Below are 144,179 nucleotides of genomic sequence, written 5' to 3'. Positions count from 1 at the left end.
GAACTACATCTTCATTTGCTTTAGTAAATAACTATGAGGAACCAAGCAAAATTAATAAAACTAGAATTAATTTTCTTTTATATGTCAAAGGAAGGATTAAGGTAGAGCATGATCTACAGTAAAACCTGTAACTGGGGACAGCCATTAGATACATCTGCAAGTATTATAAGACTTCATGCAGGCACACAGGTATTTACATTACATTTGTCACAAAGGCATGGTTCAAAGCTCAGTTTTGAGCTTCACATGTTACAGAAATATCGCTAATTACTGCTACCAAAAAAATTTCCAGAAGTCAAAAACCAAATTCTGGAGCACCTAGTTAATTTTTAAAACAAATACTTAGAAAATCAACTCTCATATGGCAGGATTTTTATCATTATCTCAAATTTTTTTTTGTGTATATGAAGAAAAATATCTGATCTCGAATTTTCTGTGAAAACCAAGGTTTTTGTTCTTTCTTTTTACATCGCTGCTGGGCAGCACTCTGACAGGCTAAAAACACAGTATTCCAGAAAAAGTCTGAGGAAAATATATTGTGCAGTGAACAAATAAAGGGAAAACACTGTTTTGACTCTAACAGAAAAGACAGCCCAGCAGTATCTGAAAAGTGGCAATCTAATTAGTGTAATACCCCTGTTATTGTATTCAATTCATATCAAAAGAGGTTACAATAAGGGGTGAAGTTCAATTCCATGTACCATACTGATCCCAACACTCCTTCTCTGATAAGTCTTGCTTCTCTGTAACCTTTTTCTTTACAAAAAACACTCCAAGGTTGTCTCTCTTCTGCATATAGCCAGTTTTTTTTACTGAAGCGCGTACACGGTGCCATATTCCACTCCAAAATGCAACTGCACCCAAGCACAAACTATGTTTGAATTTAAACAAACGTTTGAAGATCAAAATCAAAAGCCAATAATCAACAATAGAGCAAGATCAGTATGACAAAAAGAGATGAACAGATCAGTAATGAGAATAGAAGGAATGAACAGTAGATGAATTAAAAATTCTATGGGGAAAGAGATGTCAACTCATATACCACTGTGCTCAGAAATATTGCCTCAAAGTTTGAAAGAAACAGTCTATCAAAATGAGATCAGCTGCCGAAACAAAAACCAATACAGCAAAATGAAAAATCCTCCATGTAATTAACAGTTAGATTGTGAATGAAGATGTGAAAGCCAGTGATGCTGAATACTACCTAGAGTTTAGAATTATTTTAGGTCTGCAGCTGCAAGGACAACTAAGAGGCAAACGGAACACTGGACTTCACATATGAAAGCCACATTCTGCCATCACAAGTCAATCACTGCTGCATACTCCTTATTTCCATGAACTGAAAAGTGAAAGGAAGTTTAGAGAGAACAATTAAGGAAGATAATCAATGAAAATCAGAACTAGAAGAAACAAGAGCAGCTAAATGAAACAATCCTTTACTGACTGAGAAACTGCCCCCAAATTTCTGCAATGTTTTCTTTCCAAGTTAGAGAACACCTATGTAATTTTTACCCAGCACTGCTTTACTAATGAGTAACAGTTAAGGAGGAATCTCTTCACTGATGAACTGGCCTATACTCATGCACTGGTCTATGTTTCTGACACACTGTAGAGTCATACTCAGATTCTCTGCTTGCTCCTCACTCCCATCAGCAGGGCCCATGGGGACTCCTACAGATACAATATGAAACAAGCTGAGCTGCCTTACAGCTGCAGAACACAGGGCTCAGCCAGGACTGCTGACAGAGCTGTGAGCACAGGAACTCTGACACACAACAGTCTGCCAGAGCACAAGAATACAATGGATGTGAGAATCTATGCTATAACCTGTATTCCCACACATGATAGTTGCCCTGGACCAAGAAGGATATGCAGGAGTTTAAAAAACCCACCACAACCCAGAAAGAAGTCTGCACATACAAGTGGAAACAAAACCAAATGCAGTGCCCTGATAAAAGAGCAGTGAAAACATACTCAAAGAAACATAAACCAAACTGTAATAGCCAAATCATCCTAATGTTTTTACACATTCAGGTATAAATATAAAACCGAACAATTAAAACTAGATGTAGACAAGTATATTTGACTATATGACATACCATGTAATCAATGACCTTGGTAACACTAAAAATTTATAGGATTGCTTTGGGAGTTCACACAGTCTCTAAATATAAAATGAAAACAAATAGGCCACTGGATCTGCTTGAGACAAAAAAACCAAATTCAAATCTGCTGCATAAAATAAACAGATATTCTACTGTTAACAAATAAAGTGTATCCTTACTGAACATGACACTTCTCATCTGTTTTGTAATTTTGTCCAACTGAAAAAAAATTAGCTCCCATTTAATTACCATGTTCAATGTATTTATTAAATATCCTCATCCTCTGTCAAAACAGAGAAATAATTTTTACATTTAACACCTTTTGCACAGAAAAACATCATATATGTATGCACCTCCAGAGTTTTTCAAAATTTTGAAAAAAACCTGACCTGTGGAAAGGTGTTATATTATTAATTTAAAATAGCAACACTTAGAGGAAAGAATGTTGCCTTAATTAGTCATAAGGTGTACTGTACAGTTGCATAGAGATCACCCAAAATCTTAAGCACAAAGTATTTTTAAGCCTGTTTCATATACCTGCAGATAAATTCAGTATTTATCTAACTTTAAATACATTTTTGTTTGACCTGATGTCTGGTGAACAGGACAACTCTTTGGTCTTGTTCCCTCCAGTTACATTAATTCTTACTCTCCAGGCACCATTACATCTGTAAAATTACTACAGATCAACAGTCAAATGAAACACATTAATTTAAATAATAATAAATTCTAGGATTTCTACCCAAATATATAAAAAATATTCTTCTCACACTTCATTTAAGTGTTATTTTAGCTTAATTTTGACTTAGTTTGTTCAGTAGCCCTTTGTAGTTTCTTTTCATTCCCCTGATATGTGAAAAGTAGCGCAGTATTTTTAATAATGTGGGCCAAAAAAGTTCAGAAGTCTTTTGAATAATATCACATTAAAAGTTTTTTCAAATAAACAATATTAGAATGTCACTTTGTAATTAGGTGTGAAATTCACACTATCTTGATTGGAAAACAGCCAGATGTAAGCACTATTTACAAGGCACAACACTGGCACAAACTTTTCTGAATCTTTCATCAATGTTCATTTAGAATTTATGGAGGTTTTGGCACTAAATTTCAGGTTGACTCCTAGATTTCCTCTTCGTAAATACCCTTTACAAGGGAACAGCATCTTAAACAACTTAAAAATTACTATCAGTTTTTCAGTACTGTATAATAAGATATGCTTAGTGATAGAAGGCTGTAATACTGTTCATTTATCTCTCATTTTCTTAGGTATATTGATAACCACAACCCTAGGTAATTACAGGAGATGAAAAAGATACTTGCTATGATTGTACACTCAAAGTTTGAGCTACTTTAAAACTCATTTTGAATGAAGAAAGCAATCCTGATTTTATAACAATCTCTTAAATAAACTGGAAAATCACTTAAAACAATAAATGTTCTAATGTTCCATACCAAAATACAGTGTGTGATCTGGCCTTTGGTAGGTTGCTGCTGCACAGCCCAACTATTCTCAGAACTACTCCCACAGCTACTGACAATGCTGAAGATGCTAGACAGAGACAAAGAGTAGACATGTTGAAATGCTGCAGATACATTTGCAGATACACTAAATAAAAATACTAGATCAGTATGTAAGTCTGTATGATATAATACTAAACATCAACACTGCAATTTTATGCAGAATCTAACTAAATTAAAAGCCAAAAAATATTTGGAAAAATAAATATACTGTTCCAAGTGAATTTGTGTTCATATTTTAAAAAAGTAACAAAACAGTGCTCTTAAAAAAATGTTTACAAAGCCAATGAACTTTAATTGATGGCACCACCTTTCTAAAGCAGCTATACCTCTAAGTTTAGGTCTCTAACTCTATCTATCATCTATCAAACTTGTCCTATATTAAAGTAATGGATGAAGGACAAGCACACATCGCAGAAATTCTACAAAATCTCCTGCAAGGAGAGATTTTCTCCTCCTTTGTTCATAAGGGATGAAACACACAGAGAACAAATTACACTATAAATGTGGAGTCACAGAAGATGAATGAACTAGTTTTGCCACCTGTCTACACCCTGAAGTGAGTACAAGTGCTATGACCACTGTGGAACTGACAGACCTGAAAACTATTGGAAAATAGTCCAGGCAGCATTAATTAAAAAAAAAACAAAAACAACAAACAACCAAACAAAACCAAAGATAAAATACTCTTCAGATTCTGCTCATTTTTAGTACTTCTGAAAGTGTAATAGTTTATACAAACCGGGATGGCAACACCATGCACAACTGAAGCCTGTGATGCTGTCAGATAGAAAATGTCAGACTTTGCAAAAGGTGACAGACACCAGGTGTCCAATAACTCAAAGAAAACATTCTATATCACTATGTGTGTATGAAGGAATGGTACTCCAGGTCTGGTCTTGCTGTTCCACAGTTGCAGAACTGGAGTCCTGTCCCTACAACGCAATGAAACTAAATCTGCACCACAGAAATGAAGCAAGGAAGGTCACAGCCTGTGAACACACATGGATGCAAACACAGCTATCACTCACAGAGGGAGATCAGCACAACCAGGCCATTAGTTGTCAGATATAACTTTGACATTTTCATTCCCGAAACAGTGCTAGAATTGTTTCTTCATCCCTTCAAAAATATTTACTGAATGTAAAGATTTCCTTAGAACTAAACAGATCAAGCACAGATATAGTGTAGGAATAGGCAGTTCCACCTGCACCCGGGTGATGTCTTTTATAAATTAACCTATTTAAGGTTTTGTCTTGTCACACTGAAGACAGATGTAAGAAAATGATGCAAGTAACAGGCCCTCTCCCCAAAATCTCTGAATGTTCAACTGCCCAATTGTTGATGAGGAAGAATGAAAAAAACAAGCACAATCATGTCAAATTATTAAATTCAACGACTCAGAAGCAGAGGGAGTTTTCATTCTACCCTACAAGGCAGATCAGTCACTCTCTCCCCAAACACTAGAGAGGGATGAAGAGCAAAACTTTCAGCTGTCTGAGAAGATAAATTCCACCTCAAGAGCCTATTTACATTCTGCAGTAAGGAAATCAGAGTAAGGATCACATCAGTGAAATGAGTTAAAACTTGGAGGGATACAACAAAAAGAACTATCTTGCTGACTAAGGTTTAAGTTGGCTTATTCACTGAATACCGGCAATTCAGGCATTTTCATCCTCTTCTGTAACAAATCCACACTTGCAATTAAGAAATTAATAAGCTAAAAAGGACTAATTTAAGTTTTGGATATTAAATGTAAATACATTCCAGAAAAAACTACAGGTATATAAATGTACAAACAGTTATTACCCAAAGTTTTCTGCTTGCTACAGCACATCTGAAGGGGTAAGATGACAGGAAAACTTCTACCTTAAACTTGCATGGCAAAATATGTCTGATCAGGTACACTGCAACCCTCAGGAAAATGCTGAAATAATTCACCTCATAACTCAAACAGTTTAACTTATAAGACTAAGCTGGCTTTCAGAATTAAAATTCTTTTGCACTTGTCAGATAGGGTTTTTATGGGTAAGACTGCTGGGCTCTCAACTCTATGATGAATGCTTACAGGGACAGTGCTTACAGTTTAGCAGTAGTGAGAAGATGTAAAAGCCCATACCTTTTGTTCCACACTGGTTAACAAGGGAGGAATACCAGAAGATGAGGAGTTTGGCAGACCCAGTGCTTCACAAATAGTTTGCATTTCCTGAATAATTTCATTGTGCTTTTCCAAGTGAGAGCCTTTAACTTTCTTGCTCTGCAGTATCTTTAAAGCCTGAAGTTCTGTACTTAGAAATACTAGAGAGAAAAGCATCATAAGAGAAGATTTAGAGACACTTAAGCATTTCTGCATCCACATTCTCAGTACAGCTACAATATCTTACATTTGGAAAATAACTATGATAAAAGAGAGACTTTCTCAGTTCTCTCCTGAATAGGTCAGTATGTTTCCTACTCTTTACCTCTATTTCCTCTCACCTGAGTTCCTACCTCAGTCTACACACTGCATTTAACTGTTCAACTCCCTTCTGCCACCAGATCCCAAGTTCCTTGGCTAGTTTCACATTACCACACTGGTTCCTGCTGCCACTCCTTTGTCCAAGTCCAGCTTAGACATTGCTTCCCTCAATTCTGCTTTCAGCACCTTCGGATTGTGCAGCACTGCTGTTCATGCTGCCCTCTCACAAACACAGGGAACAAGGTCTTAGTTTAGGTGAGCTGGAACAATTGGATCAAGAGAGGGATCAGGAGGCCTCAGTAGGATGCACCATACTTTTAAAAGAAATTTTAGTTTCTGCTAAACAGCTTTCTAATGCTGCTCTATTTTTCACTTGGCACAAATGAGATGATGCAGGCTGAGCTAGTATGTAAGGACTGTACACATCAACTGAAAACACAAAGAACTCAGCAGTGTAAATAGTTCAGCCATGATAAAGCATGCACATAAAATACTGTATTATAAATGGGAAAAATGATTATTACTCACAAAGGAGTTTAAGACAATCTTCTTTCTCTCTTAATCTGTCTTTGATGTCTCCAGACACCAGTGATGTATATGGACAAGCCATTTCTCTCAGAAAGCCACTAATTTCAAGCTGGAAGCTCTCTATATCTTTCACTCCTATGGAAATAAATGCACAATTAATGGCTTGTTACAGAAACATCAAAATGCAATCTAATTTTTTAATGCACACTTCTATTGCAGATTTCAACAGCACAAAGATTAACCACCTACCACACCAGTAACATTTTTCTTTAAAAAGTCCTACATATAAGAAGGTATGCCTTCTAATAGCACCTTGCACTCATGCTTTGAATGAGGTAATGCTACAGCAGTCTTTGAAAGAACACAAATGACCATCAGAAGCAAGTGAACAGTCTATGTCACTATATAGCGTGTCAGTGTCATTTTCTGATGAAGAAGTGACAGGAGTCATGAGCCCATTATTTTCAGTGATTGCTTTTAGTTCCACTACTTTTTTGGTGAAAATGTAAGTAATATAAAATCTCATCCAAACTCCAGCCCACGGAGGAAACAATCAGGCAGTGCTACCAAGCACTCCAGGTATCCACACACGGTGCTGACAGGAACACAGTGCTGGACTAACAGACAGAAAACACCCAGCACTGCAATTCATGCCATCAAAATATGATTACATGAATGCACTTTTCACATTAATGTTTATCTAAAACCACCTCAAATCACCTTCTTTTTTCCTTTTGAAACAGTCTTCAGAACAGAAGACCTTAATCTTAGTCTAAGAGCCCCATATGTACAACTATCAGCCTGAGTTTGGCTACCTTTCAGCTTCCTTGTAAACTTCAAGACTAATTTCACTATTAGCTGAACAGTATGGGTCTAAATCCATGGAACAAATACTAAATTAACATTGATATACCATCTGTTGCAGTGATGCTTTCTTCCATATTACAAAGTGACTTTATCTGGGAACCTAACCAAATGCAAAGTTCAAAAAATTCTGGTGAAGACAATCCATTTTCTGCTGCTTTTTTCAGGGCCTCTTCCTCCAACAGGGCACCCGTGTACCTGCACAGACAGATAAACATTAGTAATAAGAAGTAAGCATAACATAAAATATGTATATTTTCAAATTATTTTACTGTAAGCTGGTTAGTAACTACATTTAAAGGAATTATTCTTTTTACATTATTTTCTTGTCAAGGAATAATTCAGATTTCTTTCTTTTAAACACACCAAGAAGTTATTGGTCATTTATATACAAAGTAGTTTGTCAGAAAACATGAGACAGGCACTTTCACATGTGTATGTGAAAACATCTTGATCTCTCAGAACTCAAGCGTTAACTCAAGTGTTTGGTCGAATTTCCTCCTAACAGTAACAACTGACTGCCCAGCAGTAGTGGGAATGACATAACGGAAAAGTAAATTTCGCACAGTGTCCCTCACCACGCCAAGCGCATCGCGGGAGGTGGGCAGGCACCAAAGAACGAGGCGCTGCCCCCCAGCCTCCAGCACCCGCCGCGGTCCGAGCGCGGCCCTGCCCCCCAGAGCACCCGGGCTCCCCTGCCCTCCGGCACCAGAGCCAGGCCGGGCCCCCCGCCAGCGCCGTGACCCCGCTCCGGCCGAGCCCGGCCCCTGAGCTCCCGAGCTCCCGAGCCCCGGCGCCGCCGCAGCGCGGGGCCCGTTCCTCCGCCGATGCCGCGCTCCCGGTCTCTCCCGCCTCCGGCGCGGCCTCTCGCCCGCGGCTGCGGCTGCCCGCGGCCCCTCGCTCCTCGCAGAGGGGAGCCGCCGCTGCTCCCCGGTTACCCCAAGGCCTCCAGCGCGTCCAAGATGTCGCTCTCCATTCCCGGGCCCGGCGGTAGCTCCTTCATGCCGGCGCCGCGCGGTGCCCGCCTCAAACCGGCCCGCCGCAACCCGCGCCCGCCGCCGCGTTCCGCTGCCGCCGCACGGCAGCCCCGGCCGGGGGCCGGCCCCGGGCTGCCCCCGCCCCTCCCTCGGCTCCGAGGGGCCGCTCAGCGCCTCGGGGCCAGCCCCCGCCTGTGTCTGGGGGTGACCCTTCTATACAATCCGGCTCTGCCTTTGCTCTCTTGCTGGGGCGGCCTGGGCTCCCGGCCCCTTCCCCGGCGGGGCTCGTCTCCTCCTGGCCCTGCGGCTGTGCTCTGCATTCGGCCCCAAAGCCCCCACTGCCCGCTGCAGTCGCTTATCCCGCTCCACCGGGTGCCAGCCGCCTGGAGAAACACGGCACCGGGAGCGGCCGCAGCCACCCCTGGGGCTCCGGACATGGCTCCTGCCAGGGCAGCCAGCTCTGCCACCCCACCCCGAGCCCCCTCTGGGACGTGCTTCAGAAAAGCAGGTGTCGAGACCTGGACTTCTGCGTTATTTCTGTGACCTCTCAAATTGAGAAATTCTGCCTGAGATGGTGCAGGCCATGTCTGACGGGAATCTGCAGATTTTCCTCTCTGGGGTGGTGCCTCAGCCCTGCTTGTGCTGGTTTTGGCTGAGGTGGAGTGAACTCTCTCTGCTGTGACTTGTATGGGACTGTGCTTGGGGGCAGTGCTGAAAGCAGGGTTGATAATACAGAGATGTTTTTGTTATTGCTGAGCAGTGCTTGCACAGGGCCAAGGATTTTTTTGCTTCTCATACTCTCATAGTAGCCCACGTGTGAAGGGACTGGTGGTGCTGGGAAGGGACACAGCCAGGACAGCTGATCTCTACTACCAAAGGGATATTCCAGGCCATGTGGCATCATGATCACTATATAAAGCTAGGGGGGAAGGGAATAAAGGGGGATGTATGGAGTTGCAGATAATGGCATTTGCGTTCCCAAGTAACTCATGTCCTGGAGATGGCTGAACACTCCTAGTGGGCTCATGGGAAGCAGTGACCTAATTCCTGTTTTGCTTTGCTTGCATGCACAACTTCTGATTTATGTATTAAATTGTCTTTTACCTCAACCCACAAGTTTTGTGGCCTTTGCTCTTTACTTTTTAACCTATGTGTGTTTCCATTTTTTTGATTCTCTCCCAGAGGGAGACAAGGAGGGAGCAAGTGAATGGTTGCATGGTGCTTGGTTGCCAGGTGGTGTAAAACCACAACAGCCCTTTTGACCTTTTTTAACCGGTGTTTTCTTATATGGACCTTCAGAAAAATGGCTAAATTTATGATGAAGACCAGAAAAGCATACAATCAGATGGAAGTAATTATAACATAGATGTTCTTAATGCGTGAAATCTCTACAATTTTAGAACTATTTTGAATTATTTCTGTTTAACAGAAGATGGGGCTTTATTGAGTGCTAAGCTTTAAAAAGCGGGAATCAGGACAGCTATGACATCCTCCCACACGCACAGACAGAAATCTAGAAATTAAAAACATTGTTTGTGGCAATCAGGGGAAGGAAGAGCATCCTGAAGGCTGACACACTTATGTTGACCATATGTGTACATCAGTGCCTCAGCAATCTCTTTCACAGCTCTCAACTGGCTTGTACCATGTGGCAGAACTTTGATTAGCTTTTGTTTCAAATGGGCTAACATAATTTCTCTAAATGAAGGAGCATGCATCTAAGAGCAGAGATTCAGAACATGAACTCTTGCTCCTTTTTAAACATTAACATCCAGTTAGTAGAATGAGAAAACAAGATATTCAGAACTGGACAGAAATAGCCACTTCTCTTTTCCTTTCTTTTTTAAAGCTACACCTCTATGCCACCCAGAGTGATTCATCACTGTACAGTTGTTCTCCAAAATTGGGAAGTTTTCATATCAGTCAATAATGCAGGCTAAGACAAAGAACTGGGAACTAGAAGTGAAACTAGCATAACGTTATCAAAACTAAAAAGAAACTTGGTGATTTGAGAGATACTGTGTGGTACAAGTAGATGGCAGCAGTGGGTCTTGCTAAATATTCCTAATAAAAGTATTTTGCTAATTTATGTTACAGGAAGACACCTAAATTAGTAATTTCTCCCACTGCCTTTTGATAGCATTGCTTATACATATATATATATATATATATAATAGCCAAGCAGGTGTATCAGTCACCGTTTTAATTCCACAGGGTGCTCTTGAAAAATTGTTACTTTTCTGTGTACTAGAGATGTTCTCTGTATGAGGGAGGACAAATTTGAGTTTCCCAAACTGTCTCTTGACACCCACAATTGAAAGAGGATTTTGGTTGTGATTGTGTACTAATGCTCCTCTCATGGTGCTACCATTCCCAGCTTTCTCCATGTCTGTTCCTGAGTTTCCTGTCTCTGGGGATGGGAAAAAGAATCACTAGAATGCTGGCTAAAACACGTTTTGTAACCATCTGTGCCCATGGGTGTGGACTTTGCCTTTGCCCCGTGCCCTTTGCAATATACAAACATAAACATCAAACCCCAAGCACACAAGTGAGGGCACCAAAGAGAGAGGTCTCGGCTCTCCACAGCCATTACTTTCCACAGAAGGCCCATGTGACTTTAGCCAGCTCACCAGCGCCCAGAGCTTTTCAGTTTTTGTCTTTTCCCTGGACTCCCAGTTGGCCATCTCCCTCAGCAGTCAGGTAACTCTTGGTGCTAGCCCAAGGCAGAAAAAGAGGTGCACAGCCAAGATCAGAAAATGAAGACAGCATTGGGTCAGCACTGACCTGAATCAGCTTGAACTGATACAAAATGGCAGCTGTGTCTCTCTGCACAGCAAGGTGAAGATGGAAATTTTGGGGAAAGGTCTGCCACTCTGTATGAAATCTCTAAATTACAAGTTGCCTGTAATCTTGCTTAAAAAAAAAAAAAAAAATTACTCAGTTTTCCATTGAGGTAGGTGAACCTCAAGTATTTACTTGCATGAATATGACAAGTCACAAATTGTTACGCTGTTCAGAACAGCCTGAGGAGCGCTCCTGCTGCCAGGCCTGCAGTGGGCATTCTCAGACAGCCCAGGGGCAAGAGTGGGGAAAGGGTCCTGCCCACTGCTGCAGCTGGGCCATCACCTCCTGGTCTGCACTGCCAGCAGAGATGGCCTTGGGCTCTGCGTGGTGGGCACAGCCTGTCTGCTCCCAGAAGGGAAAATAAAGCTGCCCACAGGTGCAGCCACACATTTCAAAGGTTCATTGCATTGTCCTTCTCATATGCAGCCTAGGAATAAAAAATGAGGTCTCTTGAATTCAAACAGAATGGAGGCAGACACCGTTTTAATGCAGGAGAGGTACAAGTAATTTGCCGTACTAAGAAACATTTAGCAGACAATTAATTGACCACTAGAGGGAATCATAGGAGTGGAGAAGGAGTTGAATGTACTACGTGATAAATGCTTTCCTCTAATCCAAGCTCGCCTACGTGCAATGTTAAACTGTATGTGCACAGTTTAAAAATGATTGAGAAAAGACAGCACTCTGCACTCTGTGTGTACTTAGGTTGATATAAGAAGCCTATATTAAGCTTAAAATATACCAATAACAAGTTTACTTGTTACAATGAAGTAGCTTTTAGCACAGATATTTTTTCATCAGTTTAACTTAATCCAGTCTGTTCAGCTTCCATCTGTAAAAAGGTGCTAATCATTCTTTTATCCTATTTTAAAAAATAGGTTCTGTTCTTCAGACTTGCTGTCATTTAAACAAGAGTAGCTTGCTTGTTTAAAAGCTAATGTTAAGTTGCTTTTAATCCTTCCATAAACTTGTTCTTATCTTTAAGGATGATTTAGGAGTAGCCACCCCAGGCAATATGAACCTCATTACATCATTGTGGAATCAGACTGCAAGTTGACATTGATCTATATATTTTTATTACATCAGTCTTGCAGATGAAATATTTGCAATGAATGTGAATGATGTGATATCCATGTCACCGAACCTGAACAAATTTCCACTAGCTACAAGGATCCTGCCCATCCATTTACCGGCTATCTTGCTGAAATTGAACCTGACGTCCCATCATAAATATTTGATTTAGAAATCACCCTTCTAACATCTTCCAGACCAAATCAAGCCACCTGAAGCAGTGACATCAAAGTTTTCAGTCCGGAATGAGTTCTTTCAAGAAATTGTGCACATAATAAATTCTGCAGAGTACAAAGTCTAGTTCCTTGAAGATGGACTGCTCTCAAGTGACCTTCTTGTGGCACATCTCTCTGCACAGGGGTGGGAGAGGGCTGAACCAGGCAGCCATTGACCCCTTGCACAGTGACTGCAACATACCCACCAGTACCCTTTTCCCAGTATTTGTCTAAGAAGATGATGTCTTTTCACTCTCCTTGAGTTGGAATGAAATTAATAAGGCCGTCTGGATTTGTAAGGTTATAGACTTAACTGCACATCATTGAAGTCACTGAGTTTTGTCATCTACCTTTGAGGTGGTAGGTATGGGGCCTAAATATTTCAGTGAGATATGCTTGCACCTTTCAGCATCACTAAATAAATATGAATAATTTGTTTCTCTTTTTTTCCTAGTGGTGCATTACAAGAGAAGCATTATGACTATTAAGGAACCTAGATTTTTTTTGCTTACGTGGAGTCTCCCACAGAAGATATAAATACACAAGAATACAGAAAGAAAGGCACTGAACATAAGCAGTTTTACAAAAGGGAAAGCTGAGTGACACGTGGAATTGCCAGCACCTTTCACCTCCGTCAGGGGACTCAGTTTAATTGTCTTCTTGCTACCGAGATAGTAATTATACTGTAAGGACTAATTACATCTGAAATTTCTGTTGTTTTTTTAGGGTGTTTTTAAGGGAAAGTGAGAAGATGATGTAGCCCTTAGGTGCCCAGTGAACATTTGTTTGCAGAAGAGGCTGCAGAGTACTGGTTGTAATTTTGTAGGCATTATTCCATTATGGATGAGATTGAAGCCACAAACTAGTGCAACATATTAAGTGAGCAAAAAAAGACAGACCTGCAGTAAGTCTGGCCCCTGCTGCAGCAAATGTTCAGCCTGGCAGGACAAAGCAATGAATATTCCAAGTTCTTATTTCTTATTCTTTTAAAAATAAACTGTGCCCATTTTGCTCTTCAGACCATATGGCATGAATCATTTCAGTGAAGCATTCATCATGATTTACACTGACATTATTTCTTAGAAGTTAAATGGTGGGGCTTCACTGGGAGCAGCTTCATGTATTACAGCCATTCTTGTCTCTTTCACTTGTTTCACCAAAAGGTAACTTCATTAATCTCAGCTCAAAATTGGAGTTATGGGAGTGAAACCCAAGCACAAAGTGTTCCTGCTTTTAGGTTTTCTGGCTGAAAGTTGATTTACTCATAAATGTACACAAGCTTTTTAGTTTAAGCTGTTATACTCATGTATGATGTAGTCATAGGTGCCTGATTGCTACTTACTCTGTTCTCATTTCAAGAAAGTACAGCAGAGAAAAGTCTTATGATGGTTATAGCAAATACAAATTTAATGAGAAAATGCTGAATATTTAAGTGGCACGGAAGGTGTGTGATCAGGAGTGTGAGTTACCTGAGAGGGATTCCCTGAGGTCAGAAAAGTGCTTCTGAGTCCTGGCAGCCTGTGTCAGTAACACCATAAGGCTGCAGGGCTGTCCAGGAAAGCCTGTGAACAAGGGCAGCACAGACACTGTGCTACATCCATGGGGAAACTGAGGATGTAAATTTGCAGCAGCTCCCTCTATCAGTTCTTAACTCTCTTTTATCTCTTGGTAGCAGGTTTCTGACCTGTTTCATTTTTTCCATAGATTTCCCACAATCAAGTGATTTTTCTGTGTTTTTTTTTCCCCTATTAACTCCCTGCTGAGATACCAGGAAAAGGAAGATCTTCTGTGTATAGTAAGACAAAATTATTTCTCTGCTAGTCATGTACACAGTGTAGCCTTGGGAAATCACTTAAAACTCTGTACTTTAGGTGTAAAAGCACAGTGTTATCTGAGTAGTAAATATAGTAGACCAGAAATTAATAAATAGAAGAAATAATCATCATCATGCTGTCCTTGATTGATAAAATGTAAAGTATCAGACTATCTATCCTAGTTAAAATAAAAGGCAGGAAACATGAAATATTGTTAAATGATGGGAATAGATTTACGTCTAAAAGGTCCCTGAATCAAAACATAAAGTGGCAAATGTTGGGTCTTAAATGTAAGGCTGAGACTTTCAGAGTATGAGGCATCCATTCCACTGGGGCTTGACTCACAAGTCATACTTCACAATTTATAGCAAAACTGGATTCTTAACATATTGGAATAAAGATTTTTAACAAGCTTCCATCTGTTAAACCAGCGAATTGGCTTGGTCTGATCATGCTTGCTGTTTTAATAAATAGCCAGCATCATTTTTCAAGCCACAGCTTTCAAATGAGTTTGGAGCATTTCAGCTCACAGCAGTTGTGGCCAGTCCTGAGAGATTGACATTGCTTGTGCTTTTGGAGGAGCCTGCACCACACAGAGGGCCCGGCCTCCCGGCCTGGTGCCTGGGAAGAAAGGCATTCCAGTGCCATGTAGGAAGGGTGGGCTGAGAAGTGACCTCAGGATAGCCACTTCCTTGACTAATGGTATTGCAAATGAGACATAATTGGTCTCAAACAGGAAGGGAGTGAACCACTAAAGGCCGAAAGCAACTCCCTGTCTGGAAGGTGTGTTTGCCACAGCGAAAAAAAGCTACTCTGTTAGCATGGGAAAAGGAACTGAGGGCATATTTGCCTTTTTGCTGTGTTTTTCTTTTTCACCAGCAGAAATGAAAATGTCAACAAAGAAGTGTGTGCATGGAATTAAATTCTTGCTTTTCCCTCTCTACAACAAGACATTTAGGGTGTATCTATATTTTTCAATCATTTTATATATTAGTACTAAAGGTTAAAGCAAAGCATCATAAAGTTGAAATGAATGTTTATGGTCCAGATTAAAGCAGTCAAAAAGCCATCAAAAAGAAGTCATAATGGGAGAGGTGTCTAAAAAAACAGGTGAGATTAAAAACATGACTATTACCAGCTAAAAAGATACAGTAGCATGAAAGGCATAACACATGCTTGTGTTATGCAAGGTGCTTCTCAAGTCCTGAGGGATATGAGTGTCCCAAACAGGAAGGGATGAGGATTTGGATGCTGACCACCAATCTGTGCTGTCAGAGTTTTTTTTACCAGACAACAGAAATAAAGGAACTGTGTAGTTCGTTGTTTCTTCTCCGTCTTCTCTATTTCTACATTCACGCTCATCAGTTTCTCACCCATGCTTTTGTGGGGTGTTGGATCCAGACTTTTTCTCTTCTCCATCTCAATCTCAACCTTGTCCTGGCTCCCCTCATAAACTTCAAGAGACTTCAAATCACAGGAAGTGACAAAGGTTCAGAGAAATGGTGCTTAAATAATCTAATCTATGTAGAGGTGACATAGCTGAAATAATAAAAATATTAGTAAATTAAAGGAGTGTGTAGTATTTGAGCCCAAAATATAGAAATCTGACAGCATTAGAAGCAAATGAAAAAAGTATGATGTGGCCTTTGATGAATGGAGTCTTCCTCTCATGGAAAAATTCAATGCAAACTCACATGTGCACACATCCATACATATACATATGTATATATAAAAGCAGGTCCTTAACTTACATTTCAGGTTGGGGGAGGTTTTGGTTCTTAGTCTCTCTTTTTCAAATGATTCACCTAGGTACAGCTTTTGTAAAAAGTTCTTACTTAGCATAGTTCTATTGGATTCTCCTAGGAAAAGAAATAAGGTATTTTTGGAAAGCTTATTTTCCCTTCTCTTGAACTGTAGGCCTTTTTTTTTTTTTAATAGAAACTCAGCCTTTTGGTTTTCTTTCACCCCTTTCACCCCCTCTGTTGCTATTCCTTGAGAACTGTGGGTGGCCGATGAAGTGGTGAACATCACACGATGTCACTTAGCAACCTGATGTTCACAAATAGCAACAATCATTTTCCCAATGGCTATTTTTCCCCATCAGAAAAAATGTTTAGACCCATTCCATTCTGACAGTGCTGAATTCTTCATCTGACTTCCAGTGTATTTGTTGTTTGTGCTTTCCTTTCTGGTGGTCCAATTTCAGATGATTATATCATGGCTGATGCTATTAGGACGGTTCTAACTGTTTTCTGAGCTTACTGGTAACATGTAATGACAGCAATTGTTTGCACCATTGCAGCTCTTCAAGAGTAGTCTCCTCTCCCTTTTCCTAAATGCCTGCATTGCATGAGTCTAAGATGATCTCAACACAGTGTTGGTGAGATGAAATCAGAAGGGTCATCCACAAACAGTTTTTTAATTTTTAAATGCCTTTGGGGAATGCTCAGGAAGCTCAGAGATTCCTTTCAGAATTCTTTCAGAAAGAACCTGGATTTGTATTGTTTTGCGGAGAAAAGAAGAAACCTCACAACTTGTAAAAGTTGTAAAGCCCGGTATGCTTTATTACGACGCGCGCCGGACGCAAGACTCCCCAAAAGGGCATGCGTACCCCTGAAGATTTCAGACCTCCTTTTATCCCCCTTCCAAATGCATATGCATACAGTTTCACAATAAGTTCATACATATTCATCTTGCATGACACTTAGCACTAATTCTTCTTTATCGGAGGAATTCCTAGGTCGGGGGCAGATTGACCTCGTGGTTTTTCTGTTTTTCTTTCTCTGTCTCCTCGCTGTCTCTGGAACGCGGCCTCTCCTTCAGCTTTAGCTCCACAGACCCTTTACCTCTCCTAGACACTTTACCTAGTTCAGGATGGATATTCTGTCTCATTCCCCCCTTTCCTAGGAAATAAGTAAATTCTTTTACTTAAGGAAAATTTCCACGACCATAAGTGTCTTTTAGCGCTTTACCATGTACATTTGACAAAGAGGTTAGTACAGCTATTCGTTGTAGCATTCTCCAGTTCCAAATTAACAACGTAATAGATAATCCTAAGCTTATCCCAACTAATATTAGTAAAACTAGAATAGGGTGGCACAACTTATCAAAGATTCCATTTGCAGTTGGTGATCACCCAAAGATCACATCTCACCAGTGATTATCCATATTTTATTCTTTGTAGAACTCTGGTTATTTCTTTTGTACCATGTTGGACAGTAATTAAGGTTTTCTTTCCACTTTCTCGGATTTCTTTCAAGACTTCTAATAGGTCTTGGTGCTTAATTAATTGTTTTACCAATGTAAGGTTCACCCCGATAGGGGTAGGTGGTAGTCTGTGATACATTGTGTAATTGGCTGTAATCAGCTGGTGGGATGTTACTGGTACCAAATACAAAAAATCACACCCAATAATCTTAACAAAATTACAAATACAAATACAGAGATTAGAATGGTTTCTACTAGACAGAATAACATCATTGCTATTAATTTGTACAGCAGTACAAGCAGTTCTCAAACATACACCCTTTTCCAGTATATACGAGCACAGTTTTCTGGTCAGTGACTGGATGAATTTCAAAGTGACAAATACTCTGTTCAGTGTCCAAACACATCCTGGGCATTAGCAGTATTGCTTTCACAAATGAATCCCATTTGTTCTCTAGTAATGCAGGATTCTAAGTTTACTACCTGCCACTTTTCATTCATCTTTTTGTGCCCACACTCTATGTTCTGAAGGATAGAGTGTTGTTTCTTCATGGTTTAATCTTAGGGCAATGATGGGATGGATAACATAAACAGTGGCATTACATATGGTAAGCACAAAGGCAGTGGCCACATTAGAAATAGGATCATAGGTGAAATTCACCATAATCCACCAGGATTAAAACTTCCTTTCAAAATCAATTGCATTATCCCATTCAATTTTCTGAATTTCAGCTGGAAAATTACCTTTACTTCTTTCTTATATGATCAGAGCTGCTGTTGCTTGTATCCATAACTGTGCTTGTATACAACTGAAAGCTAAAGACACATTATCTTGAACTATACTAAGTGCTTCTACTATCAATTTGTGGTCTTGGTCTCTGGCCTGTTCATACTTCTTTACTTTGGCAGTACTTTTGAAATCTGTCACTGGCTAGTTCCTAATGCCAGTAGAGATTACTATAAAGGCTGCTTCAATTTTGTTAGGCTACCTGCTGCAGCAGCCAGTTTATTCATCAGTATTTCTGAATCAATTCTATTTAAAACTCCTAATCTTGTCCCTAATATGCCAGTTAGATGTTTGTTATGGGGAACAGGAACTGCTTTCTGTCCATGATCATCCCTCCCTGCCAGAGGGATGTGCTGGGCTCCTACTACAAATTCAGACACACTTCACAAGTGTATCTGACAGAGGTTTAGGTCATACTTGAGACAGATGTTTGTTCTGAAATGTAGAGACTTCAGGGAATCTTAACTTCTCTCTCTCCCTCCAAAGCACCTGATTTCCCAGATGTGTGGCAAGCAGGAATGTCTCTCCTGGTCACCCACCTTGCCCTTAGCTAAGATCAAGCTGTGGACTGTGTTCAGGGCAGAAGATAATGGAGGGGAAATCTTGAGAGAAAAGCCTAAATTCATTGCAGTGCCTCAGAAGAAACTGGGATCAGGTTTCTGCTATTTGAAACACTCAGCACAAAAGTGATGCTCAAAATCCTACAGCCTGCTGCTGAGCTCTGAGGGGTCTCTCTCTCTCTACCTCTTTTAAGCAGAATCCAACCACCTCAGACTGGGACAATCACTGATCCAAATCTCAGTAGGAAAAGGGATAGCTATAAATAAGGAAAATCACCTTATAAGGCCCCGCTGTGGTAAAAAGTGCAGTGTCCACTTTGAATTCAAATGAAAATCTGACAGTAACTTGAGCTCAAAGGCAGGTCACTTCTACAGGCCGTGTCAGGGTGAAATTACACCAACAGTCTGATTCACTTAGGTCATCACAGACTTCCTGGTGCTCATATACACCAGGGAGGTTCAGACACTAATTACATCTGGTCTCTCATAAGCCATCCTATTGATGACTAAGCACTTTACTTTGATTTCTTCTCTTCAGATTCCTTGAAGTGTTTACAGCTCCTGTTCTTGCTATTTTTACTGCTCACATACTTGATTCTCGTGGATTACTACAGTAGATATGTTTAATATAAACCTTCTTTATCTCAAAAGGTTTTCCTATGGATCCAGTATACTGATTAAATGCCAGGGACCAAGGCCATTCAGCATTGCTTTGGGTAGAGGTACTCTCTAGTTCTAAAACTTCAGTTATAATTCCATACAAAACAATTCTGTACACTAAAGTATGAGCTACTCCCGACCGCAATATACTCATTTTGCCCGAATAAGTTTTAGTCTCAGTTCATTGTCTCCTGGTGTCACTCCTGAAGGGGCTTCTGGGCCTTCTTCACCCGAGAGTGATGGATCCAGCATTCTGCTCCTTGATTTTGATTGCAGTGAAGGTGGTGAGAGGTACTTGCAGTGGTCTCTCCCACTGTGGTTCCGAAGTCTTCTCTGTAAGAGACTTAACATATACATCAACCCCAGGCTATCCAACTCCCTGCTCCGAGTTCCAGCCACAAGTTTCTCAATTACTCTGAGCTGTTTGCTTAATGCCACCATGTAAGTGGACATTCTGGACATTCCCCTTGTGTTCTATTGTCTTCTATAAGGCATTCCAAAAGGATTCAGCATTCCTTTAGCTCAAAAGGTTTAGTTTGAATTTGCAATAGTGCTAGTGGAAGAGCTTCTTGCCCCAGTCTTACGATTTGCTGCTTAATCAAATGATTCATTCTCTCCCCCTGGCCGCTTGATTGGGGGCAGTATGGGGTGTGAAGTTCTTAATCTATGCCCAGATGGCTACTAATCTGTTGCACTATTTTGGAAATGAAAGGTGATTCTTTATCTGAGGATATTGTGGCTGGAACTCTGAAGCGTGGTATTATCTCTTGTAAAAATGATCTGGTCACCTCTTGAGCTTTGACAGTTCTGGTGGGGAATGTTTCTGGCCACCCTGAAAATGTATCTATTAATACCAGTAAATACTGATACCCCCCTTTCCTTGGGAGTTCTGAAAAGTTGATTTGCCACTGCTATACAGGCCCATGGCCTCTCCCAGTCTGACCAAGTTTTGGCCCGGGGTATTTTGAGGTTAGTCTGGAGGCAAGGATCACATTATCAGCTCACCTGAGTGATAGTGGCATATAGATTCCTGACAATGATACAACAGTCCTTTCAATCAGATGTGTGTTCTAGAAAGCCTGTGGGAATTACTACTTCAAAGTCAACACTTCATTCCAGTGCACTCTGTATCACTCGCAGCCTCGGTCATTTTGAGAAAGGAGCCACACTCTATAAAAGGCTTTAAGTAATTAGGCCCTAGTGTGTTTTCTAGTGCCCTTCCTTCACTAGTAACCACGAAAATGGGAGGGGATTACTAGCTCTCTTTCAATGGTAGCCCACCCCTTGCAGTTGTACGTCTCTTTTGATTAGTATTATTGTATTATGGCTTACCTTCGAGGAAAATCTGTACCTCACCCTTTGCTGCTTTCTTTGCCTCTCCATCCGCCAGCTCATTTCTTTCCTCCAATTTTAAGCTCACTGTCTGGTGTGCCTTAATATGCTTTTTCAGGTAGCCGAACTGCTTCCAGCAGCTGGATTGTCTCTTCTTTTCCTGTGAGGTCAGCAGTCCCCTCTCCTTCCAGATGGCTCCCTCTCTGCAGGTAGTCACTGTGAACTTTGCAATGTCGCTTTCTTGTCAGTGAACCAGGTCTCTGCATCGTCCGGAGGAGTGTCCTTTAAGTCTGGGCGGCTGGAGTAGGTAGCTTCAGTGGTCTCTAGGCAATCATGGTGTACTGCTTCTCCTTGATTCCACTGAGAAAAGAAGCTGGGTTGACAATATTAGTCACCACTATCTCTCCATCATCTTGCTCATCTTGCTCTACCATGATGGCCTGGTATTTCAGAAACCTCTCTGGTGAAAAGCCAGTGGCCACCCTTTACTTCCAGTACTGCAGACACTGTGTGGGACACTAGCACAGTCATTTTTGTCCCAGGATAAACTTGTGTGCCTCTTGAATGTTCAGCACAACTGCTGCTACAGCTCTGAGGCAACCTGGCTATCCTTTGGCTGTTGCATCTAGTTGCTTAGAGAGGTAAGCAACTGCCCTCCGGTATGGACCCAAGTCCTGAGCCAATATTCCCAGAGCAATTCCTTGCATGGAAAAATAGAAAGAATGCTTTACTTACATCTGGAAGTTTCAAAGCTGGAGCCGACATGAGGGGACTCTCTAGCTGGCGAAAGGCCCGTGTGGTGTCTCTTGTCCACTGGAGATCTCAGTTCCCATTGGCAATAAGAGCATAGAGGGGTCTGGAGAACAGTCCACAATTATGAACCCACAGCTGGCACTACACTGCCATGCCTAAGAAGGTTTGGAGTTCTTTCGTTGTCTGGGGTTCAGGGTTTGGCATAGGGCTTCCCTGCCTTAAAGTCTGCTGCTCAGCACTCACTTCTTACTCCAGGTAGATTACCTTCTGTTTCACTACCTGTGCCTTTTTCTTTGAGACTCTGCGTCCTTGGAGTCCTAGGAAATTCAAAAGGCTTACCGTCCAGGCTTCTCTTGCTTCCCTCGTCCGAGTGGCTACTAGAAGACCATCTATGTACTGCAACAGCCTCCTTTCCTCTTGTGGAGCTTCCTGGGACTCTGGGTCCTTGCAAGCTGTTCTCCAATCGGAGTGGAGAATTTTGAAGCCTTCAGGCACATGGACTGTGTGAGCTTGTGTTTGAATGCAAAAATGTTCTGGCTGGCTTCATGGATAGGGAGGCAAAAGAAGGCATCTCTTAGACCTAAAACAGTGAACCAGGTTAGCTCAGGTGTTAAACAAGTTAGTAAGGTCTATGGATTTGCTACCACAGGGTACAAATTCTGTGTTATCTTATTGACAGCCCTTAATCCAGTACTACCAGTTATTGGACTGATTCCTTCCTTACCTTCCTTTTGAGGGTACTACTCAGTTCTCACTGGTTGTGTTCTTTCATTAAGCTTGATGGGGGAGCATCCCATGGGGGAGCATCTTTCACTCTCCCTGGTGCAGCAGAGGCCCATACCCTTGAAAACACTTATTTACTTATTCTAATATCTCCTTACTAATGTCTTTCTTAATTTCAGTGTCTGTTAATATTAAGCCTAACATCTTTATATTATTTGCCTCCAGAGTAACTTTTCTCATTTGAGAATGTTTAGCAAATTGAGCGAATTGTACAAAAGCTTTTAGGTACACATAGTACACATGTTACTTTAAAGGTTTGCAAAAGTATGCCTTTTCAGACTGGCCAGTTGTTCATTCCCCACACTACAACATAAACATTCTCCACAGGTACTAAAGCTTTATTTAAAACTGAACACATGACCCTTGTGCTGACAAAAATTCTTCCCTTTTGGGAAGGTTACTTTTACCCCTCCTCCCTTACCTTGGGAGGAAGCCTTTACAAATCATATGTACTCATTTTGCGAACTGTGATTGCTTCGCATTTCAGCGTGATAATCTTTGCCTGATTTCATACGTTGCTATCTTATGCTGCATGCTGAACAACATGTTTGATTTGCTTTCTCTTTGCCTTGTTTTCCTTTTCAGGGGCCAAGACCAGAGAGCAGTCTGATCTCACAGTCTCTTTGTCATTCTGGGTGATTTCTTAAAACAAAAGACATTTCAGCATACAAAAACTATCCCATTTATCTTCCTGTTATAAAACAGTACTAACAGCAATGAAGCACTATAAATCTTTTTATTTCTGAGCTGCTCTTACTGGCAACCTCTTCCCAATGAGCCCCTCCCAAAAGGGGCTAATTTAGGAACCTGTTTGCTCTGGTCAGTTCTTATTATTTATTTCTCCTTGCCTTATCCTGCTTCTATTCAAACTTTTTTACAGACTTTCACAGTAGTTTCTCAGTTTTCCTCCTATACACACAGCTCCAGGTGGCAGGTATCAGATGTGATTCCTACACACAAGCTCTAAGACCTTAGGTTCTGAATCCGCTTGACCAGAAACTTTTAATTTACACTCGGGGCGTGTACCCTGACACTTATTGGAACAGCAAAACAGCAATACCAGTGTTTCTCATAAACACCGCACTGCAATAATACCTGCACATCCAGCTTTTGCCCACAGGCCATTCCCGTGTTCCCTGGGGAGACAGGGCAGCCAGAGCTGTCCCTGTGCCCAGGGCGCAGCCACTGTCACCTCACACAGCCTGCTAGCCTCTTGATGTACCAAAGGCTCCCCGAAATTGCTCACAAAGGGAGGCTATTCTGTTTGTTACAGAGAACTTTAAATCCCTACAGCAGATTGTTTCCAGTAAAGACTTACTGCAGTACCAACTGAAGTCTCATAAATCTCATAAGTCTCATTAACTAATTCATCTCATTCACCTCTTCTATATAAACTCTGTTTTACAAAATATCAGTCTTTTCTAGTTCTCTTCTTGCACAATCTAATTAAGGCACTGTGTCTACTTACACTTGTTTTGCTGCTTTGCAAAAGGGCTGTGCTAGTCACAGCCAAAACTCTGATATACCTGCAGACACAGACACACGCACTCACTCCCCCCCCTCCCCCTTATCTCAAATTCACTAGAGCCATGGCTTGAATTACTATGAGGGGGAGAATTCTTGGAATTCCTTTAACTCGCTTTATCGAAGTTAAACATAAATCACCGTACTATAGTTCTCCTATGTAAAATGCTACTCTTGTTGCAACAAAATCTTAAAATCTCCACAAACACCACTATACAATCTGAGAATCAAATTACCACAATGCAGCGGAAAAAAAAATCACCACACAAAATCACTGGGAAAGGGCTTATTTCTCAAAGTGCTCACTTTTCTCAACACAACACAGCACACCATAATTCGGCATTTACTCAAATCAATTTTCCTGGACACAATCAAAATAACAGCACACAGTCTAGAGATCAAGTCCAAACATCCAAGGCAAAGGAACTCTCTGAGCTCATACTCACGGTTAAAATGTACCAAATCTACACAAATCACTACATTCAAACACGATAAATACCATCACTGACATTCCTCCACTCACTTCTCCGCGGGCACTTCTCTCCTTGCCCCCGCAGCCTGCTGCAGCCGGCGCCTCTGGCCTCACTCGGCTGCTTCAAACACGGGGAGTACTGACCCATCCCCGCACTGTAGGGCACTGTAGATTTACTCTCTTTTATACACCGTACACATATCACCTGCACGATCACAAACACAGTGCACTGGCCACACACATTAACCATACAGCAACACAGTGTCCGGACACCACTCACACACGCACAAACAGAAGAAACATACGCGAATTCAGCTCTGCCCTATCAGAATCTGAATTCTAATACACGCATACACGGGTTCACCCGGCTTACTCCCGGAGCCGCTGGCAGTCCTGCTCTATCAGGACGACGAGGCGACGAACCCCGTCTCTAATACAGCCGCTCTATCAGCTGCAGCTAGCTTACCCCGGAGCCGCTGGCAGTCCTGCTCTATCAGGACGATGGAACGAACCCCGTCTCTAATACAGCCGCTCTATCGGCTGATCCCAGACGTCTCTGGGTCGTTAATTCCCTTGTTCTTTCCTTGTTCTTCCCCCCCTGGGGCCCCATACATACCGTATTCTCTTCCGCAGGCCAGCGGGTCGTTGTCTGTCCTCGCAGGTGGCAAGTTGAGACAAGCGGAGCCCCACCAGGAAAAAATCCTGGGGCGCGCCTTGGAGGTCCGTCTATCCCCCCTGCCCCCGCGGGGACAGAGAACTCCTGCCTGGCTCGCCAAAATGTTTGGCGGAGAAAAGAAGAAACCTCACAACTTGTAAAAGTTGTAAAGCCCGGTATGCTTTATTACGACGCGCGCCGGACGCAAGACTCCCCAAAAGGGCATGCGTACCCCTGAAGATTTCAGACCTCCTTTTATCCCCCTTCCAAATGCATATGCATACAGTTTCACAATAAGTTCATACATATTCATCTTGCATGACACTTAGCACTAATTCTTCTTTATCGGAGGAATTCCTAGGTCGGGGGCAGATTGACCTCGTGGTTTTTCTGTTTTTCTTTCTCTGTCTCCTCGCTGTCTCTGGAACGCGGCCTCTCCTTCAGCTTTAGCTCCACAGACCCTTTACCTCTCCTAGACACTTTACCTAGTTCAGGATGGATATTCTGTCTCAGTATGTATCCTCTTAGTACTAGTATGATAATTTAAAATATTGGCTTTGTTGGGAAGGACTATCTCTGTTGAATGAGAGACTCTTGCAAACAGCTTACCTTCACATGAGTATTAAGACGGAAACCAGAAGATAAGACTATAAACTATGCAAAGTAGAATTGTGTAAGCCTTTGAAAAGGATCTTGCAAAAATCACTTAGGAAATACGGTGAAATTGTGCAGCCACCTAAGCCTAGCTTGTCCTCAAGGAGTTCTCTGTCTGAGAGCACAGAAGAAAAACCAGCTCCAAATCCTGTCTGAGCAGCATCAGTTCCCTCTCCCTAAGCACATGGCTGCTCCTCACAAAGCTGGGGGCTCTGGGACTGAGCACAGGGAGCAATGTGGGTGAAACCAAGGCACTGTCCCCGTGTGTGCTTGACCACTTCCACAAATCCTCCAGCTACTCTGTAAATACTTCTCTCCCTCTCACTGTTTGCATTGGTAATTCATACACCAAGTAAGTAATGGCTGAATGACACAGATAGGGGGAAAAAATATGTTTTTCTTGCTCCCTTTATTGTTTCATTTGATATTAAAAATAATAATTCTACTACAGAGCAGAGAAATAAGGGAGACTGTACTTCCTTTCTATTTCCAAGACATCTTTGTCATTCATACCTTCTTTCTGTGAATCTGCATTTCAATTCTATAAAACTGGGGGGGAAAACCCTCTGATAGAAGCACTGATGATGCCCCAGAGCTCTCTGCAGCTCTCACATAGCTGCAGTACCTCCCATCAGCAGACTACTGCTCTCTGAGCCACTTTAGGCACAGCATGTCTGGAGGGTGACAGCAAGGAAATCAGCACAAGCAGTCTGGAAATTCAACTTCACTGTGGTGAAGCCAGAAGAATAAAAACTGCAAAATAAACTGCTTCCTCTTGTTGAGGGAAGTGACAACAGAGGTACCTAATCAACAGCTCTCAGTCTACTAAAACCTTTAAACTCACTTTAACAGGAGAGGCAGATAAAGTGATACATGTAATATATTACTTTCTCAGTTTTCTTCCTGTGAGCAAGCAAAATTAAGACCACTGTAATGAAAGATGAATTAATCCAAGCTGGGATTTGATGTAAATTACTCAGACTGAGAAAATGAAAGAAAGGTTATGGCCTCTGCAAGTGCATTTTTTTATTCTCTGCCAATACAAGGTTAATTTTTTTTAATTCACATTTTTATTACAATATGCATGATAAGATTATTCACAGAAATCATCACATTCAGGGTGTGCTGGCTGGAGACACAGAAAGTCCTTAGTCTGATTACTTCCCAACATAATTTTATTTGCCTCATAATCCTTTTGCATTTTACAGTGTGAATTAGAGTTGGAAGACATATCTAAATCAAAGACAGGCGGTGGGGTGTAGCAAAACTAAAACCTCAAAACAGTTATGAGCTGCAATGAAGATAATTTAGGAAGGAAGAGAATTACAGCACTTTATGTCAGTAGATGGTGCTCTGTATAGTACCTACACACAAAATGTATATGCACAGAATGGTTTTATAGATGGTGATTGTTATGCAGCCTTCCCTTGGTGCAGTGGAAAGAACTTCTGGGGGAAAAACTATATATTAAATTCAAGCTGTTCACAATTCTACTTAGATTTACTTGAAAATAGACGTTTTGCCTCTTATTTTCTAACTCGTCTTTGAGTTCAGGTGTGTTTATAGAGGGGCTTGCTTCAGTAGATCTGGCTTCTGCAGCAAAATATCATGTAGCAAGTAAAAACAAATTATGCTTCACAGCTGAATTTCATTGTAAGCCCCATACACAGAGCCACATGTTGCATTTAGATCCGTTTAGATACTTATCTGGGAATGATATTCCTTAACAGTCTTTTTAAACACCATTTTATCAATAATTTATCAATTGTATCATTTATCAATTTTATAATTTACTTTCAATATATTTCATGTTAGCTCTTGATGCTGACCTTCCCAAATTATAATCCTCCTTATTTGTTATGAACTTTAGGAACACCTCTAACACATTGGTACTATTTAGGACTTCTTTTGTAGGAGCTTTTGCTCATCCTTATTTTTTTTTTTTTTGCAATATAGGCACCCATTTAGACACCAACCTACCTAGAAGATTTCCAGGCATAAATAGGAATAAAAAGTAAGTAGTGCTGAGACATGACCAAACTTTAGGGTATGCTGTTTCCTATTTCTTTTCCCAAATGAAGAGTTCAGCATCTTGCAAGACAGGAAGCTCTCTGTTACAAGTCACAGTACATACAAAGCATGTAAGTTGTCAATGGCCCAGTGGTGACAATGGAAAAGCTCCTTTAAGACAATTTGAGTACACCTTGTAGGCACCCAGAGATCCTTTCACCACTCCTTTCTAACATGGAGCTGGTGCTCCTTGCTCTCTATTAAAACATAAAGATCGTGAAAAAGTATTTTTAGGTGGAAGGAGTTGGTTCAGTTGGTGATTCCGCCGAGACACTGCTGCGTTTCAAGAAGAAGAACATGGTGGACAGAAGGGAGGAGTCAGGATAACATGCTGGAGCACTTTCTGGGCCAGTTTTCAGCTCTATCAGTTTTATTGAAGACAAGTTAATGGAGGGGCCTAAGTCTTCCCCCTGGGTTTGGCATGCTACCAGCTGCAATCCAGTGATGTGAAAACCCAACCTATCTTTCATAAAGTCTTAGGTGTGGAAGGGTAAAGCTCATAAAACTGATTGATATGAGCAAGATATAGCTTAGTTATCCACTGGGAAATACCAAGGGACAGGAAAGGGTCCAGGGTTGCTGTTGTACTAAGTAACAGTCAAATTGTGTTTCTTAATCACTAAGAAAAGAAGGATGGAATTGTATGTTCTAACTCACTATTTCTGCATTTTCTGTATTGGGGGAGATCCAAATTTGAACCTGTACTGTGCAGCCTTTGGCCCCACCCCTCAGGTCATGCCCCCACATCTGTCTGCCAAGCCCCATCAGCCCATCACGTGTCACCCTACCCCACCTGCTGTCCCTGCTCCACGTCCCCAGCCACAGCCCCACCACGTCCCTTCCCCAAGCCACCAGGCTGCAGGCTGAGGCTTTCTCAGGCAATCAGTTATGAATAAATTGGTTTCACTGAGAAATTTCTAGAATTAAGTCTACCCCTACCTAGCTGCATGCCTTGGAAATGTGCCTTTTTGACACAGCAAATATTTATTCTATAGAAAGAATAGAATAAAAGAAAAGAATTGAAAAAAGATAGAATTGCGCTAAAGAAATTTTTCAGAGAGCCTGGTGGATGGAACAATCACCGTCGCTTAGGAGCACTGACACAAGCACTGCTGGGGTCCAAGCCTGGCACTCGAAGCCCAAGGGGTTACTCAGACAGGCTGAACTTTTGGGACTGATTCACACACCCTCCTTACTGGAGAATTTTAGTTAGTAAATCAAGAATCATAGATAAATGATGAGGAACCTTTGTTTTGTGAATCCTGCCAGATCCCTGGGGCTGCCCAGCAACTTGCTGTTTGATATGATTGCATCTCTATGTCCAGCCAATATATAATGTAAATTCACAGGTGAAATATTATGCACTGAGTGATTTCAGGTGCTTTTTAGTGTGGAGTAGATAAAGCAACTGAATGTGTCTGCAAGTGCCTACAGAAGCACCCGAGGAAATAGGTCCTTGCTCTGAATTTGGCTCAGTCCCTGTGAGATGCAGTTGGCTGTCCATTAAAAGGGAACACCTCCTGGAAGTATTGTAAAGGAAACCACTTGGTAACAGTGAGAAGTGTAGAGGCTGTACAGCTGTACAGAAAGGGGGGCAGGTTAATGCACTTGACAGAATAAGACATTTTCTTGAAATATAGATTTCAGCTGGAAAAAATACATTTTCAAACCAAAATATTAAGTAAGTTTCTTCCTAGATTCTACAACTGTAGTAAACATTTATATAGAAATGACCAATTTGAGAATCAAAAGGAAGATTAACAGCTTTAGTTTTATATGCTAGCAGCCAAATTAATTTCTCACTTTGTGGAATTCATCCAGGCCTCTACTCTCTAACTTTAGTGAGTTATTCCAGATTTAAACCAGTGTAAGCAAGGGCAAGTTAAAAATACTTGTGCCACAATTGGCCTTGAAAATACATTTCTCCATGACAGACATTAAACTGACTGCTGAGGCAGACAGCATGTCTTGCCCATAATAATTTTGTATTTGCTTCTTTTTCTCAGCCCTTAAAATGAGTTCATGACTTCATGACTCTTAAGAGTAAATGCATTATATAATGAATACAGTTTTTATTCAATATTTGAGGGGAATTAAAGTAAATGTTGTATGTAATAATACTGCCTGGAAAAAGCAGTGATAAAAATTCTGATGAGGGAGTCAATAGGAAGGCATTTAGTTAATCCTGTGGTCTGAGGTAAATGGCAGACAATCATGTAAACCTAATTAACATCATAAAACAAATACAAACAGCATTAGCCCATCAGTTCTTAGCTAATCTCTTATTTTTTTTCAGAAAACCATTTCATGAAAAGGTTAGGGCTTATATACTCAAATCTAATTCCATTAATAATTTGTCATGTTTTATCCAAAATTGACCCAATCTACACTCCTGCAAGCAGATCTTACTCACACAGATGGACCTTTGGAAATAAGCTTTGCCTAATGGCATTTCCTCCCTTTTATTCTGGTACCTGAGCATTGCACAGAGAGAGGTGGATTAGTGAGAAAAGAGAAAAACCACACAACTATAGCAATAATTATGATATCAAATTTCAGTGCAGACAGTTAAGTGAAAAGAACCTTGCTGAAGCATCAGCACCAGGGAAAAGCTCCTGGGAATAAGTAGATTTTATTTGGATTATATTTTTTGTTTGGGAGAAGAATTTGTAACACTTTCTTTGTGGTTTTATAAAGCAAATATCTATAATGTATCAGCAAATTTGATTTCTGATAATTCTGTTGTTTCCTTCTGCTCTTCATAAATCCTGGAGGATTCTACATCATTTTTAGATACTCTTTCCATGAATATGGCACTGTGGCTAAATATCATAAGAGGTACTTTAGATGTCTCAAAGGCCATTTCTTCATACCATTATGCACAGGCCTGAACAGAGTATCAGAGGATGGACAATATGAGACTTCAAAAAAAACTCCAAACAAACAAACCTACTTATTTTTCATTAATTAACTCAGAATTGAGTAAATGGGAATCTCAGAAGGATTTTTGACAAGTGAGTATTATTTATCTACCTAAGTTATCTGAGATAAACTAAATTTCAGCTCTCAGATGAGGATGATTGCCTGATTAAAATATTCACCTGAATGATGAACTAGCATGTTCTACCAAGGGAAAAGTGCAATACAGTATTTTAATTTTTTTCTGCTTATGTAGTACATACATGTTACTTAAGAACTGTTTAGTTATTTCAATACATCAACTGTTAAGGGGTAAAATGCTAAAACCAGCTGGTAGCCCTGAATCCTTGTCCCTGTTCAGTCCTGCCCTGGCAGTTGGCCATCCCCAGGGAGAGTCAGTGGGGATTTTCCTGAGTATATTGGGAACGACAGGAAAGACACATAGAAGAGAAATTTTCCATCTGCTGCAAATCTCTAATATGTTGTTCTGCTCAATTTTACCTTATATATTCATCTCCAAAAGGAAGAGGAAGAAAAAAAGACTACTGGAATAGGGAACAGCTTTTCTACTTTAAACTCAGAATTTGCGCAAAATATTGGGTGCTTTGTCCATGATTCATGAAATTTGATGAGAATTAGCTATAAATATTTGAACTTTTTGTTATGCACAGATGTCACTATTATAGACTTTGAAGAACGTTTCTATGCATTTTGTATTATCATACTTTTTAAACTGTATTGCCCTTTTCCTGTTGCCCTTCTTGTTGTATTTTTTCTCCTAATGACAGAGCAGAGTCTAATTAGATTTGTAAAAAAATGTACCCAACTCTTAGTCTTTATTGAGAACTAATAGAGTAAAGAACTCACTGTTTAGAAATAAAAAAAAATAAATATTAAGAGGGATACGTGCATGTAGTAAAGAGGTGTCATGGAATGACAGGAAAAGGGCAGCACCTTTAAATTAAGAAAGGAAAATGATGTAATAATGATTAAACCACAAAACAGAACTCCAACACAGTGAATGAGCAATGAAAATAAGGTAATAAAAAGGAGTACTGAACTAGCTCATGAGACATGTTATTGCAGTGAACATTATGCTAGGACTGTTTATTTTGCTTAGCATTATGGCCACCTTCAAGGTTGCTATGACAAATGTGTGAGCGTTTAACGGAAAATGAACATTTTTTTTTTTTAACTAAAAAGGCATCTACCAGCTCTCTGCCTACTCAATTTCCTAAATTACGTGCCACATAAATTTAACTTCATTGGCACTAAACAAATGTTAATGTTAACCACTTATGGGTTAAAGCAGTTTTTGAAATATTCAGTGTGTTTCTCTGTTGACATTCCTCATTCCATAAATAATTCCATTGTAACCCAAGCACTTTTGCTTTACTCAAAATGTAAGACACAATAACAGCGCCTAAATAATAAGTTCTACTAGCTAAAGGGCTGATCTGGTTTAAAAATGAATATATACAGCTTCTACTAGATTTAAGGGATATTAATTTATTTTTTTTTTTTGTAACTGGCCTTTCAGTGACTTTTTCTCCCCTGGTATTGAAAGAGTCTTATTCATGTGTGACTAAGTGACACTAAAATTTATGCAAGGTTCTTACAGCAGAGGGAGTAAGGGAGGAAAAGCACAACAGGGTTTCTGCATGCAATTACAAAAACATTATCAATGTGGTTCATTCATTGAGGAGTGACAAACTCAGAGGCCTGTTACCAGCTGGAATAGATGTACTGGACCAAACAAAGAGGGAAAGTGGAATTTGGACAACCACAGTCTGAAGGTGAGCTAAAACCAGAGCACAAGCGGGTCATTGGAACCCAATGTGACCCAAAGGAGGGTCACACATTTACAGGGCTGTTCTCCAGGTTGTAATCCAACTTCTAAAGATGAAGATTAACTGCTAAAGATCAGGTGTTTGGGATGTTTGCTGGCATAGGAAGCAGGTATGGGGCTCCCACCCGGACTGTCAGGATGTGTAAGGGGAGTGGTAGAAAGCTAGATTAGCCTTGCAGCATTTGAAGCTGTGCAGATAGTGCTTATTAATGTAATGAAATTATGGAAATACTGAATGGTGAGTGTGGTCACAATGGAAGTTCTGAGATAAGAAGAAAAGATGATGTAAGGAGGAGAAGAAGAATATAAGATCAGGAAGCCCAACTAATCACATTTCAGCATTTCAAAAGGAATTGATCAATTTCCTCTGCTGGGACCCCAGGTTGAAGGTACATTGCCCTCTAACCTGACAGCTAAAGATAATATGTGTGATAGTATTGATGAAAACCTTTTTACTCGCTCCTTCTTTCCTGAAACATTTTTTAGGAGTACCTTTTTAGGCAATTCTTTTTCTGCTTGCTCCTAGGGGATGATTGGAAAAAAACCGTCATGGTTAGTTCATCTTAGCACAAGATTTGCAATTTCATCATTGAGGTGAATGGTGATGAGATGAGGTGTAACTCTGTCACTGCCAGATTAACAAAAAAGCATCAGGGGGCTTCAAGTCACAGCACAGGAACCTGTAAGACTACAAGTGATACTGATCATGTTCTCCCCTGATGTTTGCTGCTGAAGATTCAGGCTTATAACAGATCTCCTAGAGAGCTGTCCTTGACACTGTCCAAAGAACTCTAGAGCAGCGTGCATGTAGATGAGGCACTTCTACAAATGTTCCCAAAGCTGGTGCTTTTCTAAAGCTACAGGCAGGAAGCAGCATTAAAAGCCTAAACTTGCTACTCAGGGAACAATGTATGCAAGCAAACAAGTGACTGAGAATAAGAGAGAAAAAAACATAAAACAACCCAAAACACTTTTCTAGGATGTATTTGCTGGTAGGAGAGAAGCAGAATTTCCTGGCTGTGGAGATTTGCTTGAGACACCACAATTTGTTTACCTGGCTATGGAGATTTTGCTTAAGATACCACAATTTGCTTCAACATCAGGCTGGGTGTATTTGCCATTCCTTGGGATATGCTGTGGTTCACTAAGCTCTGCTCAGCTGAAAAACTTTTCATGCCATGCCTCTGCAGAGTGCTCCATGCAATATTTATGTTGGTAGAAGAGCTGAAATTACTGTGTTTGAGTTAAACAGATGAGCAGAACTAATGCAGGGTTGAGCAAGGCTGAATACCAGCTGCTAAGGTAAACCACAGCTCAGCTTTCTCATTCTGGCCAGCTAATGGCTTGAAAACATTGAAATGAACTTATACAGACTACGTGTACCACCAGCCATCAATAACTCATCTGGAGCTATTTCACCTGAAGAGGACTGTCAATAAGCCACTGTGGGACATTGCTTACATGTTATCTAGCTGCCTGATTACCTGCTGCTTGTTCACTGACATACATATTGGATGGACAAAAAGTCTTCAGCAAGCATGAGTTTTTGGATGAAACCAAGACCGTCCACTCAGCAATCCTGGGCATTCACCACATTGTATATGAGCCCAGTAAAGATTTTAAGCAATTTTATATTCTGAATTCCTGAGATCTATGATCACTGTAAGTTCCTATATTCAAACATATAGTTGACTTGGAGGATACTACGAAGAAAAACCACATTAGGGAAAGATCTTTGCTTCAGTCCTGATTTGACATCACAAATTACTGTCAGCTGTGATTTAACAGTCAGTATCAAGACAAAAGTAAGTTTTCAGGTATTGTGCTGATCGACATGATGACATGGCAGGCTTTTGAATAACATAGCTGTATCTATCTATATCTATAAATGACATAGCTAGACTATGACTACTGACACTAAGCAGCACCTGTTGATACCTACTTCTTTACTAGCTTTTTCCACTTTTGTAAGAAATCAAGGTAAGAGTGAACTGACAATCTTTCAAGATCTTCTTTAAAACTGTCACTGTAGATGTGTTATTGACAAGTTACTTACTGTCCAAAAAAGGAAGAAAAGAACTCAGTGGAACTTTTATTAGCATGTTGCTACCAGCCACATTTCAGAAGTTGTTTGAAGTCTAGTAAGTGACTATCCAAGCATGTCAGTAGCTGGTGAAAGTACTGCAAGTAGAATTGATCTTCAAAGTTGGAGATATAGTTAAGCATTTACAGCACCATGTAGTGGAAATAGGGAAGAAAAGATCATTGCAAGGCAACTGCAGCTGATGAGGTGCCATCCAATCATCCATGTAAATATGTAACCTGAAATTCCTCTTGGGCTGCATCACAGATGTCAAAGTTCCACCAAGTCCTGGCAGTGTGTTCTCCAAATGCTGACAGCCAAGACTTTCATCTCAAGTGATGTTGTGATAGTATGTCAGTTGCTGTGTTTTTGCAGACATGAGTCATTAATGATGTCAGCCTTTCCTAAATGACCTTTGCAACACGTGGAAGCTGTTCCATTTAAATGTTCTTACGTCCAGTTGCCACACACACAGCTTTAAACTGGGCAGGCTCGAAGATCTTTTCTACAGTACAATCATTCATTACACAAAGTGAGATTTTTTCACCTACTCAAAATTTTTAGAAGGCAAACAATCCCAGAAGAGGTCCACACACATAGCAGGACCTAGTTGGTCTATTTATAAATCTGTATCACTTTGATGTCTTGCAAAGGACAGTTCTTTAGCCAATAGCCTGATAAGGAAGCCTACATTTTTTAAAGGTCATTTGTGGGCAAACAACAGTAATACAACCCATCGCTGAGTTAGTACATGCTACTTTATCAATCAGGGAGCAAACCCAGGTGGTGTTCTGTCCAAGTCTACAAAAAGATTCCAATGTATAACCTTATGATTGCCTGCTTTATGAAGGGTAAGGCTTCTATATCTTCCTCAGGAGATTAAAAGTAGATTCCCAAGTGCAAGCCCTTAAGAAAAGGGTGAAAAAAATATACAAATGAAGGGAGCAAGGACTTGAAATAAGCTGTTTCCCAGTGCAGGCAGCTTTGAACTCAAGATGTAACTGAAGCCTATCCCTAGGGTTATGTTTAAAGCTGACTTCTGTCTCATTCTTCAGCAGATACATAGCCAGTTGGGAATACCTGCTCTGGGCAAGGCACATTGTAAAGGTTAGTTTGGAAGAAACTGTTCTATGTTGTCTAGAAATGTACAAGTCAACTGGTTGAGCATTTTCTAAATTATTCCAATAATAACTGGAACTGTCCTAACAAACTGTTACAATACAGATCTGTTAATGTTCTCACTCTGCTTTTCCCTCTAAATGTAAATGTTTATGTTAAAGAAATTCAGAGGGAATGGAGATAACTGCTGCAGCGAAGGAGTTTCAGTAGATACATCTGGGCCACACATTCAGGGTGTGAAGTCAAAGTGAGTCTTACACTAACTCTGGTGCCAAAGGTATATTACTGCAAAACTGAGGAGTGATAGTGTGGAAAAGTACAACCAACATATTCAATCCCACCCTCCCTTAGCTTACTTCCCACCTTATGGGAGGAGTAGGAGATTTTTAATTTGATCTTGGGGCAAAATCCTTCTACTTTCCTTACACTACTGTAAAGCCTCACAGCAGCATTTAGCAATAAATTATATTTACAATTAATAAACATTGGAGGAAAATACTATCAGTAGTGAGAACTGCTACCACATTCATAAATGTGAGCCAGTTCAGAGGTATCAGGCTGAGCAAATGAGAACTGAGGGGAAAGCAAAGATGTGACTGGTCTAAAGGGAAGAGAAACCTTGGAGACAGTGGTAGATTAATGGAGAGAAAAGCTACAGTGAGCATGAAGTTATCAAGGATAGTGCAGGAAGGACTTGAGTCACGATCAGCATGTTATTGAGTAAGCTGATGAGCCAGACTTACCACCTCACTGCTGGCTGGAGGTAAACTAGCAGGACTCCATTGGCAACAAGCAAACTATGCAGTTCAGATACTTGTGAATTTTCCGGAAACACAAAAAGGGCCTAAGTTTTTAGAATATTTCATTTTTCTAAACTTCATAAGAGAGAAATGGGACTAAGAAATGTGAACTGGCAATTACATAGTTAAAATCTATTCTAGTAACCACTTTACAAAAATGTCTGACTAAAAATGGGATGAATATTTGTGTGCACTAACATTACTTTGATTTTTTAGTAGTGGCATGAAGGGGAATGACTCAGTCTTCTGAAGTCCCCACCCATCCTCTGGCTCTGGCTCCTAAGAACAGTTTAAATTTTGTAGTAGAAACAGGGTCCCAGATTCACTGACTAGCTGCCAGCTCTGCCTGTACTCACCCACGTCCAGTGTCACCCTGCTGCTGATGCTTCAGCCTGAGCAGATGTGCGTGCCTCCCAAATATACTGTGCACAGGAATTTCTACCTGACTGTTGAGGCCCCAGATTCCAGTCAGGTTTTAAAGGTGCTTTTAAGATAGATTGGTAATCTGGAAAAGGTTTGGAGGTCCTGATTTTTTTAACTAAACTATCTTGAAGTTAGCAACTCTGTGAAAACATTTTTGTGCCAAAAGAGCATGTGAAGCAGCTGTTCAGTACTTATGCAAACACCTGTGAATAGTTTTAAGCTTACTAACACTTAGCTTTCCCCCTCACCTCAATACCATGCTAATACCGAGTACTTATATTGAAAAGCCTCTGTTCATGAAATATATTCATATTTTAATAATTCTGACAGTGAAAAACATGAGTTATAATGATGATATGACTAAAATGACAATTCTTTGATCGTAACTTGAAATATTCAAGCATTAACGGTAGGATTTGCCTCAAAATTAGAGATCAGGTTTAGCAGGCAGAAAATCACATCACTTATTCTGAAACTATCTTGCTTCTTATAAATTGATAATTTTCTTGAAAAACCACAGAATTTCCGATGCACTAAGTGAATTCTGGAGATCAGCTAGTCCAACCTCAAATGCCCAAAGCAGGGTCAGCTTAAACAGATTACTCAGGGACCTGCCTCAGTGAATTCTGAATGTCTCAGAGGATGGAGACTCATCACTTCTTTGATCAACCAGCTCCAAATGCACTAAAGCCTTCAGAACTATGACTTTAGAAATATAAGTTTACTAATGTAGCTAACTTATAGAAATCTGTGCAAGTCTACCACAGACTAATCAGAAGTCTGGATAGCACCACTATTTTAGAACAGCATTGTTAATTGAAATGTCTGGACAGCAGTCAGCCTTCAATACCAGTCAATTAGCTATTCATCTGTGCAAATCCCAGACATGAACCAAATAGAGAGTCCTGGACTAGGACTTGGCAGATTTCTGAAACACTCCCTGTTATGGAAGAGCCAGGACCTTGACTCTATCCGACTTTACTTATTAATTCAGGTACACAAAAAGGCTCAAAGGTGCTGGGGAAGTCAGAAGCTGCATAGTTGTATTCAGAATGTTTGAAATTACTTGTGAACACATCCTGAAGAGATTAATTTTGTGAGCAGGACCCAGATGATGCTCCTCTTCCTCTTCTCCCCCTCTCTAATCCCGATTCAATGGAGGTGATTTCACTTCTGTCCCACAGTGTACCTCTTTGCCTTGCAGGGATCACCATTCTTACATCTCCACCAATTTCCAGGCTTCTAAGAACTAACAGAAGACCACTAAGCCCAAGGAAGCAGGAAGAGTCACTCACCATTCTCATGAGAGAAGTAGCCCTGAAAGAAAAAGAGTTCTCTCCTTCATAAGCAGCATTTTTAACACTTAGCTGTAGAGTCATGGAAAACAAGAACAGTGGATCCTGCACAGCTGGTGACTCAAGTGTCTCCAGTACTCTTGAAGGCCAACAGTGACAACCTTCTCAAACTAATTTGTTCCACCTCGTTGGTTTCAACATAGTTCTAACAACTGTTAAAATTATTTAACTCTATTACCAATGTGATTTTTAGGACAAGAGAGCAAACCAACAGTTGTTTAGAGTTTCAGTGTTTTAGTTTTCTTGCTCCCCTTGAAAAGAGTCTCCCAATGTTTTGCAGAATTCAGCCCATTGTCCATCTTATAAACAGTTAAACGCAAATAGGTAAGAGACAAAAGAAAACTTAGGTAAAACCATATCAGACTTGGAAAACAGTTTTTGGATTGGTCAGTCTGTGGCTGAATGCCCACTTAATGGAGACAACTTCTCAGCATTACTATATTCAAGAGTGATGTAGTATTTCAAACTCTTTTGAGGCTTGCAATACAACTTTACTATTTACAATGGGCATTTAGTAATTAGCAGCTATCATCATCAGATGCACACAGAGACTGTAAAAACTCTATATACTGGCAGAGAAAACTGAAGACGACTTCAGAACACACAGAAAGAAAAAGGGAACAAGTTATGGAGAAAAGACCGGAAAGAACAAGTCACTGTAACACTTTGCTCACAGGCAATATAAGCAACAACAGAAAAGCACCAAAGCACATTGTCAGGTACAAAGAGACAGCCAGATCCAGCAAAGGGCACTGATAACTGCTGACAGCAGCAATATGTTTGCACAACCCCCTTCTACTTCACAGAAACAATATTTTCATATTTTCAGTTTGAAAGAAGTGGTTCACTAGACCACTTGCTGTTTACATGGGATTCAAAATGGCAAGTTACTTACACAGAGAGCTAGGAGGTGTCAGCTGTAAATAGATTTGTATCCTACAAATGTAGTACTGGAAGGAGAGAGCTCATACAGGAATGGTTTGGCAGGTTGCAATACTGGAGTAAGGAAGATTAGCCCGTAACTCAAAGCCAGTTTTACATGCAACAGTAAGTTTAATCATCTTAACAGGCTTTCTTATAGCTACTTTTAGCACTTACCACAGGAACAGATTTGATTGATCAGTACTGGGTCTACATTTAGAAGGGTGTTTCTTTCAAACATTTATTATTTGGTCAGCTTACTTACCTTGATTCATATTACTCAAGATCAGAATGCAGAAGAGGTTTTTGTTGGTGGTTTAAAAAATAAAAAAGCAGTGAATGCCAAACATGAAATAATTTTTCCTGTGCATTACCTTGAACTGACATAGATAAAAACATTGGATTTAATTTGGTGGGTACTGAGATGTGCCTGGAGTCTGCCAAACCACCACTTAGCTGAAATCACAATTAATCTGAGAACCTTATTCTGTCAAAGACATTATAGTCTCAAATATTCCCAAACCCCTCAAGTCAGGGCACAGATGTCTAGAGATACAAGTTTCTTGAAGAACTGACTTCTCTCTAACTTTCCTTTTCCTTCTAGGTAAAACCAAGTATTGTTAGTGACTCACAGTACACATTACTCAAAGCACAATTAAGTCAGATCCCATTGTGTGTGTATACACACTGTTCAATCTCAAATTAAAGGTATAAAATGTGGATTATTTTTTATTGTCATTCATTTACTTGTTATGTCTGTTTCCAAACTCTTAAATTACAGCTCAGTGTTCTCAAATTATGGAAGTGATGATACAATACTACAGATTGAAGTCTTTGGCACAGGATCCCATAGTGATCCACAACAGTAAGCCAAAAGGCTCAGGAAACAGTGATACAAAATCTGAGTATTAGTTGGTAAATGACTTGGATATTTTTGTGAATTGTCTTTAGAAACTGGCCACCAGCTCTGTGAACTCCAGCAACTGACTCAGCTGTAAAGAAAAAAGAACAAGGGAAAAAAAAGGAATAAGAAACAAAAACCCCCACAAAATCCACCACCACCACAAACCCCCCAAACCAAAAAAACCTAGCCAAGAAGAAAAAAAAAAAAAAAGAGAAAAAAGAGCAAGAAAAAGAAATCAACAAGAAAAATAAAAGAACAAGTACTCCTTACTTATCCTTTTTTCTTGTTCAAAGCCAGAAGATTATGCATTAATCATTACATTAAGGTAGATTTGTGTGAGATGTAACACTAGGTTTCTAAGTCATATGAAACCATTTATTTAATGCTGAACTGCTTTCTCATATTTGTTTTTCACATAGTTCTATAGTTTTCTCTACTAGCTCTTCACCTTATTTGTCATTCAATTCATTTGTCTGCTTCATTTCTCTGGTAGAGGTGCATTTTCACATCATCAATTAAAAGCACAAGTATCTACACTTAATAGTCCATGTAAAATTTACACCTGACAATAAAAATTCTTCAGGTTAGCAACTGATCAAATGAACAGGAAGAATTACTTTATTGGCTGTAACCAATAAGAAAGCACTTGTAAAACCTAGAGGCAAATACAATTCAATTTAAAATAATCTATCCTAAACCCTGACCACTGAACTTTCAAATTACAGTCTCACAGATTTCTACTTGTTCATTTTTCTTCATAGACTGATTCATTTCCCTTCTGTTTCTGGTGTGTATCTTACTCTGTAACTTACACAAGGTTAGAATTCTATTCAGAGATACACATTTTTGCGGTGGGGTCAAGTAGGAATTCAGATATATATGTTTTATGTAAAGGAATCTTGACCTCCTCAGCATGATGTCAACAAGTACTGCTGAGCATACAAAGCAAACTGGTATAAGCCCATTTTTCTTTAAAACATTACAGCAATTCTTAAAAATGCTTCCTACAATGAAAGATGTTGGAGTTTGAAGGTAATACCTGTATTTACTTCTTTTTATTCTGTTCTTGAGCAGCAACATTTCATGTGCACTGTTCTGAGCAACACCAACACAGAATGGAAAAACATATTTTTTCATTTCAATATAGTTTTAATCATGTAATTACAGGAAAAACATTGAAACGGTTTTTATGGTGTTATCTACTTCCGCAATTTAGAAGGATATGATGTAACAAACCAGTTACAAACTTAAAGACATATTTACATTATATACTCAAAGTAACAAGCTAGATTCATATTCTTTACACAAACACCTATGGGATGAGTTAATTAAATTATACATCATTTAGTAGACACAAATAGCAGTTGAGGTTTAATGGAAACAATATACACATGAGGCACTTTGAGGTCATTAGGGTGAAAAGCATATGGCACCAAGCAAAAGAAGAAAAACCATGTACAGCTTATACCACAGCTTTAAACATGAAGGCTGCTTTTTCACCAAATGCTTTGATTTCTTTAACAAAGCACAACTTTTGCAATTAAGGGAAACTTTCAGAGGAAAAAAAAAACCAAAATGAAAATCCAACATCCTCCTCAACCCCTCTTAATATTTGTAAATGCACCAAAGTAAACAAGTTTTATCCACCCAGCTGCTGGACTAATAGTACCATAAGGCATCTTGTTAAAGTTCTTGGGGTTTTTTTTTGCCAGCCAGCAATCCTGATCTTCATTTTACTAATATGAATGTATAGCTGTACTGGCTGCACATTGTGCCATAAGCTTGGAAAAGATGTAAAGTCTAATTTAAACCTGGGCATTATTTACCTAAGTGTTCAACATCACCCTTCAGATATACACAAACATATCATTCTGAGGAGAACTCATCCAAAATGGGAATGTTATATTCCAGCATGCACAATTACAGCATTCTTTAAAATACATTTGCTTCTCTAGAGGAAACTGCATTGGTTAAGACTGAAACTTCCATAAGCTCTCAAAGAGTTTTATGATGTCATGCTGTTTACTAAACAGTTACCATAATAATTGTAGATTATCATTAGATATTGCTTTAGCCATGCACACAGCTGTTGGTGTATCCTTCACAGCTACTGAATTTCACGTGTGAGAGCACACATACACCTGTGCATACTCACAACTTGATTTGTGTCACAAAAGACCAAATTCCCTTGGCATGAGCATCAAACCTCCATCCCTTTGTGGTGGGAAGAACTTCAAGAGGAGAAATACATAAAGTAATTATAATAATAAACCCCTTTTCTTAGAAGCCCAATGACACAATCAAAAGAATTTTCATTTCATTCCTGGTTCTTATGCTCCTGTAACAGACCATCACAACAAATGTAAACCTAACAAAATATATAGTTAAAGGATTTTTTACTTCAGTATTAATAATGCAGCTTAAGAGGCACGGTGAACTAAAGCATCCCAGTCAGACTGCAAATGAGTATTGTGTAAATTCATGGCTAAAGCATACCCTAACCGTGTGCCTTCAGCCGCGCACGGACAGCCCGTTAACGGCGGTGTCACCAAGAGCGGCGCCTGAGGCCGCCGAGCTTTCCCCAGCAGATGGCGCCCGAGCGCCGCGCTCCCTTAACTCCCCTCGCAAAGGGGAAACGATTTCACCGTAACCGAGGCTGTCAACGAGCGAGGGACTCAACATTCAGTGACGGCTTCCAAAGGCTCGGGTCCCCTCCAAGCAGCACAAAGCTCTGCTACTACACGCCTGACAAAGTACAGCTCGGATGTTAAGGGCAAGCATTATGGATCGGGGAAGAAATTTCTCTATTTCCAAATGCCCAAGAAAGTATTTCAGAAGAGACAGAAAGAATGTTACATGCCACCAAAGCCAGAAGATGTATGGATGTAACAAGCCGTTCTGGAATGGGTTTACTGTATGTCTGCCTTCCACTGCTCATCTCCTAAATGTAACAGTGGGTGAGATCCCTAGCACCAGAGGAAAAGTACATGTGCATGCCACTAAAACCAAGCCTTATGCAACCTCGGATCTCTGCATTTGTTTGGTCTCTCCAACCAGGCAAGCTGGCTGACACTTGCTGCACAACAGGAACAAGCGAGCATGGGCCCATTCAGTAACCCGTTTTAGATGATACAAGTCTTCAAAGAGAAAAGCAAAAGGTGAAAACATTTTAGCAGCAAAGTGGTTAAATGCAAGGTGAAAATATTAATGCACACATTTAGTAAAAATATTAAAGTATATGTGTCATATAAAATACAGTACAGGACCAGAAGTTTCACTATGTTGTATAGTGCTCAGAGGAAATTGCTAAAACTAATTTCTTTCTGAAGTATATATACAGTGTGATTATATAGTATTTTCTTATACAGCCAGCAAGTTCTTTTCTTAGGTTGTTCATACCTCTCCACCTTCAATTAGTAACTTAGCACTTACAAATATTAATTTTCTCTCATTCACTAGAAAAACATCACCATTTTTTAATGAAAGTTGTTTTTAAAGTTAACAGTCTATTCTAGGCAACCCAGTTTAGCTGAAAATGTGTGAAGCATGAAAACCAACCAGAGTAGCAGCTTTCAAACACATAAACAGTAAAACCCCAAAAACCATGACTGCTGCTACTGTGTCATATTCTTGGACTTCAGCCATCCAATCAACTCTTAATACAAAACTAGAAGCTCTTCCATAACTTCTATAGTTATAAAGATATTTGTCATCTTTTTCAATGTGAAATAATACTTTGAGATGATCTATGTACACAAGGTGGTCAAGTCAAGCTGTAATATAAATATAAATGTTTTCTTTTAAAAAGTATTTTACAGACAGATAGTTATATACATTTGCTCATTTTACTTCTGGGCTACAAAGGAAAATTAAGGGGCCAGATACATGCAAAAAAAAAACAAACCACAAAATATACTGAAGAAATGCATGTAAGTGAGAAAAGTAATGCATTTTTAAAATGAAATTATTTGGTTCTGTGTTTAAGAACAAGGGTATCCTAAAGACAATCTGTCCCACTCCAGCCAAGATGTCAAACAGGCATGTCTGCTAATGAATTATAACCGTTTTCAGTGTTTTACGTGTTTTAAATAAGTAGTAAATGATTCTTATTTTATAACACAGCACAACATGTAATGCTTTTAAAAATTCTCTGTTGGTCAATTGATTAATTCTTACCTGAAAGTTAGACTTACTAAGTACAAAACCATAAGAAATACCATACACAATATACCAGCACTCATAAACACACATACACACACACTCTCCAGCCTCCCTCCCCAGCCCTGCCTTCAAATTTCCCCAATTAAGAAGTTCACTCAGTTTTGCCTGGGCTTTAATTTATTTCTCAAGCTAAGTCTTTTGTTGTTCTTTTTGAAAAAAACACACAGTACTTTTGTTCTTGCCCATTCAAATTAGAAAAAGTTGTGGTTCAAAATAATGAAAACAATTTCACTTTTGTTATTAATCTTTTGTTTTAATCATAGTACTTGATAAACAGCTGAACAGGATCCTAGTTTAACAGAAGGATAAACAAGAACACTGGTGACAATTTGTTACAACTGCCTTAATGTACCTTTTGCTTAATGAACATTTGAATATGCAAGAAAGCAGTTTTGGAGGACACCCCAAAAGAAAACAACTTGCTGGTTGAACAACAGAAACAACGTCCTTTTTGCTATTATGTTGAAATCAAAGTCATTTATATATAAAAATAAATGTTATGTTCTAACAAGAACATTTTAGACAATTACATCTGTGCTTAACAAAAAAAAAAAAATATTGGTCACTCAAGACTAGAATAATTAATATTTTAAAGGTTTTTAGATTATCAGAATGCATGGATACAACTCAACACAAACTGTAGCTGAAGGGAACCAGGACTGAAAATATCAATTTGTCCATCTGGAATAAAAATGCAGCTAAATTAACTATTTAAAATACTACCATGGAATGTGACAGTAGATATGGTCCATACCTACTATATCGGAGGCAAGGAAAGTTTAACAAGTAATAATTCGTACCTTACACATTTAGTTAAATATAAACATTTGTTATTTATACATAAAGTTGCTTCCAAAAAACTATTAATAAGTGATTTAGTTGCACTTAAAATCAGTTTCATTTCTCATTTGCTGAGTATTAACTTTTCTTAATCTTAAATCAACTGTCACTAGTGCACTTTTAGTTAAAATTTCCCCTCAGATAAGTTTTAATCCTTTTAAAAGAGCCCCCTCACCTAAACCATGAATGTACAAAGTGGCAAAAGTTAATCCCTTTTAGTATAATCATAGTTTATATACTCATTTTATAGCCAATAATAAGAACAGGCTTTCCTTCGCAAAATCTCCTTCACAACTTGCAACAAATGCCACGCGCTCAAAGCAAATAGTTAGGCGTGGCTAGCACTTGTAAAATGCCAAGGTCTGACAAGTCTCGTTGCTTCCTCCACATCAAGCATCTCTTATGTGAAAGAAGATTCCCTTCAGCTTGCCAAAAAGCTTCCACAAATCCAAGTTAGATGCTTCCTGGAAACAAAGATTTTTCAGCTCTGTTTGGCACAAGACTGATTCATCCCGCAGCTTTATGCTTTCCTCCACAGCACCCACACACCTCACCACAGTGATGGCATGCTCTCAAGGGGAGGTAGCAGCACATACATGGCGCAATGAACGAGAGCGCCACCAGCGCTAACCAGCGCAAGCAGAACTTGTCATCACTAGTGTCACACGAGCAAGGATCAGAGAAATCTCCTTCAGAGTCTGACATGCAGTGATACAGCATGCTCTCTGCGCAAAGCATGCAACTAACTTGGTAGATACATCTTTTAATAGGATCTGGCGCATCTTGACATTTTCCTCTGCCATTATCTTCATGATTAAACCTTTCCTGGCAGTATATACAGCGGGAACGCTCACCATCCTCTTTTCTTCTTTTTGAGTTTTTAAATTTTGATGAGGAAGGCTGAGTTTTAAATACCACAGAACTCTTTGAGTCTTTTAGGGAATTCAACTTAGTTCCATCTCCACATGGGTATAAATAGTCAGATTTTTTACTGTCTGATTTAGAAAATGGTATATTTGAGTCTGCATCATCCCTCTCCAGGTCATTCTTCCACATGTCAGGATGCCTGTAGTCTGCATAACGACGTATCAAAATGTCACGAGGGTTTATTCTGACAATTTCATCTTCATCCTGAAAACTAACGTGTCTGATTGACTTCAGTGGGACCTGAAAAGTAAGGCAAAGTAAGAGAAGTTACTATGGTGAAGTCCCAAATTTATGTCCACCTACAATGTTCACTTAGATTAGAAAACTAAAAAAGCAAAACTTTTTTCTTTTGCTGCCTGAGGATAAAAAATTCAGATTATTTTCTCACTATTAAAATTTACAAACATCCCCACAATAATGAGTCCTCTGCAGGGTATTAGGTCTATGAGCTTCAGTATTCTTCCCTGACTTTTTAGTCTCTCGTAAGAGCCTTGGGTATTTTGGTATCCACATAAAACTTGATGCTGCTTTGTGAATTATTCTCAAAATTAGAGTATTAACATCTTAAAGTGGAAATGAATTCCACAGACTAATTATGCCTTATGTGCTGATTTCATGTGATGATCTGCTTCTTTAGGACTAACTCGCTGCTACATTCATGTGGGAACTCAGCACATCACTCCTGATGTCCAGAGTTGCCGAGGTAACCCTTGGAGGGCTCGAAAATCCTGGAATGTTGCCAGGAGTGCTTGGTGGTTGGATTCTGACCCTGCGCGGGATGTGCCACCTATATGAGGACGAGAGGATCACTTGGGAATAAGTGGTGAAGGAATTGATTATTCACAGGGTGAAAGCACAGGTTTTGGGATCTTGGTACAGGGGGCTTCTTAGGAGGCAAGATGGAGGAATTAGGGTGTGCCCTGTCCTTCTCCTTTTCTTCTTGTCATCCATCTTTGATGGTGATGCTGGCACTTTGGGATTGGTTCACACTAAATCTGCACTTGTTAAAAAAAGTAAAAGGTATTGGAAGGTAAAGGTAAATATCTTATACGTAGTTTTTAGTATAAAAATAGACGACTGCTCAGAGGGAGGTCAGTGTGCCCATGGCTGTCTTGCTGGGCAGACCTCTGTCAGGCTGGCACACAACTTTGTAGATAACAATTAATAAACAATATTGAAGACCGAAAAATCTGAAGAGTGCTTTCGTCCTTTGGAGCGCGGGCTGCCTCAAGGCCATCCTGAGCCTAACCAGGCAGAGACAACAGGCCGAGAACGGAGACATTCACTACTGTGTTATCCAGGAGAAGCTTTCCTTAATTCCTACTCTGAGTTTTCAAACTCTCTCAAATTCATGACAAGAGCACTGAATACTGGTAACTAATTATCAAGGCTGTGTTCTAGATAAGGATTTCACAGTATGAAGAACATTCAATAACAACCTCTTCTGAATGCGTCTCTCCTTAGATAATATACAGTCCTTATATTGATTCGTTTAGGACACAGGCAGGCAAAGACCCAAGTACTTTTTAAATTCTCAGTTTGTAATGAACTGACCAATATTTAAGACCTTATACTTCAAAAGGCAAGTAATAAGGAATGTGCTAAATACATACAAAACCATCAGAGAAATAAGGTGAGAATTCTTGTTTATTCTGCCTCACAGTAAAAGGGTGTGGGAACATGAAAAAGTTGACAAAGATGACAAAATTAAGAGAATCATCCAAACTGAAATATTGCAGGCCTTAGATATCTAAATGTAAGATAGTGAATTGCCACTAAATGTGACTGAAATCACATTACAAGTGACTTGCAAGAAAAGGTGCAAATAATTACAGGATAAAAATTTAGCATGTGTATAAAAGTAGCTCCTGAAATAGCAGGCAGTGCAGCAAAAAAGCAAGGGTCTCAGTATGCCTCAGTATTTCCACCTTACAGGCAGACAATTATTTTTCTACACTGTAGGGCTATTATAATCAGAGCCAGATTATGAGTGGGCTTCAAGTCAAATTCTGCCTTTTTCTCTGTCTAGTGCACAGCCTGTAAACCATTTCTCAGAAAAGACAGAATACCCTTCCCCTCTCTAACCTATGAGTCTTACAAATTCTTCCAGAACCACGAATTACTTGGGAATAATCTTTGGCATCAATATTGTTGCTTTGAGAGGGTTTCTCTTATTAGTACTCAAATTAATGAGAATTAATGTGTCACCATTCCATAGTCAAGTACAACAATTGAACTGCATGTTCCTAATCTGTTGCAGTGTGTGAAACTACTGAAGATGATGTTTTAGGTTAAAACACTTCTGTGTCACTTTGCATGAATCTATACTCCTACTGTGCTGAAGTCTGCATGTCCTGATTTTGGGGTAGAGACAGAGAAGGGAAAAGGGAAGGCAGCTGGAAAAGAGGAAGGAAGAGCTTCTTAAAATATGCTATCTTCTGATTATGTAAGAATATCTGTAGCCTGCTCAAACCATCACTTCCCTGCTCAACAATCCTTGTGTGATGAGTACAGAACTGTAATTAGAGACGCTTTGCCCTGGGACTTTCAACTGGAGTATGCTAACAAGAACAATTTTTTTTTTCCTTGGCTCCAAGCCACATAGTTGAACTTCCACAAGGTTTCAAAGATACAGGGAGAAGAAAGGTTATACCCTATTCAGCTATCATTGCTTCTCTTCCATACTTCCCCAGGCTCCTATACAAGCAGTTAGGCTTCCCCTTTGCTTATAAAAGCAGACTGCTTCTCAGCCCTATTATGTTTCAAACAACAGGAAGAATCTATTGTTTAGCAGAAATAACTAACTATGGCGAATGCGTTTATTTCAAAATTTTACGGCATAAATTTATTTAAGAAAAAAAGCCATAAAAGTTATTGAATTCCATATGTTACAGGCATAAAGGATCCTTACCCTGCTGTCCACATAGAATATTAGGCATGCACTTAAGACAGTAAATAAAACCCATTGTTTAGAAGAAAAAAACCCTGAAACCTCAGTACAAAAACACCCCCTCAACTTCCCATTGCCCAGACAGTTAATAGCCATTAAAGATCACTACAAACACTAACAATGGTAGAATCTGACCTCTCCTTAGCCTTTGAAGGCTTTTTATTTGTTTGAGCAGAACACACCACATACATAGAACTAATTTATTTTTTTTCAAGTCTTGAGTCCAACACCTAAAAATGCTTAACTGGCACGTTACAAATAAGCCACCACTACATTCTTTAAGGCACTGATATTAAGAAATATTTTTGGAGCAGAACATACTGAGAAATAAGCAAACTGAAGAAATGCTGAAAAGAGCTTGCTCATTGGATATTAAATGGGACCTATGTGAATGCATGAAGTACATGAAAACTTTTGAACAATTCACAATCCAAATTTATATAGGTAAAATAGCAGCAAAATTTAATGAGAATAATGCACTTAGTCCTCTAAACAGTCAAAACTAAAATTCAGTACAAATGTTATCTATGTGAAGCTGAAGCAGGGAGGACGAATGTTACAGCAAACTGAAATTTCACAGAGAATCTGATTCCAGACATGATTAGCCAACTGGAATTCAGACAGAAAATTTTTTTTGGTGCAACTGAACTCACAAGTATCACACCTTACTTGAAAGTGTGCACCTTTAAACAAGGGACAGTCACTTCCTTGGCACTGCAGCCTTTGCTGCTTCTCCTCAAAGAATTACACCTGATTTTGCTCATCTTGCAGCTTCTCAGTACAAAGACACCAGCAGCTGCCTACATCATTGCAAAGTACTAAGTTTAACACACATCCATGTATCAGAAACTGTAAAGCTGAAGGACTTGAGTATTTTTTACTAACAGTCAAAATATTACAGGTAAAATCTGAATTGTCATTGATAATTTCTTTAGTTGGAGCATGTACTTCTTCAGCTATTTAACTTATGAGCACATTCTTAAGTAAGAGTGTTCAAACTTATTTACACAAAATTGAAATAAACCCACGAATTAGCTCAAGATCTGTAGTGCCACCTGGTCACATGCATGGAGTTCAGCAGACCAGTGCAGTGTGTGCACATAAAGAATGTGAAGTTTTGGTGACCTGCCTATGTTCCAAATGTATGTACCACAAGACCATGCAAAAAGCAGAGAATGTCTGTTGCTGGCACGAGGTGCTACAACAGGAAAAGAATATTTAAAAGAATATCTGCTTAAATTTTCATGGAATCTCCCATAACTTCACTTTTCAAGAACTGAATTCTAACATTGTCATTTGAAAGAAACTTCTATTTAATTTCTATCAGACAGACATAGATTAATCAGTTTAACACAATCTAAATTATTACTTTCTCAGTAGTCAATTTTATACATGCTTTTAAAATATACAGGCATTTCAAGCTGCTGCACTTTTCTTTACAATGCAAGGAAGACTAACAGGACATATATCACTGAGTACTGTAGCCATTAGTTGCAATAACCTCATCACCAATCCATTCTATTCTAAAAAACATTTACAATTCACTTTGAAAGTAAACGAGAAGAGAGAAAAATATGTGTCTTAACAGAAACAAAAGGTAAACATGTACCTTAACAGAAACAAAAATATGAGGTGATGTACATGAAGAGATAATTGGAGTAGATCAACCATTCAAGATAAAAAAATAATTATTTCAAGCTTCTTAGTTCCCCAGATAACACTGCTTGCTTCTTTTGCCCAATAAAGCAGATTACAAGCAGCTGATATATGACTTAAGTACAATCCTATTTTTCTCTGCAAAAGTAACTGAAGGTACTAAAAAGCTTTATTACAAGCAGTAGAATTATTTTGGTAAGTCTTCAGAACTACCTGAACTTGCATTCTGCTTTGACATCTGTTATTCAGCATATTCTAAAAGCTTTCTATGTCTTTGGTTCTAGACATAAGACCATCAAATTAATTGTAATCCAACTTACTAAGACTACTTCCACAGCCTACAAAAACTGTCAGTTCTTTTAGCTTTAGAAAAAAAGAAAAATGTATAGTGATATATAGCTGTACTGATGGCTGAATACTTTTCAATATTTCTAAGCAAAACAGTATTAATATCCATGTAACTAAGATTGAGCTGATGTCCAATTAACATTTTCTGAAAAAAACTGAACAGCTTTTTAAGGCTGCAGATACCGAAATCTGCAATACAAAAACAGACTTCAAAGAAATTGAATATTTATTCGTGTAGTCTGGTGCACTACAACGATAGGTAAATACCTTCACAAGGCTTTACCTCTGTCATAATAATGCTATAATATTTCAGCTGCAAAGTTTACATTGAACATTTCAAGAAGTTGAAAGTACATGGACTTGGAACACAGTGATTTCTTGTCAGAAACTACATACCATTAATACAGCCATATTGCCATTAATACAGCCAATAATGCCATTAATACAGCAAGCAAAGCAAGGATTGCTTCTTTTGTTGGTATACTTACCTGGTTAGGTTGGCTAGGAAAACAGGCTCTCCTGGTGTTGAAATCCTCAAATGTTGAAGGCCGTAAATTTGCACTGTTGTAAGTTTCACTGGTTACTACAGTTTCATGTTGAAAAAGGTGATCTTTCATTAGTGAACCTGATGTATTTTCTTGAGCAGTCTAGAACACATAAGGAACTTTGATGAAATGATTTTTGCATTTATATAAAAACAACACCAAACCCAACCAGTTCATACATAGATGTGTTAATATTCCATATAATGGGTTAGAGGTATCTATAAACACTAGTAATCTTAAATGCACATTTTTTTTAAGCATTTAGAAGTAGGCAAGTATTTTCTTTATTTTGAATCAGCCTTTGTAAATACAGAATTTCTCTGCAGATAGTACACAACTTGGGCACTAGAGATACGTGCTGTTGAAATACAGTTGCAAAATCAGACTTCTCTAAGGAAATAGAGATTAACCTGTCTCTGAGATGTTTATTCTAACTACCCATGAAGCTGCCAGTATTTACAAAAACACAACTGGAGAAAAAAAAATTGGAGACTATTTTATAAGGCAAAAGCTAGTCAGATCTTTTAATAAATTAAAACCAAAATCAGCTGGAAGAAAAAAAATAACCTATACCGGCTCAATTAAAATATCTAATTGCAGCAAGTGTGCATTAGACATGAATGACAGTCATTTTGTAATTAAAGTTTATCAGGCAACTCGATACAAAAGTGAGACTATGAAGCAATACATGATGAGATAGCTGCAGGACCTGTGCTATTCAAAAGAAGGAACAGGAATTATGTTTGGGTGGAATACTGGCTTGTAAGATGATCCAGTTTCTGAAATGAATTGAAAAATGAACAGTTCTCATTCTTTAAGCTTGACTGACTGGGACATACTTAGGATACAGCACAGCATTTCGATACAAATTCCATTGAGCTGCCAAAAATATACTGTATGTTTTGTTTGCATTGAGGGATGCTGTAAAGTTAACTGGCTGTCATCGTGGATAGCATTGAGAAAATTCTGGCATCATCCAGCTTCCAGCAATGAGAATGTTTCAGCTTTATTATAGGGATTTGTATGTTTCAAGAAAATATTTAGAGGAAAACAATAAGAATACTACAGAAAAATACTGAGGCAGAGGCAAACCTAAAGTTTTGGCAGGTTAAATATTGACCCAGAATCATTAGTTTTCACTTATCAAAGTACTTAAGGAACTTATTCTAGGATTACCTTAGTACCTCACATACATAAATGCCTAATGCATCAAGTTTTAAGAGATCTAGATAGTTTGAAGTAGCTGGTCTGTAGCTGATTTTGTAGGAGGAAGAAAATCATCACATCACTAAATTTATATCTATTGTTTCAGAAGCCCCATGTGGGGAAACACTAAATTTAGTAATTCATTCATGATCAGCGTAATTAATACTACAGAGCATACACGCCAAGAAAGACAAAAACTCACTCAATCAGGGTAAAGCACCCCTGAAAAATTTTGAAGACAGGCAAAATACCAAAAAGAAGTACTACTGGCAGATCCTTAAGCATGACACCACCACAAAGTAACTGACCCTGTTATTGTCAAAATTAAATTTTCTGGTCAAACGTTGTTGGAAAATGAGTGTAAAAGAAATATTGGAATGACTAAAAAGAATTGGACTTCATATATGTATACTTATTTTAAGAGCAAAAAGCATCAAATATTAGTGCGATAGCAAACATCTTCATAGCAGGAGGTACTCCTGTAGATACATTGCCCAATAACATAAAAAGCTTCCAAAACAGTGGCTCAAACTACAGAAGAGCTGTATTCAAAATGAGGAACAACCATTTTTGGTATGAGCAATGTTTAAAATTATTACAAAAGCATTTAAGCTAAGAGCCAGAAGCCATTTTACAGAAATCACAGTGATAAGCATCCCCTTTCCCCTTCCCCTGGCTATTATAAACTTGAGTGGTCTAGGAAGAAGGGAGCAAGCTGCAAAAACTTCTTCTCCTTCCTTCCCAGGGAAAAAAACATATACTACTCACAAGCCTGTTTTTATCCCTGGGTGAGATTTGCAGCAGCCTGCATTATTTCCTGTCCCTGCAGGTGATTCACACCTTTCTTCTTTAAAAATAAACTATCTACACTATAGAGCAAAAAGGACACATGCACATGCTCACACAGGCAAACACAAGTACTTTCCTTGGCACTCAAGGAGGGCTCCATCTAATGAAGGACACAGGCACGGATCACCTCTGACTGTGCTAACTAGCGCTGCCAGATGATGCACGAAACCCAAACCTTACTCTTAAAGCAAACCTTCATGCCCTATACACAGCAATTATCAAAGAATGCTTTTAGAAAATTCCAACACAGATACCACAATTCAAACTAATTGACTTCAAGGACAAATTTCAGGGTGGCAGCAGACAGAGAAAAGCATGTGACCTTTTGTAAGGCAAGAACTCGCCAAACAGCATTTCTGAAAGCACAGTGCTCAGCTTACCATCCTATACCCTACAGGTAAGTGGACACAGACTAACTTCTGGTATTAAAATAAAAAGCAATCACGTCAGTCCTTTTGCCAATAAATATTCACTATGCTGAATTACAGAAATGCAAGATGAACATGGTGAACTCTCTGCTTTTAACTAAACTGCAGTTTTAATACAGTCAAACCACGCTTATTAGTATCAAAAACCTTTTCCTTGGACAACTTCCTGCTCCAATGTGATGTTTTATTACAAGGTCATAAACATCTGAAAACCCACATTTATAATGGAAACACTGACAATCTGAAGTAGGAAGCCCTAGAAACAAAAATGGTATTGTGTTGAAAATGCATTTAAGTAAGAAGCAAACATATAAAGTTTTCCACAAGAACATATACAGAACAAATATACAGAGTATCACACACTAACACAGATGCACACATTCTCCCTTTCTACTGTCCAAAGCAATTACACCGCCCACATTCAATATTCTTTAACCACAGCCTGCAAAGTACAGTACTGGCATAGGTTATTCAGTATCATCTGTAAAGCAACCTACGCCAGTTTTTAATGCACAACGGAAATCTGGTTTGCTCCCAGCTGCTGGTATAATAATTACTGTCCTATGGTTGCTAAGAGATACTCGGAATTTTTTTCCAAGACTACTAAAACATTTCTGTGCGCACAAGCAAAAGGATGCTGGGTAAAGCAATAAAATGACTCCAGCTGTAGCTCTCCAGCAGAATTCAAAGCCAGATGACAGCTGTAGAGAAAATGAAAACCAGACTGAGCTTCTCTTGTTCTTCAGATTTTCTCTCCTTACTTCTCCCAGTTTGCCAGAGTTAAGTCTGGGAGAGAATTCAACATTGTTCTGCAAACATTGTTAAAAATGTTCTCCTCTAAGTAAGTTTAATGATTACACAGAAGGATGGATGAGAGACCACATTTCCGCTGCATCCCAGTTCTTGCATTTACTTCCCATGAGGCCCAAAAATCTGCTGCTTGATGCTAACAACACAAGAAATGTTTTAATGCTTTTTCCTTAATTTTTCAATTCTGAATAAATTATACAGGTTTCAAAAACATCTGAATGACTTCCTTCTGCTTTGGCTATTTCTGAGACTGATGGAGCAATATATTTGGCAAAGAAACTCTATTATTTTCAGGTATGTGTTTCTGACATAGGCTGAAATATTACCTAGGTTATTCTAAATATTTCATACAGTTTAAACTAAAAAATAAGATATTTGACATGTCTCTTTCTTCAAAGGCTTTACCACCTGGATATATAGAGAACTCTACATATAAAAAGGCTGCTAGGAATACTGGTGAGGGAAAAAAAATTCCTCCTGTTTTTTATATACAACTCCAATAAAAAAAGCTTAATAAATCAAAATGGTTTAGCACAATATATTAATAGATTTATTTGAAATTGATAATATGAATTAGTATTACTTTTAGTTCTAAGAACTGGACCTAAACAATTTATTATGTGCACTAAATATTTCTAATCTTTAGTGTTTTACCATGTGGTATTGTCCTATCCATAAAACAATACAGTGCATCAAGGGTAAATTATTTCACATTTCCTTAAAAGTCATAATGTTATTTTTATAAAATCAAACTTCTGCAAACATTTTGTCAGAGACAAAATAAATTGAGTGGTCCTTGAAGGCCCTTGTGAAAAGGTCACAAAACAGTGTATTTACTGAGCAGCATATGAACAATTAATGTCTTCCCTGCCTGCACCAAAACCACTTAAGATGCATGTAAGTTTCAGGCCTTTCCCCTTTACTATTAACAAAAAGTCCAGTGTACTTCTGAAATGACAAGCCAAACTTTTTATTTTCTGCTTACAATTTATCAGTCTACAGTTTTCTTCTGCCAGTAGTAAGAAACTCAAAAGTATAAGTGATCCAATTCTTATTACTTCAAACTGTTAAAATGTGTTGGTAGCCTATAAATAACACCAATATGGCTGAATCAACAAAAACTGAAAGAAATTAAAGCTCAACTACTCTATTTTTCAGTCCACAAAACCCCTACAAAAATAATTCTAAATGTATGAACTCTAGATTTCATTTAGATTTACTTCTAAGGAAAAAAAAATATATTTTTGGTTTTTTTTCAGATAAGCTAGGTGAATTTTAGAGCAATAAGTTTATATTTGGTAGAGGAAAATAACCGGAGCCAATATTTTAACAAACAAGCAAAGTGACTTACACAAGCTGCTCCTACATTCAAAATGCAAGGTTTTATACCAAAACCATCTAAACTTCCTAACAGAACAAATTCCCAATGTATATTTCCATGTAAGTACATCTACTTTTCCAGGTTCCATTTACCAACATTATAGGAAGTCAGGTAGCTCTGCCTTAACTCATTGGTGTATTTTGGTTTTAAATGAATCTGGTAAGATTAGGGCTTATTTGATGATATGTACAATTTGCATCAAATAAGTTAAATAAACAATCAAAAATAATTGCAATAATTTAAGTAACCATGAAAACCCTTAAGTGATCATATTCTTTTAATACTAGGATTTTAACATTATTTGGAAACAACAGAGAAGCTGTTATAAGGAAGCTATGTCTTAAAATGATAAATTTGATCTTCAGCAAAAGGAATGCTTTCTCCAGGAGATTTTATTTACAAAATGTAAATTAAAAAATCAGAAATTTAGTGAGTCTAGGTGTAACATAGCAAGCCAACTGCTAGCCTAGAAGGCACAAGACGAGTTCAGTTTTTGGATTTACATTTAAGATATGCACATACAGCTTTTGGACAATCACTATTTCTGCTAACTACTCCTATAAAATGTGATAATACATATTACAAGGAAGCACTGAGATTTCACACTGAGATGATAATTTTTGATCTTCTTTGGATCATTTTATTTGCTCTCTGTAGCACCAAATATAACCAGCCAGTAAAATAACTTGAAACATGTTTAGCTTTCTTCATCATCTAATCATCTTCATTAAAAAAAAAGCAAACAACAGAACCAAGCCACCATTAATGAAATTTATGTACAAACCAAATACTATATTTATAATTCAAATGCACATTAAATATAGGATTCCTGCTGTGTAAGATGACTAGAACAGTACAGAAAAACTACTCTTTAATATTCTATCCACACTCCAAAATGCTCTCGCACAGATATACTCCAAAACACACTTAAAAATAGTAATGGAGACTTAGGAAAACAGCTTATAAAATGAACAGGAAAACAAAAAAATCATTAAGTCTTTTAAACAACATAGAAGTGGCAAAAAGCAGGGGGACAAGTCAACACAACTCTTCAAATACTCAAAACATTCTCTTTAAAGAATGATGGTCTTACATATCAAGTTAAAAGGACCCTGGGGTATCCACTTTCACTTATCAGAGTACCAATCTTGGAAGGGGGGGATTTAATAATTTGAAAGAAAATGTGGACTATTTGGTATTTCAAAGGTGTTCTTGGAGACTAGACCTGATGCCTGTGACTAAAATGGTGTAGCTTTTCTGCACTCATGTTCATAAGCCTGCAATTGCAGCTTCGTTACTGATACATAAACCCAGTTTAGATGAAGCACAGCTAAACCAGGGTGGATTCAGTTTTCTCTGCATTTCTTCTTTTTTCCTTCCTTCTGATAAATGCTACTATCAGTATCACTTATTTTACTTTGCTGTGCAGAGATATGGTAAGACATACTGACTAGCTTTTTTGTTTCTAGAAAACAGGACATCTATCCACAGCACAAATCCACAGTTAAGTAATATCTACTGTGATGAAGTCTTTAAGTATGTTTTCCTGTCTAGAATGTAAAAGATAGTTTGGCCAGTGGTTTGTACCACACAAGATTGATTGTACCTTAACATATATATCTGGTGTGTGAGTATTTATACATTATATGTATAATGTAATAATAATATATAATCTATATATTTTAATATATAATAATAATTATAATCTGGTTTACAGACATCTAAAAATATATACATTTATTTATACATTTATTTATTTATACATTTATTTTTTAAAATGGAATATAAAGTAAGCCTATATTTACATATGTAAATAGGCGGTGTATTGACATTCACATGTATAGAAGAGATGCTGTAAATACACTTTTCTCCACTTTGCCAATAACAAATTTGTAACTATAATGAATCTCAGATATTTTCCTAAATTTTGGCATCCTTATATAGAAATGTAATAACTAGGCAGCAAAATCAGAGGTAATTGGTTTGTTCTAATCTCATTAGGGCTGTAGAAACTGTTCAATTATTAATCCTTGCAACAAAGCATGTTTAAGCAAGTCATTTAAGAGCTGATTAAGGACTGCATTAACTTTGGCACATATTTCCTTCACCCTGTAAAAATATACTCTCTTTTTAAAATCTGAAATATCTAATATTCATAGCAATTTTACTTTCAAGTGCCTTAAAATAAAGCACTGAAATTATAGAACAACAGGTGATTGTGCACCCAACACTTACACAAAGTAATACATTTCTTCTGCCATAAAATGAAAAGATATCAGGAGACTTCTGTGTTGCCACTGCATTGCAGTATCTTTTCTAAATACTTGACTCTCAGTCTCCTATCGTATCTTCAAAGTCAGCTGCTAATTTTCTTGATTTTGTGTTCTAGAGGTTCTACACTGGATCTGTTTACACTGATACAGGATTTATTATTGCATAAGTGGCAAGTCTCCTTCCCAGAAGAAATCACTTAGCAACACTAGCAGTTTTCTGAACAGTAACTAAGACCCCTGAGTCAACTTGTTTCTTTGCCATCTTCATAATAATTTAAATTTCTGCACTCTAAAACCTGAATATATGTGTGAATGAAGACACAGCTTTCCCTTAAAACCATACATAAGAAGGGAAAAATGACAAGCATACATAGACACAAGTAGGACTTCCTCACTTATAATATTGTTATTCACTCTGCATGTGTGTATCTATATCTAATCTATAGCTATATATCCATCCATAGTGTTTTTTTATACTGGCTTTTAAATTACATGATTCTTGGATATTGCCAGGAAGTGCTATGTATCAGTGTTACCATACTTATGGTATATTATATGGTATACTTATATAGTACTGTAGCTCTAGAGCATGGTTGGACATAAATTTTTATCTCTTAAGTCATTATGACCTACAGAAATTGAAGAGTGCAAAAAGAAGATCAATAAAAACTTGAATCTCCGTAAGTGACCACTTTATTTTCAGTGTGTTTTCAAAAATTGAACTTCTGTCTTTCTTTGTACCAGATCCTCTCAACCATTGTCTCAGCATCTTTTCAACTCTAACCATTTGAAGTTAAAGAGTTTTATCACTGCAAAGGGAAATCTAAGGAAACAAACAGGATATATAAGTAGAAAGATTCTTCATCCCTCTATTTTGTTGCCCAGAAGAATATTTCTTATTTCAGTAAGATCAAAGAGGACATACAACTTGAACACATATTGAAATTAAAAATTAAACTCAGGATACTTAATGATCCTATGGATTAAATAATAACTACTTTATTTAGGACAGATAATATTATAAATCTTCTAGATAATTCTTCTAGAACTTATTTCACTAAACTGAATTTTGCTATTGCTCTTATTTTGCTTATTCTCAGTAATGAGAGCAAAATCTCTTCAGTACATTTGTAAAATAAAAAATGTACTATTAATTAAAAAATTTACTCACTTGAAAGCAGTCTTCTGCCACTTCAACATCATTTTGGGAGGGTGGATAACCTTCATATAAAGAAAAAAAAGTAGACAAAGTTATTTTCTTCATATTTACCACTTACTGCTTCCAGTTATCCATATCATCTCTCAACATCCAGTGATGATTATTTAAAAATTCTTGTTTAGGTTTTAACCTATAGATCACTGCATTTCAAGTTGATTTGGTAAGCATGATTTATTTCTACACTGCATTTTCTATACTGAGTATTCCTAGCCACACTCCTCTCTCTTGTTCCCACCTTCCTAGTAAAAGCATTTTCAGTGTCATCAGCAGTCAGAAGCAAGGGAGTATATTCCTTTTAATGTAGCATTTTGAAAACTAAAGGCAGACCATTTCGTTGGCAGGAATGCACACTGTTTTATTTTGCTATAAATCAGCAGAAATTGAAAGTGTGAGACCCTAAGAGAAAAAAATTACTCTCATGTTCTCTAAATATTTGCCTTGAAGGGATATGGATTGTACCAACAAATTTCCAAAGCAGTTATTAGAGTATGTCAAAAACATTTCCCTTCAGAAACATGCTCCTCCCTTCATTAGTAGGATAACACACATAAAACCCCTAAAGTTACTTTTTACAAGCCTGAGATGTTCTTTCAATTCAACAGACACACGTTCTCTTCCCTCCCTGTCTCAATCTAGCAATACATTTATCATATTTTCAGCTTAGAATCTAGGCTTGATGATATCCTTCAGTTTGCTCACTCGTTTCCACTAATTCAGTGAAACTCTGGAACTTCATTCCAGAGTGGGCCATATTGTTATCTGAGTAAATTCTTCTTCTGTTTCTAAAAAACCTGTCCTCAGAACCAGGCTGAACACAGAACAACTACTAACTCAGCTGTTAGTAAAAACTAAAAGTATTAACTGAAAGTATGTGTACATGACAAGAGAACTCAATAGGTCACAAATTATTCAACTTCCCAGCTTATCCTACAAGAACACAGGAGTTGCAAAAAGCTTCTAAGATCCAAGTGAGAGAATATTACACTCCAGCCTCCTCCATTTCTTCATGTCTAAAAGAAAGAGGCAATGCTTTATTACGTAGGGATGTTTCAGGAAATTACCTAATTAGTGTTTGTGAAACAATTTAAGACACTTGAATGAATGGTACTTTAGAAATGCCAGAAGTACTATTACCTATTAAAATCCCGATATATATATAGTTTAATCCACATCCTTAAATACTGTCAATGAAAATTTTACACAAAGTGCTTTGACATCTTTTTCAGTAATGACTCAATATTCATCCACCCCACCAAGTCTTTCACCTGAAATATGTACCTTGAGAAATATCCTCTACTGCTCTCCGAATACCTCTATCAAATGCTCTTGCATCAGCAGGACTCTGAAATGTGAGGCCAAACTTTTTGTCATCAATCTTCCAGTGGTAAAAAGTAGGAGTAACTTTGTTGTAAACAAGGTCTTTCTTTAATGTGCATTCCAAGACCACCTTTCAGAAAGAAAACAGAAGGAAAAAATATCAACGATGAATATATCGAATTTGAGAACAAAAGGTAGTCTTTGTGAAGTAAAACATACATCATCGAGGTCCCTCTTCAAATTTTTTCCTGCTACAAAGATGTAATTTTAACTTAATTTCTATTATGAATTATTCACTCTCAATTGCTGATAAATAGTATGTGTTGAAGACACTATTTGTTTACTGAGTCAACATTCCTGTTCAAAAATCTCATACCTATAAAAGAATCTCATACCTGCAACAACCAGTACAGACTTGGCAGATGTTCAGGAAATGAAATAGGTCACATCCCCCCAAAAAGTACTATGTGTGCTGGTATCAAATTTTACTGTATCACTGAGATCTACAAAATTTTTTAGCACTAGACTAACTTCATGCTGCTTTCAGGCAGATTTTCAGATTTCTCTCAGAAAGGCTACTAGACAAGTGAAAGCAATACAACAGAATTCTTTAAAAAAATGAGATCAATAAAATCTTTGTAAGTGTATTAGCGCCTGCACCTAGACAAAAATACATTTGTGTATTGTATAAAAAAAAGAAGCAACTGCAAATAATGAACAGAAGTATTTGGCTACAAAATCATTAGAGGTATATATGTACGTTCAGTTCTAAAGCAAAGTCACAGTCTTCACACTGAATCATAAAATGGTTTGCGTTGAAAGAAACCTCAAAGGGCGTCCAGCTCCAACCCCCCTGACATGGGCAGGGACGCCTTCCACTACACCAGGTTGCTCACAGCTCCATTCAAAATGGCTTTGAACACTTCCAGGAATGGAGCATTCACCACTTTTCTGGGCCACCTGTTCCAGTGCCTTACCACCCTCACAATAAAGAATTTTTTTCTAGTATCTAATTTAAATCCACCCTCTTTAAATTCAAAGCCATTCTGCCTTGTCTTGTCACTCTGTTCTCTGTTAAATAATCCCTATCCAGCTTTTTTTGCAGGCTCCCTTCAGGTACTGGAAAGCCTTATCATTTCCCCTTTAAATAGACTGGTTTTAAAACTGTATTTGCATTTTTTTTTTACTGGTAAAAATTATTTTAAGCAGCATTGTTGCACTGAGCATTTATTGATTAAAAAAAATCCCATTTTTGGGATTGAACAAGAAAGTATGGAGGGAAATGCATTGATCTGCTCCCACTGCAGTATGATAAAGCTCCCAGTAAGATATGTCTCTCTGTATTGGTATTTGATGATGGGGGCCTACACTGACTGAGAGATGAATGAGGAATTTCAATATTCTATCATTTCATTGATGTACTTCTAGAATTTTTTAATTTTTTGTTTTGTTACATATGTGGCTTTTTAAAAGAAAAAGATAGGGAATTCCTCACAGAATATGGTAAAATTAATTTAAGTACAAACAACAGCAAAAACCCCTCAAATTAAAACATAAATATATATATATATATATATTTGGGTTATTCCTACATATTCTTTGCGTTCCTCTTCTCCATTCATTGTCTAATTATTACACAGGCAAATAAGGTTTTTTCTCTTGCACTTCATTATTTATTCCCCCTACAACCCACCAGTAATCATCTCCTCTCAACTGTTACTGCCTTTTACCTCTGCCTCTAGAAGGATAATAATCTATCTGCACATATAAACTCCTTTAGCATTATAATTTTTTGTTTCTCCACTCAGATCTCCCTAAATGGTCAACAATATGTAGGTAAAAACGCTTACAAGAAAACATAAAAAGGAATCTGTTTGCTGTAGGTCTGTGGGAAAAGTTGTTGCAGGAAGAAAAAAGGATTATTCTGCAGTTCTAAGGTGCACCAAATAGTTGTTCTTTGTTCCTCTGGATGATTTTAAACTTGCTTCCTCTTTCAAAGAGCAGTTAAAAGGGAACGCTTCTCACACCACTGCCTTTTCTAGGTCTGAGAGCTCTTTAGGGGGAATCTCTAATACATTAACAGCAACTATTTTCAGTCTATTTTGTGTGCCATGTCATCCAAAACATCAACAAAAAGTACTGCAGGCCTGTTTTTATAGCATTACAATGATTTTCTGGTGCCCAAGGGATTAATCCAGATTACTTCATACTGAAAATTCATACCCAGTAAAAATGTTACCACTAGAGATGAAAACTGGATTAAAACTTCACCACTGAGTACAAGTTAGGGTTTTCAAAGACACACAAACCAAACTAGAAAATTCCCAAACCAACTCCCTCCAGCCCAAAAAGCAACACTCACTCCCAACTTCCAACCCTCCCATATGTTATAACAAGCTTTGATTAACAAAACAAGTAAACATCCCATCCAACACTATAATTGTTTTCAACTTGATTCAAGGAAACAACACATTTGAGGGAGTGACACTGATTTTTTCCCCATTTAAACCTGTATGAAAACAAGCTGATTAACATAGAAGTGAAAAGGCATTGAAAAGGGAAAAATATGTTGCATTAAAATTAAGCAAGGCTTGATTTCTGTCCCTCCCGAGAGAAAGCCGAAAAGCCGAAAAGTATCTCAATTAGCAGTGAGACACAAATTTATAAACATCCAGCACTTTGATAGTATTTGTTACACTCAGAAATACAAAAAATTGCAGATCAGATAAAAAAACATACCAACCATCCCCAGAAGCATTCTTCTCTCCCTGAAACACTTCTATGCTTTGCAACAATAGTGAATTTTTTAATTGTAAAACTTAATTTTGCCAAAGGCTACCTTATGCTCAAGCATGTGAGCTATGATGAGGGCTGGGGAGGAAGCATCCTCATACACATATTCTCCAAGGCCTGGAAATGGAAACCAAGCTTTTCCAATGCAGTTATATTTCAAAACTCCAATTATTTTTAGTGTGCTTTGCTATGGTTCAGAACTCTCCACATCATAGGTGAAGATCATATACTCTTCCACATCATTATCCAAAATATGCACTCCCAAACCTTTTTAGGTAGACCTTCCCCAAGATCTCCAGGGATAAGCACAGCAAAGGCTTGAAAAATTGTAAATAAAATGCCTACAGCTTAACTAAGTTTCATTTCCAAAAACATCCCATGGGTTACTGTTCTGAAGGTTTTCTTCATTTGGAGACTTAAATATAAGACTTCCATACCAATATGAAACATCTACCTTGGCACATAATGGAAAATGTTGCAGAATCATCAGACTCAAGACAGAAGAAAAACAGATCCACAGGACCAAAATTTAAACTCTCATAGCACAAATATAGAGCCCTATTTATGCTCTATGTCTCCTGTTATTCAATTAAAAGCTCCTTTTAATATCTAGATGCCATTAAATGTAACAGTAATGAATTCATTGCTGCTCAAAAATACTTGTTAGCCTAATGTTTCTTTTCTCACCTCTAAAAACTAAATCTTTAAAGATAATAAAATCTATTTGGCTTATGCAGACAATAGCAATCTCCAGAGTCAGAAATTTTCTACTTTAGCACTTAAAATCCAAATACTATTAAACAGAAATGAGTATTGAAGATATGACATTGTTATTTAGAGCTTATTTCAGGAAAAAAAAACCAAACAAAACAAAAAAAAATCCCAAAACTTTTGTTTTTGATACAAATTTCTGTCTTGGTAACAGACCCAGTAATTGAACATTTTGAGATCCTGGACACTATGGTACTGTTTTCTAGCTGTACTTTCAAAGCTTACAAGAGAACATGTGAGAAAGCCTCACTGTTTCTCATTCCCAACCCAAACCTACAAACACACCACTTTTCAATGCCTATTCTGCTTTACTCCTGGGAACAAGCAGCACGACCTGAGTGGATTCATGCCACAGAGTACATGAACCCCATGTCACAGTAACCATTTGACAATTATTCCATGCATACTTTAGATTCAGTTCAAAAAAGAAGATGATGTACTGAGTTGTACTACAGCTCATCAGAATCAAACTTCCCTCAAACTTCAAACCCAATTTAAAAAGTAAATATTTAAGTTTGTAAACAGCAGATTTTTAGAACAGAAAGGTATTTCTATTCAGTTTTAGCTTTGTGTCTCTTCCTTTACACAATTAGTTTTCATTCAAAGGAAAGATTTTAAACTTTGTTACTCCTGATTCATGATCTAAAAGATACTAGTAATATTTTTTTCCCCTTTAATAAAAGGAGAAAAGTCTGGAGAAGAAAACAAACCAGAGAAGCCTATTAGACTTTGCATTCAAGAAGGTAAAATTCACCAAAGCCTAAAAACTAGTAAGTTTGAGCCTAATATGTGCTTAGCTCTTGAGATAGAAGAGAGCTACTGTGAACAGCTTGAAAGAGAGAACAGCAGATCTGACCAGGTTCTGAGGGAGTGCAATTGTTCCAAGCAGACTGGCTGGAGCCTGATCTAGGAAGGTGATTATAATAAAGGGGGAAATGCATAATTATGGGAAAAGTCTTCATGAAATACCCTTACATTCCAACACAAATCTAAACAACCTGTGCAAACTAGTGGGAAGCATTCTCTCTCAAATTAATTCAATGGAGCCACGACTTTGATTTTCATCTCAGATAACTAGGATGCTTTTTGTGAATGCCACAAGATGTTTTAAATAGCTGTGTATGCACAAAAATTATGGAAGTTTACATGTAGACTGAAGCTGATTCATAAAAGGACTGACAGCAACCTGCCCCTCAGGTCTAAAAAGAAACAACATGAGCCCTCTCCAACAAGGATCTTCAAGGTTTTAATGTTCATTCCGGAGTATTTAATTTATACAGCTGACTTACAGACTGAGATCTATTGTTACAACTAAATGCCTTCATAGCCTATAAAATACATGGAAAGATTGGTAAACTGGAATAGAACTGCAATTAGTGGGAGCAGCAGCAACTAAAGCTAATTCCTCTCCAGTATAACCATTTAATAGGCATCTGGAAAATATCTCCAGCAAACATCTCATCTATAGATTTCAAGCTGGTTTAGAGAAAATTTCACCTTTCACAATCTGACACATTGGTTAAACAGTTATACTGGCATTATGATTCCCATTTATCTTAGGTAAAAGCTGTAGATCTGAACTCCATTTACTTTCTAACCTAAGATATTTCAAAACCTATGCTTCCCCATGACAAAGAAAAGTGTTCCAAGTTCCACACTCTAGGTTTTCATGTTAAGGTAATTTCTGCACCTTTTCTGGAAGCTAAGCCATTTCACAAAAGAAGAGACTTATTGGCTAGAGAAAATCAAGATATAATCTTGATTAGAAAGGTATTTTAGCAACATGTAATGTGACTTTAGAGAATGTGGGGAAGTTGCTTTGTAAAAATGACTTTCTCTTTTAATCCACAGAAGTATTTTCATAAACAGCTGTGTGTACCTTGCAAAAGCTTCAGTGAAATGGAAACCATGGTCCAAGTGACTTGTAGATATTACAGCAGATTATTAATTAAACATTCCTGAAGACACATGTACTCAAAGTGTGAATAACTGAAATGTTAGAAACGGTTTAGGAAGCTTTAAAAAAAAATTGTAACATCTTTTCAAATACAATGGCAGAGCAACCAACTAAACAGCATACTACTAACTTCAAAGATTATACAGCCATTGAGATTTACCAAGGGCATTCTAAAATGAGACTTAGGGGAAGTTGATGCACAGGAACAGCAGATTCAGCATAACACTTCCACAACATCTGAAGATTATCAAAATATTTGGTCTCAACTCAATAGCAAATACAGTGGCTTCCATTTTACTTTACTTTAAAATAAATATATATAGTTATTATGAAATATAATAGTCACCTGTCACTTCTATTTGGACTAAAACCCCACTTGTTTGACTTCATTAAAGAAAACGTTAAAATTTCTGCTTGAACAGTGAATCCACAGGAATATCCTAAGAATGAATGTAAAACCATTAACCATATTGAAAGCATATTGATCAGAACAGTTTTAGAATCAGTGACAGAATTTCTTGTTCAGTGTCTGCTATCTTCTGCCCTTCTAAATAAGCGTCATGACCTAATTTTGTCATCACATTTCTTAGTGTAGGATCTTGTTCTTTCTGGGCCAAGTGGGGTCTTGTTGCATTCCATACAACTTGGTCGTTAATTCATTACTCATTAGCTGTTGCTTATAATTGCATTAACTGAAATCTGTAGAAATACATGAATACACAGTGACTTTCATTCAGTTATCAATTAATTACTGGTTCTCCAGTGTTCTTCTCCACACCCTAAATTTACATTTGTTAGTTCCCTGAGTTTTATTCAATATACACAGGAGAGATGTGTGTCCTAGCTTCTTCCACCTTTTATCCCGTGTTTTTGAGAGGCTGACTTCCAACAGCAACTTCCCATAACTACAGCAAGATTGCAATCTTGTTAGGTCACATTTGGGGGGCCTAAGTACAAGGAAGACAGATGGACGCAGGATGGGAAACATACACCAAAAAGCCAAAACCAAAACAAACTGTTCAAGACAATAAATGTTTGGAAAAAACATTCATGCTAACATGAGCTTGATTTTAGACAGGAAGAGGAGGAGAAACATTTAAAACCTTCTACCAGAAGTGGAAACAAAACAAGTCTTGCTGAGGGGAAATGGGAGAGAGGACACTGTAAACAGATCAGGACACTGATGACCAGACATATGCATATGCATGCAGGCAAGACATTAAACCAGTCTCTACTTTGGAGCATTTTATTATTCTTAAAGCAAGCTGTGAATAGTCCAAGTATAAAGAATTAAGAAAAAATGATCAAGTATCTCTAAATGCAATTAAGCTTCTCAAAAAGAGCCTCGACAAGACTAAAAAAAGTTCTAAAGGGAACTACTGCAAAGTGAGGAAGGAACTGCAGGTGCACGTAGCTGTGCGGGAACGCAGGGTACTCTGCTAATTGCGCTACGCCCCACTGAAACAACTGAGTCAGCACAATTTCTATTTATATGCTCTCTTCCTACAATAGTCACAGTCAAGGCAGAAAAATCAGCAGTCCTGCCTCAGAGGAGAAACTGGTGTGCTTGAGGAAGGGTCAGCAGTACAGTATAGGAAGTAATTCTATCTTTTAAGCTTACAGAGGAGTCAACATTCATTTGCAGAAAATAATAAATTCTTGAAGAAAGTCATTAAGACGGAGCTTTTGTGCATTCTCTACTTCTTTTTGTTTCCACAGTAAAACACAGCCCCTTTCAGAAATCTGTTTGCCATACAAGTCACCAAGCAATCCTTAGTAAGCCCATTTTGTCTTCCTTAGGTCTACGCGTAGAAATGGCTGAGATCCTGCACCAGTTTTTCTTTTGCGAGGCTGATCTTCATGATGCCTCTTAAGAGACATTTATTACTGGTATTTTATGTAAGGTAGCTGATGAATTAATACTGTCTGTGTGTTCATCAAGCCAGGTCAATTCTTGGACCTGTCAGCTTCATGCTGTCTTCCAATACAAAGTTGTTCTCATGTAAAATGGTTTCTTTTTGTCACAGCCATATTCCATAGCTAACCAAATTACTACTGAGCAATTCCACCTGGTTTCATGTTCTTAATAGAATTCTCATTTCCAACACTCCTAAATGCAGTATCACTGGTATAGGAACACAATTTAACTCTAATCTTTCATTGGAAGAAAAATTAATAGCAAACTTTTTCCCAATATGGATGGAGAGTTCAAAAAAAAAAATCAATGCGCTTGATTCTAGAAAAGCAGAATCAAAACCAAATAACTGGCTCTTTTGGTACACAATCACAGATACAGAGAGGTGCAGCAGCAGCATTAGACTGAGACTACAAATTTACTTTGTAGTTTATAGGCAATAATAAGCAAGCATCTATACCTATGCCCCATATAGTTTTAGTATCATCTATTTTAGCATCTCTATTAAATAGATAAAAATTGTTACCGTTTTATCCCTGAGTCGTTCTCCATGGATAAGAAAATCAGCACAGCTATTCTCTTCCTGGGGAATGACTTTGAAGACTGTGACACAGCTTAGTCCACCCCCTCCAAGTGGTAACCATCCACCACTTGAGTCATCCCGGGTCATCACCACAGCTCGCACTCGTGCATAACTATTACTGAAAGAGAAGCAAAAGAAGACATTAGTTTTCCATAAAGTCTAGTAAAACCTAAGCCAAGTTAAAAACAAAACAAATCAACAAACCCACAACCAAGATCACAATAATTAGCACTGTCTTTCCACAAACATCACCTAGAAGAACACAATTTAAGATCACCCTCTAAAAAATGTTCCTCTATATTTTTGTGCCTTTATTAGGACTTCACAGAGGTAGTGATTTTTTTGTAAAGAGGCTTAACCAGAGAACATAATTGACAAACCAAAACTCATATTCTTCCAAAAACTTTACACTCAATGATCTAGCTAGAGGGCAGGAAAGTGATTACGAACCAACTCCTGATTTATTTTAGACTAATCATGAAGCCAGTCAACCACCATGAAATTGCACAGAAAAGAGACTAAGAAAACAGAAAGAGGTCAGGCCTTCTGTCACTGAAATCTAAACAAGAACAGGCTTCTAGCCAGAAATTCTGCTTCCCTTCATCCATCCCTCCTCCCCATGCATATAACTTGTTCTTTGCAAGGGCAGGTCAGGACACACATGGTGGGGTTTGAAAACAGGACCAGTTACAACTACTTAAGATCCACATTTGCAGTATCTACTTGCTGCTTCTCTCCTGTATTTGTATCGTGTGTAAAACTGCTGTAACTTTACAATCTAACATTTTTCCATCATTTAGTATTTTTATAAAATAAACAAATTATTACCATGTCATTACTTAAAAGCCAAACTCCAGAGTATTGGAAAAAGAGGTTTTGGTCACTTCCCTCTTTCTCTGCTCTTAGTTTTTTCTTTTAAATTAAATGAAAACTTTTAGTTTTGGTTATGAATTTGCCACTATATCACTTGGAAAACCCCATGGTTTGCCAATGATAAGAGGCTACATTTGAAGTACAGTTTACTGGATGAATGTAGTAGTTGATGATTGATTGAACATTTCACTACCTTAAAATAAGGTATTATCTTTTTGCAACATATTCCTGATTGAGGGTTTAAGTATTTATGCCACTTAGCACCAGTGATGTCAAACTTAAGGGCTGAAGAAGAAACATTAAAAGAGATCAAAGTTGTTCCTTCTATATTTGAGATAAAACTATTAATGAAGCTGTTGCACTTTTAAAAGATCACTGCTTTATTTCCACCATCCCCCTGAAAATCCCAAAAATAACAAAGGTAGGCTTTTTTGCATAATTAATATGTTACATTCTCACACACATGCATGATTCATAAATATGATTCACTTGTGTGCATATATATATATACACACACAAACACACAAATATATATATATATAAGAATTTTGCTGCAAGCATGTAAAGCCTAAGTACATAACGGTTTGTAAAATGGAAAATTTTATAAGACTATAAATTTTTAGCTTGTGGGCAGCTGTATTTAGTTTGCTGCCTCTGAGCACAGCCCCCTCCTCTCTCTAAATCTCACAGTTAAAATGATGTTCAGTCAACGTTGCTCACCATTTCTTTACCAACATCTTTTAGTAAACTATTCAAACAGAGCTGAGAAATATAATAAAGAAAAATCCAATCCTTCCTGGTATGCATCTATCACAATTTCAATACCTGCAAACACAACTGGCTGCATCTCAATGCTGAATAATATTACTGAAAGTTGAATCATTCATTCGCTGGTCTCTATCACTGTGTTTCGCTCACAGCTAAGGTCAGACTGCAGCTGTGCACTTCATACACAGGCAGTCTCATCCCATTCCTCTCAGAGGAGCCTCTTCTGACAGAAACTGAGGACACCAGGACTCTCCTCTAAACCAGTAAGAAATTGGATGTAACAACTGGTTAAGCCTAAACACTGTCTTTGTATTCTCAATTTAAGTGAGCCACAAATTTAGCTTTTAAGTTTTTCACTCTATAAATTTGGCTGCAAATCTGAATATTAGAGCTTTTATTTGTATATCAACCGACTGCAGCAAGAATTCAGTTAAGGAGAACTTCCCTTAGGCTACATGAGAAAAACCTACAACATTAATTTTTTCTTAAAATGGAAGTTCACACTCCACATACATTTTCTTTCCAAGAACTGCTAAGAAGCAAAGACAGAGGCTTAAGCTACTTCCATTCAATACAGTTCTCTGTCAGTGTTGGGGTTTTTCCCCCATCCTACACTGAGATGATTAGTCTGGTCTAGTTAATAATCTTTAGATTTGCTTTTCATATATTCCAAATGAATGTTTTAAACATTTAGCCTTTCAAATATTTTAGAAACTACTATCAAATCCACTGCATTAGTGCAAAATAACATTCTCCAAAAGGTAATATTTAATGAACAATCTTTTAAATTGAAACTAGCCAGTTTTTCCATATAACCATCCTGTAGATCCATATAACCATCCTTGTGGACAAATTTTGTGCTTGCAAAAATGCCAAAGTCTACAAAAAGATTTTTAGTTTTATGTTTCTGTTGGTGGTTGTTTTAAAATTATTTTTTTTGTATTTGCATGGAACTCACAATTCGTAACAAATATAGCTATTTTTAGCAACAACACAAGCTGGTTTGCAATTAACCAGAATGCAGCAGCAAGACCTATAAATGATTCCCATTTCCAAAATCCTCTGCAAACAAAACAGGATCTGCATGTCACACTATTGGCACTACAAAAGCACTTGGAAGTCCTGTGTGCGTAAGCATTATAGCCCATCTACTCCTGGGAACTTTAGAACAAATGGTTAAACTGCTGGTGTACCTTAGCAGTGGGGAAAAGGGCAGACAAGGCTCTAGTGTTTTCCTAACACAGCCCAGGGTTTTTACCTACTCTTGCATGTTAGCAGCTCTATCAGGAATACCTGAACAAAAGAAAAGCCAAGCAGAGCAATCAGTTGAGCACTGCTCTTACAAAGCCTTTTACCAAAGCTGCCATAAGAGTGTGAAATGGAGCATGAAGGCAGCATTGCAACAGCAGGACCAAAGCTACTGTACTGCCAACCTTTCCTGAGGCTCCCTGGTTTTGGTTGTGGCCACTGGAAATTCTTGAGGCAGAGCAAGGTTTAAAGGAAATGGTATTCTGGACAAAGGAGCATGCTGCTTTCTTAAAGTCAGTACTGAGGTTCAGTAAGACTGGGGACAATGACACTTGAAATCCAAGATCTTTTACTTTTTAATAAAAGATGTCTTTACTTTTTATTAAGTGAGGAAACAGATCTCTCTAACAACTGAGTGCCTCAGGTAGGAGATAAGAGTATGGTATTCTAATGTGATTAAAGGGAATTATAAATTGGAATAAAGGAGAAAGAGAAAAAAAGAGGTTATCTACACTGTTTTTTCCCTCTAGCAGTGAAGACTTACTGAAGAGTACAGCATGTGTCTGAGTACTATAGCTAGTAAACCTGAAACAAAGCAATTTTAAGACAGCATAATAAATATGTTGTGTGAAGTTTCATTCTAAAATTATAATCAAATGAAGATTATTATACCAAAATCAAAATCTGAAGTGGGGTGAATTAAGCAGTCTAAGAAAGCATTAGGGGTAAAATCAAAAGGTTATAAATCATAAGTGAACAGGAAAAATATGACCTACAGTCCGTGTGTGTTTCTATCACTGCAGTGCTCTTGGGCCCAAACTGACTTGTAAGCTGGATGACTAAACCATTGTGCAAGTGCAGGAGGCACATCACTGGCCAAGAGGGACCTTCAGCTCTGCAGCTAAGGAACAAACCTGCTTTTGGTGGCTGGGGAAGGAACACAATTGTAAAAAAGGGGAAGAGATGCTGGGGATAGTGGGGAAGCAGCCATCTTGTTGCTTTACATATATTTTAACCTAGTTTCAACAGTATGCAAGTCTTTTCTCTCCTAATTCATATTAAACATTGCCATTCTTCTACTTACACTGCATTTTGCACATTTCTATTTTAATATGGGACTGAAAAACAAAAATGATTTCAGAAATGTTGCTTAAAGTGACTGTATTGTAATTGCAAATTCTTTTTTTTTTAGTACTATACAGCTACTACCATTACCATCGAGAAACCTGAATCTGCAAATGGAGTTATAAACTGAACCATAAGAGAAACTGACTCTTTCAGCTTTGGTAAAAATATTTAAAATTAAAATTTCTTTCAATACTGGAAAGCAGATTTGAAGAAAAGGACCTCAAGTTTCATTTTCACCAAGCTTAACACAAGCCAAAAACATGTCCTAGAGACAAAGGAGGCCAACAATTACACCAGCAGGTCACAGAGGCCGATCCTCTGTCTCTACTCAGCCCTACAGAGGCCACACCTGGAGAGCTCTGTCCAGGGCTGGGCTTTCCAGTACACAAGCGACAGACCCTGGAGCGGGTGAAGCAGAGTGCAACAAAAATGATTGAGACAGAAGCATTCATCATACGAGGGAAGGCTGAGAGAGCTGGGACATCTCAGGCAGAAGAAGAGAAGACCTGTGGGTATCAGTGTACACAAACAGCTCAAGGGAGAATAGACAGTGCAAAGAGGAGAGACAGAGGCTCCTTTCAGTGGTGCCCAGTGACAATGAACACAAACTGAAACACAGAAGTTCCATTTGAACATAAGCAATCACTTCTTTGCTGTGAGGGTACCTGAGTACTGACACAGGTTATCCAGAGAAATTGTGGAGTCTCTGTCCTTGGAGAGTTCCAAAATCCACCCGGACACAGTCCCAGGTGAGCAGATTTAGGTGACCCTTCCTTGAGCAGCCGGGAACATGACAACCAGAGATGTCCTCCAATCTCAATTATTCTTTCTTTTCTTTAGTATCATATTTCAAAGCACACCAATTTCATTAAAATACAACTTCATAAATACAATCCACGAATATATGGGTTAATTTAGAAGAATTCATGATACTTTGAAGCAAGAGTTGTCACTGTGCAAACTGCTATTTAAACACTTCTGACAAGGCTAAGGGAAAAAAAAAAGGCATTCTGAAAAATCATGACACACTCTGCTATGAAATTGCACTATCTCTGCTGGCACCCACGTAACAGCTCCAGGCTGGTCTCCAAATGTGAAATGGTCATGGATCAAGGCTCTTTACCTTTGACTGGCATTTTACACACATACTTTAGTCCCTCCAACTTCTGCTGCAATATACTTTTGTGTTTGTCGTCTTACCAAAAGAGCATACATTGGCTTTTTATGGTTCTTATTATCCAAGTAGCTTAGCAGAAGACCTTATGATTCCCAGCTGGAGAAGTGCTCATGAGTACATGCATGTCCACGCACCAAAAGGTACTGTCAGACCACTAAGCTGAAGTCTCTTCTGCTTGCAGATAGCATTTTTTGAGTATTGACTCGACATAGAAAGAAAAATAATGTCACCAATACCAGATGATCTTGTGGGTACACTGCTGAGGTTATAAACCCTTCGTTACTAAAGGTTTAGAGAATGAGTGCCACTGACACAAAATATTAATGACTTAGCTAAAACAGAAGGAGATGCAAATGTAGCACAAGTGCTAAAGAAGACATCATTTACATCAAGAAAATGTATGACAGAGTATGTTCTGATTTTTTAATGAAGAGGATATTGCTATAATAACAGTTACTAAATGAGGCTTTGCTTAAAATGTCTGTTACCTTCCTCCTCTCAAAATTATACCAACAAATCAGAATATACACCAAACTCTTACGCTGCTAGAATGCAATACTTGTCAGATTTTCTCCTTTAAAAAGAGGCAAGAGTATTCCTCACAATAAACAGCAAATGTGCACGGCTACAATGCCTAGGAAGTTTATTTCTTTGAGGAGCTTAGCAAGAAAGACATGGATTTCTAGAAGGAACTACAGACAAATGCTGTTACATTTAGGATATTGGTAACCACACTGATTTACTGAAGAGCTTCAGATTTTATCAAAAACCCTGAATGGAACATTGCTGCTCAAATAACAAACCCCCAAAAACCAATAAAATGAAACAAAACAACAAAAAGAAATTCTATTTACAGAAACCTGAGCTACCAAACAAAATAGCTTGAATCCAAAATGGCAAAAGGAAAAAGCTACATGGGAGCCAGTATTACAAAAGCAAGGGATAACTGGTATCCTGAAAGAGCCAAAACCACATTATTAAAATTATTATTTAGTAGAAGAGGCTCATGAAACAAGCTGTTTAACAGTGCACCTACAATTCAAAAGAGGAAATGAGACACAAATGAACAAGTGTCAAAATACTATATTGCTCTCATGAAGTGTTCTTTTGGACACAATATAAGAATAATTAAAAAAAATAAAAGTAGGAATGGGGTTATAGTGTTCCTATTTGAATACAGACAATTTAAGATTTATGTCCATGTAAAGTAATCAATGCTGCAAGAAAGAAAGGCTGCAGCTGTAAGCTCTTTTACAAAGCACAAGAACATATGACGAATAGAGAAGCTGTTAAGATTTGAAACCCATCAAAATGACATATAAAGTACTTATTTGACGTTTGTATGAAAAACATTTTAGCCCTGTTCCCCAGCATTTTCTCTTCTTTGATAATTGTAGCTAGTTTCTACTACTTCAGTATGTCATTTATGAGGGTTGATTAAATGAAGTAATATTTATCACACTAAAGATAAACACACACTTGGATTCTACTCCTTTTAAAGAAACTTCCTTCTGAAGGCCTAAATAAAAAACCCAAACAAACTTATTTTTCTTTCTACCCTTCCCCACAAAAATTAAAAAGACTCAAGGCAGCATTTGAAGGTGGTTCTACAGGTTTTGGACACATGCAGCAGAACTAAATAAATAGCATATAATATGTAATTTCCCTTTGCAGTGGTTTATGTGATAAGGTGGACATGGAAGATGCCTTTTGATCACTTCCACAGCTGCCTGTTCACAACAGAGGACTGCCAGTACCAAGGACTTCTGAATTAAATTCCATCCAGTTTTAGGCAGATGGGTAACATGATTCAAGTGGTCAGATCCTGGTACTCATGTACCTTCCAGGTTTAATGGGTTTTCTTCCAGAAAATCCTAAATTTGCCTCATTCTTAAATGCTGACAGCCATAACTCCAAAAATACCCACTCGCTATTCTAGCCTTTCTTCCTTTCTCTGCATATATTCTCATAGTTTTTACTTCTTCCTCACCTCAGAATTTCTGAAGATCCACAGGAATCTCTTCATTCCATTTATAGCACAGAACTGTCTGTACCCTCTTTTAATTCTGTGAAATCATTACTTGTTTCTTACCAAGCTATTGGGTACCGATGCCATGTATTAATTCTGATTTGCTTACCATGGAAACGTATAGAGAAAGATGGAAAAGCTCACAAATGAAACAAAAGAAGGAGGTTTAGTTTGGGTGTTTTTAGTGAGAAAAGTTACCATTTCTTTCCAACCTGGCAAAAACAAAGAAACATCTAAAGAAACGACAGAACACAAGCTTTTCATTTTCTTGAGCTCCTCAGCAAACACGCACAAGTCTGCAGCCTAAGGCAGATTCCACTGAAACTAAGACAACTTGACACTTCCAGTAAATTTCATCAGACAACACCATCCAGTCTAGATTTTTTTTTAAAAGTGAAGCTTGCAGATTCAGTTGCACTTTTCATTTTCCTGGGAATACTACAATTTAGGGTAACAACCTATGGAAAGATTTTAGGTAATACTTATATCTGAACAGGTCAGAATTCTCTCTTCTCTCACAGCCATTGTCCTCCAGTCTTATTTGCTCACAAATTCTGAGAATGAAGTATGCAAGTGCAATTAGATCACTCTCATTGTCAAAGCTGGCCATCTAGCCACTGAGGTTATGGATTTCAGGACTGGAAACCCTGATAACAGGTGTGAATACATTAATCAACAAGCCATTTTGTAATAAAGTTCTAGACCACTAAAATAAGATGAAGGTAACTAACACATTCCTTATAAACAATTTTAACTACCCTAAGGTACAACAGACTATACTAAGTATATTATTTTCAAACAAGCACCTGTGTACTTTTTATCCCAGTGCTTGTTGTATTTAGGAATAGAACTCCACAAATGCTCAGATAGCTATAATTTTCCTCCACCTAAGAATTTATATAGCAAAAATTAAGGACAAAGCTGTTATAGTTTCACAAACAGGTCAGAAAACATCATCATAGACTTTTTGTGTTTACCCTGCCTGAATTTCTGTCAGGTCATCCAGGACTACAGAGCCTTTGGGCCAGACAGCACCTGTAATGAGCATCATCCAATGAAGCTCAGAGTTGCTTGTTGGTGTACAGAGCTTAGGGGGTGAACTGCTACATACTCTTGAACTTTTGGCAATGCATTATGGAAGAAAAAAGCATCAGATCTACTGAGCTTATTCGCCTAAAATAGTACTTGATATTAGGTACGCAAGCACAAAATCTAAATTTTATTCTTACCACATTAAAAGAAATTTCTAAAAGGTACAGGTCATTTCTGGCATGCATTTCCCACTCCGCCTGCACAGAAAAGGAACAGAACCTGGAACCAAATAAAGCATATCCACACTTATAAAAATACTCAAGCAGCCCTGCTGAGCTCTGAGATTGCTAATGAATATTGTATACAAGAAACATTCACGTGGTTAAACCCGTGTGAATTGAAACTGCAGCATCATTCATTGATACTGCTAAATCTAAAGCTTGTCTTAACATTTACCTTGACGTGGCTTTTCAAGGACTTTAACCACATAACATCAAAGTCATCTTGCAAAGCAAATTATATTCTAAGAAAATCCCTAATGCTAAATTTCTCCTTTTAACATAACAAAAAAACAGGAAACATCCAAAAGGAAATTTCAAACATATGCAAATGGACAAATCATTAATGTCTGCACTAACAAAACAGAAAGACTACAAACCAAACTGCCACATGCTTAACAACACCAAAGTAAAATAGGAAGTCCAAATGAGCCTTAAGAAAGAAGCTTGTGGACTTGAAGAACCTTTTTAAAGGTGTATGTTCACTGACCAAAAAAAGAAGTCATCATTTCCTTGCTACACAGCACCACATTTCATGGCTTGAACCAGTCTTTTCTGTAGTTTTAAGAAAACAAGGAATATTTCAGAGAGAGGAAGTAAACAGAAATAAACAAGTGAAAGACAAATGCAAATACTTCTATTATGATAGTCCATCAAACCAGAAAAAAAAATTAATAAGATTATACAAAATGTTTCAATGGTATGCCCTTTATATTTGTCATACATCCACATGAATAATGTAACTTACATAGCCATTATGTAATTGTATTATTATGTTTGATAATCTCAGTAATAATTAGCAGTCTAAGTATAGAAATAGGTGACCCACAGGCCCTAAGGTGAGAACACGGGAATTTTAACAAAACATCCCAAAAAATAACTAAGCCTTGGTTTACTATATTCCCCATTGCAATTACTGCTAAAGTATTATTCTTCACAAGTTTCTACAAAAAGCTGCCTGTATTGAATACATGGGTGGTGTATGAACATAACACAGAGACAAGCAATAATCAGGCACTGCAAGGCCTCTAAGTTCAAAATGAAGATTATGTAAGTTCCATTACTTGCTGCTTTTCCAGAGAAGTTTAGAAACTTGTAAGCAACGGCACAGAAAAAGAGTAAGGAGTACACATGCATTCCCCTTCCTCACCAAATATGTACTAAACCAAAATAAGAAAAAATTCCCACTTTATAAATGATAGTCATGAGAACTCCCACAAAAATCACTGAGTCGCTGTCTATTCAGAAACTTAAAAGGGATCCACCAGATACATTTTCCTTGTTTTGGCAACAACACAACTCTAAACAAAGGGTTACAACAGAAATGCTGAGATGAGAAAATTTAGTGTTATAATCCCATCTCCTTGTTTCTTTTTTGGACTTTTAAAACCATTAATGCCATTAGAAGGATAATGGCCTTAAACTGATGAAGGATAGGCTTAGATTTTAGGGAGAAGTTCTTCACTATGAGTGTGGTGAGGCACAGGAACAGGTTTCCCACAAAAGTGGTGAATGCTCCATTTCTGGAAGTGTTCAAGCCTGTCTTGGATGGGGCTTTGAGCAAAACCTGGTTTAGTGGAAGATGCCCCTGCCCAAATCTTCCATAGATGACCTCTGGGCTCCCTTTGACTGCAAATCATTCTATGATAAATTAGGGTTGAACTTCAACCTGTGGAAGAAATTCTGAAAAAGGTGATGGAGACAGCTAAGTCAAACTGCACAAGATTCATGATTAGAGTACCAAGAAAGCAAGTGCAACATTGTGCAATGCAAGCTCAGAACAGTTTTTAGAGAGCAGAATCCAAGCAAGGAGCGAAACAACAGCCTTTCAGCTGCAGCCAATCTATGAGACAAAAACGTCACATAGGAACAGCTAAGCAGATTTTTTTTTCTGCTGCAGCTCTGACATCAATGTTGCACAGCTTTACTAGACAAAGCTGATTGCTATCCACTCTAAAAATGTTTTGAATGGCATTTTCCCATTTTATTATACAAAATAAAGTGTAATACTTTATAAAATATAGGCTAAAGTACAAAACTAAAAAAACTTTACTGAATTAATGAGACATACATGAAGCCATTCCAAAAATATTTGTGTCTTTGCATTTAACAGTATTGGAAATGAATCATGGGTACATAATTGAAGAAATACAACCAGAAAATTAAATAGCTGCTTAGAGAGACTGAAGACATTACATATTCAAAAAAATAAGGAGAAATTAAACTGGTATAACAGACAAATAGGTGTAGATGGAGAAGATCAAACTCAAGGATTTCAATTTGGCTCTTTCATTAGTACCCATGTGTTTTGTTACAGATCTTTGCTCTTACTGCAGCAACAGAAGGACCTTCTATATTTATACTCTAAGGACAGGGTCTACTATCAAAACAGTGAGGATTACAAATAATTTTCCTTTATTATAAACAACAATGAATTTTGAGTACTTTTATCTGCAAGGATACTGTCCAAGTAATTCAAATAAGGCAGAGAAGTCATTAACTGTTTTATCAGTTGAAGAAAAGCAATCAACATTTTATTATGCATGCTGAAAAGCAAAATTGAAAGACCAACAGCATATTACAAGTAACTTTGGTGGTGCTAACAATCTCTAAATTTTGAGCTAAAATGTTCACTGTTCAGGAATTTAGACTTCAAGTATCAGCTGCATCACACATGTTCATCTGACAGAATTCTGTGCATTTTGCTCAAAACCCAACATTAGGAATGCATTTGTCACATATGAGCTTTACATACAGGATGTAAAATAGTGGTTTTGAGGGCTCTGCTTCTTAAATTTGGTTGTTCAATTATCAAGAAATTAAATTGAGTTGGAAGAGAAGAAAGACTCTTCTCTAGTCATGCAGCAATTCCTAGACAGATTCATTTCCCTGTAAGTTCAATAACATTGGGAGGAATGGATAAGAGTTTTTTAGCCAGTACATTCTTAGAAATAGTAATACTGATAGAGAGAAGTGATTATTTGAGTAGAAGAATTTTAGAACTGGCACTGCACTTTTAGATAGGATTTAGGTAGCTACATCCTTGTAGCTCATCCTTGTTTTCTTCACCCCTGTGTTGATTGGGAAATGTTGTGTGCCCAGTACTCAATTCAACCATCTATATGAGGCATTTTCACAGAAGACAGAGTAAAAACTAAATATTGCATATTCTACATAAAAAGATTAAAAAACAAAAAAAACAGCTGACACAGTTGTTTCTTTAGGAAGCACCAAAAAAAAAAAAAAAGAAAAAAAAAAGGATTGCGCAAAGTGTTACTTAAGGGGAAGAAGAGGAGCTAAAATGCCAGAAGTCAAGTAACCAAAATGAAGTAATAGATGTTTCAAAAGTCAGCGACATTAAAAGATTGGGGGGGGAAATATGGTTTGTATAGATTGTCTGCTGTCAAGTAAATAACAGTAGTGGAGAAACAAAAAAGGAGAGGGAAAAAAAGAAGGAGAAGAAAAAAAGGAGAGGAAAAATAAAATAAGGGATGCAGAAGAAGTAGGAAAGAGAAAGAAAACAGTATCTCCTTTTCCCAAACAAGAAGCAGTCATGAGGAAAAACTAGGTGCCCTTCATCAATGACAAGCATAATCACAATGCACATCATTGTATGACATGCAATTGTTATGCTATGGCTTTCTATAATACACTGGGAGTTTTTTTTCCTGGACTAAAAGGGCACTATAAAATCTTGCAGCCAAATTTAAGTTAGGAAAAAATTGGTTAGATTGGTTCCAATTAAAAAACCAGGAGTAAGATAGAAATTTTTCATTTTAAGTTGCATATTAAGTAATTTCCAGCAAATATAAGTTATTGTATCAAAATCTATACCATATTAACACTTTTAACAGGTGGAAAACTGGCAAACATCATGAAGAAGTGGAAAGAATGGTTTTAAGAAGCATTTCCAATGAGTAAGCAGAGACAGCTGAAAATGCAGAGCAATCAGATTTCTTTTAATCTTTTCTGAAACTATTCTCTGCAGCATGATCTCAGGAGATACTTTAACAGAGACTTGTGAGAGAACACAAAGCTACTGACAGATCTACACTATCTTCTGCTAATAAATCCAGGCCAACTCACATACCTGCACTACAATTATTGTTCTAAGCACTTCCAAGTAGTGTGATCTGGCACTGTTGCCAGAAGCGCTCTCCATCCGTCTCTTGCCCTGACCATTTATTTCTACATGCGCTTTCTCCACTGCTTCTGCAGTGATCAACATTGGGAAGGCTGATGTGAATCAAGAATAATCCAGAAGAAAGAGCATCTTCAATCCAAAACAATTATCCAGCCTCGATCAGTAAATTACAGCCCAGTTGGAGCTTGCCTGCTTATCTACATTACACATGTATTTTGAGATTAGGACACAATTAACAATATGAACACTCAGGATTTAAGTCACAAAGTTTGTCATATCTGACCTTTTTCTGCAGTATAAACATAAAGAGAACATCTAATAATCAATTTTTTTGACTTCATATGTGAGAAATTATGAGGATCAAGCATGTAAAGAAAGTAATGGAAAAAAAAGTTCTTTCTCTGAATCCTTGCTGTGAGAGGTTTTGGCCCTCCTTGTGTTAGTTAAGCCCAGTTTATATGCTAACAAATCAAGCCACTTCCTTTATGTAATGACTGAATACACAAAGGGAAAGCAGCCTTGATTCCAGAAGGTGCAAAGGGATTAACTCTGGTAGCACAGAAAATAGGGATTCTGAACACTAAAAAGTTCATCCCTTAATGTGGTGAGAGAAACAATTTTCAAGAAATACAATTGAAAATACATCACAAGATGATGTGATGTATTTAAAAGCACATATAACCTACATGTAGCTTTAAATCTGTGTATCATTAATTCATGCAAAACCTAATATTTCCAGCCATGTAACAGAAATGAGTACTACCTTTCTGCACGTTAAAACATTGATACAACATATATGGCCAAACTTTTATACTAATAAACCAATAATTTTACAATAAATTAGCACTAAAGATAGTAGTCATACTGTATGAATTTAGAAGTCAAACTACCTCCTCAGGAAGGGTTAGGAGTATTCAGTCTGGATCTTTTCACTGGAAAGGAATTATAGCAGTCTCTGTTTAATATACAGCAAACAAATGTGATTTGCCTGAAGTGATTCATGACCACAGCTTCTCTGATGCATAGTCACCAATATTCACGGAAATATTACCCAGGAAAAGTTTTACAACAGAAAAGTTTTTTTAAAAACAACTTAGAAAAATTCATTTGGCAACAGAACCTTTTCTGCTACAAAACATTCATTCACAATAAAGAAAAACAAAACTGATGAAGTGACCAGGCTGCTAACTAACTACTTGTTACGGAGACACTTGAAATTGAGATTAGTCAATTTATTAGTAAAACGCATTTTCCAACCACAGTACTACTGGCATAATGAACCGCTGTTGCTTGTAAACATTTCCCCCCTGCCCCCCTTGCTCGTGCTCCTGCATTATTATGCCAAGCACATAAGGGAGAGGAAATACAAATCTCCTCTCCACAACAGAGGAAGAAGAAAAAAAAAAAGTCCCAAACATGAAAACTGTACAAGTTTTGCCGCTATTCATCCTTTAATAAGGATTGGTTCATAAAAGAAGTTATTCAGCATTTGCTGAGAATGCAAGGAAATAACACAGAATCCATGGATTTGAAACTTTAACACTGGGTTCCAGTAAACTGGCACTCAAAAGCAAAGCTTGCACTCATGTAAGCATTTTGACACAGACAGATGATGCATCTCCAGGAGACAAATTAAAGGGTGTTGCTCCATTGAGCGGGTATGTGACAGGAGTACACTGTACTATGCATAGCACATAAATGCTACGTAGATCTCTCATTTTTTGAATTCCTTATTAATTGCAAGATGTTATTCATAGAAGATGACTGAGCAGCCATAAATGCAGAACTCTATCAGTGATTCAGCATCTGTAGGTCTGCAGCAAAAATTATTTGCTTTTATGGGATAATGGAAAGCAGGTAAACCTCTGCAACTAAATCCAGCCTGAATTCCTACCCCTTTCTTCTTCAGTCTTGGGGTACAATTCTCCTACCTCCTTTGTGTTAACTTAAATCAGTATACAACTGTAAAGAAAACTAGTTGTGCAACCAAAACAGAAAACCCATCCTCCCAAAAAGATTGTTCTGATGGATCAGTGCCCCAACTTAACTTCAGTCATGAGCCCCTTATGTCTAGGGCCCAGGCTGTGAATGTCAACTATGCAGCTCAAAACGATATTTCATCATTTTGCATAGTTTGCATAGGTTTCATAGGTTTGCATAGGTTTTTAAAGACTTATCAAAAATATTCATTTTGGGAGACACATGTTATGTATATTTTTTTTTATCCACAGGAAAGCCACAGAAGTTGTTCTATAGTCTACATAAGTTTTTACATTCTAAATAGACTACTTGTTTACTACTTTAACTCAGTAAAGCACTAAAGATTTAAATCAGACTAAAACTGATGACCAATATCCTAGACATTTGTTCCTCCTGTATACTCTGGGAACAAATAACATTACCCCTTTGCTTTAAGGGACCCAGAAACAACAACAACAAAATTCTGTTGCATTTGGCATATTTCAATCACTCTCCGTCTATTTATACACATATTTCCTAGGTGTGAACCCTAGGAAAGTCTCATTCAGGTATGATACTTCTACAGCAGTGTTTTCTAGATGAAGCCAGTAGTGCACACATTCAGCTGAATGTAGAGTTTGAAAAAAAAAGAAGTTAAAAAAAAAAAAAAAAATCAAGCCATGATTAACTTCACCCAGCTAGAGGTTGAGAGCACCACAGCCTTGTTTTAGATATGAAAGAAACATTTTTAAGATTTTAAACTGAAATTGTCCCTTTAAGTCTATTTATGCATTTACTCTTCATACTCATATTCCAGCTTCCTCAGCAGCATACACAGAGTTAAAATCCAACGCTTATTAGAATAGACTTCTGGTGGGAAGTGCTAAGAATTCACCCCACTGCCTACCAATCTATCCAGAAATCTGTTCTCACTCCTACTTCCTCCTGTCTGTTCCTTTCTGAAACAGCAGTAGGGGGGTTGGGAGTTTGCCTTTCCTCTCCTGGATCACAGTTGTGTACATGAACTGTACCAGACCATATGGCAATCTCTCTCCATCCGTAAGAGGCACAACAAGCTTCCTCCCAAGGCAATCTGGGGAGGAGCAGGTAATAGCGAGAGCCTCCAGACAGCAGCGTCCACGTGCCTGCTCACACACACCAGCTACTACATCTGGGCCTAATGGAACAGGCAGGAAGTACAGAAAGTGGTACTTCAAGGATAAGAGCAGCCCTGGCCATACTCACACTCCAGCTTCTATCTAGCTGCCTACATGCAACTTCAAGTGGTCTGGAGAAAAATCAGACTCACAGGTATTGCTTAGCATGCAGGAAGGCTTTGACATAAAGAAAATTACTGTATTGAAGAAAAACCAGTGCCTGTTTGACGAGCAATGCATGCAGAGGATAAGCCCACTGCTGGAGAGTGAGACTAGAGAGAAAAGTTACACTCTGAAACCTCGATGGCTGTCTGGAAGCTGCTAGACAAAACCAGCCAATCAAACATAGTGAAAATGGATCTTCCTTTCATGAAGGAAAAACATTAAAGTTCTATTGAATATCAAATTGCAAAAATCCAGTAGGAAAATCACTCCAAGAAGCAACACCTGAGGAGATATTCCACTGCTCTCAGTGAAGAGCTGATAGGATTCCCAAAAGGGCCCAGCCTTTACATCCATGAAACCTGTGTTTAACTCTGGTAAAATTGGAATTGTCTGATCAAATACACTGAAATAGGATCCCACTCAGGTTCTTTTCTGGGAAGTCAAAAACTATTTTTACAGAGATTTTATTTTCAATCTAATAAATTAATAATTGCATTTTACAACAGCTTTTAGCCCAGCAACCAAGTTCTTCTGTAAATTAGTACAAAATTTTGTCAACATTTTTTACATTAGATTTTAGGGTATACAACCTACATGAGCATGCAACAAGTGACTTGAAAGAAAATACATTCCCTCAGCTAGATCTATGTCATTTTCACTTTTTAGCTTAATTCAACTAGTGGAGTCATTATATCTGTATAACAATACAGTCATCTAATTTTACTATATTTTTACATCCTATTTAACTTTTCTGCTCACTGCTGTGTTCTTAAATTCTTTACTACCACATAGACAGCTTACTGAGAACAAGAAGTTGCTTTACATAAGGGAATAGGGAGCAAAACTGAAGCAGCAGAAGGCGCTGCAGATTTCCTGTCCTAAATAAACATGAAAACCACCAGAGACAAAGAACTGTCAAGTAGCTGGAGATACATCCAGGATCTGCCTATATTGAAACATTATTGCAATAAAGACCAAAACTAAACCAGTTTTCCATTGCATCATTTCTTCATCATCAATATCCTGCACAACGTGGAAATAGATATGGGTCGGTCAGCACAGGAATTGCATAATAGTTTGCCTTTAACTCATAGGTGTTAATGCACCTGTAACCTGCCACCAATGACCTATGACATTTGATACACTAATACCAGAAGTGCTATTGTAAAAAAAATTCAATCTTCAAGTTAAGGTTAAATATTCATCCCTCTCAATTTAAGAGATTGTACATTTCCCTCTGTCCACGTTACATTAAAAAAAACGTACATAAGCAATTAAAGAAATAAGAGAATTTCAACAAAATCCCTAAGCACCAAACTAAGAAGAAACCTAACCACATATGTATTTCCCTCAGAGAGGGAGTCATCCTCCATGGAAACACTGCTGTAGATATGATGGAAGCGTCACACTCCCACAATACAAAAGAAAAATAAAGATGGCACCTTTTTATTTTCTTGGTTCTGCCTTAGGTCACAACTTCATGTTATGAATATTAAACATCCAAAAACCTTAAAGGGTTCAAATGTTAGTGTAAAAACATTGAAGGATTATAACTTTCCCTCACTTAAACTTTAAAATTAATATTGACTGGCAAGAGAATGTCAGCAATGCCACTAGCCTATCACATTTTCAACCTTCAGAAAACAGCTGTAAAAAATAAAAATCCAAACAACCCCAACAAAATAAAATCACAACCCCTTCCTCCCCTCAAAGTCATCTTTGATAGAAATTTAAAAGTCTCTGTTAATAGCAACAAGTTTAAATACTCGATCTTAGAAGTCCTATAGGGTAATACAGATTTGAGAAATCTCATGGAACTTCTTTAGGAATGAGGTTCTCTAATTCACACTACAATAATGTGAGAAATTTGAGGTTCAGTTAGTATCAAACATCATTATTTCTTAAGAGTTTTTCCCAGACAGATTATATGTCAAATAAAATTAACCCCAGAGATGTAACATGATCCTAGAACAGTTTGACTAAATTACAAGTTTTAAAGTAGACAGCCATCAAAGTAAGGAGAACAGGCAATCATGAATTCAGGAAATGTACATTGCCCCATAGTCAGCTAATGGCAACTTTAATAGGATGTGATGGATTTTTCTCCATCAGGAGAAAATACTGCCTGCATTTTTGCTTCAACAACCCACGCCAGCTGACTAATGGAGTTATATTTTTGTCTCATATGAGGATGGTTACTTGCCCATCCTCTAGCAGTTGCAGAATGAAACATTAACAACAGCTGTGGGGTGAACAGAAAAGCAGCTCTATTTGGTAGCCAAGATCCAAAGTACAGGCCTTTCCTCTCAAACAGTGGAGCTCATTTTCTGTCACTGGGTGACAAAAAGACAGCACAGAACAAAGCCAGTTTTAGGGCCTGAAGTAGCTAACTGAGTTGCTCCTTACTTTTAAGGAGCAACACATCTTTATGGGGAAAAAAAAAGTACAGGATTCACAGAAATTAAAAATAGGGGTACTTGGATAGATAAGAGCCCTTGGGAGCATAGAAGTTGTTGCTGAAAAGAAATACCAGTGGATCCAGACAGGTTTCTTTAAACCACTCTTATCAAATACTATTAAATATAAAAGTCTTTAGCTCAGCATACTAACAATCCTAATCATAGCAGACCAATCCCAACCACTCCTGCCACACTACTGAATAATCAGCATATGCCTGCAACTAGAAACATCTTTTTATGCAAACACTTGGGCTTCAGTCCTGCAAAAATTTAAATATATCACTCTGAGTAGACCTACAGATCTCTCTGGAAGTCTGTAGAGTTTATCACACACATAAAAGCTAACACATATTTATAAGTCTTGCAAGATAATTGCTTTTGGCAGAATATAAATAACATTGCTCTAATGTGTTTCAGCATCATGGTCTCCTGCTTTAAGAGCCAGCCATTCTGGTGAAGCCTGTCATTCTTCATATAAAGAGTGGCAGCTGTATAGCCCACAGAGACATTTAAACTTCTCTTTGCATTTTCTTTAAAGTTTCAGAATAGTGTTTGGGCATTCTTTTAGAGTAGCAAGAAAGCTAACAAGTGAAGCCAATAAAAATTGCCTAAAAATGCTTTCTTACTAGTGCCATGGATACCACTGGTAGGACTGGAAGCAATTCTTAGACAAACTATCTATAGCTTCCAACACTGCCAAACAGAACATCAATTAGGCTGTGGAGTTTACTAGGTATTTTTCCAGAACTCAATGCACTGGGCAGCAGGGCAGTAATTCACAATGAGAAGCAGCCTTAATAAAGGACTCTAATGCTCACTGTACTATATACTTCAATGAAAAACCTTAAAAATCTGTTACAAGAAGAGTTCTCAAATAGCAACACAGGCATCTGAAATAATTTTAGAAATTTAATGCCAGCAGTTTGCCTGATTTCTAGATGCATACCTAAAACTAGGGCCCAGATTTCTCTCCCTGTTAGTCTTTATTTTTTTTTCTTTCAGCATTGTCTTACTGTCTCTACTGCCTTTCATGTCAACTTCTAACAAGGATAGTCAGGAGCAAAGAAAAGTAGCTTCAGGTTCCCTCAATGCCATTGAGAATTAGAAGAATGGTATATACCACCTACTGCAAGCCCCAGCTGGAACAGCAGACCTGTCTTGGCAGGAGATCCAGTTCTAATTAGGGGAAAGAAATTACTGTATTTTGTAGACACAGGTAGCCAGCCCTTACAGCAGCTTTACTTTTGCCCTTCCATGCTCCTTCCCTTATTTTCATTCCATACTTTCATCTCTCTAATGGTTTATCTAACAGATAAACCACCTTGAAAAAAGATTTTACAGTTGAGGAAGTCTTGCATGCAACACCAGACCTGGTATAATTTAACTCTAGTTCAACAACACAAAAAATGTAATTTAAAACACTCAGCAGCTCTCTCAAACCCATATGAATTCACATTTGCAGTCAGTATCACCTTGGCCCAGAAAACCAGTTAGAATTTCCTTGAATTCAACTGATTTCCATTAAGCATATTTTGATTAGTGTACAAAAATGGCACATACATTTAAGTGGAATACACAGGCAAATTTTGAAGTACCTAACTTTTAATCAAAAAATCCTTTGTGCCTCAATTGTATCTAGCATAAACCAGCATCTTAAAAAAAAACCCAAACAACCAAAAAACACACAAAAAACCCAACAACAAAAACCCAACGAAACAAACAAACAAGAAACCCACCCAGTTTCCAAGTATTAATGAATGAACCTTGACTGCAGAGACTGAAGGAAAGCAGCACAGGCAATCTCGGCCCTACTTCACAAGGTCCTTGATCAAGGACAAAACCCAAGAGCACCAGCACCTCCCAGTCCCTTCTCTATCTGCTAAAACAACACCTTCACATCAGAAAGAAGGCAGTTGACACTGACATGACCACTAATTCAATGCATTTCCTAACAAAACTGAACTGCTAAGTTCTTCCCTAGAACATCATGCTTACCTTTTTCCCTCATCACCTTATTCACTTGGTTCTTGTGAGACAAATGGTTTCAAGAAAAGAAATACCCATGCAGTACACAGATGCTGAAATATTTCATATAGATAAGACTAATTTCAAGTTCTACCATCAAGCACGAACAGCCAGTTACATCAAAAGATTAAAACTCCATAAGCTGGCATAGCAATTTCAGTAACTTCTAAATGCCTGAAAATACAGCACTTCAATTAAGAGCAGATAAACCACCCAAATCTAACTTTCTCCTAAGGTCAAATGAAGGTCTACCAAACAACCACATGGTAAAGTATCCCACCAGACAATCCAGAAAGAAATAATATATTTCAGCTCAAACCTTCTGATGAGGAAACAGATGCATCTGGAATTTAACCAAGTTTCATAGCAAATGGAAAAGATAGAGAAAGGATGTCAACAAAAATTTTTGCCAGAACCTATATGGAAATTCTTGTGTTTTTATGTAAAGCATGATAATCTTCAGTAAAGCAGCATTAAGTTGTTAAAATAACAAAATACACTACTTAATCACTATTCATTTGTGATGCTCTTGGAATACTGTCCAGATATAAATGGCATCTCTGAACATCTTCAATGTTTCTATTGAGTTTCTCAGACATCTTCAAAGGGACATTACCAATCTCCCAGAAAGGAGAAACTGCAGCTGACCCCTCTGTAGTCTTTCAACAGTCCTGAATCATCATCTGCCTTGTCACAACTTCCCCAAACCATTTCAAACCACAGATCTGTTTTACCATGAAAAAGCAAACAAGTGAGCATTTAAGTTCAGTAGATTTTAAATAAATCTACTCCCACTCTCTCTCATTAACTGATTTCAACTGTAAATTTGCTTTAGTTGCTTTAAGAGGGGACTATTAACTACATAGAAACAAAGTTATTTTGTGTGTCAAAATGACAGCACCAGTACTCTTATATTTAGTGAAACTGGATATGTCAGTGTTGATTAAACACTGCAATAATGGAATTCTCTTTTATTTCTATTTTAAATGGCTGTTAAATAAACAACTGTAGTTTATTCTGAAATACTTCACAGGCTATCAGAAAGGGTCTGAAAAAAACCCAAACCAAACCCTCAAACGTATCCTGAAGAGTTAAGCATTTCAAATAAAGTAGGCTATCAGAAACCTTTACAACAAAGCCATTGACAACACATATCAGATATATCATTACAAATCCTCATACTGCTTGGGAGCTGGGGCATTTACATACATCTCTCAAAAACACCCAAAGAACTATGAAGATGTGCTTGTGAGTACCCTCTTCTGTGTATTTTTACAAAGGAGCAACAACTTTGAGACCCTTCAGAGCCACAGATAAATAATTTTGTGTAATCTCAAGGAATATGATTACCACTGAATTTAACTTCACTCCTGTGGATCTTAGAACCTCACTTGGTATTAGCCAAGACTGAGAAACTGCAGTGCAAGTCTAGTGTCTATATGAATAAAGCACACACAACATTTTCCTTTGTGAAGAAAATGGTACATAAAGGAGCTTGAGAGACTGAAGGTTAATGAATCTAAGTTTATCATTAGGAAAAAATCAAATCTTCAAAAATAGATAGACAGAAGGAATACATAAACCTCCCTACTTGCACTGCCAGATGCTACAGCAATTTCTGATCATACTGTCAGGGAAATGAAAAGAATACAAATAGTAGCTGGCTATTTAACCTGTGAGAACTATTAGTCTGAGCTCCTTGTGATCTACTGGAATATTGAATGAAGAAAAGGTTAGACCAAAAGATTTTCCTACTTTTTGTCCAGCATTGTTATTGACAAAGGACAAATCCCAAAGAAAAACAGGAATACATCCTGACAAAATCATTTGCTGAGTTACAGTAAGAGCCCACTGCAGAGGAAAGTAAGATCACTCTTTTGGAGAACCCCATTTCTCAATGAAAATAAAGCTAATGGAAGTTATATCCTACTGAAAAGATACAACCACATTTTTCTGGTTAATGATAAAAAGATTGAACAGCATCTTTAATTTCAACTATTAAGACTGAATTCATCAGGAATCAAATGTACTGTTTTACTCTTTAGACAAAATAAGGGAAGCTAAGTAGTAACAACACTGAAAAAAATCCTCTCAGCAAATACACCTAGATCACAGATATTAACCAAGTAGCTGACAGTTATGTTTTCTCCACTGTAAAATACAGGGGTATAAGTGAGGAAACAAAAAAAAAAAAAAAAAAAAAAAGCAAGCAATTAATTTGTACTGTAGGATACCACAATTTCTGCACTGCCTGACTGTAATTGCCTTTAAAACAAACTGTGAAGCAATCTCAGAGAAGCTGACCAAAATCACTCTTGCCCTTGAGAAGTGTCACTTGATCCTTCCTCCTTTGCCATGTGAAATACAATTAGGTTCTCTCTTACAACTTCTGTACTGAAATGATCTTTTATTGAAGTATATGGCAGAGATTTGGATCATCATGCTTTATTTGGGATGCTAAGCTGATCCAAGCTCATACTGAAAGGAGCATGAGGATTTTTAACTAAAAGCTCTTACTTCATCCTTGAGCTTCAGTTGAGGGGCTCAAGCTCAAGCAGCATAGATTTGCCAAATGGTAGAAAAGCCAATCCTGTATCTGCCAAGAGCCTCTCAGGCCTAAAAAACCAGCTGAAATAAGACAGGGTAAACTTATTTCTCATTACTCCTCAAGTCTAGTGCGCACATTTTGGTTTTGTTCTGAAAAGGAGCTATACATCTGCAGTTCTACATCAGAAAAATTAGTTGGCAAATATCAAAAAAGTTGAATTTTCTGTAGCAGAGAAGTGACTCAACATTGATTTTCAATATTTTTGCAATGTCGTCTTTCACTGATGAAAAGAAGATGAACTTGTAGCCTGTGGGAAGCATTCTCTCCTTCTACAGCAAAAGAAACACGTTTTTATTTGGGTTATGTTTTTTTGTTCCAGAGTGGTAAAAGACAAACTTCTTGCTAGCATTGCTCAAGGGTAAAACCCTGGTATTAAGACCTGTAAGGATGCCAATGGGCCAGTGAAACATCTCCAAGACATACTAACCAGTGGCTTACTTTCCAGAGCAGTTTTTCAGGATAATCTACATGAGAACACTAATAGAGAAGTATTCTGAAAAAATGCTTCCTAAAACTACTAAAAACAAGCCAAAATCTATGAGGATGGGGAGATACCCACACACTTCAAAACCACCACATTCAAAACATGGAAAAGATACATCACTTTCAGCAGTAACGAAACAATCAAACAAAAAAACAAAGAAAGAACACAAAGAAACAAAATAAACAAAATAATTAATGCAAAAAACCTATAGTTTTTAAAATGTACAGCAGAGAAGGAAAGAAGAGAGAACCTGAAAAAGTGTCACTAATTAGCCAACTAAGGTTATTAGTTTTCCCCTAGTTAACCACAACTTTCTCCAGAACAAGGAAAATAAAAGGCCTTCACAGGAAATTACACTATACTAAACTACAGCACTCTAAATTCACCTGCTCTGGAATAGCTTCCTTGAATAGACCTGTTCTTCATCCAGAATTCAACTAATAGATGAAGAAGAGCTCATGTTTTCTACCTTGCTTCAGGGGAATTAATGTGGACGTGTCCTCCTTCTGCAGGATTTGCTGACAGCCATGACTGAGAAACGAAAGCTTGTGAATTCATGCATCGCCAGCCCAGGTAGTTTGAAGAAAAGCAAAATGAGGTTTGTGTCAGTGACAAACACACACTTGCCCAAGCATCTCCTTTACACTGTGCAGAACACCCTAAGTATACACTAGAAGGTACTTAAAAGTATACGATAAGGCAAGACTACTTCACCTTCTAAAACCATTAGCAAAAAGTCATCTTTGCCCCTCAGACAACCTGAAAACAGGGAGGCAGGTAATCCCGTAACAAGATTCCCTCAGCTTGCCTGCAGCTCAGAGGTTGGGGTGCAGGTATGGTCACAGACTCAGTTTGCCATGTCCCAGGCAGATGCTTAACTGATTCCTGCAAATCCTCCATTACCTAACTCGGGTTGTTAACATGCACGATTCTTCTGCATCACCATAGTAACAAAGCACGTACATTTTAAGGTGCATATGGGGGCTCTTCTAGAGGATGTGTCAAGTTGAATACATTTAAGACAATATAAGATATTTTAAGCTAGCCCCGTTCAGTACAGAAACAGAAAGCATGAAAGTACTGTGCTAGAGATTTTCACAAGACTGCTCAAGCAGTGGTTACACATCCATTAAAAAGTTTTCTGGAGGCTGAAAGAAGTAGAAGATGAAGAAAGATTCTGTCAAGACACTTATGGGTCTTAATGCATTAAAACAACTGTGTAATTAATAATGGCCTGATTTACACACACTGATTTCTTTGGGAACCACAAAGCACAACACAGTAAAAGATCTTATGAACACAGTTTACCTACAAGTTTCCCACTCACTCTATGCCTCCAGAAAGCAGTAAAAAAGATCCAGACAGAAAACATACTTACTCTTTTTTTTACTCATTAAGAAATGACAAGCAACGGGCACTTCCATGTCAATGAGAGTGCCAAGTACCTTGAGCTTACAGGCCTGAACTATGACACCATTCCTGTAGGATACAGGAGGGACACCACAGAAAACCCAGGCTTAATGGCACCCCTTACATTAGGTGGCCCCACAGCAAATAAGCCCATACATTGATAACAGTGTCATGGCCACTGCCTTGCCACATTGAGATGCATGCATCTAGTGTGCATGACTCCTCTTAGCAGACACCACTGCTGCCTTAAAGAACCAAACCAAAATAACGTTCAACATGGCAAATGTATTATTCCCCAAATAAACTTCTCAGAAAATTAGAGAGAGGCTCTGAACTGGTGGGGAAAAAAACCCCAACACTAAAACCCTGCCTTTCAGGTAATGATTAAGAATATCATATTAGCAGAAAGAATGTAAGAAACAGCATGCTACAAGTCTGGATGCAATTACAGTGATATTACCAACATTTGAAATGCTCACATAGTTGAATTCTGAAGATTAAAGACTAAAATCAGACTAAACTTAAGAAACAAATCAAACAAAAAAACCCTAACAAATCTGTCAGAATATTGCTTTATTTTTCAATATTAGTATTAATAGAATTTTAATGCTTACTAAGATGCAGTCTTCAATTACACAGAACCACCTGTGCATGACCAGAAGACACAATATTCCTCCCTGGCACAGGATTAGTAAATTAGACAAGCGTTTGAAAAAAAAGAGAATTGGTCATTTCCTAATATTGAAGGTTTGAGAGCAGAACCCAGGCAATCTGATTACAATCATGTATCTGTCTTATTACCAAAATCATCAAAATTCATGCATCCTGGCCACATGGATTTTATTTGCACAAAAAAAATCTCAGTTCTCAAACCCAAAAATTCTCAAACATTTAATTTTACAATTTTGCATTCCCTTGGCACACTCATTATGTACAATTGTTACCAGCAACCAATTTCTTCTTAAAAATCTTTTGAAATTAGAGACAGCAATGCCAAAATTATTTTGCATCAGTAGCACAGATCAGTATCGTTTGAATCACAAGTGGAACTTGTAATGAGATAGTTAACAGCCCCCTGAAGAGAGCACAAACACCTATCTGAAGTCTGTCCTGCTATAAGAAACTTCCAAATTACTGTTGGCCCTAAAGCAAGCAAAGACCAGTGATTATCAACAATAACTAGTGCTTACAGACATACAGCTTTGTTACATAAGGTCAGCCCCATACATAGATTAAAGAGCCCCTCAGGATTTCCCATTTTAAATGTATAAATCTCATCTCTAAATCCTGAATTAGCTTCTTTACACCTTTTAAAAATGTATTCCTGTTCAATGTTCAACATGTATCAGCCTCAATCACAGGCCTCATATTAAGACACGCTGTACTGGGATCCAGAATAAGCACACCATGCACAGAAAGGAATACCCGGGGTTCAGAATACTTTAGCACATCTGAAAGGTTAAAAAGTTTCTAAGCAGCTACATAAAAATTCCTAAATCCGAGCAGGCGCAGTACTCCCACCTTTCACTAACCTTACTTAATCCTTTCAAAAAAGGCTAAGGAGAGAGAAATCTCTTCTGCCCTCAAGGTTTATACCACTTCACCAAAACAGTTCTGCACAATTTCTGAAGGAATAAAAACTCCTGGCAGGAATCCTCACTGACAGCTACATCTTACCATTCTGGAGTTATTTAGGGAAGACAGTCAGTCTCAGTAACAATTTTTAATAAACTTGGCACTAGATTTCAGTAATTGTTTCATTGATTAAAGTTTTGATGCTTCTTGTTGGTACGTACCTTTGTTGACAACATTTGACTTTACTTAAAGCTGAAATAAATCAGTTTCATTTTTGCTTTGACAAACTTCAGTTCAGTATCTCAACTAACCAGCAGGAGTCAAAGAAAAAGGGTGATTGTTAACAGTTGTCAGATCATCATGGGGAAGGCCTATTCACTTATTGCTGTTTTTCTGGAGGTCTTTAAAACCAACTGAAAAAACCCAACTCTTCGGCAGACTTTAATGACACCTGCTCTTGCAAACCACTCCAGTCAAAAACTGGCTCACCAACCCATTCAAGCTAAGCATTTGGGCCACAGAATTCCTTCTGGCATTCTGAACAGGCGAGTGTTAAACTTGCTTTAACAGAATTAGACTTCCTTACATAATTAAAACATTATGAACAGCGGTAGTAAAGACCAGGAATGAATACATATGGAAGGGGGGAAGAAGAAACAGATGCCATATCACCTAATTTTTAAAATGGTTTAGATGTTTCAATTATACACATTTGTGAATTCTTGCATAGTGTACACATGAAAAATATTTCCTTCTGAATGGAAGTTTGGTATCACACAGCAGTGCAGAATGGAACACACTAACTGAGGAAGTTTCTACGGCCTGTTTTCCCGGTCTGAATTATTTAGTGTCATATGACATTGAGTTCTTACAGAGAGAAATGCTTGTGATTTCCTTCCACAGATAGATTAATTTACTGTCATTATACTGGGACAAAATTAATAATAGTAATAATAATAATAATAATATCATCATCATCTGTTTTCCCCACCTTAAGTGGAGCATTGGGAGTTAGGGCATGTGTGCAGCAAGTGAATAGTTATTTAATCAGAACCACACTTATAAACAAATTCTAGCACTCAGAGCACTGAAATGCAAATTTTTTGTCCCTTAGTATATCTAAAGACTTGTAGGTTGCCTGGGTTTTCTTCTTTTTCTTGTTCCTATGTAGGAGAAAATTAAAATAAAGCAATGAATATCGACAAATTAGTATCTATTTTTAAACAAATTGATATCACAGATACCAGCATGAACATTACTATAAAGATAAGCTTGAAAATATGAGAAAATACAGGCACTTAAAATGTCTGCTTACTTTATGCAAGGGTAAGTGCTGTTCAATACCACTGCAGTCTTATAGATTGATTCTTATTACAACTTTCAGGTAGGAGAGGTACTGTGCTTATGCTAGTACGACATACCATAAAATATTTTACTATATACATAATGTTATCACTTTATGAATGAGAAAAACCACAGGGAATAATGACAGACAACAGATTTTACTAGAGGATAGTCTAAGCAATAACAAAAAAAAAATCTTCACTTACAGAGGACAAAAAACCAAGCACAACAGAAGTATGTATTGCTATTGTCTTAAATCTAGAAATAGATGGCAATACACAAGAGCATTCAGTCCTCTTCCTTTCACCAAAAAATAAGCATTGCTGAAGACAACGGACACGCCTAACAAAGTATTAAAAAGCATTAAAAAAAAGTTTCAAATGTGTTTACACCTTATTGAATTTTAATTTGGAAAATCTGTAGCACATTAGTTGCCCAAAATTAAACAGATACAAAACAATGGAAAACGCTTTCAGAAAGAGATAAGAATATTTTCAAGGGAGAAGGGAGGAACAAACTATATTTTTAGCGAACATGAAATTTCTGTTTGCAATCAATTCTAGCCATTCAATAACCGTGCTAGTTTAAATTTACTTGCTGAAGTGTTGTTGCACACTAGAACAGAAAAAAGAGAAAGACATTTCCTTCCTAAAGCAGCCATACAGAAACCAGGATCCTGAACAATATGGCAACTTCCAGACATCTTTCAAAATCTTCTGAGTAACGTGGGACATGTTCTAACTGAGGAAGAAGAGCAGAAGGGAGAAAGCATTTAACATTTGAACAACAGCATTTAAGACAACATACACTCTATGTCATATCCTAGTCACTCTTCTGGAATCAGCAGAGTAAAAATCAAAAAAGACAAAATTATTTCCTTTGTCTTCTTTTTAAACTTGTGCTAATACTCTGAAGAGTATTTTTTATTTCTAGTATTTGTCACAACCCCATTAAATCATCACCTATACATGAAATTTCTCCAGATATACACAAGAATGAGTAAATAACACAAAATTGCCAGCATTTACCCCCAAATGTACCAGGATTGCCTTCAGCTTTAATCCTGTGACTTCTGATCCTGTCAGGATATATTCTTTTCATGAAACATCTTTACTTTTAAAAATCACACTCATGTCCTCACAGCCACTTTAACACATCAACAGCATTACATTTTAAATGAACAAAGGGAAACACTCGGCATTCTTGAATTCAAATATTATTGCTGGCTCCAGTTACTGAAACATCCAAAAGCATTTTTCTGCAATATCACAGTAATCAAGGACTGTTGCTAGGGTGAACCTTTTTTTGAAAGAAAAAAGTAAAAATACCCATCCCCCCCAACTGACTCTCAGATTATGTAACATGCAAATTCAGTTTCACCTTCAAAATAGTGTCATACAATATAAAGCCAAACAGACAGCAAGAAACATTTCATAAGACTGGAAAAGCCTCCCAAGGACTCTAAGCTACCTTCCCTCAAATGAAAGCATATCAGAATTGCAATGATTTAATATAATCAATTGGGTTAGAAAATCCTTTCCTTAAAAAAAAAAAAATGGTTCTATTTACAAATTCCTTTCATTAAGGGATGAAGAATTTCAGAGTCTATATATGCCCTGAACTGCAGAAAGAAATTTAACCTGCCAAAAGGTGTTAAAAACCTCCCAGAACTAACAAGCCCAAATTAATAGGCATTACTTTCTGTGATACAATTTCACATTCAGCTTTCAGTATCTAGGCTTGTAAGACAAATTTAATACAAGTCTAAAATACAAATGAAGTACAAACAGTATTTTCATATATATTAAAGGAAGACATGAATAAATACATTATTTAAATATTTTGTTCACCTTTACTTTTTCAAATCTGCACTTGAGGATGTTTACAGCACCATAACCTGATGTTGTTAAGCACACAGCATTAGAATATAGTGTGTTTAATTTACAAGCTCTTTAATTAAATTATCTATGAAAATGAGTATATTTATGTGGTAAAACAATCAGCATGTGACAGTCTGAATCTGTAAAAAATACAATATGTAAAAGCAACTCTAAATATGATTCGAGAGCAGTAGCATTCCCTGAAATAAAAAGCAGCCACCTGCAATAGAGAGGAAAGTAAACAAGCCAGCAAAGCAGGGCTCCTACTTTTCGACTGCAGCAACTACGACTCCATCTTAAGCCTGTCATCATTCACCCCTGCTGAATGAGGGCTACACAGCACAACAACCATTCTGCTTTCCCTAACATGGAAATTCAGTCACATTTCTGGACAGCAATTAAAACCTGCTACCAAAAGAGAAATTTGGAATAGTGCTCACTGACACGACTCCTGCAACATTATTATATTCAGTTGCATGAGTAGCAATTTGACCCATGAGTTCAAAAATCCTAATTCCTTCATTTAGAAACGGATTGGTTTTGGGAATATATTGTGTTGATGCTGACCACCCTGACTGCAAAACGTCACTGAGGAAGAAAAAGAATAAAATTATCTGGAGGTATAGAAATACTTTCATTTAACTAATACCTAACTGAAAAATACAATAACAACATTACAAGAACAATGTAAAAATCACCAATGAAGACTCATCTGTAGTAATCAGAATTTTATTAGGCTGTCTTCCATATGTTCATGATCGAGAAGAAACCCAGTAGTCCTTAATGTAGCTTCTTAATTAATCTTTCCCACCACCACTGAGAATTTATCATTAACTGAGGTCAAACTCCAGACACCACAAATATTTATATCTGACTTTGTAAAATGTAGCTTTATAAACAAAGAATAATGCTCAATCACCAGAATATTCCTGGTGGCTACAATGACACAAAATGCATTGCAAAGTACCCGTATTCACTCCTAAATGCCGAAAGGTCTGTTAATGAACTCAAGGCCATTGATGCCATCAATTCTACTGATAAAATTAAACACAGTGAACTCCTAATATATGAATTTCAATTTGTAGATCTGTCTTATTTTCACTAACAGTTCATCTGGAATTTCAATCACATTTCCCAGCCATTTGAAGTGACACACTTGTGCTATGTGCAGAAGCAACCAGAGAGAAATTATGACTCCGGCCACACCAAAAATGCTGTCAAGAAAAGCAAAGCAACTGAGAAATATTTTTCTTATTTTATGTCTAATATTTAAATACATGAAGTAAAAAAAAGGCAAACAAACAAAATCTCTTGTGTATTTTTTAAGAAAAAGCATCGTTTATAGTGCTTTGTAAAGGTATTTATATAAGAACACATTTAGTCCTATAGCACCATTGAAAAAACTCAAAGCAAATACGGTATATGAGCTTTCCTTCCTTGTATTAAGTAAAGATTAGTAATATTCCACATATTCTCTTAGGCTGTACTAACAACATGCCTCCTCCACTCCATGGATATATAATTAAGGATCATCTCAGTGTAATTTGTTAAGATAATGAAAAAGCATACTCATGAGCAATGAACATCACCATTTTAACACTGGCAACCACAAAACAGTTACATCAGAAAAATACACTGTCTGTTCTGGGGATCCTTCATCAGTAAATTTCACTGTGGGTTTTTTTAAATTTCAATATTTAAAATCAAAGATAATACACTGCCCTCTAAACAATTTCTGCCATATTAAAAGCATTCCTGGTATTCTGATATTTCAGAGGTCTCTTTAGCCACAGCACAGGTTAAGGAGAAACTACAATTGCTAATCTGCTGTAAAATTCTCAGAGTAAACAGACAGAAAAATAAATTGCAATGTTGATTTCTATCAATTTAGCTGTTTTCACTGTCACCTGTATTTAATAATAGGCAACATTTTCAGATGCCTCATTAGGTATGACTGCCTTCCTTCTGCACCGTGTTGATCTCTTGCAGATGTAAGACTGTATCAATAAAATGTAAATTACTCCAAATGGATTAATACCCTGTCTCGAAAATGCATTCAAAATAATAAATTTGATTTTCAGTATTCTATTTTTGACTCTATTCATGAAGGGGAAAATATTTCAACATTTTATGAATAAAACTCTTCCTAGTTTAAATGTAAGATGGTACAGCGAGAAGGTACTGATGAATTCATGCTCCTTTATAGGAAAAGGATAAACATAAACCATAAAAATAAGCCTTCCTCGTCCCTCCACGTCTCCCTTTACAGTGACTTCCCACACTCGCAGCCATAAGCCCTCTTCCTGCTGCCCTCTCCGATAAACCTGCCGGCCTGGCTGTCTCTCCCTTCCCACGCAGGTCTGATCTGCGAGGCTGCTGAATGCAGACACTGTACTGCACTGTGAATGGACAGCCAGGTATTTTATGAATGGAGCTGATCACGTGCTCCCAGCACCTCCCCGAGCTGATATTTCCCACATAACTGTGTCAACAAGCAGCGAACAGCACATATTAATACAGCAGGTCCTGGAGACCTTCCGCCGCCGGCCGCGGCCCGCAGGCCGGCCCTCAGCCCGGGAGCAGACGCTTCGTGCGCTCCGCAGGGCAGGTTCCGCCGCAGGTCAGCGGCGGTGACAGCAATTCTTTTTTCGCAATTTTTTTTTTTTTTTTTTATGAATGGAGATTGTGGTATGCAAATGAGAGCGATTCACAAAAAAAAGGAAACATGGCGGCGGCGGCGGCCCCGGCTCCCAGCCCCGCGGCGGCTCCCCACGGCCCGGCTCCCCCCGGCCCGCTCAGCGCCGCGGGCGGCAGCGCCCGAGCCCCGAGTCCCGCCGGGCTCCGCTCCCCGCGGGGCCCCCGCGCCGCTCCCCGGGGACCCGAACGCCGCGTTCGGGGAGCGCACGGGAAGGTGCGCAGGCTTGGCTCGGAAGGCGGCAGTGAAATAGGAAATCCATCTTTCCTGCCGGAGGAGCCCCGTCCGCACCCTGCCTGTCAGGTCGGCAGCTCCCCGGCCGCTCACCGCTACCTACAGATACAATGGGCGCCGCGCTCCCTCCCCACCGCCATGGCCGCGGCCGTCACCGCATCATTCATAAAATCAGACCGAGCAAACACCGACATCGCAAATCGTAACGCTACGGCTCGGAGACCGCAGCAATCAACTTTAAACTTCCCGATCACAAGAAAAGTTTCAAAATACTTTATATTCCTGTCTCAACGCCATAAAGAACTCGGATGTTTTCTGACAAACATTTACCGCCTCCGACCCAAATGTATTTCAAAGCCTGATTACATGCAAGGGAATACAGCCGCACAGACACACAATCTCCTCTGAATTTCCTCCAAACCAGCCACAGCAAAAATATTAAGAGATCCTTGAACTCTCCCTTTCCTCTCTGGGGGTGGGGAGGGGGGAAGGGAAGGGGGAAAAAGTCCCAAGTGCTCATTAAAGAAAAAATAAAGGAAAAAAAAAAAAAAGAAAGGGAAAAAAGGGCTTTAGGGTAGGTTTAAGCTGTATTTACACGGACTGACTCATCCAATTAAAATTCAGGAGCAGTTTCCTGCAGGATGAAGCTCCCACACACTAGTTTCCATGTGAAATATCTACAAGTAACAGGATTTTTTCGGAGGTAGTACGTGCCGACACCTCTCTGGGCATTTCAGACCCATCCTCCCCCTCCAAGACACCATCGTTACCTGCACCCTTTTCTGCCGGGCTTTAACTAAACCAAGCTTTTCCGGCCGGCGGCTCGCAGCCCTTCCAAACCAAGCTCCTTCACAAAGAGGGAGCTTCTGGGCTTCCATGTACGCGAGCAGAAATGCGCAGTCCGCGCAGGGGGAGGACAGCACCCGTACGTGCGCGGGCAAAGGCCCCGCGGGGCGCGGAGCCGAAGGGACGCGTCGAGCCCCATCCCCATTCCGATCCCGGGGCGGAGGGGAGGGGGAGCGCCGCCACTTACTCGTTAGAAGTCGCCGTCTCTTCGCTCATTTTCTCCTCACCACGATCCGACAGGCACACGGAGCAGCACCGACGCAGCCAGGGCGCAGCCAGAACTCACCAGAAACTTCACCATTGTTACCCCCGGTCTGCCGCCCCCGGCCAGGGCACGGGCCGTGCGGTGAGTAAGGGAGAGGGGCGGGGGGAAGGAGTAGGAGAGCGGTCTTTATCCTGGAAACCCGAAATCTTGACGTCCGGCGGTGCAGCGTATTTCCCCTGTCTTTGGAGACGATGATGATGGTGGTGATGGTGAAGCAAATAGAAGCAAAACCCACGGATCTTCTGATATCGAGCTGCTCCCAGTTAGAGGGGGATAGAGTTGTGGAGACAAGGGAGGGCTCCCCGCCGCAAAAAGCTGCGCCGCACCGTCCTCCCGCTGCAGCTCATCTCCCGCTGCAGCCGCCTTCGCTGCTGCCCTCCTCCTCCTCCTCCTCCTTCTCCTCCTCCTCCTGCTGCTGCTGCTCGGCCGCCTCCCTCCCTGCCCGCCCGCCTCCCGCGCACAGCCGGGGCAGGCGGCAGCAGAAATTCCTCCAGACACCGGTGCCGCCACAGGCCGGGGCAGGCGGGGAGGGACGGGGAAAAGGGGGGCAGAGAGGCTCGACGAAGATCTCCCACCCCCTCCAAAGCGACGTCGAGCACTGCGGAGGGAGGACGCGCCGGCCCGAAGGAGAAGGCTGGCGACGGGGGGAGGGAGGCGTTTTAAACCAGCCTGGGGGTGGGAAGGGGGGGGACGGCGGAGAGCGAGGATGCGTCACGGCTGTTTGTGTGAGGAGAGGCGCGGGGAGGGAGGGGGAGCCGAGCTCCCAGGGCGAGAGAGGAGCTCTCGGCTGCAGGATGAGGGGGAGAGGAGGGAGAAAGCCCGCGGGGAAGTTCAGCGACGGCGCTTCCTCCCCGGCAACAACTCCATTAGCGGCCGCTGCCGCCGCCTCGGCTCCTCGCGGCCACCCCCGCCTCCTCCTCACAGGAAAACTGGGCGGAAGCGTTGACTTCAGGCTCCTTCCGCCGCCACAGCTTGATCCAAAATAACCACGGGGGAAAGGGAGGCGGGAGAGGAGGGAAGAGCGAGGGGAGGAAAGTAATCCCCTTAACCCGCGCCCGCCACCGGACGGGCTCGCGCCGCCGCCCTCCCCGCGGCGCCCGGCACTGCCCGACGCTCGAGTTTCCTGAAAGTAGTTCCCTCCCCCTGGCGCTGCCTCACGCGCTTCCCGGGGAGCCGCCGCCGCACACGCACGCACGGCGCCGCGGAGGGATACGCGGGCTGCCCGCTGCCGCGCTCCTTCCTGCTCCGAGGGCGCGGGGCCGCCGCTCCTGGGCCCCGCCGGCCCCGGCGCGCCGGGCGGTCCCTGCTGGAAGCGGGGCCGCGCAGACCCCCGGGGCAGCTGCCGCGGGCCGGGGAGGGCCTCCCGGGAGTGGGGGGACGAAGCGGGCCGCCGGTAGCGAAGGGCCCGACTCAGGCGCCTGCAGCGGCTGGGGGCTCGGGGCAGGCGCGGCTGAGCTCCGGAGTCTCCGCCTGCGGGCTGGACTCCCACTCTTTGAGTACTTTTTAAAGCCGGAGTGAACGTAGCCGCGAAAGTGCGGCCGTTTCTGGAGAGCGCGGGGGACTTGGTGAAGCGGGACCCCCTGGCCGATGGCTGCTCCCGGAGCGCCCGCCGTCAGCCCCCGGGTCCCGCTGGCGGGGAGCGGCTGCCCCGGCGAGCCGGGGGAGCGGTGCCGCAGCCTGGGCTGCGCCGCTCCGGCCGTGCCGTGCGAGGCTGTGCCAGTGTGCTCTCCGGGGACCTGGAAAAGCGGGGCCCTTTTTGTAATTATTTCCGTAACTGCGGTTCTGAGGCAGTGACGGCACGGGAGGGTTTGTGTAAGTTCGAGTTGTCCCTTTTTCTAAATGCATGCTGGAATGGAAGCATTTGTAGTTGACTTAAGTAAAGCAGTGAAACCAAGAAGCAGCAGCAACCAAATCCCTTTTCAGGAACTTACATTGTAAATGTGCCGCTTGATCTGATGAAAAAGTGGAGCAGAGCTGCAAACCCGGAGGACTCAAAAATCATGAGTCAGACCATCAAGTAAATTAAGTTATAATAAAAGATTATACTGTGGTTTTGTCTGTCGGTTGGATTTTTATTTCTTCCTTCTTAGTCTTTGTATGCATGCTTGCCAACTGATATATTTCATTGTCCAGACTTCATGGAGAACCCAAAACATAGTGGTGGTGCTGCTGCTGCTGTAAGACTTTCCCAATACACATTCCATTATCCCAGGCTTCCTGTGTTCTTCCTCACTTTATCACAGCTGCTCTCTAAGAACCTTCTCTGTCAGTTGTGATCCCATTTCATTTTTTCCTGTAGCTGAGATTTTTTTCCCCTACTCTGGTGGTACTATAGGAGTGGCAATAACCTCCTCTCTCTTTCTGTTTGAAAAGGATGGGGCAAGCCCCGCTGGCAATAATAATGTGTCTGATTCCCACACTCCGGTTTGACTTTTTTCCAAGAGAGAGAGACAGGAACATGGGAAATCGGGAGGACTTCTCACCGTTTCCAGGGAATCTGGAGTGCCTCACGTCACTGAAGGCCAGACTATAAACTTGCATCATTTGTTTGAATTCCCAGAAGCAGGGCAGTATTGCATTTGTGAAGCATATTTGTTAAGGAAATAATTCATTTTCACTAAACATATATAATTTTAGTCAGATTTTTATTTTGGTTACTTAGAGCATTGTAAACAAAATCTGTTTTTATCTTACCTAGAAGTCAAGGAAAGGCATGTTGCATTTCTAGATACTTTATGTTGCAATGCTCCTAGAGATTGAAATTCCATGTTTCTATAAAAGGGTTCTACCATAAACTTAATGGTGCAATTACAGTGAACTGTTGTCATACTTTCTCTGATAAAGACACTAACATGTTTCAAGCAGCACACATCTCAAATCTGCAATATTAAAATTTGCTTCTTTATCCAGGAGGCTTTGGGGGGGAAATTTCCAATTGTTTTGTAAATTTTATTCTTTTTTCAGGAGAGTACATTAAAAAATGGAAGTTATTCATGCCACAACCTCATCCAGATACTAAAAATACTTTACAAACCCACTTTTATATAATTTTACACTTCACAAGAAAAGTGTTTAAAACTTAGCTGTGGGCATAATATAATATTCTTCTTAGCAATAAGAATCCTTTCAGAGAACTTCCTGTCTTGTGACTGGCAAGATAATGTGACTTCCTGCTAATTTATTTCCCATTTTCTTTTGGCTTTAAAGTTGAAATATTTAACATTCTGTAAGTTGTTGTTTTGATTAAGATAAGTCAATTAACATGATTTTGTGCAGGGAAGCTTAAGAATAGTTCATTGTGTCAGATGGTGGTCTAGCTCTATTCACTGCATCTGAAGAATGAGATACAATGCTGTCAAAATCATTAATCTAGGTGTGTGCATTTTATGCTAATTCTTTAAATATATTTAATACTAAAATTATTTTCATAGCAGCAATTCAATATAATGAACTGGTTTTTAATGTACCACAAATAATTTCAAATCATTTCAGTCTCCTTAAAGTTTTCATGAGTTTCTTTGTTAAGATAAAAATATGTATTCAGTTGTCAACTGAAAAATGTGAGACTCATCCTGGGCTTCTATTTTTCTGTGTGAAGGCAGTGAAGGGAGAAGGACCCACTGTTTCTTCACATGTTGGTAGGTCCTTCAGCTGCTGCAGGCAGTCTCATGCAGAGGTCTTGCAAGCAGTTTCCTTCCCCTCACCTGAATATCCTAAAGAGGACAAAATCTGCTCTGTGTCTTGATTCTGAAATCCTGTTTGTTTGTGTTCCTGTCCAGGTTAGAAAGCTTGAAGAACACAGTCCTGGAGTGCTGGTGTTATTTTGCTGAGCAGCAGCTGGTTTCAGGGCTTTCCACGTCCGATTCTTTTGAGCAGAATTAAGTGAACAAGTGTTTTCAATGCAAATGGTATGTTTCTGTAGTATGTGTGAGTCCTGCCTGTGCAAACAAGGCAGAGGCAAATTAGGCATATATGTCACCATTCAGACACCTCAAACAATTTCTACTTTTTGTTCCAACCACCACATCTTTTGGGGCCTTGTCTTTGTAAATTCTGTGCCTCTGCTTTGTGTTGTTAAAATCTGGACCACTTAAGTCTTCTGAGTTGAAATTTGGCCGCCTTCTCTATGCCTTGGAAAAGTTACCTCTAAAAAGGAAAGCTTCTGTTACTCTATTCACTAGAGCTGCTGAAATGTACTCACTTTTTGGTGTGGGTACAGAGGTGCCTCCTTAGCCAGAGACAAGATATGCTCAGTAAGGAAAATGGCAAGTGAGGTTAAAATCATTGTTTTTACGTTGCATTTGATGTTTTGTTGTATCAAACACCTCTTAAATCGCCCTTTACAAAAACTAATTTATATGTCAATGCCATTGCTGTGCTGTAACATTTTCATAGCTGTGGCACTTTTGAAATGAGAACTGGGGAGGCAACTGTTACTGCTAAACCAAAATGAAGGTGATGCTTGTTATTAGGAAGCCATGTAACATGCAAGAAATCTGTGTAAGTGTAGTGGACTGACTCTTGCTGGGCACCAGGCACCCACCAGAGCGTCCCTGTCATTCCCCTCTGCAACTGGACTGGGGAGAGAAAACATAACTGAAGGTTCGTGCATTGCGATAAGGTCCAGCAGAGAGATCACTCACCAAATACCATCATGGGCAAAACATGTAGCAAACATAAACATTTGGCCCAGTCTTCTTGTTCACCATTCCTTGAAACAGTTTCACGTGTGTGACACCTCTGGTGAAAGAGGTGGTCAGGAGTGGCCATGGAGTGTAGCAGGACTCTGAGTCTGTGGCAGAAGAATTATATATAGATGTATTATGGAGGTTAGGTTGCGTAATTCTGATCTGCATGGCATTCACATCTTAAAATCCATAATAGGATCAGTGGAAGTTAAGTAAGGCAATCCAGATTAGTCAGTCATTGCAGAACTTAAGTGACCAATTCATAGCTTTAAGTCCTAAATATGAAAGTTTTGAAATCTGCCTCCACAAAACACCATGATGCTTATGTTTGTATACAGATGCTAATGATACATTTACAAAAAAAAAATGAAGGTCAGGTGGATGTTCTGCCATTTTGAAGAAAATTATTAGAGGTCATTTGGGAATTTCTTCTGCAGTAGCTTTCATTCACAATCCTAGTGTGAGATAAAACACTGGGTGGTCATTACACGTCTTAATAAGGATTTAGCTGAACCTAGCTGATTAAATCTATATTAGTATATCAGCAAAGTCAGATTTTGTTAAGTTCTAAACAGGAATCCTTTTACTGCACATGGCATGAAAAACTTATTTGTTCTACTGATGCTACTGGCTCAAAAATGTTTTCCAGCAAGATACAATACAATGTTAGGATCAAATCCTTATCAATTCTAATGTATTTGAAATGGATCTAACTCATCAGAATATCAAGGTTTCATAAATTATTCCAGTTGATGATTTGCAGTAACCCAGAACAATCTGGATAGAAATTACTGCTTCGTGTTGGAAAGATTGAGACCCAGGTGGGAGGATGGGGAACTCATCTTGTGATGTTGATGTGGCAGATGTGGTTTGTGCACAGCAGTTGCAGTGGTGGTCTGTGATATCAGTTGTTCACGAAGTTTATTCTGTCCTTTTGGAGCGTGCTTGCAGGGTGCTTTGGGATTAGTATATGTTTGATTTTGGTGATATTTTACGTGCTTTAAGGTAAGGCCAGTTAGGACAGCATTGCTACTGAAGCAATCAACCTCTCCTTCCTCCTACTCTGTTCCCTTCCCTATGTGGCACCTTAGGTGGCCCGAATATCTGTGTGTTGGGCAATGTACTTCGCTGGGATGATCACTTAGATTAAAAATAGTGTGGGAAAAGCACTCTGATTAGTCTTTTAGTATTTCCAGCTAACCATGTAACTAGACACACGCTCACACAAGAATGGATAACATGGAGAGGGGAGGAAGAAGATGGTGACAGTGCAAAACTGCTTTTTATGGAGGCAGTGGTGAGTTGTGCCAACCTAAAGTGTGGCTTGGTACAAAATTTGGGTAAATCCAAGGAAGAAAATGGACTATTTAAGTACACTGAAAAAGGCTGCAATCTCTTTTGTTCACAAATGGTTGTGCTAAGAAGTAATTATTCTGTGAAGAACATGCTAAAGTCTTACTTAGAATATTGTTCTTAATTTAATATAAGCTCTCATGTGTTTCTTCTTTTACTTTTTGACTTGTTATGATCAATAATCACCTAGAAAATCGGTTCTCAGGATCCTCCAAAGGGAAAGCCCCAAATATATTCAGAAATTACAGTGTTACCTGCTGGTCAGCAGCTGCAGACAGATTAATTGCAGTCATTTCAGCCCATATGAAATAGAAACAGGAGACACATTTCTATGCCATATGCAGAAATGCCCTATCTAGGGGAAACTGTGGCCTAATGCTCTGAACACAGAATCAGCAGTCCTGGTTCTCCTCCCAGCCCTGCAACCCTGTTTTGTGCAGTCTTTGGCATTTAAAAGTTCGTTTAAAATATTTCCAGGGTATGATGTGATGGAGCAAGAACTTGCAATGTAGTTGAAGAGACTTCAGCTGAGATGCTGTGGTCAGTTTTATGCAGACTTTTAATTAATTTCAGGGCACAGATGGGTAAGTTTCAACTTACCACTGCAGGGAGTTCAAGCAGACCTGGTTTTTTTCAGTAAAATGAACAAGGAGCATTTGCTCTACCATTTAATATGTTCAGTCATGAGGAAGTAAGTTCCTACATCACTTGACTTCCATGGGAGGATAATTCTTATTCCACCCTGATTTCTCTCACTTCTAAAATGAGAATGGAAATATCCACTCTATTTTTAAGAGTCCCTCAGATATGCAAACATATAACTCTCTCAAGCTCTTCTGGTCTGATAGAAGCAGGAAGAAATCAGGAATGGATAAGCAAGATCTGAATGGAGTGTTGACTCAAGTGCAAGTGAATGTTGCACATAGTCTTTGCTTTAGAAAATAGACTGCACAGTGACAGGATAGCAGAGGGGGAACTTGCCTTGTACCACTTTAGGTGCCCAGTTACTCCAATATCTTCTTCCACCATGCTTATTTTTGCCATTTCATCAAAATAATTTAGTTTAAAAGAATGTTAAACCCAGAGATTTTCTGCACTGTACTTGTTTATTTTCCTACAAATGGTCTTGTGCTGCAAACCAATGTGATGACTACTCTGTGTGCCCTTATTTCTGGAAGCCGTATAGAGTTGAGCTAAATTAACTAAGGACATGATTGTATTATCAAACAAATTCAATTTAATCATTACATATGCATGCTGCCTCTTGGAGAAAAGTTTAACTTGGAGAAGTATAACAAAAACCTAAAACACGAGAAGTATAACAAAAACCTAAAACACCAATACAAACTTACTTAAAAACCAAACATCCAGTATAGATGAGTTTTTTGGTACGTATACCGCACATTTCCATTCCTACTTTGTTACTGCAAGTTTCCATTCTTACTTCTATACTCTGGAGCAAATTCATCCTTTTATTTTAGAAAAAAACCTGTATTTCATCTAGAGTAGTGGAGATTATGAATATTATTTTAGAATTTTACTCTCTCTGCTTCAGATCTGGGCTATTTTTAATTTAATTTGTCTAAGACATTTTTTTTTTTCCCAAGAAGGACTTGAAGGAAAAAGTCCTATTGCTTGCTTCCCCAATTCAAGCTCATCATGTGTAACCCCAAAAATTCACTGCTCCTAGTTATCAGCACTGGAATATATTTCTGGTTTCGTGACTAGCTTAGGCCAGACACTCGCCTTTTAGATGGCCAAACAAACTCTACTTAAGAGTGCTTTCTATGTTGTAAAAGATGATCAGTCTGGCAAATTGATATAATACTCTAGGGTCTCTCAGATCCTCAATTGCTCTGATGTCTCTCAGTTGAGAAATAAAACAAGGTCTTGATTAGCAGTGTTTATTAAAAGCCCTGTGGCACTTTTTGCCCAAGCTGACTGTAGATGGGTAATCACATCGACGTTACATAACGAAGATAAACATTTCACGGCATTATAAACTCTCCTGCTGTGAAGCACAAGCCACCCACCAACTGCCTGATTTTAGGAAGAACCCTCTCTATTACATAAGTGTTCAGTATGGGGGTTTCTTGCACCTGCCTCTGAAGCATCTGGTACTTGTCACCTTCAAAAACAGGATTCAAGACTCGATGGACAACTAATCTGAGCCAATCTGGCAATTTTTATGTAAGCAAAGGCTCTTTGTGACAAGGGGACATGTCATAGTTCTTGCTGATGTATGTGCTGAGTTCTCAGGGCTATTTAAAATGTATATTGTGTGTTCTTCCTTAAAAGTTCATTTTCAGGCTACTTGATACAAGGTAATATTATAGGAATTGCTGTACAAATGTGCGAGTGGGACTGTATTCATATGTGTGATTGTGGGTGACTTTAAAGTACATTTCTGTTCATGAAGAAGCAATGAATTGCTAGCAGAGAAAGTGGGAGTACTATTACATAAGTTGGAGCTATTCAGGATATCTTTAACTCGTTCTCATATGCTTGTGCATTTTTCCTCTCCTTGCAGAAAGTGCAGAACAGGTGTAACTATTTAACATCGTCTGTATCTCACCCTAGTTTCAACTCCTCCCTACAGTGTTCGCATGGATTCCTGATTGCTCTCACAAGCAGATCACACAAATGTTACCAAAATGCTTGTGAAAGAATTTGCTCAATAAATTTATACCAAGGCACTTTATTATTTACAAGAAGAAAAATTTTAGATACCTTCTACTGAAGGAACATTTTTTTATTTCAAAGCAATCTGCAAATTGCAAATAGAAAACATTTTCTTTTTCAAGAAGATGTATTGGGCTCTGGGATGGTACATGATCATAATAAAATCAACTAATTTTCTGTCTAGGCCATATTTAAATCTCACTGATATTTCTAGGAGTTAAGCTCATGCATACAGTTAATGACATTCTTGGCCTCTTTAAGCTAGTGCAACTTGCTGCCTGTATTAAAACATGTCTAAGCCTTTCCTAAACAATAGTCTTGTAGTGCACAGCAACACTGAAACATTTTATTGTGGGGCATTAAAGAAAAAACAACTGTATCTAACTGAAACATAATGCTCTTAAAAAAAATAAATGGCTGCATTAGATGCTGTATCCATGATCCTTAGAATGACTTCTAATATTTTAAACATCAGTTTAATCTGAAACTCTCCAACCAATAGACTTCTTGAAAAGCTCTCCAAACATTTTCATCCATGGCTGTGGATTCCAAATGTATTGGCTCTTTGTCTTTTTCCTGGTTGCACTGATTGCAACTGTCACTGAGTCACACAGCTTGCTTTGGGCCTGCAGCCAAGTTGATTACAACAACGACTTGTGAACCATAAAAAGGTAGTCTTGGATCTCAGAGAGATATAGAAAAACTCTCAGAGAGTTATAGAAAAAAAAGGACACAATCCTTCTGAAAAAGGACTGGACCCCATAAATACTTTTGAATTGTTCTCTCTACTTTCTCAAGAATAATTTAGTTATCAATGGTGAAATTGATTCTTTTGAGACATCACAGTCAGCTAAAAATAGAAAAGATGTTGAAGCTGTCTGTAGTCTGTCAGATGTTAGTGAACAGATCACAGGCACAGAGGTTTAGGGACAAATGTGCCAAAAAATTTATTAGTTCTTTTCAGTGTATTTCAGTGTTACATGGGCATGTCAGTAAAATGCCTGCTCACCAACTCTCTAGAAATATTTGACTTCTCCAGGGTTTAAATAATAAAACTAACAAATTTCTTTTTATAGTAACATTTTATACAATGGGTGGTAAACATACCAAGCAGGAAGGAATTAAATTGTTGGCTTTTGGGAAGCCCTGGAAAACACTGTACTTAAAATAATATCACAACCTATTTGGATGGCTGAGTCCCCATCTTACACACTGCAGCATGGCACACATAAATCATTTGGGCAAAAATAGTTGACTTCCAGTATTTTAACCCATGTATTTTTTTTTTATTAGTTCAGTAGGGTTTGGTATATAGATAAAGGATTAAAGGGTTCAATTACTCTGCTGAAACATCAATTCAAAAATGAAGCTTTGCATAGATAGCTAAAAGAATTCTATAAAGTAATAAGGACAAAAAAAGCAGTGAGTTAACTTAGGTGGCTCTGCTCACATAAGCACCTATGTTAGATAATTTCTCTGTTGTACTGAGCTGTTTTTGTTAGAACAAACTGTTGTGTTAGAACACCCTATGTGTTTCTCCTCCATACTTAGTGGGAAGCTGGTCTCTCTCTTCATTCCCTAATTAAGAGAAAATATTTTAGTATCCAACCTAAATCTGCTCATTCAATCTATTCTGATTATACCCGTGTGTTCTTATGACAACACTGTCTGCTACCTTAAATAGTTATTTCCCCCCTTAATATATGTAGTCCATTGTCCCCATACTCTAGATGAACCAGACCACAGTCTTCCATTTTCTTCTCATATGCCTGGCTCTCCATTTCCCAGACCAATTGAATATCCCATCTCTGCAACTACTTTAGCTTGAATTTATTCTTCTTGAGCATGGAATTGTGCAGAACAGTTCATATGGGTGATTGCTAGGGTTCTATGCTAGTGGTATTAATCCTTCCCTATCCCTGATGTGGCCTATTAATGTCTCTCTCTTTTTCTTTGGTTATAGCAGATTGGTAGCTCAAAGAGATTTGTATCCAGTTGATGTTTACATGTCCTTCTCCTCCTGGGTGTCCTCCAGCTGAAAAGCTTGGATTTTACAGTAAAACTTTTGTTCTTAGTTTAAAATTGGGTTTAGTGTTTGAATTTCATTTCTGCTACTCCAGTCCTCAAAGTTGCCCAGTTTTTCTGATGTGATTTCTCCCTTTCTTGCCATTATTTTGCTTTTTTAGTCCATCTCGTAAGCACAGCTTTCAGTGACATCTATGTCCGTCCAGATGCAAATAGATCTAATCCAAGAACAGTGCTTTAGGAACTCTACTTGCTGCCTTTTTGCAGCTTGATGATTTCCTTTCAACAATGGATGAGAAACACATCTGCAGTTTGTAAGGTGGCATGGAGACCACTGCTCCTGCATATGTTTTAAATGAGATTTGAAGAGGCATTTTGTAAACAGAAGTGGAGACAGGATAACTGGTTGGGTTTTTTCCCCCCCCAAAGATATTAGAATTATCATTCAAGGCCTTAAATCTATTTTTGTCCATCAAATTTTCCCCTGCTAGCTCAGTCTGCTAACATTTGCAGGCAGTTCACTAGTTTATATGAGAGCATTTTAACAACTTTAGAACAATTAAGGACAAATATTCAGATTAAGTATAAAGAAGTGTGATCTGATTTTGATGCCTCATCTGATTTAGAATTCTGATTAGAAGGCACCAGAAAACCTTCAGCATGTCTCCCCTTTCATCCAAGGTTGATTAAAAAACTGTGGAAGTAAAACTAAAAGCCTTTGTGAGAAAGAAGGTTGTCAGGTTCATTCAGATCCTTAAATTCAAATGTGTCTTGGAACAGTAAGGCAGAAGCCATACTTAGTTTCAGTTTAATCTGCAAATCACAGACTACATCAGAACTAGCAACAATTTATATAATTCTTTACAGTTTCATTATACAAGGCAAGGCATAAAGAGTAACAACCCTAATCTGCTTTCTTTCATTCCTTAGGTTGTAAACTGTTTGAGGTAGGGCTTGTTTTAAGATTATTCTGTTTCCATAGTGCTTAGAAAAATGGACTCTTTTTCTTAGTTGGCACTATTGTAAGAAACACCATTTCTGAAGAAGTATGGACAAAAACTGCCCTATTGTCAATGAATCATGGATAATAGTAATGCTTTACATATTTCCTATTAGCCTCCACATTCTGTAAGGATAAAAAAAAAACTCCCACTGTAAATAACAAAGTACATGTATTTGCTGTACAAAGAACAGTGTTCAGTTAATTTAATGCCTAAATCCAATTCACAAATATATGAAAAAAATTAGTAAGATTTTAGAAACTATTTTTAATTATTTCCAGTGCACACACCAGCTGCAACGTATATGATATGACATTCCTACATTTCTGATCTTCCCTGAGAAGGGAATTTTAAACCCTATTCTTGATTTTCTGAGATTGATTAAAATGCTTCAGCACAGCTGAATTGTGCAGGTGTAAATTGTCTGTGTGTGGGAGGAAGAGACAGAATTGCTTCTCTTCAGCCTGATCTGACTTACACTTACAGCAAACAGCCTTTTCTCCTTTACGAAATGTGTGGTAGTTAAGAAGCATCCTGCCCCTCTTGTGATCTGGTGTTCTGACAGAGTGTTTCCAGTTATTCATTCTAGATGGAAATGCAGACAAGTACAATGAGGAACACATGGCTGGAAATGTGCTCTGGGTTTTTGGTTGAATTCTTCCATTGCTAAATCAATCTTCTAAATGCTTGTGAAGTACCCTCATTTTTAAAATGTCTTTCATACACACACCCACACACACACACACACTCATTCATGTATAGCCATGCACACATACACAAGAGTGTGCACAGATATACATCCATATGTATGAACACGTATCTTCATGTGCATGAATCACAGTGGGTCAGGTGTGAAGGGACCACAGTGGGTCATCTGGTCCAACATCCATGTCATTCTAGAGCACATGGCACAGGATTGTGTCCAGACTGTTCTTGACAGTAAGAAAGACTCCTGTTCCCGTGCTCGATCACTCACACAGTAAAGAGGTTTTTCCTCATAATCAAATGGAACTTCCTGTGCATCAGTTTGCCCCTTCTCTTTCCCATTGCCTCTTGTCCTATTGCTTGCCAGCCCTGAGAAGAGTCAGATTCCATCCTCTTGACCACCTCCCTTCAGACAAGGTTGCTTCTTAGTTGTCTCTTGTTGAGGCAGAATAGGCCCAGCTCCCTCAGCCTATCCTCAGAAGAGGATGTTCCAGCTGTTTCTGAACATTTATATCTCAGTTGTTCTTGAAAAATCAAGCAGTTCAAAATTAAAAAAAAAAAACATTTCCAGCTATTTTTCTTCCATGGCATTGTACCTGCTTGGTAGGCTCTGATGCTGCTGTCTACAGTTCTCAAAATCTGGGCTTCATTGCACTGGCCATTGAATGAACTTGTAGAGAATAATCCAATGAGGAGTGGAAGTCCAGTCCTGTTTACAGACAGAAATGGGAGGCACCTATTATCTGTCCATTGCCTAGAATTGGCTAGGGAGACTGGATTGTGAGTGAGACACCTAGCTCATCAGAGGCCCGAGGATATCTGTTGTATATTTTTTTCTGCTGTGATTACCCAACGTTGTACTGAATCCCTGTGGTAAGAGCATGAATTGATTCTAGGTGTCTTGATTTCACTCAACTATGTTAACTACACATTATTCTCCTGCTGTTACTAGAAAATGTGTACCTGAAAATGCTGCGTATGTGAGATTGCTGGGAACTGTTATTTAGCTTGACTGGCTATGCATCAATTTAGAACAGTAAGAGTGGGCATGCTAAAAGTGGATTGGTAAAGCATTTTGGGAAATAAGGAGTATAAGCCTCAAGAGAGCATCGAAGAGTGAAACTTTCTTGAAAGTTAATGGAGAAAGCAGCTGACTGACATATTTTATGCAGAAATCCACCTAGTGTGCAAAAGTGAGTGTTAATGTAAAAGCAAATAACTTTTTTTTCAGTCATTCGACTAGAAATGTGCTGTGCTAAGGACACAGACTCCTGGTGAGCTGCAAAAGGCCATGCAGTGAAAAATACTCTTTGAGCATGTTATTTGGACTCTTGTCTTTTAGATTACCATCAATGAAGTCTTGAGATACCATCTCTTTGCTTATATGCCCTTCTGAATCAGCATAGTAATTACCTCTGTTAAAATAAAAATACCATCTGAGAAGCACTCCTATAAACACTGTTCAAAACAGATAAAGAAAGTCAGTTTATCTGCAGGGATGAGAAGGAGTCAAGCAAAACAGTCATTCAACACATTTGTTTATTTTTTTGTTCCCAATCTCCTGAAACCATCAGAAAAATTTTGCTTCACATTATTAATGATCTAGTAGAATAAATTATTTTTGTCAAAATTTTTTAAAGGGCAGGAATAGACAAAATGGGACAAAGATATAGAAAGAATCAAGGAGGCCATTTTTCTTGATCTGGTGCTAAATTTCTTACTGCTTATAAACTTTCAAAATATTGCTGAATTTTGAGGTGGTGAACTTGATTGCAATATGTAGCAATAAGCTTTTGCTAGCTTTTATTACTTTAGCATTTATGTAGATCACATTGACTGTAGCAGTTAACTGGGACCTTCAGGCTATCTTTGTTTATGGCCTATTGTTCCTGTATATATTTTCAAGTTCTAAGACTCATATGCACTTATTGTGGGGAATTTTCTGTGCTTCACTTTACTACTGATCTAAAAATATTGCAAACTTCCAAATATGCATACGTTTACCTATACATTTTCAGTTTTGCTTTTAGAAATGCTGCTGTATGGCCTATAGAAGGTTTGGGATCAAATTTCTGCCTGATGTGAGAATGTAAAATTATATTATTGAGAAACATAAGCTTATGGCAGCTATATGGCATGTAAAGAAACCATATTCTTCTATATTACAGGAAATAGTCTCTTTGATTTCTGTCAACCCAGCAGTGCAAGAGATGTCTCCAAAGGAAAGACACTCTTACTGGGAATATATAGTTTTGCAATAATTTGCTAAGAAACAATCTCTAGATCTCATGATTTGGATACAAGGCAGTCCTGAAGCAGTCTGACCTTGGGACCAACAACTTTAAGACTTTGAGAATGCAAAAGGAGCTGCCTCTTGCCACTCCTAATCTTCTGAACTTTTCAGCTGCATTCAGCTGGGTTCAGCTAGATCAGGATGTCTGTCCTTTAATCTTTCTACATCGCATTTTCCTTTCTTTAACAGTGTCAATGCTTTTATTTGATTTTCCATTAGAAACAGAATTGTAATCAATGGCTTTCAAGATTGGGGAGTGGCTGATATTTACTTTGGGATTACCTCAAACTGTGAGACCATTACTATCTCTTATGTTGGCCATGAGCGTATTTCGCTGATCATATATGCTAGCTACTGTATAGTGATTTCTTCTATTAGAAAGAAATAGAATCATTCTATTAAATGAAACACATAGAAGAAACTTTGCCAGCATCTTAATGAATCTTCTGAGAATGATTCTCTTGTGGTTCAGCTGCCTTGCTAAAGCTCCCAGATTTTAATTTTCAAATTTACCACTTACATTTCCATAGACTTTTGTCATTAGCTCACAGATAAGGTAAAGAAATATGAAGCCCAAAGGTTTGGTGCATTCTTTTGCTTTCCAAATAACACGCTTCAAACACTGTAGACCGCAGAAAATTTATTATGCAAGTCAAGCTATTTTAAATGAAAAAAAAAAAGCTGAAAAAGCTGTTGTACAATTATATATATTTATGTTTCAAATGTTCTCATGGGATTCAGAAACACAGAATAGATGCTGCTCTCAAATTACTCACAGGATTGCTATAGAAGTCATCCTGCTATTCTTAGAAACGGTTCTGAGAGCATTTCTATTGCTGCACCATCACGAACAAATCCTACTTCATCTCAAAACCCACAGAGACTCAGAAGCTCTTTCTGTGCCACCTTCGGTTGCATCAGGACACCCCATTCCATCATTTGGGATGAATCACTTGGTCTTTCCAAGCAAGATTGTTACTAACACATAACTACCACCCAGGTAAAAGAAATGGTGCTCTCTCCTCTTACTGCTGAGCAGGTAATAACCAGCTGGAAAGAGCAGTAGCAGGTATCAGGCAATACACAAAAGGCTAGCAAGTCAATATTAATCAGCCAATGTGATGAAGAACTGAGCTGGAATATTTTTCTCTAGCTTCAAATAATTCTCTTTATCTTTAATATTACGTAAGAGTCTCCGTGCATAAATCATAGTTCTCAGGCCGCACCTCACAAAATGTGATCAGCATTTAAAATAAAATCCCTTTCAATCTGACTGCAAATAGTATTTTAAGGAGAGATCCCCTGTAGAAGATCAGACTAATTCTACTCCTATTTGTATCTATTTGAAAGCTTTATTTTTAGATTTTAAAACTGTCCCAAATTTGGCTTCACACTTTTCTGATTTTGTGTTCTCTTTTGCCATCCATTTCCCATTTTAGATATTTCTCTCCCTTCTTTTTCTGCCCTTTTCTTCTGTGAGTCATTCTTCTATGTATACTACACATCCTTTTTCCCAAATGCATGTGTCTGGTAACTCATACATGGAAACTAGAATTGGTGAAAATTGCAGAAGTGCACCTGAAAAAGCTACAAAATAGTAAGATTTTCATAATGGTATCACTGAAAAATTTATTTTCTACTTTCAGTAGACTTCCTCTACAATATATTAGTGATCTAGTCTATTTAGCGTGATATATAAATCTCTCAGGTTTTGTAATGCAGAAATACATGAGTAAACAAGTTTTAAGGATCAGGAAGAGGAATTATATCATCACAGCGAACAGAAATGTTCACTAAGACTGGCAGGTTCACTAATCATCCATTGGACTATCTGCATGAGAAAGCCTTCCCTAGTAAAACCCTGCAATCATACATCACAGAGTATTCCTATGAAGCATCTGCTTGGGGTTTATTTTACCACTTCCATGTTGTGCTATTTTGGCATGACCATCATTAGGCTTTTGAGGTCTGAAACAAACCTACAATAAAATGCTATTTTTTCAGTATAGTTATAAAACACTCACAGCATGAAATCCATCACTGCCTCCTCATACACCACAAGTTAGGAAATGGTGTGGGATCACATTTGCCTGTTGCTATTTTGTTAATGTAATTTGATTTTTTCAGCTTTTTAAAATCTTTATTTTATTTTTTATATATTTTAAGAAATCTGCTTGTGTTTCTATATATTTTATTAATAAAATCCTTGTATTTTCAATAGAGGAGAGTGAGCTAACAGAAATTAAAAAACAAAGAACTTTTCAAGATGTATGGAGATAAGGCAAAAAAAGAGAGAAGTCTGAGGAGAAGAGTGTTACATTCTTTGAGAGGACAGTAGGGAAACCTACTGGTAAAATGTAGCTTCTGTCCATTCTTCTTACTCTCCTTTGAAAGAGATGCAGTATTAGATGCTATCTGATGTTAGAAAACACACAAACGCAAATCTACATATGCAATTAATTTAATCAAAGGGATGGGAGGGATGACTGGAACAGATCAACAGATCAATGCCAAAACCAGACTTTGCCACAAGAAAAAGTGGAACTGGGAATAGAGTGGGTAAAAAATTTAGTCCACATGGCTTCATTATTGATGTTTAATGTCTTTGTCATCTGCTAAACACAGGGAGATGCAGCTTGAAGTATGTTATCCTGGTTGAGCTGTTTGATGGCTTCTTTCCCCATATTTTTTTTTATAGAACAATAAATCACCAAGGGCTACTGCATAACAACATTTCCTTAGTATTCAAGGAGAGGCTGTACTTCCCATCACGTCCAAAAGTAGCTTGATGTAGAGTCCATGGAGAGGAGGACAAGAAAGCATGGGGTATTTCTTACTGTGCCCTAAGATTGGCTGGTGGCCTGTGGCACCCAGGGGAAGGCTTTAAGCAGAATAATTTTTCTTTTGATCCTGAAAAAGATTCAGTAGTAAACCCACATTTTTGGTCCAGGTGTCCTTGGATCAGGGTAAGTGAGCTGCTGATGGGACCCATGCATGAGACTGTGCTGAGCTTGTCCAGGGAAAGTAAGTAGGAGTTGCCATGATTAGGGAACTGAATCAGGCAAGTTCTAGGAAAGGCACCTTGCAGTTATGCAGATGAGATATTTTCCCCCTGACCAGAAGTGTTTTCTATTTTCCAGATTCTCTTGGATTATAAAATAAGGATATTGGAAGACAGAGACTGACCCTTTGTTGCGGTTCCTCTTGGATCGGGAAAGAAAAATGAGCAGGAAGTACAAAACAACCTAGAATTCATGTTTTTAGCATTCAAATAGTGGTTTATAGTTAATACCATTGCCATTATTTCTCATCAGCTAGAGCTGCAGCTTGGGAGTCATGGAGCATAGCAACATTTCCAGCAGTCTTTTTGTTGGGATCCAGTTTGGCACAGGATTGCAGGACATAGGATGGAGGGGCCATGGGACCTGGCTGGCAGGCACCACAGCCCAGGTGTACAGTGAACAGCACAGAGCTCATCCTCCAGGTTGTCTCATTGTTATTCTAGTGCTTTATCTCAGTGGGATGCATTTTTCCTCACCATGAGAAATAAATTTAAGTCACAATACTCTTATTACTCAAGTGGAATGAGGTATACATGTTTAATATCAGTGCCAGCATTTTTGGAAAGCGTTGTAGATTGTGTTTCCTGCTGTGTTCAGAATTCTCATCCGTTCAGTAAAACAGTTTCTGCCCCTGACCACTTCCCCAGGCAATCCCAATTGCCAATTTACCAGTAAAAATACTCCAGATCTTTTGAGCATTTTCCTCTTAGGAAAGGCATATCAGATTTAGTGCCAAGCTTCTGCTTGATCCAGTCACACATTTTGATCAGACTTTCAGAATTGAGTAAAGCATTAAGTACACTTCTTCCAGTATTTGTTTTTTAGTGAATTATTCAGTAAGTCTAAAGCAGTGTGCCTTGTGAAGGATAACCTCCCCCTCTGCTGAACCACAAGTATGAATATTGAAGGAGCCATCTAATTTAGACTCAGGGAGATATGATTGTTTTACAGTTTTGGGTTGGTTTTTTTTCAGGTGTACCAATAGCTAACATCTCTACTTATGGGCAAAAACATTTTAATCCTCAAAAGGATTAAACCTCCAATTGATGTTTACATGAATTTTACCAGCAAATTTAACAAGATCAAATTAGGTCTCAAACCAGCCATTTAAAATCTAAGCAAATGATTTTACTGCCCAGATTTTTATCACGTCTATGTTATTGCTTGCAGATAAGTTCAAGTCAATGAAAGAGCAAGTATCTGTCATTTAGCTCTCTAAGAAAGGTGCTTGTATATAAGCTGCAATTTGCACTGCCTTACTTCAGTAAAATCTATATGAGTAGCTCTCATCAGTGTGGAGCTATACTGTGCTCCAGAGCGGTCTAATCAATTGCCAGCTTCAATTTCCAAATCAAAACTGTTTATTAGACATTCAAGAGCATGCAAAAGCCTGATTTTTAAAGGAACTCAAATGACTTAGAAATAACCCTGGTTATTAGGAAGGAAAATAAACAAGCCCCCCAAACCTGAAGTAGAACGTATGCTCCCAGGCTGAAATTATTCTAAGTTTGGAGAGAAATTTAAATATTGCCTATAATTTCATGCAAAGTGGTTAGAGTATTACCATTACAGTTCCAAATGTTTGCTCTATCTCTGCATGAGTGTAATGACAGTCAGGTCTCAACTGCTCAGAATAATTAAATTGTATGGTGATAATACAGTAAATAAACATTACAAGCAAAATCATATCATTTCTTTCATTAACTCTGTGTGGCATATTTTCTGGCAGAGTATAAGAATGTCAACAAAACGCATAACACAACACCTTATCATGCAAATATTACACATGTAAATGAACTGAAACATGATCATTTAATTAACAATTATCTTGCTCTATAAAAGACTTTAAATACATTTGAGTATATTAAAATATACAGTAAATATTTCCTAAATTTTAAATCCACATTTCCTTCAGCAGGCAGGGAGCAAACCTGTGTGTCATATTATTGAACATCTGCTTCCTAGCAAAGATCAGTAAGATTGGTTGTACTGATAAGAGTGAAGTGTTACAAATTTAGAAAGCCCTTTGTGGACTGGATATTTATGTACTCTTTCCAGTTTTCATCTTAATGTATGTGTGCCTTTCTGTACACACATATGCACATACAGAATAGAAGATGGAGAAGAATATTGTAAAATAACTTGTAAATGAGTAACCTGACAGGACCCCTGCATACAAAAAGGATGTTACCTTCCTTAAGTGCAAGGCCAAAGCTGTCCCTGTATGCATCTACAGGTGGATCTACAGCTTTGGAGTAAGGGAGGAGGCTGTGGTGACTGTGGCTTTTACAACGGGCATAGCAATGATCAAATAAGCCCCCTTAAGGCAGATTTGGGCCAGCTCATTAAGGGAGTTTGTGTGCTGTGACACAGTTACTAAGGGTTTCAGGAAGTGCTTAGTTTTGTTTAAAGGATGGAAATATATTAACTTGTTTTATTAATGAATGAAAATAATTTTGGGCCGGTAATATATCCAAACAACTCCAAAATCCATTTCAGAGTTTCACAGTACAAACAGTCATATTTTATAACTTAACATGAATGTATTATGAACTAATGCCTTACCAGTTCTGTATTCCTAAAATGGAGCTTTACAATCACATTGCACCTCAAGAAAAGACATGCAGAGATGAAAGATTTTTTTACTCTGATGTGTGTCAGAGTCTCCACCCTAGTCACTCTTCTTTCCTAAAGAACAGCATCGAGTTGTTTATGTGTTAGTACTTCTCTTAACATCATTTTAAAGTGTTCGAGAAATACATCCTACAGAAGCTGCTTCTGGTAGCAGAATTAAATATTAGCTTAGCTCTAAATGAAAAGCTGAAAGAGTAGTTTGCTCCAACAAAAGTCAGAGAACCAAGCAAAGTTTTGGTGGTGCTTTAATCGCAGTTACCTATGGACATCCATGCTGCTGTAACTCAGTGCAGGTTAGTTTTTGTCCAGTAACTCAACTTTTTTCAGGTCTGAGATCATGGACGTTTGGGTTTCCTTGGTGCCCAGAAACTGGTGTTTTGCACATGAAGGAAATAATAATACATGCCACTATAATAATACATAGCACTGCTATTACTACTTCTGAAATAGACAAATGTAAACCATAAATTTATGACAAAAGGTTTCCACTGAAAATAGTTTCAGAGATGAATGGAGTTACAAGTGTGAAAGTTTGAATCCAACCAATCTGGTCTTAGCGCTTTCCTTGGTGTTTTTCTTGCTGACTTTCAGATGCAAGGTACTTTTCATATTATTTTCTTCTCCATCCTGGATGTTTTTGATCATGATGATGATCAGTGAACCTAATATCTAATAGTACTCTTTCTATACTCCTGAGCCCATTATTATCAGTATTTCATGCTAGAGTTGTAAGATTTAGCTTAAAATATTTGTACAGTCCCTTGGGGGTTTTATGCAAAAGGCATAGTGGAGATAGAAGTTACTTTCAATAATGAAACTTTTATGAAGATCCTTTGATACTGCAAAACATTATTTAATTATTTCTATTTTATAAGTCAATTAAAAATAAGGAACTAAGTTCTGACTTACATAATGACTACCAGAAGCACTTATAACTCAGATATTATGCTACTAACACAAAATTAATGAAGTGAATATGCTCAATTTTTTTTCAAAACAAGCACTTTCTAAGGCAAAGTTAGCACTAATAACTGGTTTGAAACAACTTAATTTTCTATTTTTTAAATAAACATAATGTTATTTCTAAACCTTAATAGTAGAATCTTTGGCACAAAGCAACATGATAACAGTGCAAAATAAATAACAGTGTAACCCCTTTTTGTGCGTGTGAGTGTGTGTGAATTTGTATGTTTTATTCCATAGAGCATGTGATAGCATAGAATATTTTGTGCCCTGGATTTTCTTCTTCAGGTTCTGTTTGCCACTGGTCTTTATGGTGAGTAATATTTGTACTGGAACTAACTGAGTGCAGAGAGTACAAAGTAACATCTCCACATTTAGGAGCATTTTATACCCAGTTTAGGCTGCATTTCTGCAATTGCTATTCAAGAAGAATGAGTGAAGCCCTTCAGCTGTAAAAATGGATGATTCAGCAAACTATTGCTTATATGACTCACACTTTCTTTGCTGAGCAGATTTTTGATCTTAATGACTGTCTACAGCATCCTGAGAAAGCATTCTGAAGAAAAGTTGTAAGTGAAGTAACTCTGACCCATTGGACCCCTGCTTTGTAGGCAACTTCCACATATTATCTGTAGTCAGCTCGTCTGGATCTAGCTGGCAGTTTCTAAACTGGGCATGTTCAAATTCAGGTTTGTTTGGCTACAACAAAAGCCATACTTTCATATTTGTTGTCCACACATCTAAGCCCAGCATTGGCAAATAAATCTGCAGCCCAGAATGATTTTATTTAGCAAATCACTAATATATCGTTGGGATAACTAACCAATTTCAGCAGTTAGGCTTGTGACCTAACCTTTGCATAGAAATCCCAGCTGAAGGACTGGTTTTGCATCTCATGCATAGAAGCATGAAAGGACAGGAAAGCCAAAAGAAAATGTTCAGAAATTGCTTTAAATGCTTTTTAAGGGTCAGATTTAACTCTTTATTTGCAGAAAAACATTCTATGGTTGTATTTGTAAAATACTTTTTGGAATGATCTCTATGTAAATTAAATTCTCAAATCAATTGTTGTCTCCCTATGAGCAAAACTCATCAGCTCAAATTACAATCTTCTTCTTCTTTTTTTTTTTTTTTTTTCCCCTCAAGTAGCAGTTTTCTATGCAGGTCATAAAAAGTTCAGTCCCAAATGAGAAACTTTTCAAAGGTTGTGTCCAATTACAAACCAGTAATTTAGGTCAGCATGAGTATGTGGCCAATTTGTAAGGCAAGATGATGCAAGGACTGGCTAACTAAGTTTATGGCAAAAGTGCTATGTTTTCTTAAAGTAAACCTAACTTTCCAAGGTTGATTATTTCTATATTTGTTCAATTATTTATCCTAGTAAAGAGCACTGCCCAATCTGAGATTCTCTAGTTTCTTATCTACCCTATTTACATAATTGGCAATGACCTGCATGTGCAAAGCAGTAAAAGATTCATTGCTGTGCTGTACTGAGAAGTGCTTGCCAGAAATGCATGTTGTCTTTTAAAAGTGGTGCTATTTTTTGGTTAAATAATGCTTTCCCTAAAAAATTTCGGTCTTACTATTACCAACTTGCACACCAAATGTGGAAACCTTTTAAATCCTCTGACTTTCCCTTTATTTGCCAGGTCACAGACTAAAGGTGAACAAGGGTGTCCATTTTACTGAAGTCCTCGGGTCAATACTCTGTGCTATACATCCCCTAGTAACTATGTCTGTCACTCACAAATGGATAATTACTTGGAGGGCAGCAACTGCAGTCCAGTCACTTTTGATATCCAGAAAAATATTTTGGTTTTTGTATTTGTGATGAATGGCATAGAAATCTTTGCTTATATTCAGTGCAATCTTTAGGGTTCTGATCACAATCCCTATAATAAAACTGCAGGACTACAGAAACATTTTCCCAGTTTATCTTATAATTCTTTACAAAGAAGTACAGTTTTAACACCATTTTATAGCTGGAGAAATTGAGTGTGAGAAAGAAAAAGTGACAAGACTGAGGCCCTGAAAACAGCTAAGTAGAGACAGAAAACAATCGATGCTGTTTATGTTGTTGTGCTGTGGCCACATTCATGCAGGATTCATAGAATTTTAGATAAAAGAGATTCAAACATTGGGCTCTGTTTCGAGTTTTGGAATTTTGAGTTGTGATCTCAGCTGGAACCAGTCTCCAACTGATTTATGGTTATTTAATACTAGGCTATTCTTGGAATAATTAAAATATACATATTTTTCCTTATATATTGGCAAATACTGAAACATGCTTGAAATCACAAAGAGAGCCTCTTTTAAGAGGGTTGTGAACATAGCTAAAGAAATTCTTTCTGTGTACTGAATTTGGGGGCTAACATAACATCCAGTCCCACCAGAAGGCGTTCTCCTTTAAGTGAACTGATTCTGAAAAAGAACAAAGAGTGAACAAAGACAAAACTTTTCATTCAGGGAAGTTAAAGGACCACTGCCTAAACTCCACATTTCAGGCAGAGATGAATCTGAGAGGAACACACCTGCTTTCTCCTAGAGAGCTGTTCATGCCAGGTTTTTGGAAAAGGAAAATCCAATCATCCACTAGCCACTGAAGCTGCAGAAGGAAAGTGAAAAGAATTATCTTTCTATAAAGCCTATCAGCAGTTAAAACAGTTTTGTTTCACTGGAGTAGTGCAGAGCTGCTAAGCTGGCCTGTAGGTCAGTGTCTTCACATTACAGATGAGAAATTCAGAGGCTACTCAAATTATAACATCAAATAAAGAAACTTGATTTGTGGCCTTCATAAATCCAGTCTTCTGTTTAAATAAGAAAAAGGCTTTTGGATTGATTAACCATGCCAAGAAGGGATTTGGAAATACCAGAGTAGAAACCTCTGGCATTGCTCTGGTTCAAAAAGATAATTGTTAAGTAAACAGGACTTTCAAAGCAAGAGCTTTGCTCTGCATAGCAAATAAGCACTTAATCAGGCATGTAAATGGAAGAGAGGCATCTCAGGTATTTTCTGAAGGTAATTTAGGGGCACTTAGGACTGCTGTTATGCGCTCGAGTTGGTACCCTGACTAGATTTATAAAAGTGGTCAAAAGAGATTTTGATAAACTAGACAAAGGTTCTTCACAGCTACACAGAAGACTGAAGATCATCACGGAAATGCAAAAACTGCTAGGAAGTGCTTCAGATTTGGTTTTTTTGTTAATGTCTTCTAGTCCCACATTTGAGAAATATGGAAAGACTCATGCTAAAACTGAAAAAGGATAGGAAAAATCACAAAAGAAGCTGTGTAGTACAGAATTGAATGATGCATACAAATATTTGAAGTTCTACATTGAGAAAGAAAAGACACAATGAGGAACACGAGGAAGTACTGGGAAGAGGGTGGAAATGTTCTGAGGGGAATTGCTGTTGTTCATTTCCTCAGCTGGTGGGTCTGCCTTGGGGTGAATTGCTGAGAAGATGCATCACAAGCTCTGTCTCTGTGGCCGCGAGGGCTGTGATTAAAGGCGACTTCACGCGTGTAATTTGCTCAGGTCTGCGGCCAGAGCAGGGCTGGTTGGGAGGGAGGGAAGCGTGGCAGCACAGGGACAGAGGCTGCTGGAGGGGAGCTCTGCACTCTGCCTGCCCTCCTTCCCCCTCTGCCCCCACGCTGCTGCCCTTAGCCAGCTGACACCGGCCCAGCCGTGCCAATGGGCTCCGCTTGGGAGCTGCTGCTGGACAAGGGAGCAGTGGGGATGCTCTCCATGAAAGGGAATTTGTGCACTTGTTGTCTACTGGTTGCCCAGTCAAAACACAGCATCCATTCGTTTATGTGCAGCTGAGGTGTGACATCTGGAAGCCACTGCATCGTGTTCTGTCCCCTGCCCTACGTTTCCTGTTTGTAAGAGGTCACCACCAGTTTCCAGGAATATTTAGCGGGATACAGTCAGATAGTTTTTCTTCTGTATACATCAAAAATATTTAGACTAAACACCTAAACACATGAGTGATTTCTCTCAACCTGCTTTTTTTTTTTTTTTTTTTTTTTTTTTTTTTTTTTTTTAAGTGTTGTGGAGGAATGTAACCTCATCTGCAAAACAGGACAAAATTTGTCAAATGTGAATTTTTGCTATTTTGACATCCACAAAAAGAAATTACCAAAAGCTAACAGAATTTTCCTGTTAATTTTTCACATTTCCAAATAGAAATAAATTGCTTTTAGAGTCTCTCTCCCAAATAAGTAAAGCCAGTGGATAGATTGAATAATATATTGCACGTTGCTTCAAGCAAAATATCTTTTGTGAAAAAAATGAATAATGAGTAATAAAAAAGAGATACACACAAACATTTAGAGCCAGACTGAGACTTCAGTGCATAAAATAAAGGCATGTACCACCAGTGTAGGATAATTCTGTGGTTCTTAAAATTGCACTCTATTATATTGTGCCAATCATTTGCTAAATATGCCATCAAAACCACATAACTCAGTAAGACAGTTTATTTTTTTTTTACAGGCAGCAAACCTGTTATTTTCCTGACTTAAAGCCATATGGTCTCTCTCAGACTTTCCTTTGTGGCACCAATTTGCTTATAATATTGAGATTAATTCTCTGTTCAGTAAATGCTTTTGAATCACACCTTTACCCACCTGTCATTCTGTGTCAAAAACGTGGCACTCCTGTATCTACAAACATTTCATTCACCTTGGGTTTTTGAGTGACGCTCTCAGACTACATTTTCCACAGATTTTATTTTTATTGATTCTTCAGTTTCATGTCTGTCATCTTGTGTTCAGTCTCTTGTGGTGAATGCACTGAAATGTGATTGTAATGGGTAAAGTCACCAGACTGCTGACCTGATTCAAGGTAGATTTTCTGAAAATAGGCCAAATAATCCCATTTTAATGGACAATAGATCAGAAACCCCTGCACTGAGGCTCTTTGCATTGCTGTTATTACGTGGCTGTGCTTTTGAATATGTAAATATTGCTTTAGATTTTGTAATTAACTTTATTCTGACAAAACCTGATTTTCTGTCCATGTGACAATAATGCCCTAAGGTTGCTTGTAAAATAGTTTATAAAAGACAGCTCTGAGTTGATTTTTTATTTATTTTTAGAGTGTATTTTGACAGTGGTATGTTACCATTTCCGATCTCACACTGAGAGAAATAAGATTGTTATTTAAGGAGTAGACATTCCTTTTCTCTACATGTGTACACAGGGCTTTCCATAGCCCTTGGTGATGCCAGTCCTTTGCTGGAGTTTGTAAAGCCAACTGTACAATGAGAGCAATATGACATTGGGAGGAGATTAAGGAACATAAATCAGCAGCGTTTTATGTTCCTGCTGACTTCTACTTTTTAATAGACACAGGTTGGAACTGATGTGGCACCACACTTAAAATATTCCAGGACCTGTTCTTGTTCCTGTTTTCAGAGGTCTTGCCAGTGTTATGATAGAAATACAAATCACTGGCTTTACTTCCTGTCCTTTTTTTTTCTTCTTCTTTTTTTTTTTTGCTATGTGAAAGCTGCTGACATTTCAAATGACAAATCTAGTTTCCTCCAGTTCTCAAAAGAGGAAGCCTGACTTCAGTGAACATGTGAATCAGAAACTACTGCCAAATGGAAATGGTGTCTTTTAGGGTATAATACAGGAATCCTGTATTATCAGCACTGAGCTTACTACATAAGTAGTAGCACAAAGCCAGACAATGACCTTCAAATTTGAACATGCAGCAAGTACCTTTACTAGCAGGTGTCCCAACTCCCACAAGAAAAGAGGATTTGGCAGCCAAACTAAGGAAGTTCTGCTGTCACTCCCATGTCCGTCAGCAAAGGAAAGGCTCAGAGAGGTAAAAAAGGGCAACGCAGGTGGGTGGCAAGGTGGGATGAATATTATTTTTAACTCATCCTTTCATGTTCTGAGAGGAATACTGGGTAGATAAATTAAGTAGCAAGCCACAGGAATAATTTTGTAACACGTTTTACTTTGCTAAACCTAAAGTGGCAGGAAATCAGGCCTTCAGCATGTTTGTGAGTTTTTAGAGATAAGGTGACCCATTAGGTTCACAGATAAAGCCTCTTGGTATCTGAAGAGGGAAAAATTCTTTTGTTCTAGTGAAACAGCCTGCACAGTTTCTCCCTATTTCGCTCTACAGAGTTCTCTTTTTTGCAAGCTTTACTATGATTGGGATGCAAATTAAAAGACAGGGTGGGGAAATGTAAATTATGACCTATGACAGAGCAGTTTAAAATAGAGTGAAATCTAAATGCAGGTGTAAATAATAAAAGAAAAAGCAGTATAAATAAAAGTCGAGGTCACTTCTACTCAGTACAGTCATGTTGTATTTTATTGTGGGAGTGACAAGGGACTCCAACAGAAGCACAGATTCCAACTGTGCTCATTGCTGCTCAAAGACAGCATGTATTGTTCAGCATCTTTACTGAAGAACATGTTCTGAAAGAATGTCATGTGTCTGAAAGAGGGAAGACACCATAGAATATACATAGTGTCACAAAAGGAGTTGTGTCAGAAATGCGTTCACTGATTCCAGTGCAAAGAAAAAAGTTTATATCTTTATACCTTTTCTGCATAGATCTCTTCAGAGGTCATATTATTTGCAGTCCTCACTGTCTTTTTAAATCCCCTTTTGATAAAAACGTGTATAATGAAAGAATAGTACTGATTTGCATTAAAGCAGAAGTGTCTGGTGTGTTCTGAAAAACACCATATAATATTTAGGACATTTTATCACTATATGAATCACCTTTATTATCACAGAAGGAAGCATTCAATTAGAAACAGACATCTGAAATTTTGAGTGACGACACGGTAGACCAAAGAGAGAGGTAACATGAGGAAAAGCATAATGACACCCTCGTGCTGGGCTGGTCTAATGTTGAGTACCAGGGCAACTGGGAGACAGAAAAATGTTACTTGCCAAATAGTTTTTTTGCTGTAGTAGATACAGTTACGAGTAACTTTGAATGGAAATCTTGGCATATAAATGCCAAGATATTGAGTCCAGCATTTAGGCAGCTGTCTGGTGCAACAGGATATATTCTGTAAGTAATTTTCCATATAAAATGTCTCTCAGAAGGCTTTACAGCTAATCATCCTTTGTATAGGCACACACAGGAGGATACCAGTTGCAATATAATCCATATTTGGCACATAGAGACATAGTTTAGGCAGAGGCAAATGAATTAGGATCTGCAGCAGAAGCAGACACTCGTAAAGAGCAGCTAATTAAGAGTTTATCAGCATGTCACTGTGCATAGGAAGCCCGAGTGTTCCACTGGGGCATGGTGGTGTGTGCAGGCTCGCCTGTCATGTCTTGTGTGCTTGGAGGCTTGTGAGAGGTGAGGCTGTGACAGTGCACACAGCTCTGTGCTGTGTGGGGGAGTGGCAGGATACAGGATGGCAGGATGGTTCTGTGAATTCACATCACTGCTTACAGTTCTCAGAATGAAACCCTTGCAGAAATGCCTACTCTATATGACGCTCTGCCTTTAGTGAGGTAAGACATTTGGGGACCTTGTCCTAAAAATAGAAAACAGAAACGAAGTGTAAGGTAGTAATATGAAAAGGCTGCATTATCAGAAGACAGATGCTTCACAACACCAAAGAGGCAGCTGAACAAAGGAACAGTGTCTTTAGCTGCTGCTGGACATTCCCCAGTATGCATGTGCCATGATTGTACCAGCTATGTGAGCTCATCACTCTTTCAGTGGCAGAAATATGACAGAATAACAGTGCTTACTATGCCAGTGTGAAAAAATATTCTTGTTTCCTTCCATTTTCCGTTAGTGCTACAGAACTTACCCTATTTCTCAGCACAAGGGTGCAAAGATTGCACAACAATTATATGAAACAGATGCTTTCTATTTAGGCTTCAACTTGTGATCCCTCCATCACGATCATTAATTGTGCAGCTTAGGGCTCACTCTGAGTCCCACAGCTTTGCAATATTGCTTTGAGGTCATCTGGGACAGAGTCAAAGTATCCTGAATGATCAGGCTTCAGTTTGGCAGCTGTGAGTCTCTAATTGTCTGATACCTGTATTATTACAAAAAGTCTGGTTTCCAGGTTTCCTTATCTGTTTTCTCAGAATTGGAAGAGGATTCTTTACTCATGCTTGAAAACTTTCAAGTACCTTTTGCCTGGGTTCTGGATTGCCAGGGGATTTAGACAGAAAGTACTGCTGAAATCCAGATACTCAGAGATTTGGAAAAGCCTTTGATCTGGTAAGCTTTCCTAAAAAAAAAGGAAAAGAAATTCCTTTTTGTCAATGCAGAGAGTAGGCATGATGAAGACATTTGCTTTTTGAAAAGGGGAAATGTGATTCTGAGCTACATCAGAATCCCCCTGGCTGTAATTTTAATCCTTCTAACTTTTATTAACACGGACCAACTTCTTACAGTCTCTATCAGTTGCAAGTAATGACCATCAAATGAAGCTATTGGCAATTAAATTCAAAGCAGAAGGGGTAGGAGCCTTGTGAAACCTGTTACCAGAGGACATTGTGGATTATGGCAATTTACAGTATTTTAGGGAAAGGTTGTCTAACTGGGAGAGAGAATTGTTGGTGGATTACTGCACAAATGGTATCAGGATTAGGAAGTCCTCAAATCTGAAAGAATCAAGAGGCTGGAAAAGTATATATTTAATCCACTTTTACTGGGTTTTATGCATCTACTAACAGATATTTTTGGTGCTAGAATATGGGGCTAGACAAATGCAAGGCTCTTACATAAAGAAATTTCTGAATTCCAAACTGCTGGTTATCAGGATCATCCAAAAACCAGGGAATGTTGACAACTAAGTCTTCCTGCTCTTTGCTCTTCTGCAGCTCCTGCTATGCTTGAGAGTAGCAATTCAGGGTATAACTCAGGATACTACTCTTCCAGTCACCCTTTTTATCAAGACTTTTCAGAAGCATCTTCTGGCATATGCTACCACCTTTTTATCTGTCCAGTAGTCTCTGTGGGTCATTCCAGAGAAAGGAACTAAAAACAAAGCACTTAAGAGAATGACTGTGATCATGACTTGGTTCCACAGCTACAAAGCTTTGAACCCTCCCACTATTGACCGTCTCACATAACATGAGACCATTAGAATTATATAAATGGTTGTTTATATAAACAACTCTTTTATCTTCAAAACATTTCTTTTTGCTCCAAACTCTGCACCTACGATCACAAATTTCTGCTTATTATGTGGCTTAAAATAAATAAACAAATGACAATAGAAAAATTGCAGTAGGCCTTTTTGCTTAATTTCCTGAAAATACAGAAGTGGCTTCTTGGTGGGACTTTCCAGATGTATGTACTTAAGTCAGTTTTCTCTGAAACCACAAAAATGTCTCAGAGTTTATGCCTGTTTGTAATTGTACATTTTAGAACATTTCTGATTCTCTGTTAGTCAGAACTTGATGAAATATTACAGGAATGTGTGCTTCATTTTTTTTTTTTTAATGTTAAAGCTAACAAAGGATGATAAAAATATCCAAATCAGGCATCTAAGATCTTTTTCAATAGTGACTTGTCCATTCAGAAGCCCAAGCTGCAATGTAAATTAAAGTCATGCATTCATGAAATGTTTAATCAAGAAAAAAAATATTTTAAGTGATTAACTAGGTCTGTTTTCACACTGTGAAATGTAAAGTGTCATCCAAGGTCACCAACTAAACTTGTTGGGAAGTTTTTTTTCTACCCATATTAGTACCACATGCAAAATGTATGGGAAAAGGTCTACAGAAATTACCAGAATGGGAATTTAAAACACAATTTTAATGATGTCAGAACAGAGAGACTAGTTTTTTCACCATCTTACATCTACATTATGAAATTTATTAGCATCTATGCTTCAAAACACAGTGAATGCGAGAAAAGGGTTCTGAAGGTCCATGGTGACTTTTAATGACTCCACAGCAGCAAGACAGCAAATGTCCAATTTCAGCCCTCTCTGCATATCATGGTTTCATCTTAAACCAACTCATGGTGGAATGTGGCAGTTCCCTTATCCAATGAGGTCCATGCATTTTTCATGTTGTCCACAAACGTGTTGCAAGTAAACTGTGGCCACATTTTTATGGTTTCATGTCAGACACTGGAAATCTAATACGTGAGTGACGAACTTTGTCCTCAACACATCAAAACCTGTTCCATATTTTCAAAACTGCAAGTGTTCTGCAATGTAGCCACTTCCATCAGTCATATGCATGTGTTATTTCATTGAAGGAACGGAAAGGTTTTACAAGGAGGCACAGTTATAAAATCATACAATGGTTTGGATTCCTTTAACAAAGAGGTATTAGACTATTAAAAAATCTAGATTTGAATGGGAAAATGGGAGAGTGTAGGTAAAACTTCAGAACCATGTGGCTGTACTGTGGAAGAGTATTACAAGTGGCAGTCTAGGGAATATTAGTATCTATTAATCTAAGTAAGTCTGCATCTGATTTGATACATAAATTATGGAATGACTGAGTATCTAGTTTTCAAGAGGATCACACAGAACACAACCTCAGTAAAGGAAGAAAGAAAGGAAGGAACTATAAGCAAGGAAAGAGAGTTATCAATGGTGTTTTTTTTTGGAGGGGGTGTTTGGTGGAGGTTTTTTACTTGGGTTTTTGGGAGGGGGGTTGTTTGTTTTGGTTTGTTTTGGTTTGTTTTGGTTTGGTTTTTTGTTTCTCTAAATAGCACAAGGGAAATAGCAGCTGAGGGAATTAAGTCTTAGAAGCTTTCAGGAATTGGCATGGAAATTGATCAGCTGTGAAGGAATGTACTTCTCAGTTTTGGTTACAATTTAATGGAGGAAGAGGTAAAAGCACAGTCATTTACCATTCTAATAATGTAGGAATGCTTACATTTATTTTGCTGTGTAAGGACATGGAGCTTTTAGAGAGTGTCCAGAGGAGGGCTGTGAAGCTGCTGAAGGGTCTAGAGAGGAAGGCATGTGTGGAGCATCTGGACAACTTGGCTTGTTCAGCCTGGAGAAAAAAGGCTCTGGGAGACTTCAAGGCTGTCTACAACTTCCTCATGAGGAGAAGTGGGGAGGCAGACACTGATTTCTTCTCACTGGTGACCAGTGACAGGGCCCAAGGGATGACATGAAGCTGTGTCAGGAGAGACTTAGATTGGATATCACAAGAAAGTCCTTTACCCAGAGGGTGGTTGGGCACTGCAACAGGCTCCCAGGGAAGTGGTCACAGAATCAAATCTGTCAGAATCCAACAAGTGTCTGTGCAGCGCTCTCAGGCATAGGGTGTGACTCTTGGGGCAGCCAGCGCAGGGCCAGAGGCTGGACTCAATGACCCTGGTGGGTCGCTCCCAAGTCAGGATATTCTATGATTTTATGATCTTAGCTCTTGCTAGTAACCTCTAATTGATGATTAAATTCCAAGCAAAACCTGAACAGGTCAGGTTTCTGGCCAGAAAACTTGAACCACATTTATAGATTATGTTTTCAGTCATGTTTCTAAGCATTTCAGAACAAATTACTCTGATTTTAGGCTATATTACAAGTATTTTGAGAGTATCTTTTATAGAAACTTTCTAATTCATCTTTTATATGAAAAACAAAAGAAAGTTTATTTTAAAATTCAGGACATCTTACAGCTATATTCATTGGAAAAGCATCTGAAGTAATTAAGAAACAGATAATCAGAATTCAGAAATATACAATGCAAATTGGTGTTTCTAAAATGAAAAAAGGAAATATTTTCTTGAATTTGCAAAACAAACTTTTTTCCAATCTATAAATTTTTGTAAGTGTCTTGATAGAAATCAGCTTATAGGGTGTTGATATTAAATTTTGGCCTCTACATGCTCATTTAGGGCAGGAAGCAAGTAGATTAAAATGGGTATATATCTGAATAGCAAAGACAGAGCTGATTCTTAAATACAAACTTTGAGAATATTAAAAGCGGACTTAGGAAGACTTTACTCAGGGTGATGGAAGGGAAGCTTCTGGAGCCCAACTAAGGCAGCTTCTAACAGACCATTTGTACAAATGAGTCTGAATTTGTGGCTATCCAGCCCTGCAGACTGTACAAACCAAATGCAAAGAGAACCTCAGTCTGTAAAGAAAAAACGTTGTGTGCACTAAAGAAAAAACGTTGTATGCCCTCTTTGTCACCGTGCTGCTGAGCCTCTTGGTAGCATCTGCAGAGGTGGCTTCAAGGAATATTGCGCTTCTTCTGGGTCTTATCTTTCTATTGGGTTTTTTTGGTTGGTGGTTTTTTTTTTTTTTTTCAAGAGAAATCCAGAGAGGGTTGTGATTCAGAGAACAGCTGCTTCCTTGATTCTCCCCTTCCTGTTCTCACTCCAAGGCTGCTGTACGTCAGCAGAAGGGCACCGGCAGGAGCAGGCAGGGAGGGCTGGGAGCCATGCCCGGAAATAGGGAATGCTTTCCTCAAAACATGGCTGGAGACACACTTCAGGATACCTGCTTCTGTCTGCATTCAGCTCCAAGAGGAATTTGGCTTGCATGATTGAGTTAACCTGAATAAAGGTTTTTGCACATTGAGTAATTTCCCCATTTCTAAGTAAGGAAGCAAGAGGAAATCGTGTCAATTTTCTAATGGCTTCTACATTTTAAAATGTCTGTGAAAATTCTCAACAGAGTTAGTAAGGAAACACACATTAGCTGTTCAGAATTAGAAGTCATCTAAAAATCTTAACAAAAATCAGGATTGGAATTTATATCTCACTCAAAATATGATTCCACTGTGCTTCACCAACACCTGGAATGCAGTCTGCATTTGACTAGTAGCAGTAGGCAGAATTGTTTAATTTAGTTTTCTATATACATCCTGTAGGTTAGGAGCAGTGGACAGTGCTCTGCAATTTTAGTGATTGTTGTCTGTTTACCATAATTACAGAGATATTTTAAACTTCCACATTTTGTTGCAGACATAATATTAGGTAGGGAATAGCAGCAGAACATTTTGAGTAATCTGTTATTGTGGACACATCCTGAAGACAGGCTGATGCTATATTTAGTCACTATGTGGTTAACTGTGACTAGAGTAAGGATGTTATTTTATGTTTTGTGTTTGAAGTTGCAAATGTTGATTTTTTTCAGTCTGAAATTGCTCAGTTGAAGAAATAATAATAGTTTTAATTCAAAGCTGTGCATATGCACACACACACAGATACACAGATTTTTCCTTTTGCTTTCTAGCATCTAGTTTATGTGTAGTTCAATTTAATTCAGTGAAGTTTCTTTTGAAGCAAACTAGCTGAACAATATGAAAAGTATAAATTCACACCCAACTTCAATGTAAAATTTATAAAGGATATATCCATAATATTTTTTTAAATATTTGTATGTGTATATTTAAATGTGTATGTCCAGATCATGTATCCTGTATCCTGACCTTGTTCCCACTAAATAGAATCCAAGAGCGAACACTATAAAGGAACAGAAGTTTAAAAAAACCACGCAGAAGTTATTCGGCAGGTAGATTTAATATTATAATTCTCTAAAAAAGAGCTGTACGACTTAAAAAACCAAACCACCAACTTTTTAAAGTGGTAATATTCCTAACTGAAAAGATCTGATTTAGCATTTTAGGTTAAGCTATGACTGGCACAATCTCTACTTAGTTTTGTGCCTACTGTAAGTATCAGCAGTAAATGCAGACTTTGTTCAGAGAAGTTCAGGAATTCCTTTTGAGCAGGGTCAGGAGCCCAAAGACATGGAGGAATAAGGGAGGAAGCTGTGTCATGCTGTTTCCTCTGTGCAGGACAATACAGTTAGCAAATTACAAATACATTTAGTAAATCACAGACATTACTTGCAAAAAGCGTAGGTAATCTGTGAAACAATTTTGGGCTAAGGGTAAAGTTCTGTTTATAGCAAAGATTCCATTTATTGCACCACAAACCACAAAGGTACCCTGAAATTTTGTAGCTAAGGTTTCCAGAGATGTGTGATTAATAAATGTTTATATAATTTTATTGTATATGTGGACTCAAAATCTTTATAATGTCTTAATATGCAGAGCCTGAACCTTTATAATGTCTTATGGTTCAATGGTAATATTTTTGATAATCTGAATTGTTGCTTGTAGGAATATGTACAATGTGTGCCTTTCTTAGAACACAAAGGATCACCCAAAAACTCCTCTGGATTTCAAACCCAAAATTCAACATCACAAAATAGAGAAATATTAATTTGACAGCCATCAGTCGGTGCTTCCAGACATTATTTTCCCGTTTTTAATGACCTTTCTGCAATTTTCCTTCCTGCTTCTCTGCTAGTAGAATTGTTCCTAATCCACAATAGATGAAGCCAGGAGGTAAATTCAAGTGCTAGCTAAAGGAGTCTGCCTGTTTTTAATGGTGTGAGTTAGGGAGTGCTCCAAGGACCAGCCATCTTGAAAACAAGAGAGGAAATGAACTTGGAGATTTAAAATTTAAGTGACAGTACAATTGCAAATTTCTCTGCACTTTTTCAGAAGAGGTCTTCTGCTTTTTAAGTCACATAGGTACACCTAAAAATTTTACCCTTTGTTAGTAGGAAATGATTCACATTTCTAGGAGAACCAAGCATGTTAGTTATGAAAAAATCCTAGGCATTTCAGGAGCATACTCTGTGTTTTCTAGCTTGTAATAGGTACATAAATCAAGTGACCATTCTAGAGATAGTCTGAAATAGCATCCCTTACATACAGCACATAGCATTTCAAATCCTCAATACCAATTGAGTCTCCATACCCATTCTCCTTTTTGTTTTTTTGTGGTCCATCTCATTTATTGCAATTGGCCAGCAAGCCAATGTCTACCCACTGCCAGCTGTTTAAAGAAAAGAAAGTCAAAAAGAATCCATACTGAAGTGTTTCTCTCTCTTTCATGAAAACAGTTTGCATTCTACACAAAAAATTCCTTTGTGGTGTAAGGGAATTGACGTCAGTACTGTTACGCCCAGGATGATTTTGGCCCTGCATATCTATTATGCAATGCTTTCAGATGCACAGTTCTATGATGAACAAATGACTGCCAGATGTGAGAGTAGTATTTCCCCCTTTTTTTTGAGGTTCATGAACAAGTTCTCATGTGTGGACTGTGAACTTCCTCAGTGTATGTATGTGTATGTACTCTAAGAACAATTCCATAGAAAATAGTTGAAAATGACAACATTAGAAAGAATAACAAAAGAACTCCTATATTTTTTGCTCAAAAAAAAAAAATAAAGCTCTTATGAGTATCTTTCATACATGTGATACAGGCTCCTCCTTCCTTCCTGCAGAAACTAGTAATGTCTACCAAAATACTGACCACATCCAGCTTTGGGAGAGAAGCCCCTGGAAGGAAGAAAAGAAATAATTAATAATTTGGCCTTCTCCCAAAGTCATGATAGAAAGCTTTATAAAGACACCTGTAGTTAAAGATGGTCAGGGTCACAGGATGTGTGGAAGAATCCAGTGGCTTGGAGCCATCTGTTGGCTTTCCAAGTATATCCACAACTTTTTTTTCAATTAACCATAGTAAAAAACTATGAAGTTTTCAAAATTGTATTTCAGCATTTAAGCATGTAAGGACCTAAAAGCTCTGTGTATTCATTTTTTTCCAATAGATTTAATCTTGATTTAATGAGAATAGGTAACTGCAATGATATGCTTTGGAAGGATACTGCACCCGATACTGGTCTGCTTCCCTCCTGTGCTTTTCTACCCTTTATGATAAACATCTTGGATTCCTGGTTCTTCTCGGAAAGATCTTCCCACCTAAATAGCTTACTTTTCAACTGCTTCTGTGACTTAATCTCAGGTTTCTGTCTTTTATCTCCTGTAAAGCTAGGAAAAATTGTAAAAGCTCATAGGGAATAATTAAAACAGGTGAAACTTCAAAGGGCCACTTCAGAAGGATGGCTCAGGCATAGAGAAGCTGAGGTCTGATACAGTAAGTCACCGTTGCTGCTGCGGTATGTTTTCAGACACAATGTATCTTGAATAAAGCACAGTCTCCTTGCAAATGAGGATTCGCTATTTGTTTCTCTACCTTTTGGCTGCAGACAGCAATGAGTTCTTTTTCCCACAGACAGGAAGCAAGATTCCATATGAAGCAATACTCATCTCCTAGTGATGCCCAAACACATATGGGGATGGTGGGGAGGAAAGGCTGAGGGAGAGCAACAAAGTCTTTGCCCTGGCAGTAAGAGACTTAGCTTGGGAGAACCAAAGCAGCAAAGTCAACAGGAAGGAAGGGTGCACAGAAGAGAATTGCAGAAGCAGAAACAGTCCCTAGTGGAGAATCACTTTTGGATGGCTCAGCCCATTTTATTTTTAACCTTACAAACACAGAGGGCTGAAAAGCATGGAAAAACAGAAAAGCTCTGACAAAAGGCCAGGATGCCTAGAGTGGAAACAATCTTGAGATCTGTTTCTAGTCAGTGCTGCACATCTGTATGCGTAACAAAAGCACTATCCTGCTCATCACAAAATTTACAGCACAGAGTGATCCAAACTGAGAGCATCAGAGGAATTGTGGATGGAGGCAGAGCACTCGAGCTGGGGGAGCTGGGGAGTTGTGGAACACCTGCTTGCAATACTGTTGGCGCTAGCTACCACTCCGGGTCTGTCACTTTCCAAGTTTTCTGAAATACTATAATATAAAAGCCTTAAGACAAAAGGACTGGTGTTTCTGCAGAATTCCCTCTCTCTTATTCACATACCATCATATACCAACCAATTTCTGAGATGATGTATTCAGTATCCTATGGAACTCTAATGAACTCAATGAAGTTATTTAGGGTATAAATCAGACTCAGTTTTGCTCTGTTTCCTTGAGATTTCATATGCTTATTAGCCTCAAAAACTAGCTGGTCCCTCCTCCTTTTATTTCTGCAACTCATTTCCCACAGCTGTAGTATTTATTCAAAATCCTTGGCTCTTGTTTTGCCTCTCGTTCTGCTGCCTGAATAATTTGATCCTCTAGAGTATACTACTTTAAAACTGTTGCACACACCAGATGAGAGATATTTTTGCACCTCTTTTCCAAGGCCAGATTAGAAATGAAATTATTTCTGTTTAGATAGCTAAAGACTGATCTCTCTCTTTTTTTCACTTTTTTTCCTTGAGCATGGATCTCTCTTTTTCAGTACACACATTGAAACACAGTGTGTGCCATAATTTTTAGGACTGCAAGCAGGGAGTTGAATCAGAGCCAGGGTATTATTTATTAAGACAGTCTGGGCAGTCAGTGAGGTAAAAGCAAGTAATTTGCTTTGTATATAACGCCCCTTGATGTTATTTCTGTTTGTCATGCTAATATTGTTCTAGATCTCTGCTGTGTCAAGAGCAGACAGGAAACTAGTTGAGAGTGGTGTGTCCTTGACAAAAATTACATTTAGAAACAATAAAAAATAATTGCTTTGAGCATTCAGTAAGAGCATTAATTGTTCATTTCTGAGGTCCTTGTGGAGATGGCTGTTTTTAGAATGACTAGCATTGAAATAAAATTAAGTAACCACAGTTTCTTGTCACCTCTGTTTAAATTCTGGAAGGATAGTGTCCAAGATTCAGGGAGTAGACAAGCCTTCATTTCAAACAGAATCAGAGGATCATTGAACAAGATAATGGTGTGGGTTGGAAGGACCCTTAAACTCATCTTATTCATTCCAAGCCTCCTGCTATGGGCAAGGATGCCACCCACCATTTCTGATTGCTTACAGCCCCATCCAACTTGCCGCAAAACACTTCCAGGGATGGGGCACCCACAATTCCTCCAGGAAACCTGTTCCAGTGCTCACCATCCTCTGAGAAAAGAATTTCTTCCTAACACCTAATCTAAATTTCCCCTCTTTAAGTTTAAAACCCTTTCCCTGTCACTCTTTGCCTGTATAAAACATCTCTTCATTTTTTATAATCCTTCTTTAGGTACTAGAAGGTGCTGTAAAGTCTCCTGAAGTCTTCTCTTCTCCAGGCTGAGCAACCCCAGCTCCCTGAGCCTGGAGAGGTGCTCCAGGCCCTTGGTCATCTTCATGGCCTTCATCTGGACCATCTCCAACAGGTCCACATCATTCTTATGCTGAGGACCCCAGAGCTGGATGCAGCACTCCAGGTAGGACATTCTGCACTCTCACAAGGGCAGAGTAGGGGTTCAGGATTCCCTCCCTTGTCCTGACCAGCTGGCCACACTGCTTTTGGGGCAGCCTGAGATGTGGCTGACCTTCTGGGCTGTGAGCACACACTGCTGGCTCATGTCCAACCTTTCTTCAAACAGTAATATAATAGCAAAACAAATACTTAGCTTTAAACATAAAGATTGAAATCTCAGTCCTTTCATCTTTTTAACCACATTTCATCAAAACAACTTTGTAGGATAACTTCTGATATTTTTTCCTCTGAACTTACTATTTTTATATATTACAGAATCACAGAATCATTTAGGTTGGAAAAGACCAAGATCAGTGAGTCCAACCTTTGACCTGTCACCAACTTGTCGAGTGGACCACACCGGTAAATGCCATGTCCAATTGTTTCTTGAGCACTTCCAGGGACGGTGGTTCCACCTTCATGGAGGATTTCTTCCTGCCTGGTGTTCATCCTGAACCTCCTCTGGCACAGTTTGAGACTGCGTCATCTTGTCCTGCCGCTCAGCAGAGGCTGGCTCCCACTTCACTACAGCCTCCTTTCAGGGAGCTGGACAGAGCCATAAGGTCTCCCCTGAGCCTCCTTTTCTCCAGGCTAAACAATCTCAGCTCTCCCACTTGCTCCTCATAGGTCCTTCACCAGCTTCATTGCCCTTCTCTGGACATGCCCCCAGCACCTCAGTGTCTTCCTGGAAGCACAAGGCCCAGAAGTGGGCACAGCAATTCTTCACGTTCCAGATGGAAGTTCAAAGTGGTGTTTGCTTTCTAACTGGTGTTAATACTTTGGCTTGACATATGTTTGCCTGGTTTCTGAAATTTTTTTTCAGTTAAAGACTGACCTATAGTGCTAAGTTCAGAACTAGGACTTGCAATGTAGTTTGCCAAAATAAGAGCTGGAAATGACACGTGTCAGTTTTGGTCCATACATCCTTTTATTTATCAATAATATGTATATATTGACATTGAAATATTTTACACACAAACAAACATATACAAACATGCATATACATTTAGGAGGCATGACAATGTACACTTTGTAGCTAGCTGTAACCATTATTGCAGAGACCTGATTTAGTCCAGGTCTGAAACAGTTTTCTTCTCTGCTAGCAGGAAGATTCTCACATTCTCTTGTAAAATACTAAAACTTGCTATCACTTTGACCCCTCCTGTGGTGCCTGGTGAAATCTGACAGCAATCAATTGTTGTTAGTTATTGGCCAGTTTTTAAACTGTAGCAGTGGTGTAAGATGCCTCAGGGCATACTTTGATCTCATGAGCTTTAGCAAAAATGGAACATGAGGCAGTACGAACAATAAAGATATCCCCTTTAACTTGCTAAAGAGCATCTTTTAAATTTGGAACAAAGCTTCAGACTAAATGTTTCTCATTACCATTGCCAATACAAAGCTAATGTTGAAGACAATGGTTAAAACATTAATCATGTAGAGAGTGGAGGAAATGTCCTAGCTGAACTGAGTAAGCGGAGGCATTCTGGAGAGTGTTTGCTCCAGGAGTTAGTCACCCTTCCACAGTCACAGAGCTGGCTCCCACTAACACAGAGATAGTTGGCTGTGGGGTTCACTATTTTTAGTAGGAATACATAAAGATGACTAACACTGCATCATGCCTTGGAGTGAACACGTAGCATTTGTCAGAAATACATGTTCAACAGAGTTTAAGAAATACCAT

General features: G+C 38.4%; 2 protein-coding genes and 1 long non-coding RNA gene across 3 annotated transcripts in view; 1 reads left to right on the top strand and 2 right to left on the bottom strand.

Moving 5' to 3' along the window:
- FAM98B (family with sequence similarity 98 member B) overlaps nucleotides 1-8,612 on the bottom strand; it is a 17,200-nt gene extending 8,588 nt beyond the window's left edge. The window contains exons 1-4 of the mRNA XM_064714499.1: nucleotides 8,412-8,612; nucleotides 7,523-7,671; nucleotides 6,610-6,744; nucleotides 5,743-5,921 (exon numbers count right to left, since the gene is read on the bottom strand). Coding sequence (XP_064570569.1) covers nucleotides 5,743-5,921; nucleotides 6,610-6,744; nucleotides 7,523-7,671; nucleotides 8,412-8,476 — 528 coding nt within the window. The 5' untranslated portion in view covers nucleotides 8,477-8,612. The remainder of the gene's footprint in view (nucleotides 1-5,742; nucleotides 5,922-6,609; nucleotides 6,745-7,522; nucleotides 7,672-8,411) is intronic.
- Nucleotides 8,613-44,677: 36,065 nt separating this feature from the next.
- On the bottom strand, nucleotides 44,678-103,366 carry SPRED1 (sprouty related EVH1 domain containing 1). Its single transcript, XM_064713816.1, has 6 exons — nucleotides 102,919-103,366; nucleotides 69,157-69,331; nucleotides 61,156-61,324; nucleotides 59,830-59,879; nucleotides 51,655-51,813; nucleotides 44,678-46,452 (listed from the first exon to the last, which is right to left on the bottom strand). The coding sequence occupies exons 1-6, from the start codon at nucleotides 102,945-102,947 to the stop codon at nucleotides 45,793-45,795; spliced, it is 1,242 nt and encodes a 413-aa protein (XP_064569886.1). The 5' UTR covers nucleotides 102,948-103,366; the 3' UTR covers nucleotides 44,678-45,792.
- A 3,445-nt stretch (nucleotides 103,367-106,811) lies between these two features.
- Nucleotides 106,812-143,139, top strand: LOC135448153 (uncharacterized). Its single transcript, XR_010440407.1, has 3 exons — nucleotides 106,812-106,904; nucleotides 142,277-142,460; nucleotides 142,772-143,139. It is a non-coding gene; the product is annotated as an uncharacterized LOC135448153 (long non-coding RNA).
- Nucleotides 143,140-144,179: the final 1,040 nt, after the last annotated feature.

This window comes from Zonotrichia leucophrys, chromosome 5, assembly GCF_028769735.1.
Source record: "Zonotrichia leucophrys gambelii isolate GWCS_2022_RI chromosome 5, RI_Zleu_2.0, whole genome shotgun sequence".
Classification (NCBI taxonomy): Eukaryota; Metazoa; Chordata; class Aves; order Passeriformes; family Passerellidae; genus Zonotrichia; species Zonotrichia leucophrys.
The sequence above is the reverse complement of the archived record's forward strand: the minus strand, read 5'-3'. Positions and strand labels throughout refer to the sequence as shown.

Coding starts and splice junctions, on each gene's coding strand:
- SPRED1 (XM_064713816.1), bottom strand. CDS start 102,947: ATGAGCGAAGAGACGGCGACTTCTAACGA. Junction 59,880..61,155: donor AGTAGAGGATATTTCTCAAG/GTACATATTTCA, acceptor CTTTATATGAAG/GTTATCCACCCTCCCAAAAT. Junction 51,814..59,829: donor TGGCAGAAGACTGCTTTCAA/GTGAGTAAATTT, acceptor TATGTGTTCTAG/ACTGCTCAAGAAAATACATC.